The following is a 144179-nucleotide window of genomic DNA, read 5'->3' as shown; positions in this document are numbered from 1 at the left end:
AGACTGGTCTAGTGTCCAGTATCTCAGACTGGTCTAGTGTCCAGTATCTCAGACTGGTCTAGTGTCCAGTACATGTGCAGTACAGGCCTGATCGCAACCATTCCCAGACTGGTCTTGTCGGGCAGATACACTGTCGGCCCCAGCTTAGACCATTTTGTACAGATTATCTGAAAGGTCCCTCTCCGCCGCCAACTGACCACTGCTGCTTGTGAACAATATCTGATCTTTTTCTCTTATTTGCTCTGCAGGCACCTACTGGATTGATCCTAACCTCGGTTGCACCTCTGACACCATTGAGGTGATATGCAACTTCACTAACGGTGGGCAGACCTGTCTCAAACCCGTCACTGTGTCAAAGGTAATGCTACAATATTATTTTTCAATATTTTAATTAAACCATCCGCCTGAAGGCCATCCTCCACATTGGGCCTGTAACATTAATGCCTGTTTGGAGCAGCTAACAGGAATTGTTAACCGATCAGCCTAATCCTTTTGCCTGGACAGAGACAAACCTTTTTATTTATTCATTCACCGGATCTGGGCGTCGCTGGCAAGGCCGGCATTTATTGCCCATCCTTAGTTGCCCTCGAGAAGGTGGTGGTGAACCGCCTTCTTGTACCACTGCAGTCCGTGTGGTGAAGGTGCTCCCACTGTGCTGTTAGGGAGCGAGTTCCAGGATTCTGACCCAGCAACGATGAAGGAACGGCCGATATATTTCCAAGTCAGAATGATGTGTGACTTGGAGGGGAACTTGGAAGTGGTGGTGTTCCCATGCGCCTGCTGCCCTTGTCCTTCTCGGTGGTGGAGGTCGGGAGTTTGGGAGGTGCTGCCGAAGAACCTAGTTCAAGTACCTAGAGGTAACAGCGACTCTCAAATTCTCAGCCCTTTACAAAGACTGAAGAGACACTATACATCTACCGCTTTCTGATCTTAACCTTAGATCTGGTTAAAGCTCAGATTGTGAATTTGTGGCAGTGGATGCAATGGTCAGTCATCATTAACATGTCACCACAAAGGCAAAACACTGCGAAAGCTGGAAATCTGAAATAAAAACAGAAAATGCTGGAAATACTCTGCATGTCAGGCAGTTTTGAGGAAAGATCATCGACCTGAAACGTTAACTCTGTTTCTCTCTCCACAGATGCTGCCTGACCTGCAGAGTATTTCCCAGCATTTCCTCTTATGTCATTGTGTTCTTCGGAGCTCTGCATCCTGCGGGACATTGTACCAGTGTAGCCCTACGTAGGTAGCTTTAGAATAAGGGCACTGTCTCACTGAAAGGACATTGCAAATGCGAGTGTCCATAACTTACTGTATTTAACACCTTCAAAATGTAGACCAGCAAAATAAATGCGATTTGGAATCCAGCGATTGCTATTTAGACAAAAGCTAATTATTACGGATGTTGTAAATCTGAAATAAAAACAGAAAATGCTGGAAATACTCAGCCGGGCAGGCAGCGTCTGTGGAGCGAGAAGCAGAGTTAACGGTTCAGGTCTGGGACCCTTCACTAGTTAGTGCTGCAGTACCAGTCAGTAACACGGGGTGGCAGTGCTGAGAACAAAAACATCACAGCAGCGCCACCAGCAGGTGCATGCTGTTACTGCAGCTGTTCGCAACCTTTTACTAAAATATTTCCTCTGAAGTACAGTGGTTGACTTGCTAGTATTAATTTTTTTTTACTTGAGAATGACTACAAAACTTTTTTTTAAAAACCTACAGAAGGGATGTCCAAGCTTTACGTGTTGTCGCTGGGTCAAAACCCTGGAACTCCCTCCCTAACAGCACTGTAGGAGCACCGTCACCACACGGACTGCAGTGGTTCAAGAAGGCGGCTCACCGCCACCTTCTCGAGGGCAACTAGGGACGGGCAATAAATGCCGGCCTTGCCCGCAACGCCCACATCCCATGAACGAATTTTAAAAATTGTTTTTAAATCTGTGGGCCACTTGGGTGCATAGGAACATACATAGGAACATAAGTCTTAAGGGAAAACAAAAGCAAAATACTGCGGATGCTGGAAATCTAAAATGAAAACAGAAAATGCTGGAAACACTCAGCGGGTCAGGCAGCATCTGTGGAGAGCGAAACAGAGTTAATGTTTCAGGTTGCGGCCTGACCTGAGTATTTCCAGCATTTTCTGTTTTTATTTTAGGTATTAAGGGATGTGGGGCAAAGGCGGGTAGACGGAGTTAGGTTGCAGATCAGCCATGATCTCATTGAATGGCGGAACAGGCTCGAGGGGCTCCATGGCCTCCTCCTGTTCCTATGTGCATATTATGGAGCCTCGCAGACACATGGGAAGTTCAAGTCAATGTTCCTATTAATTTGCAGACGCAGGTATGTCACGTGGCCGATACAGGTCTGAATGTGGCGCTCCAGCCCCAGTCTGGGCACTCCTGGCCCACAGCAATCTATAAGCTTTAGGTACAACTTTCTCCTGTTGGGGTTGGCGGTGTCTGCCGGCCCTATCTCTGTTCGAGGTGCCAGTTCTCGCTGGCATTTATCAGCAAGGTTTTCTAAATGACTGTAAGGGGATGGAATTCCTCCTGTTGGTTTTTGGGAAGAAGTTGATTTTCGTATAAAATGTGGTTTCACTTCTATTCATACTGGCATTTTTGGTAAAAATGTCACCCCTAACTCCCGTCCGAACTCGGAATATTTTCTTAATGGTGAGAGACTAGGAGATGCTGAGGAGTAAAGGGATTTGGGTGTCCAAGTACACTAATCACAAAGCTGGTGCGCAGGCACAAAAAGTAATCAAAAATACGAATGGAATATTGGTCTTTATCTCGAAGGGGTTGGAATTCAGATGTAAGGAGGTGATGCCTCAGTTATACACAGCCTCGGTCAGACCTCATCCAGAGTACTACGTTCAGTTTTGGACACCGCACCTCAAGAAAGATATATTGGTCTTGTCGAGGGTACAGTGCAGATTCGCCAGAATGATACCGGGGATAAAAGGGTTAAGTTATGTGGACAGGTTGCATAATCTTGATTTGTATTTTCTCGAGTCTAGAAGGTTGAGGGGTGATCTGATCGAGGTGTTTACACAGATAAAGGGATTTGATAGAGTAGATACGGAAAAACTATTTCCTCCGGTGATCCAGAACAGGGGGGAGGGCGGGGGGAATCTTAAAATAAAAACCAGGCCGTTCAGGGGTGATGTCGGGAAGCACTTTTCACACTAAGGGTGGTGGAAATCTGGAACTCTCTCCCCTACAAGGCTGTGGCTGCTGGGGGCAAATGAAATGTTCAAGATTGAGGTCGATAGATTTTCATTGGGTATCGAGGGATATGGAGCAAAGGTGGGCAAATGGGGTTGAGGAACAGATCAGCCATGATCTGATTGAATGGTGCAACAGGCTCGAGGGGCTGAATGGCCTCCTCCTGTTCCTATGTTCCTAACTGTAAAAGCCTGTGTTTCTGTTTCTGCTGCTGAATAAATAGCAACTGCAGATAGTCACAATATTTGTTGTGTAACGATCACTTTAACCTTGGCCCTAATGGCAAACAGTTCTGTATCATTCTGCAACAAGAATATCACTTTATATCGTTATGGGTCAAAGTTACACAACAAATATTGTAACTGTTACTTTATCCCTGGTCTCAACGTATATGTAAAGTTAGGACATGTGCTTGAAGAGGACTAATCCAGTCGCAGCCAGAGAATCACCTGCAACAGCTTCTCTTCCCGCTCCCGCATCGTTACCTCTGGTGTCCCCCAAGGAGCTATCCTTGGCCCCTCCTATGGCTCATCTACATGCTGCCCCTTGGCGACATCATCCAAAAACACAGCGTCAGTTTCCACATGTACGCTGACGACACCCAGCTCTACCTCACCACCACTTCTCTCAACCCCTCCACGGTCTCTAAATTGTCAGACTGCTTGTCCAACATCCAGTTCTGGATGAGCAGAAATTTCCTCAAACTAAATATTGGGAAGACCGAAGCCATTGTCTTCAGTCCCCGCCACGAACTCCGTTCCCTCGCCACCGACTCCATCCCTCTCCCGAGCAACTGTCTGAGGCTGAACCACACTGTTCGCAACCTTGGTATTTGATGGCGAGATGAGCTTCCGACCACATATCCGCGCCATCAATAAGACCGCCTATTTCCACCTCCGTAACAACGCCCGTCTCCGTCCTTGCCTCAGCTCATCTGCTGCTGAAACCCTCTTCCATGGCCCTAGAAATAGTAGATACATTGCTGGTCATCTTCCAAAATTCGATAGACTCTGGAACTGTACCCATGGATTGGAGGGTAGCTAATGTTACCCGACTATTCAAAAAAGGTGGTAGAGAGAAAACGGGGAATTATAGACCGGTAAGCCTGACATCGGTAGTGGGGAAAATGCTAGAGTCCATTATAAAAGATGTAATAGCAGAGCACTTGGAAAACAGTGACAGGATCGGACAAAGTCAACATGGATGTACAAAAGGTAAATCGTGCTTGACTAATCTACTGGAATTTTTTGAGCATGTAACTGGTAAAATTGATAAGGGAGAACCAGTGAATGTGGTGTATTTGGACTTTCAGAAGGCTTTTGATAAGGTCCCGCACAAGAGATTAGTGTGTAAAGTTAAGGCACATGGGATTGGGGGCAAGGTATTGACTTGGATAGAGAACTGGTTGGCAGACAGAAAACAAAGAGTTGGAATAAACGGGTCTTTTTCCGAGTGGCGGGCAGTGACTAGTGGGGTAGAGCAGGGATCGGTCCTGGGACCCCAGCTATTCACAATATATATTAATGATCTAGACGAGGGAATTGGATGTAATATCTCCAAGTTTGCAGATGACACAAAGCTGGGTGGGAGTGTGTGCTGTAAGGAGGATGCCGAGAAACTCCAGTATGATTTGGACAGGTTGGGTGATTGGGCAGAAGCATGGCAGATGCAATATAATGTGGATAAATGCGAGGTTATCCACTTTGGTGTCAAAAACAGGAAGGCAGATTATTATCTGAATGGCAATAGATTGGGAGAAGGGGAAGTGCAATGAGACCTGGGTGTCCTTGTGCACCAGTCGCTGAAGGTAAGCATGCAGGTGCAGCAGGCGGTTAAGAAGGCAAATGGTATGTTGGCCTTCGTAGCGAGAGGGTTCGAGTACAGGAACAAGGATGTCTTGATGCAGTTGTACAGGGCCTTGGTGCGACCACACCTGGAGTATTGTGTGCAGTTTTGGTCGCCTTATCTGAGGAAGGATGTTCTTGCCATGGAGGGAGTTCAGCGAAGATTCACCAGGCTGATACCTGGGATGGCAGGAATGACGTATGAGGAGAGATTGGGTCGATTGGGCTTATACTCGCTGGAGTTTAGAAGAATGAGAGGGGATCTCATTGAAACTTATAAAATACTAACAGGACTAGATAGACTGGATGCAGGAAGGATGTTCCCGATGGCCGGGGAGTCCAGAACCAGGGGTCACAGTCTAAGGATAAGGGGTAAGCCATTTAGGACAGAGATGAGGAGGAATTTCTTCACCCAGAGAGTGGTGAACCTGTGGAATTCTCTACCACAGAAGGCAGTAGAGGCCAATTCATTAAATATATTCAAGAAGGAGTTAGATATATTTCTTAAGGCTAAAGGGATCAAGGGATATGGAGAGAAGGCAGGGACCGGGTACTGAATTTGGATGATCAGCCATGATCGCATTGAATGGCGGAGCAGGCTCGAGGGGCCAAATGGCCTACTCCTGCTCCTATCTTCTATGTTTCTATGTTTCTTTGTTACCTCTAGACTTGACTATTCCAACACACTCCTGGCCGGCCTCCCACATTCTACCCTATGTAAACTTGAGGCCATCCAAAACTCTGCTGCCCGTGTCCTAACTCGCACCAAGTCCCGTTCACCCATCACCCCCTGTGCTCGCTGACCTACATTGGCTCCTGGTTAAGCAACGCCTCGATTTCAAAATTCTCACCCTTGTTTTCAAATCCCTCCATGGCCTCGCCCTTCCCTATCTCTGTAATCTCCTCCAGCCCCACAACCCCCCGAGATCTCTGCGCTCCTCCAATTCTGGCCTCTTGCGCATCCCTGATTTTAATCGCTCCACCATTGGCGGCCATGTCTTCAGCTGTCGAGGCCCTAATCTCTGGATTTCCCTGCCTAAACCTCTCCGCCTCTCTACCTCTCCTCCTTTAAGATGCTCCTTAAAACCTACCTCGTTGACCAAGCCTTTGGTCACCTGTCCTAATATCTCCTTACGTGGCTCGGTGTCAAATTTTGTTTGATAATCGCTCCTGTGAAGCGCCTTGGGACGTTTTACTACGTTAAAGGTGCTATATAAATACACGTTGTTGTTGTAATTTGCAGGGTTAAGGGGAATAATCTGGGGACTGGGACTAATTGGAAAGCTCTTTCAGAGTCGGCACAGGCACGATGGGCCGAATGGCCTCCTCCTGTGCCGTACCATTCTATGATTTTATGATGAAATACATTGTGTTACTTCAACTTTGTTCCTTCTTCTGCTGTCCGGTAGTAGCAAAAGTAAATCAAAGGTCAATATCTAAGTCAGATATCCAGGCCAAAGCTTCCAGTGTAACAGCGTGGATATCTTGTAGGCTGCCTGCGAGTTTCCTCTGAGGGCAGTGCTCAATCACGTGCTCCAGGGTCTGATCAGGAGCTCCACAGTCGCATGATGGAGATGCTTTAATCTTCCATCTATGGAGAAGGTGGCAGCATCTACCATGACCAGTTCTGAGGCGGTTGATGGTTGTCCACTGTTTACGAGGAAGGTTTGATCCTTCAGGTTGTACGGTGGGATGCTCTATAAGGAATCCATTCCGTATGTCGCAGTTCTTCCAAGCATTTCACCATCGGTCATCGAGGCTGAGGGGAGATCGCTGAAGGGCTTTGGCGACAGTCCACAATGGCCTTCTAGATCCTGATAATGGATGAGCGTCCTATACAGTTACAGGTCAAGCACTGTATGTAATGCTTTAACCCTGGCTACAACAGCAAACATTTATGAAGAGTGACGTGTATCAGTTATTCATGAAAGAAAGACTTATGAAGTAATACTGAGCGGCCTACAGGTGGCGCTGTCCAGGGAGAGTATAAATACTCGGGCACGGGCCCAGTTTGTGCAGGACATTCTTAACAGGAACTAGTGAAGGACACAACTAGAGACCTCCATGTTGTAAAACAGTTGATTAAAGCTTTGTTTAACGCTTAGACCAAGTGCCTAGTAGTTTTCTTACATCAAAGAGTTTCACAACAAATACTGCAACTGTTGCCTAACCATGAGGCTGTGTGCTTCTTCTGTGCCTAACCTACTGAATAAACAGAAAAACTGATTCAAACTGTTCCTCAGGGTCACGGTTAAAGTTACACTTATAGTATTTGTTGTACAATTTCACTGAGCCCTCAAGCTGAAGTCTAGCATCACCAGCAAGGAGAGGAGAAGGAGGGGAGTCATAGAATAAAAACTGGGCAGACAGGAGCCAGGAAATCTGCAACACAAACTGAGCGAGCCCTGAGGGAGCTTGGATCCCGGGAGAGTGCAGTCCATGTTTTGGGTCCCTATGTTCAAACTGTTGAAACCTACTCCCTTGTGTGTCAGCCGTGGCTCAGTGGGCAGCACCCTCGCTTCTGAATCAGAAGGTTGTGGGTTCAAATCCTGCTCCAGAAACTTGAGCACAAAAATCCAGGCTGACACTCCCAGTGCAGTGCTGAGGGAGTGCTGCGCTGTCAGAGGGGCCGTCTTTCAGATGAGACGTTAAGCCGAGGCTCCGTCTGCCCTCTCAGGTGGACATAAAAGATCCCAAAGCACTTATTGGGAGAAGAGCAGGGGAGTGTGTCCTGGGGCCAATATTTATCCCTCAATCAACATCACTAAAACAGATTATCTGGTCATTATCACATTGCTGTTTGTGGGAGCTTGCTGTGCACAAATTGGCTGCTGTGTTTCCTACATTACAACTGTGACTACACTTCAAAAAGTACTTCAGTGACTGTGAAGCGATTTGGGACGTCCTGAGGTTGTGAAAGGCGCTATAGAAATGCAAGTATTTCTTTCTTATCCCACCAGCAGAAGGGTAAACCCAACGTACTGTGACTCTGCTGCCGGGATAGGGGAGCGAGTCTTGGCCATTGAAATGGAGGGAGACAGCTCGTGGGCACCACCCTGCCATGATCCAAGTTAGACAATGTAAAAGCACAGACATAAAAAGCTCTGTTGTTTATTCACTGCGCTATTTGGGTCTCTTGCTGTGTATTTTGCTTCTGTGTATTTCACCTGTAGATCAGTGTCACTTGAGTAGTGCATCTGCCTTGAACTGGGAGTAGGAGGTGGGCAGCCTGCGTGTTCTCCAGTGAGTGGGCAAAACTGTGGCAAATGGATTTCAATGTAGGCAAATGTGAGGTCATCCACTTTGGACCTAAAATGGATAGAACAGGGTACTTTCTAAATGGTGAAAGGCTAAAAACAGTGGAGGTCCAAAGAGACTTGAGGGGTGCAGGGAAAAAAGCTAATGGAATGCTGGCCTTTATATCTAGAGGACTAGAATACAAGGGGGTAGAAGTTATTCTGCAGCTGTACAAAGCCCTGGTTAGACCACACCTGGAGTACTGTGAGCAGTTCTGGGCACCACACCGTAGGAAGGATGTATTGGCCTTGGAGGGAGTGCAGAGTAGGTTTACCAGAATGATACCCGGACTCCAGGGGTTGAATTACGAGGAGAGATTACACAAACTAGGGTTGTATTCCCTAGAATTTAGAAGGTTAAGTGGTGATCTGATCGAAGTTTTCAAGATATTAAGGGGAGCAGATAGGGTAGATAGAGAGAAACTATTTCCGCTGGTTGGGGAGTCTCGGACTGGGGGGGCAGAGTCTAAAAATTAGAGCCAGACCTTTCAGGAGTGAAATTAGGAAACACTTCTACACACAAAGGGTGGTAGAAGTTTGGAACTCTCTTCCGCAAACGGCAATTGATGCTGGATCAATTATTAATTTTAAATCGGAGATTGATAGCTTTTTGATAACCAAAGGTATTAAGGGATATGGGCCAAAGGCGGGTAGATGGAGTTAGGCCGCAGATCAGCCATGATCTCGTTGAATGGTGGAGCAGGCTCGAGGGGCTGAATGGCCTCCTCCTGTTCCTATGGTTTGTGATTAGGGATTCACTGTTAACCCTGTGTAAGCCAGCCCGTACACAGAAGTAAAAGAAAGGATTTGATTTCTAAGGCCTACTTATGAAAACTACAGTCCAGCCATGAACCTGTGCTGAGAAAAAGGCTGAACTGTAACAAGAGAGATAAAATACTTTCTCCCCCACACCCCCCCCCCCCCGCAATCCTTGATTGTGTACCTATCGAGTGTGGCTAATACTGGTTTCTTTCTATCACTAATCCTCTTGGAGTGCAGTTTATTTTGCAGAACACTCTGTTTATAACTCAGTCAGCCAGTTGATGCTGCTACTGCCAGGTTTTTGGGGGCTTGATCAGGTGGATGCGGTGAGGATGTTTCCACTGATGGGTGAGACTAGAACTAGGGGGCATAATCTTAGAATAAGGGGCTGCCCTTTCAAAACTGAGATGAGGAGAAACTTCTTCACTCAGAGGGTAGTAAATCTATGGAATTTGCTACCCCAGAGAGCTGTGGAAGCTGCGACACTAAATGAATTTAAAACGGAGATAGACAGTTTCCTAGCTGATAAGGGAATTAGGGGTTACGGGGAGCGGGCAGGGAAGTGGACGTGAGTCTAGATTCGGATCAGCCATGATCCTATTGAATGGCGGAGCAGGCCCGAGGGGCCGTATGGCCTACTCCTGCTCCTACTTCTTATGTTCTTACGTTTTTTTTTTCGTCTTCTAGCCCAGTGGTTCTCAAACTAAGGTCCGCGGACCCCTGGGGATCCGCGAAATAGTGTGAGTGCCGAGCAGGGCCGGCCTTGCGGGACACGTGGCGGTCGCACTCCGCTCCCTCATTGAGCAGGGGCTGGAGGCGGGCTTGGAGCGAGGCAGGAGCAGAGTGCGGCCGCCACACGTGCAGCATGTTTGACAGACGGAATGAGCTCCTATACAAATGCACCTCTTTGTTGCAATTGAAATACACTTTTTTTAAGTAAAGTAATAATATATAACTTTGCGAGCTATTTGCAGGTTTGTATTATAATTTAGCTTGTGGGAGTGGGATGTCTGTGATTATTAATCCATTCGGAAAGGGGTCCTTTAACCAAAAAAGTTTGAGAACAGCTGCTCTAGCCCTGTTAGGGCAGGTCCTAATTATTACAAAGGGTCATCGAGCTGAAACGTTAACTCTGTTTCTCTCTCCACAGAGGCTGCCTGACCTGCTGAGTATTTCCAGCATTTTCCGTTTTTATTCCTAATTATTCTTTGCTTTGCTTTGCTTTCAGTTGGAGTTCTCAGTGGGACGGGTCCAGATGAACTTCTTACACTTGCTGAGCTCAGAGGTGGTCCAACACATCACCATTCACTGCCTGAATGTGCCAGTCTGGGCAGATGGGAGTTCAGACAAACCTTCCAAACAAGCCGTAAAGTTCAAGTCCTGGAATGGCCTGATGCTGGAAGCGGGAGGACAGCTTATACCAGAAGTGCCGCTGGATGACTGCCGGGTACAAATCACCTAAAATCCAAACAGTTTTCACATTGCAGTAAAATAGCCTCCATCTGCAAACCAAACCATCACTGTATTTAGTTGCTCCTCTCAGGTGCACTTTCAGCACCCAGTCTAGCCATGTGCAGAGGTAAAAGTTCACTACATTGCCCAACACCCAATGACCCAACAACAACAGAGCACCCCACACTGCTCTGTTTGCCACTTCACACCCTTGTGGAGCCCCTGAATGATTCTACCAATTTCAGGGCTGAATTATAGGCAGTTTCGTGGTGGGGACTTATAGCCACTACGATTTTTTAAAAATATATTCGTTTATGGATGTGGGCATCGCTGGCAAGGCCAGCATTTATTGCCCATCCCTAGTTGCCCTTGAGAAGGTGGTGGTGAGCCGCCGCCTTGAACCGCTGCAGTCCGTGTGGTGAAGGTGCTCCCACAGTGCTGTTAGGGAGGGAGTTCCAGGATTTTGACCCAGCGACGATGAAACAACAGCGATATATTTCCAAGTCAGGATGGTGTGTGATTTGGAGGGGAACTTGGAGGTGGTGGTGTTCCAATGCGCCTGCTGCCCTTGTCCTTCAAGGTGGAAGAGGTCGTGGGTTTGGGAGGTGCTGCTGAAGAAGCCTTGGCAAGTTGCTGCAGTGCATCTTGTATCTCTGCCCCATCTCAACAACAACACTTGCGTTTATATAACGACGGTAATGTAGTAAAACGTCCCAAGCAATGTTCCCTTTAATTTTTTGGGGGTGTGCGACCCCCTTCAAAATACCGCACATGCGTGGTTTCTCCTGTTTAAAAGCCGGTGAGCCGGCTGCGCGGGAGCTGCAGAGCACCGAGCGGCCCACAGCTTAAAGGGAACATTGGTCCCAAGGCTCTTCACAGGAACGTAAATCAGACCAAATTTAACACCGAGCTACATAAAGAGATATTGGGACAGGTGGCCAAAAGCTGGGTCAAACAGGTCGGCTTTTAAGGAGAGTCTTAAAAGGAGGAGAGCGAGGCGGAGAGGTTTAGGGAGGGAATTCCAGAGCTTAGGGCCTCGGCAGCTGAAGGCACGGCCACCACTGGTGGAATAATTTCACTTAGGCCCCTTCGACAGAGAGGGCAGACTTTCGTCCCGCAGCCAGATTTGGGGATTTGAACCCAGGAACCAGCGGTGAAAGAACAATGTGGTGCTAACCCACTTCACTACCCTTCAGAAAGTTTCACGATCTCCAGGACAGAAAGCCAAGTGGTTTTTTAGTTTAATCACAGGTATAAATAAAGTGTAATGATCACCTTCTTGTTTATTTTCAGATACAGGATGGTCGGTGGCACCAGACACACTTCCTTTTTCACACACAAGATCCCAATCAGCTGCCGATAATCGGTGTCTATAACTTACCACAGCCAAAGCCTGGAATACATTACCACCTGGAGGTCGGGCCTGTCTGCTTTCTCTGAGCTCGTGACTGAACCATCCTTGACCCACAGCAGAGCGTAGTTATTCTTTACTGTGTATTCAATAAAACTCAAGGAATTACTGACGTGATGTGAAAATGTCACATCGCCGATCAGAGAAGGCTGTTAATGGCTTTAAAAAAAAAAAAACTATAAGGAAATGTTAGAGGACTTGTTTCGTGGGAGAGTGTTTAGCTGAAACAACTAGAATTGAAGATCTCCACCAATGGCCAAAGCGTCTGCTGGCCGTTGGGTTGAGAGAGATGAGAGTGTCTGGGTTGCAGAAGATCCATTTTTTTTTAATTAAAAAGAAAAAAAGCAAATTGGTTTCTAGTGGCTGTGAAACTTATCCAGCATAACATCAGCAGTCACAGGTTAGGCTTCTCAGAAGAGCGACTTTGTGCAGTAGATAGAGCTGGTGGCTGCATGTCTGCTAAGCATCTCCAATGTGCAATAGTGGAGGAGAAAGGGGAACTAGAAGAAGAGTTGTTGAAATTCTCTAAATCCGTGACACTTAATTTAATGCGCGAACAGTTCTAGCATTAGCTTTCAGCCGCCAAGAAAAGCGCCTGAGCCAATTGATCGGTTCCAGGCAAGGAGAAACAAAATAACAATGATGAGGTGCCTTTGCAGCGCCGGGTTTTCTAGTGATACGACACGGTGCTAATGGAACGAGCATCCCGGGGTGATTTTCTACCTCCCATTGACTGGTATTGGTGCTCACGTTCTCAAGTTTTGTTTTCGTTCACATGTCATTTTGAATCAATGGTGCTATGTAATTACCACAGGGCAGAAGCGGGTGTCGTGGGGGCGACTTTTCTAGTTTTAGTGACTGGGGTGACACCCCTGGCCCCCCCTCCCCTTCTCCCCAACACCCCCCCCCCCCAAGAGTCCCAGAGTCAAGAACGCAACGATAATTGTTAACTTAATTATTTCTAAAGTGCCCTTAATATTTTAAGGGATTATTTTAATTGTGTTTTGGACAGGTGTGAGAGCAGTGGGTTTCGGAGTCACTGACTGACCATTCTTCTTTAGAAAAAAAAAAGAGTTGGGGAGAGTTAAACTATTTTTGAAACCCATACTGTCTTTTTTAAGTTCCTCGTTTTGAACACTGCTTCTGTTTGTACAGAGTTGCCCCCCTCTCCCCCCTTGAAAGCTGTAATTAATATTGAGAGAGGCTTTATTAATTAAAAAGAACAGGAACCGAGACCATTCCTGAAACAATGATAAGATTTTCCACCTTCTCATCAAATTGTGTAAAATGTTTCTGTGCGCTATGTTGTATACAGTGGATCAATATTTTGCAATCTGCTATTTAATGTTATTTAAATGTTTTAAAACCTTGGTTCAAAAAGAAAGGAAGCCAATCGCCTGTCCCTATCGCAGATGTCTATGTTTGGAAGTAGATCTTTTTGTAGTTGTAAACATGTTGCTTCAGCACCCAACTGGTATTGGAGAGTTTATGTAGAGTTCTTTTTTTTTGGCTTGTCTAATGTGTAAATTTGGTGCTTTGAAGAGAGGAATATTTCAGTGTTTCAAATCTATAAGATATTATGCAGAGTTTAAACGTACTGTATAGGAAAATGCTTTAAGCGCTTTTTAATTTCTGAATTATTTTGGGGGGTTTTTTTACCTTGAAGGAAATATGTGAAGAATCTAGAATTCTAATACATTATTTTAAATTTATTTCATTAAAAAAAAAAATCTGATAATACAGTTGAAGATCCAGCCATCAGAATACCTCAGTTACATTTTGGTACCATTCTGAACACACATCAGCTTTTGTTTTTTGTTACTTTTCTATTCCATTCGCTTTTCTGTGTGTGTCTGTTGCTATAGAAACAGAGTTGCCATAAAATGGTCATCCGCAGACGTCAGTATCATTATTGCCTGAGTCGCAGATGTTCGGCCGTTCTGTACAGCGGTTCACTATTTAGCTGTGAAGTACCTTACTCAGCCTTCGCTAGTCTCGTTGGGACTTAGACTTCCATCGTTTGAAATTAAAAGTTTCTGAAACTTTATTGAAATAAAATATTTCAAACTGAAGCAATGAAACCTGGGTTGGCTGTTTTGTGCATTCTTCATGAGAAAATGGAATGTAACTTTTTGCAAACAAAAAAAAGTAAATCAATACATTTTAAATTCACCAAGAGATTTTTGCGCTGGGAATAAAAGCACCTTCTCGCTTCCTCTGAATTACACATCAGCGGTGCTTCTACCCCACACTCTCATGACAACAGCAACTTGTATTTACAGCGCCGGTAACGTAGTAGAACGTCCCAAGGCGCCTCACGGGAGCGATTAGCAGACAACATTTGACACCGAGCCACATAAGGAGATATTAGGACAGAAGATTGGTCAAAGAGGAAAGTTTTAAGGAGCGTCTTAAAGGACGAGAGAGGCAGAAACATAGAAGATAGGAGCAGGAGTAGGACATTCGGCCCCTCGAACCTGTTCCGCCATTTAATGAGATCATGGCTGATCATCCAAATTCAGTACCCTGTCCCTGCTTTCTCCCCATACCCCTTGATCCCTTTAGCCTTAAGAAATATATCTAACTCCTTCTTGAATATATTTAATGATTTGGCCTCAACTGCCTTCTGCGGTAGAGAATTCCACAGGTTCACCACTCACTGGGTGAAGAAATTCCTCCTCATCTTAGTCCTAAATGGCTTACCCCTTATCCTTAGACTGTGACCCCTGGTTCTGGACTCCCCCGCCATTGGGAACATCCTTCCTGCATCTAGTCTGTCTAGTCCTGTTAGAATTTTATAAGTTTCAATGAGATCCCCTCTCATTCTTCTAAACTCTAGCGAATATAAGCCTAATCGACCCAATCTCTCCTCATACGTCATTCCTGCCATCCCAGGTATCAGTCTGGTGAATCTTCGCTGCACTCTCTCCATGGCAAGAACATCCTTCCTCAGACAAGGCGACAAAAACTGCACACAATACTCAAGGTGTGGTCTCACCAAGGCCCTGTACAACTGCAGCAAGACATCCTTGCTCCTGTACTCGAATCCTCTCACTATGAAGGCCAACATACCATTTGCCTTCTTAACCGCCTGCTGCACCTGCATGCTTACCTTCAGCGACTGGTGCACAAGGACACCCAGGTCTTGTTGCACTTCCCCTTCTCCCAATCTATTGCCGTTAAGATAATAATCTGTCTTTCTGTTTTTGCCACCGAAGTGGATAACCTCACATTTATCCACATTATACTGCATTTGCCATGCATCTGCCCAATCCCCCAACCTGTCCAAATCATACTGGAGTTTCTCTGCATCTTCCTCACAGCACACACGCCCACCCAGCTTTGTGTCGTCTGCAAACTTGGAGATATTACATCTAGTTCCCTTGTCTAGATCATTATATTGTGAATAGCTGGGGTCCTAGCACCAATCCCTGCGGTACCCCACTAGTCACTGCCTGCCACTTGGGAAAAGACCCGTTTATTCCAACTCTTTGCTTCCTGTCTGCCAACCAGTTCTCTATCCAAGACAGTACCTTACCCCCAATCCTGTGTGCTTTAGCTTTTTTAAAGTTTAGAGAGGTTTAGGGAGGAAATTCCAGAGCTTAGGGCCTCGGCAGCTGAAGGCACGGCCACCAATGGTGGAGCGATTAAAATCAGGGATGCTCAAGAGGCCAGAATTAGAGGAGCGCAGAGATCTCTGGGGGTTTGTGGGGCTGGAAGAGATTACAGAGATAGGGAGGGGCGAGGCCATGGAGGGATTTGAAAACAAGGATGAGAATTTTAAAATCAAGGCGTTGCTTAACCAGGAGCCAATGTAGGTCAGCGAGCACAGGGGGTGATGGGTGAACGGTGTAAAGTCTGTGGGTTGTTTAGTTAATTAATACACAGACTACCAGAGTAACTTAAAACAGGACTTTACTATTCGAAGGTCAGGGCGAATCTGCCCAATAAATCCTGACACAGCACTTATATACCGGTGTGGCCACCGTCGGTATTACAGTATACAGAAGCCAACAAAGTAGTGCAACACCTAAAGTAGTTCTCTTAAAGGTGGACGGTTACATACAATAGTTCTCTTAAAGGTAGACGGGTACATACACTACAATCCTCCCTTTTTAGCTTACAACATACTGATTCCCCATTAAACATACATTATAACATATATACAACTTTATGCAAGACAGTTCACAGATTCAGTCTCTCTGGAGGTTTCCGGACTCTGTCCGGATAACACCTCGGTGGTGTCGTAACTCCCGGCGGGGTAGTAGGTGCTTCTGGCAAGGTCGATTCGGCTTGAAGGACAGTGTCAGGTTCATCTGATTCCAGTATTACCAGATCGGAGGTAGGTGTTCTGGGTATCTCTGTCTCAACATTAACCGTGTAAGGTGGTGGAGTAGGTTGGCCATTTGTGGCTGACCCTATGATCTGGTCAACATGGCGCCTTATTATACTGTCCCCAATGTCCACCGTATACATCAACGGCCCTAGCCTTTTTCCAATAGTTCCAGGCTGCCATTTCTCGGTACGGTAGTCCCGGGCCAAAACTTGTTGACCTATCTGAAAAGATCTAGTTGGCCTTTCATTCATGCCCTGGAATTGCCGGTTCTCTACATCCCTTCTGACGTTTGGCTTAAGCAAATCCAGCCGGCATCTTAGTCGTCTATTAAAAAACATCATGGCGGGAGTTTGATTTGTGACCGCATGTGTTGCATTCCTGTACGCCAACAAGAAGCTATCCACCTTATGTTGTAAGTTAATGGCTTCATTACCCATGGCCTTTATGGCCTTCTTGAAGGTCTGGACAAACCTTTCAGCCAATCCATTGGAGGCGGGATGGTATGGGGCTGACGTGTAGTGCTTAACCCCATTGCTCTTTAAGAATTTCTTGAATTCTTCGGACACAAATTGGTCCATTATCAGAACAGATCTGTTCCGGCAGCCCATTCCTAGCAAACATGGTCCTTAACACTGTGATGGTTTTTTCCGTGGTGGTGGTGGACATCTTTATTACCTCCGGCCACTTGGAGTGTGCATCCACCGCTATTAGAAACATTGAGTCCATAAATGGACCAGCAAAGTCGATGTGTACCCTTTGCCAAGGAGATGAGGGCCACTCCCATGGATGCAGAGGAGCCTGTGGTGGCGCGTTTTGGACCTTCTGGCATCCTAGACAGCTCTTAGTGATTTCTTCGATGTCCCCATCAATGCCTGGCCACCACACAAACGCTCTTGCTAGGTTCTTCATTTTCACTCCACCCAGATGTCCCTTGTGCAGCTCCTTTAACACCTTCTGTTGAAGTTTGGGTGGAATCACCACTCTAGATCCACACATCAGGGTTCCTCGACACACTGACAGCTGTTCTTTTCTCTGCGAAAATGCTGGCAGCGTTGGTTCGCCCTGTGCTGGCCATCCCTCCACCGTTAAATCATAGACTCGTGAGAGAGTCGGGTCATTTCTTGTTTCGTTTTCGATCATCGAATTTGTTACTGGTAGACATTCCACTATGGATGAGTGGAACATCTCTACCGGGTCCACTGTAGTCGCTTCTTCTACTATCGGCAATGGCAAGCGCGATAACCCATCAGCATTTCCATGCTGTTTGGACCTTTTGTATTCGATGTCATATTGGTGTGCCCCAAGTAACACGGACCACCTCTGTAACCTTTGCGCTGTCATGGTGGAAACGGCCTTGTTAGGGTTGAATATGGACACCAACGGCTGGTGGTCTGTCAGTAATGTGAACTTCTTGCCCTGCAGGTAATGATTGAATTTCTTTACGCCCCACACAAGGCTGAGGGCCTCCCTATCTATTTGAGCATAATTTCGCTCCGCGGAGGTCAATGATCGGGACGTGAATGCCACTGGCCTTTCCGAGCCATTTGGTAACTTGTGTGAAAGTACTGCTCCAATTCCATAGGGGGAAGCATCACAAGCTAGACGAAGAGGTAACGTTGGGTTGAAATGAGCCAACACTTCTTCAGAGGTAATCAATGCCTTGCTTCTGCGAAAGGCCTTTTTACATTCCTCACTCCACTTCCATGGTACTTCTTTCCGCAACAGAGCATTCAGCTGATGCAGCACCGTGGATAGATTCGGCAGAAACTTGTGATAATAATTAATCAACCCCAAGAATGATCTTAACTGTGATACGTTTTCCGGAGCGGGGGCCTTCACGACAGCTTCTATCTTGTCAGGTGACTTGTGCAGCCCCTCTCGGTCAATGACATCCGTTTTTGGAAGAACTCACATTTCTTGTGATTAACTCGAAGGCCATATTCCTTCAACCTAGTGAGCACCAGTTTCAAATTTGTGAGGTGTTCTTCCTCGTCTTCTCCCGTAATCAGGATATCGTCTAAGTAACACTGCGTGCTTGGAATTCCTTGTAATACCTGCTCCATGGCCCTCTGCCAAATTGCTGGAGCCGAAGCTACCCCAAAAACCAGTCTATTATAACGATACAAGCCTCTGTGTGTGTTGATGGTGAGGTACTGACGCGACTCTTCCTCGACTTCCATTTGTAAGTATGCCTGTGCCAGGTCTATCTTGGTGAAGTGTTTCCCTCCAGCCAACGAAGCAAAGATGTCTTCAATCCGCGGAAGCGGGTATTGTACCGTGTGAAGCACCGGATTCACTGATCTTGAAGTCTCCGCAGATGCGGACCTTCCCCGGTCCCCCTGGCTTGTTACTTGGTGAAGACTTCATGACGGGAACAATGGGCGTGGCCCACTCACTCCAGTCCACTTTTGACAGTACCCCTGATCGTTCAAGTTCTTCCAGTTCTGCCTCCACAGCAGGTCGTATCGCGTAAGGTACCGATCTGGCTTTGAAAAATTTTGGGCTTGCATGTTCTGCAATCTTAACCTTTGCTTTAATTCCTCGCAGTGTTCCCAGTCCTTGCTGGAATACCTCTTTAGCTTCGTCCAATATTCTGGACAACCGTTCAGGTTTGACATCTTCCTTTCCGGAATCTACCGTCATGGTGTTTAGTGAATGCCAGTCTATCTTTATTTTCCTGATCCACTCCCGTCCCAGAAGTGGTGGACCTCCCTCAGGCAACACATACAGGTCCATCCTTTGGTGATCTTTGTCCTTGTATCTCACCTTGACTTCTATCTTTCCGATGGGGTATACTTTGTGCCCCGTGTATGTCTGCAATACTAGTTCCGTATCCCGTAGGGGAATATGCTTGAATAACTTTTTATAATCATGCTTATTCATGACCGTCAACGCCGATCCAGTGTCCACTTCCATTTTCACTTGGACTTTTGCAATCTGTAGTGTGATCCAGATAGCTTGTCGGTCAGCTTCATTACTCACATTGTGAATTCTCAGACTATCCAGTTCCTTGCAGTTGGAGTGTGAGTCCGAATTCTGTTCTTCCGGACTCTTCCTAGTCACCTCATGTGCCTTCCTGTACCCCTTTTGTGGTGACTCATTATTGTTGGTCTTCTTTCCTGACCGGCATACCTTAGCTATGTGACCGAGCTTGCCACATTTCCTACATTCCTGGTTTTTAAACCAGCATTGGTTCTGGTCGTGTGTTGTCTTCCCACAACGATAGCATTTCGTTGTACCCGAAGTAATTTGCTGTACACTGAGTGCCGCTGCCTTTAGCTGCATTTCCGCCGTTCCTTTCGCTGCGGCTTCATTCGATGCAGCAATAAGGACAGCCTTATCAAGTGTAAGATCGTTCTCTTCGAGCAGTCGTTTTTGTGTTTCTTCCTTCGACATTCCGCACACGAATTTGTCTCTGAGTGCCTCTGCCAGATTTTCCCTAAACTGACAGTGTTTCGCTAGCCTACGCAGTTCAATCAGGTACTCCGCGTTGCTTTCCTCTTTCCGTTGCGTTCTCGCGTAAAATTTGGATCGTTCCACTAACATCAGTGGTGCGGGGTTAAAATGATCCTTCAGGACAGCAACAATGTCATCGAAAGTCTGATCCGCCGGTTTAGCTGGTGCTAGTAGATGCTTCAAGAGCCCGTATGTCTTCGCGCCCATCGAGTTTAGCAAGGTTATAGCTTTGTCATCTTCTTCTATTTTATTGGCCTCACCATAGATCTCAATGCGTTCCACATACGTGGCCCAGTCTTCTACCTCGGAATTAAAATCGTTGATGTTACCACGCTTAGGCATCTTCCTCTCTTCCTGATAACACCACGGATTATTTCTTTAAATTTTCTTTTTTTTTTCTTCAAGATGGCGGTTCCCGCGAAAATGGCGGTTTCCCGCGCTTATCTTCTCTCCCCGCCCACTTCAATGGCGGTTCCCCGCTTCTGTCTTCTTCTCCGCCTAATGGCGGCTTCCCGCGTTTCTTCCCCTGGCGGGAGGGGTACACTTTCCCCATGGGCGACGGCCGCTGGCTTTCAGGTTCACAGCCTGCGCGTCGGCTTCAGTGCTTTCCCTTTTCTCGGCAGGGCAACCGGCGCTGGGTACACCCCGTTGACGGCGAACAGTTTCAGCCGCTGGGCTGGCTCTCGCTCAGTTCCCCTTGCTCGGGCTCTGTCTCTCTCCCGCTCGCTCGGCTCTACCGGCGCTGGGTACACCCCGTTGACGGCGAACAGTTTCAGCCGCTGGACTGGCTCTCGCTCAGTCTCCCTTGGTCGGCTCTGCCTCTCCCGCTCGCTCGGCTCCCAATCGCGCCTCCCAGCCCTCTCGCAGTCTGGTGCTTCCCTCCCCGGCTGCGGCTGAGTTTTTATCTCTTCCCGCGCCTACGCTCCCGGTCGCAGCGCTTCGTGGCTTCGGTCGCTGCCCGGCCTTTTTCGCCGGTCGCGGTCTAGCTGTCTCACAACGCTGTTGCGTCCCCAGCCTGTCTGTACCGCGGCTTCCTTGCTCCATGCTGCCCCAGTCTCAGCGCCTCTGGGCCCGACTTCTGTCCGGCTCCTTTCCCCCTCGACCGTGGTCGAGTGCACCGCCCTTATCCTCCGGTTATTCTTTTTACTTTTCCCTTACTCACAGTCACCGTGGCCGGCTTGCTTCTCGTGCTGATCGGCTCACTCCTCACTGTGGCAGAAGGGACAGTCAGTGCCTGTTGCTGATGGAAGTCTTTGTCTCTGAATTCTTCCTCCTTTCCAGCTCTGCAGACTCGAGTTTTCTCCCAGCAGAATGACGAGGGCGGTTGCCTCTTCTCAACGCTCGTTAACTGCTTCGGAAGTATTGTTGCCGCAGGGTACGATCGGACTCGTCGCCACTGTAAAGTCTGTGGGTTGTTTAGTTAATTAATACACAGACTACCAGAGTAACTTAAAACAGGACTTTACTATTCGAAGGTCAGGGCGAATCTGCCCAATAAATCCTGACACAGCACTTATATACCGGTGTGGTCATCGTCGGTATTACAGTATACAGAAGCCAACAAAGTAGTGCAACACCTAAAGTAGTTCTCTTAAAGGTGGACGGTTACATACAATAGTTCTCTTAAAGGTAGACGGGTACATACACTACAAACGGGACTTGATGTTAGGAGACGGGCAGCTGAGTTTTGGATGAGCTCAAGTTTACGTAGGGTGGAACGTGGGAGGCTGGCCAGGGATGGTCACACCTTTCACAACCTCTGCGCTTTACAGCCAATGAAGTACTTTTTGAAGTGTAGTCACTGTTGTAATGTAGGAAATGCGGCAGCCTATTTGCGCACAGCAAGCTCCCACAAACAGCAATGTGATAATGACCAGATAATCTGTTTTAGTGATGTTGATTGAGGGATAAATATTGACCCCAGGACACTAGGGATAACTCCCCTACTCTTCTTCAAAATAGTGCTGTTGGATCTTTCACGTCCACCTGAGAGAGCAGGTTTAACATTTCATCTGAAAGTCTGCACCTCCGACACTGAAGCATCCCCTCAGCACTGGCACTGGAGTTATTCTAGAAACACAAAATACACGTTAGTAGACTGAGAGAGGTGCCATGGTATAAATAAAACATTTACATTTGGCACACACATTTCAGCAATTATTTAAAAAAATAAAACCAGTCATTTCACGTTCGTCTCTTCTGATCTCAACCCAGAGATTTCTGAGCACCTCCCAATTTGCAAACCTCCCTCATCAGCAACATTTAACGAGCAGACAAACAATGACGGACAGGTAAGGGCCCTCTGGTCCATCCAGCTTGTCGCACTCATTTGTGAAACCTTGTGCGTCACAATATCTACCCTCTCCACCCCACCCCAAACCATGGGATCTCCTGGGAGAGGCGAACAACCAGACAAAAAACCCCAGGCCAATTTAGGGAAAAAAATCTGGGAAATTCCTCTCTGACCCATCTCGGCGATCAAAACCAGTCCAGATCATCACTCTGGCCCTGAATTCCCTGCAGTACCTACCTTCTGCAAGAGGTGATCTCCGGCCCAGCCAGAAACAGGTCCAGCTCTCGCTTGAAGGAATTCAGCAAATCAGCATCCACCACACGAGCCGGCAGCCTGTTCCAGAAGTCCACTATTCTCTGGGGAAAGAACCACCTCCCGACATTGAACCTAGATCTGGCCTTATACAACTTAAATTTGTGACCTCTGGTCCTCCCTAACCTATCAACTGGAACACAATCTATTCCCTTCATTATTTTATAAACCTCAATCAGATCCCCCCATAGTCTACGCTTCTCTAAAGTGTAGAGTCCCAACTCTTTTAGTCTATCTTGATAACTAAGATGCTTTAAACTGGGAATTAGTCTAATGGCTCCTCCTCTGCATCCTTTCCAAAGCCTCAATATCACCCACCATGTGAGGAGACCAAAACTGGACACAGTATTCCAAGTGAGGGTTGACCAAGGTCTTGTACAAGGTCAAAACGGTATGCCTCATCTTGTACTCAGTTATCCTGTGGATACACCCCAACACCTTATTTGCTCTTTCATTGACCTCAGAATTTACAGCTTAAAACACCGATACACCTCAACAGCAGAATAGTACAATGCTCATCACATGCAATAACACTTGTGATGTTACAAAGCAATGTACCATCTGATATACTGTGAGCAATGTCAAAGGAGATTGGCTAGTCTGTTTTGGAAAATAAGTAATGTACATGGGGCTTTTTGAGGCACTGGTGGGGAGGGGGAGGGGAAGGATGGAGAGGGGAGGGAGGGGAGAGAGGGGAGAGGAAGGGTGGGGAGGGGGCAGAGGGGAGAGTGTCTTCACCCCCTTAAATGCTCAGTAGGTAAAGACACTACTTGGTATGGTACGGAACTAAACAGACCAGAAGGTTGCAGGTTCAAATAAGAACATAAGAAATAGGAGCAGGAGTCGGCCATTTGACCCTTCGAGCCTGCTCCGCCATTCAATAAGATCATGGCTGATCTTCTACCTCATCTCCACTTTCCTGAACTATCCCCATATCCCTGGATTCCATTAATATTCAAAAATCTATCGATCTCTGTCTTGATTATACTCAACGACTGAGCCTCCACAGCCCTCTGGGGTAGAGAATTCCAAAGATTCACCGCCCTCTGAGTGAAGGAATTTCTCATCATCTCAGTCTTAAATGGCCGACCCCTTATTCTGAGACCGTGACCCCGCCCAGTGAGTTAGGTTGGGTGCGTGTGGATAATCTGTTCGACATGAGGGGGGGGCGGGGGTGGGGAAGAGTATGACGGCCGAGTTTTACCCTGTCCTCGCCTGATGTGTACACACGGGCACTTCCTGAGTGTGGGGGAAATGGCAGGCTGGAGGCAACAATCCTGAGCAGCCACCCTGGCCATTTGACCCGCTCTACATCAGTGACACAAGTCAATAGTACTGCTCCCACACGGTCACACTGACTGAGATCACGAACCAACCCCGCCCGATACTGACATCAATGGAGAGTAAAATCAGGCGGGGCGTGAAACCGGCTTTGCGCCTGATTCCGCCAGTTCCCCGACGGGCGGGTTGGGTTCAAATTGCACCCCCCCCCCCCCCCCCGTCTACTCGACTCACACAAGAACGGTGATGGGGAAAGGTAGCGAAGCTTGCAGTTCTTCAGTGCCCAGCAACAGTCACTGCCAGAGAAAATAAACATTCCCCCCCAAAAAAATCCTCATTACCAAATAACCGGCAATAGAAACAAGACGTGTGATAGGACTTGGTTCATGAAAATAGCCCACTTCTGAATCAGCTCACTGACGGTAAAAGCCCAATGTCACTTCGATAAACCACCAAGTCTCATTGTATCCTCTACGCACCAACTCGCCCTGGCACCTACTCCCACAGTAACGTTCTTAATGTTGATTAAGCATCAAAAATACAGCGTTAAATTGTCTAGCAGTGAAGGAACAAACTGTCCTAAGGAAGGAATGGTGAGAAATGCTCTCACAGTTAGTTCCTATACTCATGCAGCGTAGCAATGTTACAGAAGTGTGCGACATTGAGACAAAGTGTAACACCGTAAACTCTTCAGAGCAACACATGGCAAAGAAGAACCATCCTGTCCACAGACCGCGTTCATGCACTATACGTTTCTGAGTGTTGAATATACGTTTGGTATTCTCCATATCAGTGAGGATGGTGATTGAAACCCTTACCTACCCATAGTGCAGATTCAAAAGTGCAAAGAACTGTATTCAGCGGCTCGAGTGTGTTACCGAGTTACATTTCAAATCAAAGGTCATAAACCCAATAATTAATGGGTGGAATAGACTAACAAGTTTTAATCATTTATTAAGGGATAAAACACACATTCAATAAGGCATATTTAAAGTGGGGGTTAGTTTATTAGAAAATTGCCCAGTCTCCAATCTGCCGTATGCCTGCGGCCACACGTGGGTTATTCGTGAATCTATTTTCGATTTAAATAAAAACATCCATAATGGAATTACAGAGCAGCTTCAGGGTTTGAAAGCCAGGTAGAATATCATTAATCCAGCCGCAGTTATTACAATAGTAATGCAGTCTATTTAATAGGACAATAATTGAAAGATGCCCTACATTGAACGAGAGCACCATAAACAAACCGAAATATTTCAGAAAATGAAAGTTCACGACACACAGCCTTCTCCAGCAATGGTTCCACGATTTTATTTTTATTTTCACAGTTTAAGCTGTTTCCGGAAAGTACCCCAAAGAAGTCATCGAGTCATAACGGCACAAGGAGGCCATTCGGCCCATCGAGTCCGTGCCGGCTCTCTGCAGAGCAATCGAGTCAGTCCCATTCCCCCTGAATGAAAGTGAAGGAAGTAGCCTTTTATTTTACAAATATTCAACCACAAAAATCCCAGGACATTATTTTAAAGAAGAGCAGGGAGGAGTTTTCCCCGGTGTCCTGGGGCCAATATTTATCCTTCAACCAACATCACTAAAAACAGATTATCTGGTCATTTATCACATTGCAGTTTGTGGGAGCTTGCTGTGCGCAATTTGGCTGCTGCGTTTCCTACATTACAACAGTGACTACACTTCAGAAAGTACTTCATTGGCTGTAAAGCCCTTTAGGACGTCCTGAGGTTGTGAAAGGCGCTGTATAAATGCAAGTCTGTCTTTTTAAATTTATAATTAACTTCCCTATTGATTATATCAACAGAACTAAACACCACTACATAATCAAACCGCAGGGTCAATTATGCATCGGCAGTTTCTCTTTTAGAGGAACAAATGTCTCCCACGGATCTGTGTAAAATAATACTGTGCGGAAACGCTGTTTCAGAATGTTCTGCGATATAATAGGCACCAAGCTGTGCCCGGTTAGACAGCACGCTGATAAAAGCAGGTCACTTGATAGCACCATTCATCTCAAACAGAAAGCATAATCCCTTTGGAGAGTTCGAAGGGATCATTCCAGGCTCCCCTGACGGCTCAGCAAATTTATCCAGAGAGCAGCCCAGCCACAAGAGCGGGGAGATCCCACGTGTTGTCCCTGGGCCACGCTCAGTTAGCTGGCCCCTGGCGTAAGGATGGTAAAATAGCCCGGCTTCCGGCTCCTGATCGCTGCACAACACCCGCCGGTAGTGGGTATACGTGGATGTCAGGTCAGGACAGGACAGGGTCGGGCTGTGAAGCCCTCTGCAGTTGAATAGTCTGCTAATGTCCTCTGAATAATGGTCACTTGGACCAGGTGCTGGAGCAGACCCAGCCCAGCAAAGGGTCAGTGGCCTCGAGAGAGAGAGAGAGAGAGAGAGAAAGAGAGGGAGAGAGGAGGGGGGGAAACTGGTGATAAAAAGGGATCCTTCTGCTGAACACTGTTCATACGCAGGCACACAGCAGGTTCCAGCAGTGACAAAGCCCGTGTGCCACCCCACTGCTACCTGTCGGAGATGCCAGTGTCAGCTCTTGTGGAGCTGGGTGAGAAGACAATGCTCAGTGACAAAATAATTGCATTAAGCTGCTCGCTGCGAACTGGCAGCAAGAAAATATACGTCAAGTTTTCCCAAGTCAGGCACGACAATGGAATATCGTTTAGGAAAAGACAGCAGGGAGCAGTGGGCCACAAGCCCCCCTGCAAACAACCGTGTCACCACGGTGGGGGCGGCACGAGCCCCACTCAGAGGGAACTGAGACATTGGGCTGGATTTTGTCAATGGGGATGTGATGGAGGCGGGACTCCCACTTTTTGGGTTGTAGTCCCGCCTCCATCGACTTGTGGCCAACCCACGTTATTTTCCCTTGATTGATCCAGCCCAGCGGGCTCAGCAGGCCATTTACGGGACACCTGGTTACTGGTGACGTCAGCAATTGACATTCCATCTGTCAAGAGCTTTTGACAGATGAAAAATCAGCGTTTGACAGCTCTGTGAAGCTGTCAAACACTGACAATCTGTCTTCTAACTTGAGTCCTTCTACTCAGACTCAGTTAGAGAACTCTCCAGACCAGAAAGCAGAGGCTGCAGCTTTTGACAGTTCAGCGGCCATTCTGCTTTCTGTGCCGGTGAGCTGAGGGACTCCCGAGAACTGAAGGAAGGAAGCCTGCAGGAGAAAGTAAAGGTAAGTAAAACTTATTAAAACACTTTACACTTACCTCACACACTTACCTCTGCACACATGCACCCATCACTCACCTGCACACTGGACATCTTGACCCCTCCAACCCCTGCAGACCGACGGCCCGCCTCGCTAACTTGGCGTGGTTTGGAGCCGTCGGACAACCCACACTTCAGGGCTAAAAATAGGGATTAGGCCAAAAACTGCCTGTTAACAAATAGTTAATTGGCACTAATCCCCTTCCCGCCTCGGGGAGGCAGCTCCCAGCACAGGTCGGGTATCCGCCTCCTGGGACATTGGCATGGAGGCAGGTTGGGGGCGGGATGGGCTCCTGCCCCCCGATTCTGCAATTTTCCCACCACTCCCGCCTCCAAACCCGCCTCCTCGGGGCGTGGAAATTCGAGCCCTTTGACCCTGGATCAGTGGCACCCACAACAGCAGCTCACACAGCTGCACTGGTCCGCAAAGACACCACAACACAAGGAGGTCATCGGAAAGAAAAAGGGAGAATAATCACCAGGCGAGTCCCCAACGACCATCGCATGTTCAGTCCTTTTTTTTTATCCCTCCACCTCCCCACTCGTTCTTTTCCATTTTTCCCACCCCCCACAAATTTCGGAAAGGTGACGGCATTTCCCACTCGCTCTTCCCCATTCCAAGCCTCAGCCTATCCTCGGCTAACACCCACCCGAGAGTTAGTGCCCAGGACCAGGAGTCCGAGCTGGCCGTTGTTCCCCTTCATTAGCTACAGTGCACTGAGACCAGTTTCAGTAACTCCAGAAGCTGAGATTAATTAATGCAGCGCAAGGCAGGAATTGAACCCAGGACGGTCCCTTCTGTTTTATACACACCCCTCAGCCATTGAGTGATCCAACTTCTCATTTTTAACTGGACTGTCCCTCATTAAGAAGGATAAACACTGAGACCAAGCACCAGGGTTTATTTCTAGAGGGATAGAATTGAAAAGTAGGGAAGTTATGCTGCACCTGTATCGAACCTTGGTTAGACCACACTTGGAGTACTGTGTACAATTCTGGTCGCCATATTATACACAGGATATAGAAGCACTGGAGAGGGTGCGGAGAAGATTTACAAGGATGATACCAGAAATGCGAGGGTATACATATCAGGAAAGGATGAACAGGCTGGGTCTCTTTTCTCTTGAAAAAAGGCCGAGGGGTGGCCTAATAGAGGTCTTTAAAATTATGAAAGGTTTTGATAGAGTGGATACAGAGAGAATGTTTCCACTTGTGGGGAAGGGCAAAACTAGAGGCCATCAATATAAGATAGTCACCAAGAAATCCAATAGGGAATTCAGAAGAAACTTCTTTACCCAAAGAGTGGTGAGAATGTGGAACTCGCTGCCACAGGGAGTGGTTGAAGCGAATAGTATAGATGCATTTAAGGGGAGGCTAGATAAACACATGAGGGAGAAGGGAATAGAGGGTTACGCTGATAGAGTTAGATGAGGAAAGACGGGAGGAGGCTCGAGTGGAGCAGAAACACCGGCATGGACTGGTTGGGCCGAATGGCCTGTTTCTGTGCTGTATATCCTGTGTAATTCTATGTAGACAGTCCCACAGCAATGTGGTTGTCCCTTAACACCTTCTCAGGTGGTCTAGTAAGACACTCAGTCGCACAAACAGTTACTAAGCGGAGGCCCAACAATCTCCCCAGGGATGGTCAATAAATACCACCTTGCCAACATCACCCAAATCCCATGAAAAGTGAATCAATTTTTATTCCAGTTATAAGACACCTGGAAGCTGCCAACATTAAAAGGTCTTTCGATGCTTATTCTCCTTAACGAAGGGAAATTCAGCCTAACTGGTTAAAAATGAAGGTGTGGTCACCAATGTTCCCCGTGAGCTGCGCTTCGTTCGCCGCGGCCTGTTTCTGTTAGTGCGCGGTCCCTTTAAATGACTGCGTTTCGCGGTGTTTACAGCGGAGAAGCCGGTGAGCGGCCTGCACGGGACCTTGCCCGTCACTGCGCGGCTGCGCAGCTTAGAGGGACCATTGATGGCCTCACAGGAGACTGGCGAGGTACGTACAGAACGGAAAGGGCCCAGGTTCAATTCATGTCACATTTACTAACCTCGAGTAGGGGGGCGGCAGATTTCCTTCCCTGAAGGACATTAATAAACCAGTTCGGGTTTTTTTTTAACGACAAAAACAGCAGTTTTTTAATGGTTGTTTTTCTGGTGCCCGCCCAGATTTGTTGAGTTCAGTTTCACAAGTTATCGTGGATGGGACGTGAACCCACAACCACGGTGCCAGTCCAGCTCCGTAACCACCACAGAACCCACACCCTGGCAGCCAACATTCCCCAACAAGAAAGTCATTCAGCCACAACGCTACAAGCAATCTGCCTGAAACAGCATCGCACTCTATTCAAATAAATACCGACAAGGGACTTACAGGAATTACAGCGATGACGCATTTGGTGGGGTGTTTGGGAATGTGTTCCATCCGAGATTGCAACATAGATATCTCCCATGTGGAATTGTCGCCCGTGGTTCAGTGGGTAGCAAGCTCACCTCTGAGGCCAAAGAGGCTGTTTCCCCTGGCTGGGGAGTCTAGAACTAGGGGGCACAGTCTCAGGACAAGGGGTCGGCCATTTAAGGCTGAGATTAGGAGAAATTTCTTCACTGAGGGTTGTGAATCTTTGGAATTTTCTTCCCCGGAGGGCTGTGGATGCTCAGTCGTTGAGTATATTCAAGGCTGAGATCGGTAGATTTTTGGACTCTCGGGGAATCGAGGGATATGGAGATCGGGCAGGAAAGTGGAGTTGAGGTCGAAGATCAACCATGATCTTATTGAATGGCGGAGCAGGCTCGAGGGGCCGAATGGCCGACTCCTGCTCCTAATTCTTATGTTTTTATGTTCAAAGGTTGTGGGTTCAAGCGGCACTCCAGAGATTGGCCGGGACACCGGGGATAACTCCCCTGCTCTTCTTCAAAATAGTGCCATGGGATCTTTTACACCCACAGGAGTGGGTAGATGGGGCCTCGGTTTAATGTCTCCTCCGAATGACGACGGCGCTCCCTCAGCACTGCACTGGGAGCGTCAGCCTGGATTTTGTGCTCAAGACTCTGAAGTGAGCGATTTGAATCCACGACCTTCTGACCCTGGAGGCGGGAGCGCTGCCCACCCAGGCCCCGGCCAACCCGCAGAGACTAATTTGCACGGTCAGCTCTCAGGGTTGGGCAGAACATTCTGTTACTGCTTCACGAAAAAGCTTCTGGATCCTGGTTTTTGTTTCTGTGTGCCTGTTCGTGGCACAAACTCAAGTAAACATGTCATCATGATTAGACGGGAAAGGGTCGTGCTGTTATTGGGCAGAGACGCTGCCAGTGCTAAGACTGCAACAAGCTCCAAGGCTCCTATAAATATCGCAGCTGCCGCCCAGGTCTCCTCAACACAGCGGCAACTAACAGAGCAAGGGGAGCGATGGCTGTCCTCACCATCTTCATCTTCCTCGCTGTCAATCTGATTGGCTCTTTCGCTGTCGTGCCACAGGCCTGCAAGATGCTCAAGCCGAAAAAAATTGACCTGAAGAGTCCCACGGTAAGACGAGCGCTAACCTGACAGGATCTTAACTTGAATAGAAAAGAAAGAACTTGCATTTCTCTAGCGCCTTTCCCCACCTCAGGACGTCCCAAAGTGCTTTACAGCCAATGAAGTACTTTTCAGAGTGCAGTCACTGTTGTAATGTAGGAAACACAGCAGACAATTTGCGCACAGCAAGCTCCCACAAACAGCAATAGCCTGTTTTTAAGTGATGCTGATTGAGGGTCAGGACACCGGGGAGAACTCCCCTGCTCTTCTTCGAAATAGTAGCCGTGGGATTTTTTACGTCCACCTGAGAGGGCCGACGGGACCTCGGTTTAACGTCTCATCCGAAAGACGGCACCTCCGACAGTGCAGCACTCCCTCAGTACTGCACTGGAGTGTCAGCCTAGATTTTTGTGCTCAAGTCTCTGGAGTGGGGACTTATAATAACATAAGAATTAGGGGCAGGAGTTGGCCATTCGGCCCCTCGAGCTGATCTTCGACCTCAACTCCACTTTCCCGCCCGATCCCCATATCCCTCGATTCCCCTCGAGTCCAAAAATCTATCAATCTCGGTCTTGAATATACTCAACAACTGAGCCTCCACAGCCCTCTGGGGTAGAGAATTCCAAAGGGTCACCACCCTCTGAGTGAAGACATTTCTCCTCATCTCAGTCCTAAATGGCCGACCCCTTATTCTGAGACTGTGGCCCCTGGTTCTAGACTCCCCAGCCAGGGGAAACAACCTCTCAGCAATTACCCTGTCAAGCCCACTAAGAATTTTGTATTTTTCAATGAGATCACCTCTCACTCTTCTAAACGCCAGAGAGTTTCAGTCCAATCTACTCAATAAGCTTGAATGTGCGTGATTTGAACCTACAGCTTTCTGACTCAGAGGCGAGAGTGCTACCCATTGAGTCACGGCTGACACCTAGGTGGAGCGCTGAACACTGGTAAGACACGCAAAGTGTAAGGGCTGAGCTGTGACTCAGTCAGCTCGTGCAATCTCTCAGCCTCGGGGGAGCGTTTCGGGCGCTCTGCTCTGTTCCGCCACAAGGCGGCGCTGGCACAACTTTACAAACCTCTTGGATTTAAAACAATTTTCCTTTTCCCGACTCCACCTTGCTCTGCTGAACATGTCACAATATCGTGAGCTCACCCTCGCCCATTCTACCTGGGTCAGGCCCGGGCAACCTCAGGAAGGGTATACTGGCCTTGGAGGGCATGCAACACAGATTCACCAGAATGATACCGGGGATTAAAGGGTTTAAAGGGAACTGGCTGCATAGACTGGGCTTGTGTTCCACTGAGTGTAGAAGTTCCAGGGGTGATCTGATCGAGGTGCTCAGAATGTTAAAAGGATTCGGTAGGGTAGATACAGAGGAACTATTTCCCCTGGTGGGGGACCTTAAACATTCACCTTTTGAACCGCTGCAGTCCGTGTGGTGAAGGTGCTCCCACAGTGCTGTTAGGGAGGGAGTTCCAGGATTTTGACCCAGCGACGATGAAGGAACGGCCGATATATTTCCAAGTCGGGATGGTGTATGACTTGGAGGGGAACCTGGAGCTGGTGGTGTTCCCATGCGCCTGCTGCCCTTGTCCTTCTAGGTGGAAGAGGTCGCGGGTTTGGGAGGTGCTGCCAAAGAAGCCTTGGCGAGTTGCTGCAGTGCATCTTGTAGATGGTACACACTGCAGCCACGGTGCGCCGGTGGTGGAGGGAGTGAATGTTTAAGGTGGTGGTTGGGGTGCCAATCAAGCGGGCTGCTTTGTAGATGGTGGAAAAGCTTTGGGGAGTCAGGAGGGGAGACACTCGCGCAGAATACCCGGCCTCTGACCTGCTCTTGTGAGAGATTGGGCAGAACAGTAAGGGAGCGCTGAATGGTAGAGCTCTGCTATCTCAGCACTATCGGCCCTCTCAGTGTTTTTCACACTCGGTGAGAGCAGCCAGGCCTGCATTTTACGTTCAATTAAAATGTGAAACCATCTCCCGACCGGTGACGTAAGTTGGCAGCTTTTTGAACGACGCGAGTCAGACTGCGCTCGAGTTTGGTTCGAAACAAGGGAAAAATTCCGTCACTTCACTCTTGGCAAAGAGGGTTCGCAACCCTCCAGGATTGGCCCTGGAGTCTCCAGGAATTGAAGATTAATCTCCCGGACGCTGCCGCCAGCAACTCCCGGGAGAAAAATCATTGAGGCATTAAAAAAAATTGTGCGCTTTGTTAAATTTCTTTGAGAGGGGGGAACAAGGTTGTTGGACTGAGAGTCAAGAATCATCCAATCAGGTAATGAAGAGTCTTTTCGTGCTCCGATTGGCCGTGGGAAGGCGGGGTGCCGCCAGATGGACGTGTCGGGCAACCAATGGCGGGAGAGTGGGGGAGATCATGTGATGAAACCACCAGGGATATGTCCAACCAGAGTTGGCAACCCTACTGGCAGAGGTTTTCCAGCTCTCAGCCGTGGCTCAGTGGGCAGCACCCTCTCTCGCCTCTGAGTCAGGAGGTTGTGGGTTCAAGTACCCACTCCAGAGACTTGAGCACAAAAATCCAGGCTGACACTCCACTGCAGTACTGAGGGAGCGCTGCACTATTGGAGGGGCAGTACTGAGGGAGCACCACACTGTCGGAGGGGCAGTACTGAGGGAGCGCTGCACTATTGGAGGGGCAGTACTGAGGGAGCACCACACTGTCGGAGGGGCAGTACTGAGGGAGCGCTGCACTATTGGAGGGGCAGTACTGAGGGAGCACCACACTGTCGGAGGGGCAGTACTGAGGGAGTGCTGCACTGTCGGAGGGGCTGTACTGAGGGAGTGCTGCACTGTCGGAGGGGCTGTACTGAGGGAGTGCTGCACTGTCGGAGGGGCAGTGCTGAGGAAGTGCTGCACTGTCGGAGGGGCTGTACTGAGGGACCGCCACTCTGTCGGAGGGGCAATGCTGAGGGAGTGCTGCACTGTTGGAGGGGCAGTACTGAGGGAGGGCAGTACTGAGGGAGCGCAGTGCTGAGGGAGCGCCGCACTGTCGGAGGTGCTGTCTTTCGGATGAGACGTTAAACCGAGGTGGATGTAAAAGATCCCAGGGTCACTATTTTGAAGAAGAGCAGGGGAGTTATCCCCGGTGTCCTGGGGCCAATATTTATCCCTCAACCAACATCACTAAAAACAGATTATCTGGTCATTATCACATTGTTGTTTGTAGGAGCTTGCTATGCGCAAATTGGCTGCCGCGTTTCCTACATTACAACAGTGACTACACATCAAAAAGTGCTGTAAAGCGTTTTCGGTCGTCCTGAGGCCATGGAATGGTTACAGCGTGGAAGAAGGCCATTCGGCCCATCGAGACCATGCCGGCTCTCTGCAAGGCTACTCCCACCCTTTCCCCGTAGCCCTGCAGTTTTTTTTCTTCAGGTACTTATCCAATTCCCTTTTGAAAGCCATGATTAAGTCTGCCTCCACCACCCTTTCAGGCAGTGCATTCCAGATCCTAACCACTCGCTGCGTAAAAAGATTTTCCTCGTGTCGCCTTTGGTTCTTCTGCCAATCACCTTAAATCTGTGTCCTCTGGTTCTCGACCCTTCCGCCAATGGGAACAGTTTCTCTCTATCTACTCTGTCCAGACCCCTCATGATTTTGAACACCTCTATCAAATCTCCTCTCAATCTTCTCTGCTCCAAGGAGAACAACCCCAGCTTCTCCAGTCTAACCATGTAACTGAAGTCCCGCATCCCTGGAATCATTCTCATAAATCTTTTCTGCACCCTCTCTAAGGCCTTCACATCCTTCCTAAAGTGCGGTGCCAAGAATTGGACACAATACTCCAGTTGATGACGAACCAGTGTTTTATACAGGTTCATCATAACCTCCTTGCTTTTGTACTCTGTGCCTCTATTTATGAAGCCCGGGATCCCAAATGCTTTTTTAACCATTTTCTCAACCTGCCCTGCCGCCTTCAACGATTTGTACACACATACCCCCAGGTCTCTCTGTTCATGGACCCACTTTAGGATTGTACCCTTTAGTTTATATTGCCTCTTCTCGTTCTTCCTACCAAAATGTATCACTTCGCACTTTTCTGCGTTAAATTTCACTAGCCACGTGTCCGCCCATTCCACCAGTCTGTCTATGTCCTCTTGAAGTCTCTCACTCTCCTCCTCACTCTTCACTGGTGAAAGGTGCTGTATAAATGCAAGTCTCTCGTGTTTTGCTAATTGTGTCACCGAATTGGTGTGACGTGCCCCATGTGTATGAACAGAATCATTGAAAGACCTTCAACACTCACAAGGTCCTTTTACAATGATGGTTTTTAACCTTCTTTGACCTCCGGCAGTTCTCTGGTAAATGGTACTTACTGCGCTGGGCCTCACAGTACGAACCGTATCAAAAGGAATTCAGCCAGGTGGACAACGCCTTCTTCTTAAGCTCTCCCGTTATCCGAGTGAACAAGACTCTGATAAAGTGCTACATGCGCATGTAAGTCCGACCCTCTCAGCTGACAATCTTACCTTCCATTTCTTTTTAAATTGTTCTGTTTTGATGTTGCTGGGTGGCCGAGGCAACTGAGAGCTGTAGAGAGGGACAGGAGGAGGCCGTTCAGCCCCTCGAGCCTGTTCCGCCATTCAGTTAGATCACGGCTGATCTGTATCTTATCTCCATTTACCCGCCTTGGTTCCATAACCCTTAATCCCCCTTTGCCCAACAAAAATCTGTCAACCTCAGTTTTGAATTTTTCAATTGACCCCCCCAACCTCAACAGCTTTTTGGGGAGAGAGTTCCAGATCTCCACCACTTCTTTGTGTGAAGAAAAATGTATTTACCGGACCAGGTATTGAACCTCGGCCTCAGTTGGTGAGAGTGCCGAAAGATATGGAGGAGCAAATCTGCAGAGAAATTACAGAGAGGTGCAAGAACTATAGAGTAATAATGGGAGACTTCACCTATCCTAATATAGACTGGGATTGTAATAGTGTAAAGGGCAGAGAGGTGCAGGAACTATCGAGTAATAATGGGGGACTTCAACTATCCTAATATAGGCTGGGATCGTAATAGTGTAAAGGGCAGAGATGTGCAGGAACTATTGAGTAATAATGGGGGACTTCAACTATCCTAATATAGACTGGGATTGTAATAGTGTAAAGGGCAGAGATGGGGAAGAATTTCTGAAGTGTGTTCAGGAGAACTTTCTTGATCAGTACATTTCCGGCCCGACGAGGGAGGAGGCATTGCTGGATCTGGTTCTGGGGAATGAGGTAGGTCAAGTGGAGCAAGTGTCAGTAGGTGAACATTTAGGGAACAGTGATCATAGTATCATAAGGTTTAGATTAGCTATGGAAAGGGACAGGGAGCAATCTAGAGTAAAAATGTTTAACCGGGGGAAGGCCAATTTCAGTGGGATGAGAATGGATCTGGCCCGGGTAAACTGGAATCAAAGATTGGCAGGCAAAACTAATGGAACAATGGGCTGCCTTTAAAGAGCAAATAGTTCAGGTACAGTTGAGGTACATTCCCACTAGGGGGAAAGGTACGGCAACTAAAGTCAGGGCTCCCTAGACGACGAAAGAGATAGAGAGTAAGATGAAGCAGAAAAAGAGTGCATATGACAGATGTCAGGTTGCAAATACATGAGAATCAGGCAATATATAGAAAGGTCAGAGGAGAAGTGAAAAAGAAAATAAGAGGGGCAAAGAGAGGGTATGAGAATAGAATGGCAGCCAACATAAAAGGTAATCCAAAAGTCTTCTATAGGCATATAAATAGTAAAAGGGTAGCAAGAGGAGGAGTGGGGCCAATTAGGGACCAAAAAGGAGACCTATGCATGGAGGCAGAGGGCATGGCTGAGGTACTAAATGAGTACTTTGCATCTGTCTTCACCAAGGAAGAGGATGCTGCCATAGACGTAGTGAAGGAGGAGGTAGTGGAGACACTTGATAGGATAAAAATTGATAAAGAGGAGAAACTAGGAAGGCTGGCTGTACTTAAAGTAGATAAATCATTAGGAGCAGATGGGATGCATCCTAGGATGCTGAGGGAATTGAGGGCGGAAATCACGGAGGTACTGGCCATAATATTCCAATCCTCCATAGATACGGGGTGGTGCCAGAGGACTGGAGAATTGCAAATGTTACACCATTGTTCAAAAAAGGATGCAAAGATAAACCCAACAACTACAAGCTAGTCAGTTTAACCTCGGTAGTGGGGAAGCTTTTAGAAACAGTAATCAGGGCCAAACTTAACAGTCATTTGGACAAGTGTGGATTAATTAAGGTAAGCCATTACGGATTTGTTAAAGGCAAATCGTGTTTAACTAACTTGATTGAGTTTTTTGATGAGGTAACAGAATGGGTTGATGAGGGCAATGTGGTTGACGTGGTGTACATGGATTTCCAAAAGGTGTTCGACAAAGTGCCACATAATAGACTTGTCAGCAAAGCTGAAGCCCATGGAATAAAAGGGACGGTGGCTGCATGGATATGGAATTGGCTAAGTGATAGGAAACAGGGAGTAGTGATGAACGGTTGTTTTTCGGACTGGAGGAAGGTTTACAGTGGTGTTTCCCAGGGGTCGGTTCCAGGACCACTGCTTATCTTGATGACTTGGACTTGGGTGTACAGGGCACAATTTCAAAATTAGCAGATGACATCAAACTTGGAAGTATAGTGAACAGTGAGGAGGATAGTGATAGACTTTAGGAAGACATAGACAGGCTGGTGAAATGGACACGTGGCAGATGAAATTTAACGCAGTAAAGTGTGAAGTGATACATTTTGGTAGAAAGAATGGGGAGACACAATATAAACTAAAGGGTACAATCCTGAAGGGGGTGCACGAACCGGGAGACCTGGGGGTACGTGTGCACAAATCGTTGAAGGTGGCAGGGCAGGTTGAGAAAGCAGTTAAAAAGGCTTATGGGATCCTGGGCTTCATAAATAGAGGTATCGAGTATAAAAGTGTGGACATTATGATGAACCTTTGTAAAACACTGATTCGGCCCCAACTGGAATACTGTGTCCAATTCTGGGCACCGCACTTTAGGAAGGATGTGAAGGCCTTAGAGAGGGTGCAGAAAAGATTTACCAGAATGGTTCCAAGGATGCGGGACTTCAGTTATGTGGATAGACTGGAGAAGCTGGGGTTGTTCTTCTTGGAGCAGAGAAGATTGAGAAGAGATTTGATAGAGGTGTTTAAAATCATGAGGGGTCTGGACAGAGTAGATAGAGAAACTGTTCCCATTGGTGGAAGGGTCGAGAACCAGAGGACACAGATTTAAGGTGATTGGCTGAAGAACCAAAGGCAACGTAAGAAAAAACTTTTTTACGCAGCAAGTGGTTAAAGATCTGGAATGCTCCGCCTGAAAGGCTGGTGGAGGCAGACTCAATCACGGCTTTCAAAAGGGAATTGGATAAGTATCTGAAGGAAAGAAATTTGCAGGGTTACAGGGAAAGGGTGGGGGAGTGGGACTAGCTGAAGTGCTCTCGCAGAGAGCCGGCACGGACTCGGCGGGCCGAATGGCCTCCTACTGTGCTGATTCTATGATCGTGAGCAGCAAGTAGTTTACTAAATTGCAAGAAGTACAAGTAAATCGCTGCTTCACCTGGAAGGGGTGTTTGGGGCCCTGGACAGTGGGAAGGGCAGAGGTGAAAGGGCAGGTGTTGCATCTCCTGCGCTTACACGGGAAGGTGCTGTGGGAAGGGGAAGGGGTTTTGGGGGTGATTGAGGAGTGGACCAGAGTGACGAGAGGGAACGGTCATTTCAGAATGCTGACAGGGGAGGGGAGGGGAGGGAGGGGAAGATGTGTTTGGTGGTGGGAGGTGGCGGAGGATGATCCGTTGAATGTGGAGGCTGGTGAGGTGGCAGGTGAGGGCATGGGATCCATTTACTGTAGTTAGTTAAAGATTTCTAATGAATTTCCCACCAGATGAAAGGTTGAACCTCAGAACTCCCGCCATGCCCACTGTGAACTTGGCAAACAGCCTCCTAGTCTTTGCACGTCAATAGAATCATCGGATCTTACGGCACAGGAGGAGGCCATTTGGCCCATCGCACCTGTGCCAGCTCTTTGAAAGAGCTCTCCAATCAGTCCCACTCCCCCCTGCTCTTTCCCCACAGCCCTGCAAATGTTTTTCCCTTCAGGTAGTTATCCAATTCCCTTTTGAAAGTTACTATTGAATCTGCTTCCACCGCCCTTTCAGGCAGCGCATTCCAGATCACAACAACTCGCTGCGGAAAAACAATTCTCCTCATCTCCCCTCTGGTTCTTTTGCCAATTACATTAAATCTGTGTCCTCTGGTCACCGACCCTCCTGCCAGTGGAAACAGTTTCTCCTTATTTACTCTACCAAAACCCTTCATGATTTTCAACACCTCTATTAAATCTCCCTTTAACCTTCTCTGCTCTAAGGGCGAAGAATTGATAAAGGGATTGTAATGTAGTGGTTATGTTTCTGGACTAGTAACTCCAGCGGCCTGAACTAATAATCCAGACTAATATAAATTCAGATCCCACCTAGGGCAGCTTGAGAATTTGAATTTGGTTTTAAAAAGCTGGCGTCTGCCAGATTGTCGTAAAAAAAAAAACAACAGGTTCACGAATGTCCCTTTTTTAGGGATGGAAGCTTGCTGTCCTTACCCGGTCTGGGCCTATAGGTGACTCCAGTCCTACACCAACGGGATTGACTCTTAACTGCCCTGTGATGTGGCCCAGCGAGCCACTCGGTTGTAAGTAGGAATGGGCTCTAATTTATTGCCACTCCAATCTTCCACCCAAGGGCAAAGGGATTGGATCAACTCAATCCTGGAGCACCCCTCAGGGGGCCAGAGGGAGGGAAGGAACGTCCAACAGTGGGTCATAGAAACATAGAACAATAGGAGCAGGAGTCGGCCATTCGAGCCTGCTCCGCCATTCAATACGATCATGGCTGATCCTCTATCTCAATACCATGTTCCCGCTCTCTCCCCATACCCCTTGATGCCTTTTGTGTCTAGAAATCTATCTGTCTCCTTCTTAAATATATTCAGTGACTTGGCCTCCACAGCCTTCTGTGGTAGAGAATTCCATAGGTTCACCACCCTCTGAGTGAAGAAATTTCTCCTCATCTCAGTCCTAAATGTCCTACCCCGTATCCTGAGACTGACCCTCTCATTCTAGACCCCCCCAGCCAGGGGAAACATCCTCCCTGTATCCAGTCTGTCTAGCCTGGTCAGAATTTTATACGTTTCAATGAGATCCCCTCTCATTCTTCTAAACTCTAGTGAATACAGGCCTAGTTGACCCAATCTCTCCTCATACGACAATCCTGCCACCCCAGGAGTCAGTCTGGTGAACCTTCGCTGCACTCCCTCTATGGCAAGTATATCCTTTCTTACCAGCAACATAGAGGTAATGGCAAGTGTATCCTTTCTTAGGTAAGGAGACCAAAACTGCACACAATACTCCAGGTGTGCAGTTTTAGTCTCCTTACCTAAGAAAGGGCCATTCCATCTCATGAGAGAGTGGGGTGGGGGAAGGTGTTTGAAAACAGTGGAACTACGGAGAAAAGTGATGAAGCGATATGGCAACAGCATTGAAGAACACATCAGCGGTGATCGATTTACCAGCAACATAGAGGTAACGGAACTATCAGTTCTTGCATGGACAATAATTCCTTTTTCACTTTGCCTAGAGGAGACAATTGTATCTCTGATATGGAGGCCTATCGTTTATCAAATAATGGCCTGGAGTTCACCTGTGAACGTAAGTACCAAACTTAAACATTAAACACAAAACAAATCGAGCTATGCGAGTGCAACTATGGCAACTTTCACTGAGGCAGTGATAGGCTTTCCCACGAATGGCGGGGTGGAGGGAGGGGAGAGGAGGGGGAGGTGCAGAAAGCCAGAGTGGGAGAACGGAAGGGTGCAGGAGGAGGCCCAAGACTGGAGGAGCCAGTGGAGGTTGGTGAGAGGATTTGACTATGGAAACGAGCATTTTAAATTAAATAGGGAAGCGGTGTAGATGGGTGGGGTGGGGTCAAACTTAGAGCAGGAAAAGAGAGCAGTTTATGGCAGGTGGAGGATGGGGGGTTGTTGAGGTGAAATGAGGTGAGTTGAGGTGAGTTGAGTTGAGGTGAGATGAGGTGAGTTGAGTTGAGTTGAGTTGAGGTGAGGTGAGGTGAGGTGAGTTGAGGTGAGGTGAGGTGAGGTGAGTTGAGGTGAGTTGAGGTGAGTTGAGTTGAGGTGAGGTGAGTTGAGGTGAGTTGAGGTGAGGTGAGGTGAGTTGAGGTGAGTTGAGGTGAGTTGAGTTGAGTTGAGGTGAGGTGAGTTGAGGTGAGTTGAGGTGAGGTGAGGTGAGTTGAGTTGAGGTGAGGTGAATTGAGTTGAGGTGAGGTGAGGTGAGGTGAGATGAGGTGAGGTGAGTTGAGGTGAGGTGAGTTGAGGTGAGGTGAGATGAGATGAGGTGAGGTGAGTTGAGGTGAGTTGAGGTGAGTTGAGTTGAGGTGAGTTGAGGTGAGGTGAGGTGAGTTGAGTTGAGGTGAGTTGAGGTGAGTTGAATTGAGGTGAGGTGAGTTGAGGTGAGTTGAGGTGAGGTGAGGTGAGGTGAGTTGAGTTGAGGTGAGGTGAATTGAGTTGAGGTGAGGTGAGGTGAGGTGAAATGAGTTGAGGTGAGGTGAGATGAGGTGAGGTGAGTTGAGGTGAGGTGAGTTGAGGTGAGGTGAGGTGAGTTGAGGTGAGGTGAGTTGAGTTGAGGTGAGGTGAGATGAGATGAGGTGAGGTGAGTTGAGGTGAGTTGAGGTGAGTTGAGTTGAGGTGAGGTGAGTTGAGGTGAGGTGAGGTGAGTTGAGTTGAGTTGAGGTGAGGTGAGTTGAGGTGAGTTGAGGTGAGGTGAGTTGAGGTGAGTTGAGGTGAGATGAGGTGAGTTGAGGTTTGGTGACCTCACCTTATGAGGACATTGTGGGGATTCGTCACCCTGTCAAAAATCAAACAGAAACTTTCGAAGCTTCTTCCTGAGCATTGTTTATTGTTCAGGAGTTTGACAACTGAACGAAGTAATTGTCCTTTTTTACTCGCAGACAAGCCCTACATGGTGATCAGAGTTCTCAATACGAAGATTCCGAGCTGCTTGCTGTTTCACATTCAGGAGAAACGCGACGGCAAAATGTTTAACACAATCTCCCTCTACAGTGAGTGCTGCGTGCTGATCCTTCTCAAATTGCTGACTGAAAAAAGGTTTCTAAGCCAAGCTATCGGATACATTTAGCAGGCCCAGGCTTTCTGTCCCCTCCCCCTCTCTCCCCCATCTCCACCCCCTCTCCCCTCACCCTCCCCTCCAACCTTTCTCCCTCACCCTCCCTCCGCCCTCTCTCTCTTCCCCACCCCATCCCCCTCCCTCTCTCCCCTCCCTCTCCCCCTCCCTCTCTCCTCCCCTCCCTGTCCCTCCTTTTTCCCCCTCTCCCTCCAACCTCACCCTCCCTCTCTCCCATTCCCCTCCATTCCCCTTTCCTCAGCCCTCCCCACTCCCTCCTCCTCCTCCTCCTCCTCCCCTCCTCCTCCTCCTCCTCCCCCTCCCCCTCCATTTCTACCTCCCCATCTAGCTCCCCCTCCCCCTTCCTACCCCATTCACCTCCCTCTTTCCCTTCCTCGGAGATCCTCTCCGCGGCCCTGCCCAGTTTTGCAGTCTCAGGGAAAGGTTCTCTACCGGAGAAGGGGTGCAACAAGAACAACAACAATTTGACTTTATATAGCGCCTTCAATGAAGTAAGCCCACAACCTTCTGACTCGGAGGTGCGAGTGCTTCCTTCTGACCCACGGCTGACCCGCCTTTCAGAAGGTCGTGGGTTCGAGTCCCCACTCCAGAGACTCGAGCCCATAATATAGGCCGACACTCCCAGTGCAGTACTGAGGGAGTGCCGCACTGTCAGAGGGGCAGTACTGAGGGAGCGCTGCACTGTCGGAGGGTCAGTACTGAGGGAGCGCTGCATTGTCGGAGGGGCAGTACTGAGGGAGCGCCGCACTGTCAGAGGTGCAGTACTGAGGGAGCGCAGCACTGTCGGAGGGGCAGTACTGAGGGAGCGCTGCACTGTCGGAGGGGCAGTACTGAGGGAGCACCACATTGTCGGAGGGGCAGTACTGAGGAAGCGCCGCACTGTTGGAGGGGCAGTACTGAGGGAGCGCTGCACTGTCGGAGGGGCCGTACTGAGGGAGTGCCGCACTGTCGGAGGGGCAGTACTGAGGGAGCGCCGCACTGTTGGAGGGGCAGTACTAAGGGAGCGCCGCACTGTCGTAGGGACAGTACTGAGGGAGTGCTGCACTGTCGGAGGGGCAGTACTGAGGGAGTGCTGCACTGTGGGAGGGGCAGTACTGAGGGAGTGCCACACTGTCGGAGGTGCAGTACTGAGGAAGTGCCGCACTGTTGGAGGGGCAGTACTGAGGGAGCGCCGCACTGTTGGAGGGGCAGTACTGAGGGAGCGCCGCACTGTCGGAGGTGCCGTCTTTCAGATGAGACGCACCAGTGAGCCACGGCTGACACCTATCAATGTTTGTTTTGTAGATAGGGAAATAAACAGGAAATAGAACGTTACACGATAATGAGCAGGCATTTTATTTTTGACTGAAAACAGGTCGCGATGGAGAATGAGCTGAAGATCTTTGAAGATCAGGTTCAATGTGTAGGAATGAAGAAGGATAAAATCATAGTCCCGCCTCGAACCAAGGTTAGCTTCCAGTTTCGGTTTCTGTCAGAAATGCTCGGAATATGGTTTTGACTGCCTTGACAGGGTGGATGTGGAGAGGGTGTTTCCTCTTGTGGAAGAATCTAGAACTAGGGGTCACTGTTTAAAAATAAGGAGTTGCCCATTTAAGACAGAGATGAGGAGAAATTTTTTCTCACAGAGGGTCGCGAGTCTTTGGAACTCTCTTCCTCAGAGGGCGGTGGAAGCAGAGCCTTTGAATATTTTTAAGGCAGAGGCAGATAGATTCTTGATAAGCAAGGGGGTGAAAGGTTATTGGGGGTAGGCGGGAATGTGGAGTAATCGGATCAGCCATGATCTGATTGAATGGCGGAGCAGGCTCGAGGGGCCGAGTGGCCGACTCCTGCTCCTAATTCGTATGTTCGTTTGACTGTGTTCCAAAAGCAAAGGCTTAAAGTCTCCTCATCCATGCCTTTGTTACCTCTAGACTCGACTATTCCAGCGCTCTACCAGCCGGCCTCCCATCGTCCGCCCTCCATAAACTTGAGCTCATCCAAAACTCTGCTGCCCGTGTGTCCTAACTCACACCAAGTCCCGTTCACCCATCACTCCCGTGCTCGCTGACCTACATTGGCTTCTAGACCAGCAACGCTTCAATTTTAAAATTCTCATCCTTGTTGTCAATTCCCTCCATGGCCTCACCCCTCTCTATCTCTGTGACCTCCTCCAGCCCTACAACCCTCCCGAGATCTCTGCGCTCCTCCAATTCTGGCCTCTTGAGCATCCCCAATTTTCATCACTCCATCATTGGGGACCGTGCCTTCAGCTGACGAGGCCCTAAACTCTGGAATTCCCTCTCAATTTTCCTTTTTAACGTAGTAAAACGTCCCAAGGTGCTTCACAGGAGCGATTATCAAACAAAATTTGACACTGAGCCACATAAGGAGATATTAGGACAGGTGACCAAAGGCTTGGTCAAAGAGGTAGGTTTTAATGGAGGGTCTTAAAGGAGGCAAGAGAGGCGGAGAGGCGGAGAGGTTTAGGGAGGGAATTCCAGAGTTTGGGGCCCAGGCAGCTGAAGGCACGGCCGCCAATGGCGGAGCGATTGAAATCAGCGATGCGCAAGAGGCCGGAATTGGAGGAGCGCAGAGATCTCGGAGGGTTGTAGGGCTGGAGGGGGTCACAGAGAAAACAAGGATGGGAATTAAAAAATCGAGGCACCTTCTCGAGTAATAAAAATAGTCACAGCTGCTGAGTTAAATTATGCTTCGGTTATTCCAAGTGAACTTTTCCTTTTGTCACCGTTTACTGAAGCTATTTGGCCTGACTATCACTCTCCGAAGACCTCAGACAGACTCTCTCCTTTGAACCGGCCATGCTGAGAAATACTTTACAGAAAGCAACCGGGACCAAACAAATTTGAATAACTACTAAATTGGAAACAAAAGCTACCAATTAAAGACATATTCAGACACAAGTGCCAGGAATATCCTCGGCGAGTTTCCCCGATCAGCCACTGTGAGTTGATGGTAAGATTGGCAGAGTTTCCGCCAAAGTTACGGTGACCAATCAGAGGAACCCCTGAGGAAATTCTGATGAAGCTGTTTGTATTTGAATTGAATGGCTTGGTTCCTATTCAAGAAAGGAGGGAGAGAGAAAACCGGGAACTACAGGTCAGTTAGCCTGACATCAGTCATCGGGAAAATGCTGGAATCCATTGTTAACAAAGTGGAATCAGGGTACTTAGAAAATCATAATATGATTAGGCAGAGCCAACATGGTTTTATGAAAGGGAAATCGTGTTCGACAAATTTCTTAGAGTTTTTTGAGGATGTAACTAGCAGAGTAGATAAAGGGGAACCAGTAGATGTAGTATATTTGAATTTCCAAAAGGCATTCGACAAGGTGCCACATAAACGGTTGTTAAGCAAGATAAGGGCTCATGGGGTTGGGGGTAATGTATTAACATGGATAGAGGATTGGTTAACGGACAGAAAACAGAGAGTAGAGATAAACGGGTCATTTTCAGATTGGCAGGCCGTAACTTGTGGGGTGCCGCAAAGATCACTGCTTTGGCCTCAGCTATTTACAATCTACAGGAAACTCTCGATTTACCGGCACCTAAATAACCGGAAATCTCTGTTAACTGGCAAAATTCAGGAGTAGGTTCAGGTAAGTTTTACTTCATCTTAGTGGCCGTTCCTGGATCTGTGGCTGTGTAACGGGGTTCCTGCACCTGTTGCTAAGCAACAGGGAAGCCTGGATTTGTTGCTGTGTTTGGAGCTCTTGTACCTTTTACTATACCTCTCTGTAATCCGAACTTTTTGATAAACCGGCACCACGCCGGTCCCGTCAGTGCCGGATAAAAAAGAGTTTCCTGTATATTAATGACTTCGATGAAGGGACCGAGTGCAATGTATCCAAGTTTGCTGATGATACAAAGCTAGGTGGGACAGTAAGCTGTGAGGAGAACACAAGGGGCTAGAAATTCACTTTGGGCCCGCCAGCTGGCTTGCGCCCAAAAGTTACCGCTGTGCGCGGAGCCACGTGCGCCCGCCAGAAATTCAGTTTCAGCGCCCCAAGTCGAAGCCGGCCGCAATTCAAGGGTGTGGCCGCCCCCGCTTGGGGCGCTGAAACTGAATTTCGGCGCGCTAGGTGCTGCAGCGCCACCCGCTGCGGAGTGGCAGGCTGCGGCACTGCAGGCCTTCCTCCTTCTCTTAAGGGGGAGGTGCCTGCAACTCCGAGATCGCCGCTCGCTAGTGCCGGCAAATGAGCCCGGCACCACGGAGAAGTGCCGGGCTCCCGGAAAGCAGCCGGCAATGCCGCGGAGGGGGGGGGGGTGGAGGAGGCCGGGGAAGGAGGTGCGGGCAGGCGGCCGCCAAAAAAGCGGCCGGCCGCACCTCCGCCTTAACTCGCCCCAATAAGGCTGCAGGACGGCCCCGATTGCTGAACGTTGTTTGCGGCCGCTGCGGAAGAGGCGGCCGCAACTAAATATGGGGGTCGGGCCGGTAGCGGGGCGGAACCGGGGCACTGCGCACACCGATGACGTCATCGGTGTTGGCGCAGCGCTACCGGCTACCGCCGCCATTAACGCAGCGCTGAATATCAGCGCAAGCTCCTCTAGTGGCGCAGAAGCCCTCTTTGGGCGGAAACTGGGCGCAAAGCCCACTGAATTTCTAGGCCAAAGAGCCTGCAAAGGGATATAGACAGGTTATGTGAGTGGGCAGTAAGGTGGCAGATGGAGTATAATGTGGGGAAATGTGGGGTTATTCACTTTGGTAGGAAGAATAGAAAGACAGAATATTTTTTAAATGGTGAGAAACTATTAAATGTTGGTGTTCAGAGAGATTTAGATGTCCTCGTACAGGAAACAGAGAGAGTTAGCATGCAGGTACAGCAAGCAATTAGGAAGGCAAATGGCATGTTGGCCTTTATTGTAAGGGGGTTGGAGTATAAGAGTAAGGAAGTCTTGCTACAATTGTACAGGGCTCTGGTGAGACCACACCTGGAGTACTGGGCACAGTTTTGGTCTCCTTATCTGAGGAAGGATACACTTGCCTTGGAGGCGGTGCAACAAAGGTTTACTAGATTGATCCCTGGGATGAGAGGGCTGTCCTATGAGGAGAGATTGAGTAGATTGGGCCGATACTCTCTGGAGTTTCGAAGAATGAGAGGTGATCGCATTGAAACATATAAGATTCTGAGGGGGATTGACAGGGTAGATGCTGAGGGATTGTTTCCCCTGGCTGGAGTGTTTGGAACTAGGGGGCAGAGTCTCAGGATAAGGGGTCGGCCATTTAAGGCTGAGATTAGGAGGAATTTCTTCACTCAGAGTGTTGTGAATCTTTGGAATTCTTTGCCCCAGAGGGCTGTGGTTGCTGAGTCGTTGAGTATATTCAAGGCTGAGATCGATAGATTTTTGGACTCTAGGGAAATCGAGGGATATGGGGATCGGGCGGGAAAGTGGAGTTGAGGTCAAAGATCAGCCGTGAGCTTATTGAATGGCGGAGCAGGTTCGAGGGGCCGAATGGGCCTACACCTGCCCCTAATTCTTATGATCTTATGTTCCTCCCTCAGACACCTGGCTGAGATAGAAACAGACCAAAATCTGAATCAAACTAAACTAGGACACGTTCGAGTGTGAGTCAAGCTGGTCTTTTAACTCCTCGTGCGCCCTGATAGAATGAAAGCAGTTTGTACCTCCTTAGACGTCTTTTCTGATACAGACTGTTTTTATCTTTCCTTTAGGATGAGTGCAACCCACAAAACACTGTGGAAGCCGTCAAACGGAAATGAAAGCACCGACTCCCCGATACTCAGGAGCTTTGCAAAAACACCGTCCAGCAACGCGTTTCCAAGATCAAAATTCTGAACTAAAACCAAGTTAGCAAAGCATTAGTCACAACAAAACCTGCTTTTGTCCCAGTCAACCGCGGAATGTTCCTTTGGGGATCAGGCTGGGTAACTGGCGCCAGCTTTTCACGGTGCACAGATCCCAAATGCAGCTCGATCTGATATCAACGCGGTGTCAGTCGTAGAATAATAGAAACATACAGGACAGAAGGAGGCCATTCGGCCCATTGTGTCTGTGCCGGCCGAAAAAGAGCCTAATCCAGTCTAATCCCACTTCCCAGCTCTTGGTCCGTAGCCCTGTAGGTTACGGCACCTCAAGCGCATATCCCAGTACTTTTTAAATGTGATGAGGGTTTCTGCCTCGACCACCCTTTCAGGCAGTGAGTTCCAGACCCCCACCACCCCCTGGGTGAAAAAATGTTCTCCTCAACTCCCCTCTAATCCTTCTACCAGTTACTTTAAATCTATGCCCCCTGGTTATTGACCCTTCTGCTAAGGGAAATAGGTCCTTCCTATCCACTCTATCCAGGCCCCTCATAATTTTATACACCTCAATTATATCTCGCCTCAGCCTCCTCTGTTCCAAAGAAAACAACCCCAGCCGATCCAATCTTTCCTCATAGCTAAAATTCCCCAGCCCAGGCAACATCCTGATAAATCTCCTCTGATTATCTGTCAGCTTTATCCGTTTAAGTTAAAGGTTCCCAAACTGTGGACCGACAGACCTGTCTGGGGCGGGGGCGGGGGCGGGGCGAGTAACTGCAGGAAGCAGGATCAGCCCTGTGGTAAGCTGGTCCTGTCTGGGGCGGGGGCGGGGCGAGGGCAATCAGCCCTGTGGTAAGCTGGTCCTGTCTGGGGCGGGGGCGGGGACAATCAGCCCTGTGGCAAGCTGGTCCTGTCTGGGGCAGGGGCGGGGGCGATCAGCCCTGTGGTAAGCTGGTCCTGTCTGGGGCGGTGGCGGGGGCAGGCGGGGCGGGGCGGGGGCGATCAGCCCTGTGGGAAGCTGGTCCTGTCTGGGGCGGGGGCGGGGGCAGGCGGGGCGGGGGCGGGGCGATCAGCCCTGTGGTAAGCTGGTCCTGTCTGGGGCGGGGGCGATCAGCCCTGTGGTAAGCTGGTCCTGGGCTGGGGCGGGGGCAGGCAGGGCAGGGGTGGGGCGGGGGCAGGCAGGGCGGGCACGGCGGGGGCGGGGCGATCAGCCCTGTGGTAAGCTGGTCCTGTGCTGCTCCTCCAGTGGCTCCTCCTGATTGTGGGCGGTTACCCGGGGAGGACCCAGAGCTCGCGGTACATGTGACGGCTGGCAATAGCGCAAAGAGTGCCACGACAGAAGCGGCAACGCGCGACGGTGGACCCAGTTTGGTTTACGAGTGAATGATCCATATTTAAGGAGGGATATACCTGCATTGGAGGCAGTGCAGAGAAGGTTCACGAGGTTGATTCCTGGGATGAAGGGGTTGATGTATGACGAAAGGTTGAGCAGGTTGGGCCTACACTCACTGGAATTTAGAAGAATGAGAGGGAATCTTATGAGGGGGATTGACAGGGTGGATGCTGAGAGGGTGTTTGCCCTTGATATACCTATCAATTCATCCAATGAAAAGCGACGAGTTAAGATAGTAACTATAGGTTTTTATTGGCTAAATAACAGAGCCCACCCTCGTGGGCGATCGGGTCCAACAAGGAGGAATACCAGCCAGTCGACCACCTTTATACCTGGGCAAGCAGGCGGAGCCATGGGCGGAGTCAGCTGTGGTCAGCCCAGGTATAACAGCGTGACAAGAGGTGACCTTGTGTAGTGACACAACAGTGTAAACAGTGATAACCATAGTGTAACGATATAAACAGTGATAACCATAGTGTAACGATAGTGAACGATAAAAGTGGTTTACCACATTCACCCCTTGTTTAGATTTGAGTCCGGCGGGGTGAAGTGTGTGATGAAATATTCCATTCATCACTGCCTGTGACTGTGGTCGGTTTCAGTGTCATTTCCCTTCCCCCAGTCCTCATTGTATTGTTTATTGGAATGTGCTGGAATGTGCTGTGTGTGTAGGGCTCCGCCCATACCTGGCCCCTTTTGTAAGCTAGCTCAGTCTGGCCTCAGTCTCCAGAAGGAAGATACCTCTCTCTCTTACGTGTTACTTTCTAAGTTAATAAAAGCCTTGTTTTGTTTCGCTAACATCGAGCCTCGGAATTATTGAGGCACATCAATTTTATTAACTTATTTTTCAACACTATGGATCAACTCCTGAAACCCGAACGTTTGGATTTGGATCAACATGCTCCGGACGCATCAGCACGCTTCGGACACTGGTTTGAGTGTATGGAATTCTTCCTGGACAATTCCGCAGCCGTCAAAGACGCTACGGACGCTGCGAGGATGAGACTCGGAATTCTGCGGAATTGGGTAAGCCACCGGGTTTACCCCCTCATCCAAGACGCCGATACGTACCTGGCCGCCTGCGACATCTTAAAGGCGCATTACCAGCAGCCTACGAATGAGGTGTATGCTAGGCATCTGCTCGCTACTCGCGCACAGCGACCTGGGGAATCGGTGGAGGAGTTCCTAAGCACCCTGAAAATGCTTGGCAAAGACTGCAAGTGCCGAGATGTAAAAGCCGCAGTGTACACTGACGAGCTTGTTCGCGACGCCTTTATCACAGGCCTCAGCTCCACTTACATCCGGCAAAGACTGCTGGAAAAAACTGGGCTGGACCTGAAACAGGCTGCGGACACCGCGCGATCCCTGGATGTGGCCCAGAGAAACTCGGACGCCTACTCTTCAGCCCGCGCCGCCCACGCCGCCACGTGTGCACCGAGGGTGCCGCCATCTTGGAAGGCATCTTCCCCGCCCGGCAGCCTGACACCGGCGGGGCCCCGCTCTCCCCCCAGAAGCCCTACGACAGCCGCGACGCGTCAGGGACCCAACTGCTACTTCTGCGGGCAGCCAAAACACACCAGAAACCTGTGCCCGGCGAAAGGCACCACCTGCTTTAAGTGCGGTAAGAAGGGGCACTTCGGGAAGGTGTGCAGAGGGAACCCCGCCGGAAAACCAACCGCCGGAAAACCCGCCACCACCGCGTGTGCGCCGTGGGAGCAGCCATCTTGGACGCCATCTTGCCCGACCTCGTGGGGTCCGCCATCTTATGAGCAGACAGCGTGGACGCCATCTTGTATTGATCAGGGCCCTACAGTGGCATCGGTCACAGTGGACCAGACCAGGCCGCACCCGCTATCCAAATCAATGGTGGACATCGAGGTAAACGGGTGCCGGGTTAAATGTTTAATTGACAGTGGAAGCACGGAGAGCTTTATCCACCCTGAACTGGCACAGCAACTCTCCCTAAAGGTGGTCCCTGCTCAGGGTACCATCTCTATGGCTGATAAAACCCAGACATCGACCATTCTGGGTTACTGCACGGTACAATTGGGCGTTAACGGAACTGTATACGATAATTTTAAAGTATTAATCATGAAGAACCTATGTGCGAGCGTGATCTTGGGCCTGGATTTCCAGTGCAACCACCAAAGCATCACGCTCAAGTACGGTGGGTCCCAGCCGCCCCTCACAGTGTGCGGTCTGGCTACCCTGAAGGTAAAGCCGCCTTCGCTATTCGCGAACCTTACCCCTAACTGCCGGCCAATAGCGACCAAAAGCAGGAGGTACAGCTGGGAGGACAGGCGGTTTATCGCGACCGAGGTAGACAGGCTCCTGAAAGAGCGCATTATTGAACGCAGCAACAGCCCGTGGCGCGCCCAAGTGGTAGTGGTAAGGGGTAGCGAGAAGAAACGGATGGTGATCGACTATAGTCAAACGATCAACAGGTACACCCAACTAGACGCCTACCCGCTACCCCGCATATCAGAAATGGTGAACCAAATCGCCCAATACCGGGTGTTCTCCACCATCGACCTCAAGTCAGCGTACCACCAGCTCCCTATCAGACCAGAGGACCACCCGTACACCGCCTTCGAGGCGAACGGACGCCTCTACCAATTCCTCAGAGTCCCCTTTGGGGTGACGAATGGGGTCTCGGTTTTTCAGAGGGAGATGGACCGCATGGTCGATGACCACCACTTGCAGGCAACCTTCCCCTACCTCGACAACGTCACCATCTGCGGCCACAATCAGCAGGATCACGACTCGAACCTCGAGAGGTTCCTGGAAACCGCACAAAAACTCAACCTCACCTACAACGAGGACAAGTGCGTTTTCAACACCACGCGCCTCTGCATACTAGGCAGCGTGGTGGAGAATGGGGAAATCGGACCAGACCCCGACCGATTGCGCCCCCTACGGGAGCTGCCCCTGCCCAACACTCCCAAAGCCCTGAAAAGGTGCCTGGGGTTATTTTCTTATTATTCCCAATGGGTCCCCAACTACTCCGACAAAGCCCGCCCCCTCTTGAAAGCATCCTCTTTTCCGCTCTCTGCTGAGGCCCACACCGCCTTCAAAAGCATTAAGCAGGATATTGAGCGGGCCACGCTACAGGCAGTGGACGAGAACACTCCATTTCAAGTGGAAAGTGATGCGTCTGACTTCGCCTTGGCGGCCACCCTCAACCAGGCGGGGCGGCCCGTAGCTTTCTTCTCGAGGACCCTCCAAGGGCCCGAGATCAGACACTCCTCCGTGGAAAAGGAGGCCCAAGCCATCGTGGAGGCAGTGCGCCACTGGCGCCACTACCTAGCCGGCAAACGCTTCACCCTACTTACCGACCAGCGGTCGGTAGCGTTTATGTTCAATAATAAACAGAGGGGGAAGATTAAAAATGATAAGATTCTTAGGTGGCGGATCGAGCTCTCCACCTTCGAGTACGACATCATTTACCGGCCAGGGGCCCTTAACGAATCCCCTGACGCCCTCTCACGAGGGATGTGTGCCAGCGCCACCGGGGATCGGCTACAGACCCTCCACAACGACCTCTGCCACCCAGGGGTCACGCAGCTGTTCCACTTCATAAAGTCCCGTAACTTACCCTACTCGATTGAGGAAGTTCGGTCTCTGACCAGGAACTGCCGCACTTGCGCTGAGTGCAAGCCTCGGTTCTACCGCCCAGATAGAGCCCACTTAATCAAAGCTACACGGCCCTTTGAGCGGCTCAGCTTAGATTTCAAGGGCCTCCTCCCGTCCGTCGACCGCAATGTTTACTTCCTGAACATTGTGGACGAATACTCCCGGTTCCCATTCGCCTTCCCCTGCCCAGACATGACCAGCGCCACGGTCATTAAATGCCTCAACAGCCTGGTCTGCCTGTTCGGTATGCCGAGCTACATCTATACGGATAGGGGGGCGTCCTTCATGAGTGAAGAGCTACGCCAGTACATGCTGTCCAAGGGGATCGCCACGAGCCGTACCACCAGCTACAACCCCCGGGGCAACGGCCAAGTGGAGCGAGAGAACGGGACAGTATGGAAAGCAGTCACTCTAGCTCTAAGGACCAAGGGCCTCCCTATCTCCCGCTGGCAGGAAGTCCTCTCGGATGTGCTCCATTCGATACGGTCGCTATTGTGTACGGCCACTAATGCCACGCCTCATGAACGAATGTTTGTCTTTCCCCGGAAATCCACCTCAGGCGTATCCATGCCGTCATGGCTCTCCACCCCAGGTCCGGTACTCGTGCGAAGGCATGTGAGGGGCCACAAGACGGACCCTCTCGTGGAGCCAGTACACCTACTCCACGCCAACCCCCAATACGCATATGTCCGGCACGCCGACGGAAGGGAGGACACCGTGTCCATAAAAGACGTCGCCCCAGCCGGCATCGACAACAACCACGGCAATAGCAGCAACAACGATCACAGCAACTCTTACCCACCCACTACTCTTTCATCACCCCCGGAAGAACATCGACCAACGGCACCCCCACCAACTACCCCTTCAACAACCCTGGCGGCACCCCCGGCAGAGACCCAGGAGACTACCGGGGACACCCAGCCGACACCCGCGGCACCACAACAGCCACGTCGGTCGCAGAGGACTATCAAACCCCCGAACAGACTAAATCTATAGAAGGGGTGAATGTGATTAAATATTCCATTCATCACTGCCTGTGACTGTGGTCGGTTTCAGTGTCATTTCCCTTCCCCCAGTCCTCATTGTATTGTTTATTGGAATGTGCTGGAATGTGCTGTGTGTGTAGGGCTCCGCCCATACCTGGCCCCTTTTGTAAGCTAGCTCAGTCTGGCCTCAGTCTCCAGAAGGAAGATACCTCTCTCTCTTACGTGTTACTTTCTAAGTTAATAAAAGCCTTGTTTTGTTTCGCTAACATCGAGTCTCGGAATTATTGAGGCACATCAAAGTGTACTACCAGTTCGGGTATGTCAGTCTGTCCGGAGGCCTCGTAAGTCTTTCTGATCGGCGCAGCAGCGGCAGCGGTGATGCAGTATCCGATGTTAATGCTGGTGTCTGCGTGGTCGGCGAAGGCTCGTGGGGTTCCGGCATGCCGTCTACCTGGGCTGGATTTGGGGGGGTGGGGGGTAACGGTGGTGTCTCAGGGGTGCCCGAGGGTGCAAGGTCTCGTAAGGAGACTGTGTCCTCCCGCCCGTCTGGGTATGCCACATAGGCGTACTGGGGGTTGGCGTGCAGGAGGTCCACCCTCTCGACCAGGGGGTCCGTTTTATGGGCCCTCACGTGCTTTCGCAGCAAGACGGGCCCCGGAGAAGTCAGCCATGTTGGTAGCGAGGTTCCCGTAGTCGACTTCCTGGGGAAAACAAACATTCGTTCATGGTGGGTGGCGTTAATGGCCGTGCAAAGCAGTGACCGGATGGAATGCAGCGCTGCCGGGAGGACTTCCTGCCAGCGAGAGGTTGGCAGGCCCTTAGACTTTAAGGCTAAGAGAACGGCCTTCCAGACAGTCGCGTTCTCTCTTTCCACCTGGCCGTTCCCTCGGGGGTTGTAGCTGGTGGTCCTGCTTGCAGCAATGCCTCTCGCTAGTAGGAACTGGCGAAGTTCCTCGCTCATGAAGGATGAGCCCCGGTCGCTATGTATATAGTTCGGGAACCCGAACAAGGCGAAGAGGTCGTTCAGGCATTTGATGACCGTGGTACTGGTCATGTCTGGGCAGGGGAAGGCAAAGGGGAAACGGGAGTACTCATCAATGATGTTGAGGAAGTACACATTACGGTCAGAGGACGGGAGGGGCCCCTTAAAATCGATGCTCAAGCGCTCGAAGGGGCGGGTGGCCTTGATCAGGCTTGCTCTGTCCGGCCTAAAGAAATGCGGTTTGCATTCGGCACAGGTTTGGCAGTTCCTGGTCATGGTCCTGACCTCCTCGATGGAGTAGGGCAGGTTGCGGGCCTTAATGAAGTGGTAAAGTCTGGTGACCCCGGGGTGGCAGAGGTCGTTGTGGAGGGTCTGCAGTCTATCAATTTGCGCGTTGGCGCATGTACTTCGTGATAGAGCATCTGGGGGTTCGTTCAGTTTACCCGGCCGGTACAAGATCTCATAATCATAGGTGGAGAGCTCGATTCTCCACCTCAAGATCTTGTCGTTCTTGATTTTGCCCCTCAGCTTGTTATTAAACATAAAAGCGACCGAACGCTGGTCGGTGAGGAGGGTAAATCGTTTGCCTGCCAGGTAATGCCTCCAGCGTCTTACTGCCTCCACGATCGCCTGGGCCTCCTTCTCGACTGAAGAGTGTCGGATCTCAGGGCCCTGGAGGGTCCTTGAGAAGAAGGCCACAGGTCTCCCCGCCTGGTTAAGGGTTGCTGCTAGGGCGAAGTCGGATGCATCGCTCTCCACTTGGAAAGGGATGGACTCATCCACCGCGTGCATTGTGGCCTTAGCAATGTCTCCCTTTATGAGGGAGAAGGCTGCGCACGCTTCTGCCGTCAGGGGGAAGGAGGTTGACTTCATGAGGGGTCTGGCTTTGTCCGCATAATTCGGCACCCATTGGGCATAGTAGGCGAAGAGCCCCAGGGTTCTCTTCAGCGCCTTTGGACAGTGGGGGAGGGGAAGCTCCATGAGGGGGCGCATTCTTTCGGGGTCGGGGCCGATGACTCCGTTCTCTACTACGCAGCCGAGGATGGCGAGACGCGAGGTGTTAAACACGCATTTCTCCTTATTGTAAGTGAGGTTCAGCCGTTCAGCCGTACGGAGGAATTTCTCCAGATTAACATCGTGGTCCTGCCGGTCGCGGCCGCAGATGGTGACGTTATCTAGATAAGGGAACGTGGCCTGCAGCCCGTTCTGGTCAACCATCCGGTCTATCTCCCTTTGGAAGACCGAAACCCCGTTGGTGACGCCGAAGGGAACCCTAAGGAAGTGGTAGAGGCGGCCATTCGCCTCGAAGGCGGTATACTGGCGGTCCTCTGGGCGGATAGGGAGTTGGTGATAGGCCGACTTAAGGTCGATGGTGGAGAATACCCGGTACTGTGCAATCTGATTGACCATATCAGATATGCGGGGAAGGGGGTATGCGTCCAGCTGGGTGTACCGGTTTATGGTTTGGCTGTAGTCGATGACCAGGCGGTTTTTATTGCCGGTCTTAACGACTACGACCTGGGCACGCCAGGGGCTGTTGCTCCTCTCGATGATGCCCTCCTTCAGGAGACGCTGCACCTCAGAGCTAATAAAAGCTCTGTCCCCGGCGCTGTACCGCCTGCTCTTGGTGGCGACGGGTTTACAGTCGCGGGTGAGGTTAGCGAACAGGGAGGGGGGCGGGACCTTGAGGGCGGATAGGCCGCAGGTGGTACGCGGTGGGCGGTTTAAAGGCTGCTGGTTGTCGACTGTGAGTGGAGGGAGGGGTCCACCGTATGCCAAAGTGACACTTTGAAGGTGGGATTGGAAGTCCAGCCCTAGTAGGACGGCAGCGCAGAGTTGGGGCAGGACGAGGAGTTTAAAATTTTTATACTCCGTGCCCCTAACCGACAGGGTCACAGCACAGTAGTCGCTGATGTCTGTAGAATGGGACCTCGACGCCATCGAGATCCGGTTGCGCGTTGGCCGGACAGTGAGGGAGTAGTGGCTCACCGTGTCTGGATGGATGAAACTCTCCGTGCTTCCGCTGTCGAACAGGCAGGTCGTGGCGTGGCCGTTTACTTTGATGTCCATCATGGACTTGGACAGGTGATGCGGGCGAGCTTGGTCCAGTGTGACGGAGGCTAGTGTATGGCTGAGCGAGCTGCTGTAGTCTGCGGGTGAGGCGGTGGTCGGGTCTGGAGACAAGGTGGCGGTCGAGTGTGGTGGGCAAAATGGCGGCGCCCACGACGTTGAATAAAATGGCGGAGAAGATGGCCGCCCCCACAATTCACATGAGGCATTGCTGGCGTCGGTGGTCTTGGTCAAAGATGGCCGCCCCCACGACTCACACGAGGGGATACTGGCATCTGTGGCCTTGATGAAAGATGGCCACCCCCACAACTCGCATGAGGCACTGCTGGCGTCTGTGGCTCTCCCCCTGCAGGCCTTCGCGAAGTGGCCTTTCTTGTGGCAATCAGAGCAAGTTGCGTTTCTTGCAGGGCAGCGCGTCCTCGGGTGTTTCGCCTGGCCACAGAAGAAGCAGCCGGCGGCCCGATCGCGGGGCTCCGGTGTCGCAGCCGGTACCGGGGGTGGCAGTCCCGATCGGTTCTGGGACGCCGACGCTGAGGTAGGTCCCAGAGGCGGTGGTGCGAGGGGTATTGCGGCCGGGGTCGGGCCGGAGTCCCAGGGTCGCGCAGCACAGTACCTGGAGTACGCCTCGAGGTCCCGATGGGCCACTTCCAGGGAGCGAGCGAGGGCTGCAGTTGTATTCAGGTCGAGGTCCTTTGATTCGAGCAGTCTTTGCCGTGAGTAGTCGGACCGAAGGCCTTTCATGAAGGCATCGCGGATATTCCCTTCAGTATTTTCTGCAGCCGTTACAGCTTTAAAGTCACAGTCCCTGCCGAGTGTTTGTAGCGCCCGTAAAAATTCATCTACAGACTCTCCTGGCTGTTGCGAGCGGGATCTTAGGAGATGTCTGGCATACATAGAGTTTACCGGGCTCCGGTACTGCTCTTTCAGCAGGTTGAGGGCGTCCTCGTATGTAGTAAGGTCCTGGATGAATGCAAATACTTTAGGGCTCACTTGGGCGGTCAAAACTCTTAGTTTGGATCCCGGAGGCACGCCGGGTTCTCCCAGGTAGGATTCGAAACAGCTCAGCCAGTGTTTGAAGTCGAGGGCTGAGTTCGCTGCCTGTGGGTTTAGATCCAGGTACGGCGGTCGGAGGGCTCGCAGCCAGGCCGGCTGCTGTGGCTGTTGTAGCTGGCCGTTTGGCTGGTCGTTTTGCTGCTCCGATCCACTCATTTCAAAATTTAGCCAGTAAAATTGATATACCCATCAATTCATCCAATGAAAAGCGACGAGTTAAGATAGTAACTATAGGTTTTTATTGGCTAAATAACAGAGCCCACCCTCGTGGGCGATCGGGTCCAACAAGGAGGAATACCAGCCAGTCGACCACCTTTATACCTGGGCAAGCAGGCGGAGCCATGGGCGGAGTCAGCTGTGGTCAGCCCAGGTATAACAGCGTGACAAGAGGTGACCTTGTGTAGTGACACAACAGTGTAAACAGTGATAACCATAGTGTAACGATATAAACAGTGATAACCATAGTGTAACAATAGTGAACGATAAAAGTGGTTTACCCCAGCCCTATTGGGGGAATCTAGAACTAGGGGGCATAGTTTCAGGATAAGGGGTCGCCCAATTAAGACGGAGATGAGGAGGAATTTCTTCTCTCAGAGGGTCGTGAATCTTTGGAATTCTCTACCCCGGAGAGCTGTGGAGGCGGAGTCACGGAATATCTTCAAGGCGGAGATTGTCAGACATTTGAACTACGGGGGAGTCGAGGGGTCTGGGGAGAGAGCGGGAAAGTGGTGTTGAGGCCAAGATTGGATCAGCCATGATCTTATTGAATGGCGGAGCAGGCTCGAGGGGCCGAATGGCCGACTCCTGCTCCTGTTCTTATGTTCTTATTAACATAAACTGTGTCTCACCAGTTTTCGTGCCATGTTTGAGTTACACCGCAGATGTTGTTTAGACACACAAAGGGGGCAATTCTAACCTCACCCGCCCATCGGGAACCAATGGGAGCGGGCGTAACACTGGCTTTACACTCCGCCCGATTTCACTGCCCTTTGTCAACAGATATTGGACAGGGTGTAAAACCGGCATTCCGTCCGATCCTGTGGGATTCCCGTCTGACGAGTTAGGTTAAAATTACCCCCCTATATATTTGCACTTAATTAACAGTCATTGTTTGAAGTGTGTTGAATCGAGGACAGGGCATTATTACCAGGGACCCCTATCAAGTTGGAAAGCCAATTGAAGCTGGGCTTTGAAATCAGGAACTATGATCAGTCAATAACGCGATGCTGTACAAGGCAGCAATCCATTCTCTGGCCTCTGCTATAGTATCCGTCCATATAAAAGATAATATATTGGTCCAGAAATTAGGTTCGGGGGCTTGCCGCGCATGCAAGCCCCCAATGTGCACTCACCCGGCGCGCCAACATCTGAAGCCTGGGCCTGCTTGGAATTCCTGTCACTGGCCCGGTTCAGCTGTCGGCGCGCTGTGCTTACCTGATCCAGCGGCGTAGTTAGTTCGATGTGCCGGCTGGGATCAGGTGAGCACTGTGCAGCCAATCAGGGGAGGGGAAACTTCATTCATGAGTTTGATAGTAAGAACTGTCAAACTCATGAAAAGTACGGGCGCCCAAAAGACTAGTTTAACTTTAAATAAAATTTTAAAAAACATCCCAATAATTAAATAAACTATAAATAACTTTAAAAAACTATTTTAAACAATTAATCAAATTTAAAAAAATAATAATTTTTAAAAAAATCGGGTCTAAAACTACACTTACCTTACTGTAAAGTCCTTAAAAACAATAAAGCTGTGGAAAAAATGTTATAATTTTAAGTAATAGACCACTTACCTTAAAGAATGAAGTCCTTACGTCTCCTTTTTACATTCGTAAAAAGGAGAGGCCCTTACACACGCGCAAACCTGTGGGAAAAAAGGAATTTCAGCGCACACGCGCAGACTCCTGCACGCATGCGTTCGTCCTCTGAACCCCTTGGGTCAGAGGACAGGAAATGCCGGTTTTCCACGCATGCGCTGTGCATGATGAAAACCGGCACTTCCATCGGGCCCACGCGTGAGTACCCCGTCCGTACTCACGCGTTGGGCCCGGAATTTCTCCACTTCACCTGAAGAAGGAGCAGCGCTCCGAAAGCTTGTGATTTCAAATAAAGCTGTTGGACTATAACCTGGTGTTGTGTGACTTCTTACATTCTACAGCGTGGCATTTTGAAGGGAGGGAAGTTTTCAGTGTGTTGGGGAGATGTTCGGGCGAAAGAACCAGAGGGGAGACGAGGAGAATTTTTTTTTACGCAGCAAGTTGTTGTGATCGGGAATGCGCTGCCTGAAAGGGCGGTGGAAACAGATTCAATAGTAACTTTCAAAAGGGAATTGGATAAATAGTTGAAAAGGAAATATTTGCAGGGATGCGGGGGAAGAGCAGGGGGGAGTGGGACTAATTGGAGAGCTCTTTCAAAGAGCCAGGACAAGCACGATGGACCGAATGGCCTCCTTCTGTGCTGTGTGATGGTTCTATGACATGACACTGAGTTTAAGCGGCTGTGTGCTGCTCTCTGTGTCAGCAAGCAAAAAGATAGAAAGATAATCGACAGAGAAAGAAGAGATGGTGAGAAAGGGAAATGGTTAATAGGTTAGGAGAGAAACTGAGAAATATGGGAGAGAGCAGGAAACAGAGGGACTCAGAGAGGGTTTGGATTTATCATAACTTCTAAGGGTTTAAAAAAAAAAAATTGCACCTGTTGGAGTTACTGCAGCAGTTTATTGTTGGATGTTTATTAATTTGTGCTTCTTGTGTGAGATTTGAATAAAGAATGACAGTGACAGTGTAACACCTGCTCATGTGTCCATTGCCGATACTCGTCCTCCAGTTAGTAGACCAGGCAGCGGGATGCGAGATCGGAAAAGTGATAATTTGTTGCAAATATGCTCATCTTAAATCCAAATTGTATTGTGACCCCTGACTATCCAAGCGCCACTTGTGGTCAGTTCTTGATCTAACTTTCATAGAATATAGGAAATATATGGAGATGCTGTCCTGTGCAATTAGCAATGACTTATTCTATCTCGGATAATGTACCCCAATCGGATCACAACGTGGCACAATTATATTCGCCATCACTTTCAGTATCTGTCAATCTCTCTCCTATGGTAATAAAGCTTTTGTCTGCATTAGCACTGTACTGCCAGTTATTTGTGTATATATTTATTGAGTGTGTATATATAGCAGATGTTGGGATGTACTAAGAGGTCAATATTGAGCCGAACTAGTGAGGTAACCCTGCCACTTTGTAAATCATTGGTGCGACTGCACTTGGAATATTGCGTACAGTTCTGGTCGTCACAGAAGAGAGGATATTGCAGATACTGAAGGGATACAGAAGAGAGCGACCAGAATGATTGAGGGGATTGGATTGTGAGGAGGAATTGGGCATGTATTAATGGAAAAGAGAAGGTTGAAAGATGATATGGTTGCTGTTTTGAAGGGACTGGATAACATAGACCATAGAATCATAGAATAGTGCAGCGCAGAAGGAGGCCATTCAGCCCATCGAGTCTGTGCCAGCTCTTTCGAAGAGCAATCCAGTTAGTCCCGCTTCCCCCGCTCTTTCCCCATGACAAGCTGCTTCACCTGGTCCAGAACAGTGGAACCAGAGAACACCTGAGCAGACTGAGATTTAGCAGAGCTTCAAGCTAAGCCTGTGGAAAGTTCGATGGGTAGAGCAGCTGAATCAATGGCTGCAAACTGTCACTCGGTGATCCCCGGTTATGTGATCTCGGCTGGCGCAGTGGTTGGGCCGCTGCCATTGGCTGCATCGTTCTTGGGCTGGTGTGTGGGTGAGGGGCCAATCAGCTCCTGATCAATAGCCTGGTGTGTGGGCGAGGGGCAATCAGCTCCTGATCAATAGCCTGGTGTGTGGGCGAGGGGCAATCAGCTCCTGATCAATAGCCTGGTGTGTGGGTGAGGGGCCAATCAGCTCCTGATCAATAGCCTGGTGTGTGGGTGAGGGGCCAATCAGCTCCTGATCAATAGCCTGGTGTGTGGGCGAGGGGCAATCAGCTCCTGATCAATAGCCTGGTGTGTGGGCGAGGGGCAATCAGCTCCTGATCAATAGCCTGGTGTGTGGGTGAGGGGCCAATCAGCTCCTGATCAATAGCCTGGTGTGTGGGCGAGGGGCAATCAGCTCCTGATCAATAGCCTGGTGTGTGGGTGAGGGGCCAATCAGCTCCTGATCAATAGCCTGGTGTGTGGGCGAGGGGCAATCAGCTCCTGATCAATAGCCTGGTGTGTGGGCGAGGGGCAATCAGCTTCTGATCAATAGCCTGGCGTGTGGGTGAGGGGCCAATCAGCTCCTGATCAATAGCCTGGTGTGTGGGCGAGGGGCAATCAGCTCCTGATCAATAGCCTGGTGTGTGGGTGAGGGGCCAATCAGCTCCTGATCAATAGCCTGGTGTGTGGGTGAGGGGCCAATCAGCTCCTGATCAATAGCCTGGTGTGTGGGCGAGGGGCAATCAGCTCCTGATCAATAGCCTGGCGTGTGGGCGAGGGGCAATCAGCTCCTGATCAATAGCCTGGTGTGTGGGTGAGGGGCCAATCAGCTCCTGATCAATAGCCTGGTGTGTGGGCGAGGGGCAATCAGCTCCTGATCAATAGCCTGGTGTGTGGGCGAGGGGCAATCAGCTCCTGATCAATAGCCTGGTGTGTGGGTGAGGGGCCAATCAGCTCCTGATCAATAGCCTGGTGTGTGGGCGAGGGGCAATCAGCTCCTGATCAATAGCCTGGTGTGTGGGCGAGGGGCAATCAGCTCCTGATCAATAGCCTGGCGTGTGGGTGAGGGGCAATCAGCTCCTGATCAATAGCCTGGTGTGTGGGCGAGGGGCAATCAGCTCCTGATCAATAGCCTGGTGTGTGGGCGAGGGGCAATCAGCTCCTGATCAATAGCCTGGTGTGTGGGCGAGGGGCAATCAGCTCCTGATCACTAGCCTGGTGTGTGGGCGAGGGGCAATCAGCTCCTGATCAATAGCCTGGTGTGTGGGCGAGGGGCAATCAGCTCCTGATCAATAGCCTGGCGTGTGGGCGAGGGGCAATCAGCTCCTGATCAATAGCCTGGCGTGTGGGCGAGGGGCAATCAGCTCCTGATCAATAGCCTGGCGTGTGGGCGAGGGGCAATCAGCTCCTGATCAATAGCCTGGCGTGTGGGCGAGGGGCAATCAGCTCCTGATCAATAGCCTGGCATGTGGGCGAGGGGCAATCAGCTCCTGATCAATAGCCTGGTGTGTGGGCGAGGGGCAATCAGCTCCTATTCAATAGCCTGGTGTGTGGGCGAGGGGCAATCAGCTCCTGATCAATAGCCTGGTGTGTGGGCGAGGGGCAATCAGCTTCTGATCAACAGCCAATGGCTGCTGCTGCAATGTGCTTGAGTGCGAACAGCATCAGCGTCAAATGTGATCCCCCCACAGTGGAATAGCCTACCAATACTGACTGGTTAGGCTCACGCACAAAAGGCTGCACTGCTTGGGTGAGATGCCCAGTCTGAGTCAACGCCTTCAGGAAGAGAGGGAAGAAGCAGATTGTTGAGTCCTTTACCCCAGCCAGAGATTATGGATAGGAGAATCCCAAATCAGATTTACGATCCAAGCTTCTCTTGCATTGGATTAAAGCAAGAAGAAACCCAAACCCTGACGCTCTCTGCAGATCTGAGGGCTTCCAGTTTAGGGGAAGGAGAGGGGGGAGGGAGTGGGGGGGATCTATCATCCTGATGACTCAGTGAGTAACGGTTGGCTGCTCTGGAACTGGGCTGTGCGGAGAAGAATGTTCTTTGGCTAAATCCCAGGTCAGTATTGAATGAACTAATCTTAGCTGGAAATGGCTCGAGGCTACAGCTGCACAGTAATATTACATAGAAGGTACGGCACAGAAACAGGCCATTCGGCCCAACCAGTCCATGCCGGCGTTTATGCTCCACACGAGCCTCCTCCCGTCTTTCCTCATCTAACTCTATCAGCGTAACCCTCTATTCCCTTCTCCCTCATATGCTTGTCCAGCCTCCCCTTAAATGCATCTATACTATTCGCTTCACCCACTCCCTGTGGTAGCGAGTTCCATATTCTCACCTCTCTCTGGGTAAAGAAGTTTCTCCTGAATTCCCTATTGGATTTATTAGGGACTATCTTATATTCATAGGGTATGGAGGGGTGAAGGTGATAGGGGTGTGTGAGGGGGGTGGGGGACACACAGCTGAGATTCTCACTCCTGATTGCTGCTAGAAATGTATCTGAATATGAAAAATTAATGGGCAGGTGAAGACCAGTTGCTCCGTCAATCCTGGCACACAGCTCACGATGACTGGGGCGTCAGGACCAGACCCTTACGAACCCCCCCAACCCCCTCCCCCACCACTCTCCCCCACCACTCTCCCCCACCGTTCACTCCCCCACTACCCTCCCCCACCCCTCTCTCTCCACCCATCTCTCCCCACCCCCACCCCAACTCCCCTCCCCACCCCTCTCTCCCCACCCCCTCCTCTCCCCCACCATTCACTCCCCCCTCTCCCCCAAATCTCCCCAACCCCCTCTCCCCCACCTCTCCCCAACCCCCTCTCCCCCACCCTTCTCCCACCCCCCCTCCCCCACCCTCTCCCCCCACCCCTCTCCCCTCCCCCCACCCCTCTCCCCACCCCCCTCCCCGCACCACTCTCCCCACCGTTCTCTCCCCCGCCCCTCTCCCCACCACTCTCTCCCCCGCCCCTCTCCCCACCACTCTCCCCCACCCCTCCCCCACCGCTCTCCCCCACCCCTCTCCCTCACTGTTCTCTCCCCCACCCCTCTCCCACACCCCTCTCCCCCCACCCCTCTCCCTCACCGTTCTCTCCCCCACCTCTTCCCTCTCCCCACCCCTCTCCCCTCTCCCCCCACCCACCCCCGCAGCCATGTAATCTCCTGGGAGAGGCAAAACATGCAGAGAGTGTCCCAGCATAACCGAACTGACCTCCTTCAGGAAAGGAGGGAGAGAAAATAGTCTTCGAAGGCAACATCAGCACTAAAGAGGGCGACCCATCAAAATATTCCCCAAGAAACAAGGAAAACACAGCAGGCGTGACCTATTACCTCAATCTCTTCCTGCAGACAACCGTCAACATCCCCCAGACAAACATCTCCATTATCTAAATACACAGTATTTATCTAACTAGGCAGGGAGTAAGACCTTGTAACTATGAACAATATTTTTCTCTCCGAGTTGTTATTCAGCTGCCCGATTGTTAACAGGCGCCATTGGGCTTTTCTCGCAGACTACACATTCTGCGCGCGCTGCACCCGCAGAAACCGGGGGGGAAAAAACCCACTTCAACTGTGAAAGTAAAATGACATTGGCTTAAACGATAGAGAAATACAAGAGTTAAACTCCGCAGCAACTCGCATCGGCTCGTTAATCACCAAGGGGGGGGTGATTTTCTGCCGTCGGAGGAGGCGGAAAAGGCGGGAAAATCAGATTCAATGAGGTCGATAGCAAAATACTGCGGATGCTGGAAATCCAAAATAACAACAGAAAATGCTGGAAAAACTCAGCAGGCCCGGCAACCTCCGTGGAGAGAGAAACAGAGTCAACGTTTCAGGTCGAAACCCTTCGTCAGAACTGAGAAAAAACACAGGAAATGAAACAGATTAAAAGGCCAGTTTTCATCCCCATTTCCCAGCCCCCAAACTGGCCTTTTAATCTGTTTCATTTCCTGTGTTTTTTCTCAGTCCTGACGAAGGGTTTCGAGCTGAAACATTGACTCTGTTTCTCTCTCCACGGATGTTGCCGGGCCTGCTGAGTTTTTCCAGCATTTTCTGTTGTTATTTCAATGAGGTCGGGTTCGGGACCCGCCCCCGCAGGATTTTGCCGGTGCCGGTTTTGGCGGTTGGGAAACAGTACCACCTCCAGCTGGCCATAGCGATACTTGTCATCATTAAATGCTCGTTAAGGGCCTCTCTAAGCCTATTTTGAGAGGCCCTCGTGATTTTTCGACGATTTCGGTGTGCTCCGCGCACCTCCTGAACCACGCCGGGTAAACCTGGCGGGTTGGCTCGTTGGTGGCCTCCTCACAGCTGTGGGTCCAACCAGACGTTTACTGCAGCAAGGATTACTTGCAGGTTCCAGACCTTGGCTTTAAATGGTCTCTGAGCACTTTTAGAAGGTCTTCCGAAGTCAGAGGTGCTGCAGCTTGACTCCATCAACTGTGGGACCTCCTTGGAAGACCCTCTCCCTGCTTGCAATGAGCGCTTCCCCAACGGAGGCATCTGCAAGCAGCATGGGAACCATTCATTTTCTTTCTGCATGGACCTCAGATGAGGAGGAGGAGGAGGAGGAGCAGGAGGAGGTCAGAGCGCCGGTGTATCGACCAGCGGCAGCACGCAAACACATGGCTGCCCGGGATGCAAGGGATGAACTTATCCTGGCTAAATTTGCATATGTTGCCCAAGTTGGCACATGTCCTTGGCTCCAGCCTAGGACATCATTGACAATGGACATGACTCTCTGGCCTCCTTTCACTCAGGACACCAACCTGACAACGCAAGTGTGGCGGAGCCCACAATGTGGAGCTGCCTAAGGCGAAAGAACAGATGCCATAACACCAACATTTTGGCTTCAAATCATTTTAATGCTTTCCAACAGGGATGGCATTTCATCAATACACAGAAACAGTCTCCCAATCTGCACACAGATCTGGAGGTTATATCCCTTGCCAGCTGTACCCACACAGTCTTGGTTTCTTTGGCAGGCCTCTTCCTCCGAGATGAGTGGTAGAGCACCTCCCTGCTAGCTGTCACCCCCTCAAACAACATTTGCAGCGCCTCATCCGAGAGCCTCGGGGAGGCCCTTGCCTTGGAATTGGACATAGTGGTTTCTCAAAATATGTTGCAGGTGGTGCAGGATAGGCAGAAGTCCTGTGGAATGAGCCAAGGGAGCAAGAAGCCATAAAATCAGACAGGAAAAGTGCTGTCAACAGAGGCGAGGTTCAGTCCCAAAACACTAATTGACCAAGAGCATCCCACACCTCTGAAATCAAGTGGCCAACCATGGGAAAATCGCAAATTTTTGAAACCTATCAGTGGCGGCGGGTTTCAAACCCACCCAAACTGAAACCCGCCTCCATCTCGCCTCCAGTGAGAAAATCGCCCCCCCAAGTGTCACGTCTGCAATGGGTGCCATGAATTGAAAGGTCCTGATTTAATCATGCTTGCAGTCAGCCAGTGGCTCCGTGGGTAGCGCACTCTAGGTGGGAGGGGCTAGGAGTGAGCAGGTGTTGCTGGCTGCTTGATTACTGCAGGGAGTTGGAGTGAGTTTGTAAAAAGTTGGTGGTGGGGTTTTTATTTCCAGGTTTTAGGGCCTTTTTGGTCCTAAAACATCAGCCAGTTGGCTGCTGAGGAGCCCAGAGTGCCGGGCCCAGAGTGCCGGGCCCCTCAGAGAGAAGTGTTCCCAGGGTGAATTTAATCAGGGGAGTAAATGTTGGGGGAAGGGGGAGAAAAAAAGCCCAAAGATTTGGGCCGGGACCCCAGGAGGTTATGGAAAAGGAAACACGGTGGTGGTTCAGTGCGAGGATAAGGAGATACGAGCTTGGGATATTATCCAGGCAGTACATGAGGACTGTGGCGCGGGAAGCTGCTTTGCCTGCCGACCAAAGCCGAATGTTGGGTTCGAGGTGACGATCAGTGGCCGAGAAGAGGTGGAAAGACTTTCACTGAATTTGAAGGTTGGAGGTAAGTTCTTGGAGGTATCTCTGCTATATTCTGAAGAGGTGGTGGTCTCATTCTTAAACCTTATATTGAGGACGGCGTGCTAATAAAAAAGTTGGAGTCATGGGACATTAAAATTTGCTCAGCAATAAAGAGATAATATCCAGCAACGCGGGTAGCAGATGGATCCCGTTATGTAAAGGTGCGGTTCCCAGAGGGGGTGAAGTCATTACCGTATAGCATGAAATTCGAGACAATGGAAAGAGTGCAGTACTTCCGTGTACTGCATGATAACCAAGTGAAGGACAGCAGGGGAGTTCTCCCCAGTGTCCTGGGGCCAGTATTTATCTTTCAACCAACATCACTAAAAATAGATTATCTGGTCATTATCACATTGTTGTTTGTGGGAGTTTGCTGTGCGCAAACTGGCTGCCGCGTTTCCTACATTACAACAGTGACTACACTTCGAAAAGTACTTCATTGGCTGTAAGGCGCTTTGGGACGTCTGGTGTTCGTGAAAGACATTATAGAAATGCAAGTCTTTCTTTTTAAAAACTGTTTACAGTATCACTATTTTCCACCAGGGGATGCTCAATGACCGGCAATGCAACTTTACAACCATCTAGGATCTACAGCACAGAAACAGGCCATTCAGCCCAACTGGTCCATGAGTTTATACTCCACGCAAGCCTCCTCCCACTCTAATTACCCTTTCCGCCCTACCCTGTATCCCTCTGTTCTCTGCTTATCTCATGTCTGCATCAAGCCTCCTCTTTAATGCATCAATGCTATTATCTGCTACAACCACTCCACATGATCGCGAGTTCCACATTCTCACCACTCTCTTGTAAAGAAATTCCTCCTAAATTCTTTATTTGGTCTGTTACTGGCGATCTTATACTTCCATCCCCTTGTTCTGGGCTCACCCACAAGTGGACACGGTTTCTCCACATCCGCCCTAGTGACCCCCCGTCATAATTTTAAAGATCTCTTATCAGGTCTCCCCTCAGTCTTCTCTCTCCCAGAGAAAAGAGCCCCAGCCTGCTCAATCTTTCCCGATAGTTGCATCCTCTCAATCCTGGTAACATCATTGTAAATCTTTCCTGCACTTTCTCCAGTGCTTCAATATCCTTTTTTGTAGTACGGAGAGCAGAATCGCACACAGTACAAGTGTGGTCCAACCGAGGTTCTATATAAATTCCCCTCTACTAAGGGAAAAAGGTCCTTTCCATCCACTTTATCTAGGCCCCTCATAATGTTATAGAGGTTGCGGAGGTGCAGCCGAAGAAGCCTTGGCGAATTTATATGCTGTCATTCGAGTGAGGATTTTGACAATAGTTTAAAACCAACACACTGTGTAAGCAAGAGGAATGAGATGCCAGTTTAATCCTTCGGAGACATGTACCAGATCCTGGCCATTTCTTTTATTCATCGGATGTGGGCGTCGTTGACCATTTATTCCCCATCTCTAGTCGCCAATGAGAAGGTGGTGGTGAGCCGCCTTCTCCTTGATACAGCTGAGTGGCTCGCTCGGCCACTTCAGAGGGCAGGTAAGAATCGATCACATTGGCATGGGACTGGAGTAATGTTCCCTTTAAGCTGCGCCGTCGCACGGGGCTCGGGGTGAGCCAGCTTTTAAATTAAAAAAACGCGCATGCGCGGAATTGTGTATGGGCCCGTTAAAGGGGCCGCGCGGGCCCGAAAAAAAAATGACAGGGAACATTGGACTGGAGTCACATATAGGCCCAGACCGGGTAAGGACGGCAGGTTTCTTCCCCTAAAGGACATTAAGTGAACCAGTTGGGTTTTAATATCAATCTGACACTTTCACTGATCGATACCAGCTTTTTATTTCCAGATTTATCTTTTTTTTTTCATTTAAAATTCTCAGACTGCTGCGGTGGGGATTGAACTCGCGTTCTCTGGATTGGCTGTGATGAGGGAAATTGCAGTCATATGTTAGCATCCAACAGTGTCATTTCATGTTCATTAGAGATGGGTGCAATTATCCGGTGACCTGCAATTATCCAGTGACCTGCAATTATCCGGTGACCTACAATTATCCGGTGCGTCCCTTCAATTTGCAGAGCTGCTCCAGATTGTCCCCCCCCCGCTCCTACCGGTAAAACACCCGCGTGTAGGAATGGAGCAGCTTCACCGAGGGGAAAGGATGAACAAAAATGATACAGCTGCTTGTCCGCCTCACATCCATTGTTCTCAGGCTGTGGACAATGTGTACTGTCCAACCCTTGGTTGCCGGGAAGATAGCTTGTACAACTGAGTGATTTGCTGGGCCAGAAAGAGTCAACCACAAACTGTAGGCCAGACCAGGTAGGGGTAAGTAGGTTAATTTCCCTTAACCAGTTGGGTGTATTTTTTTTTTAATTAGTCAACTTTGGCACGGTGGCATAGTGGTTAGCACTGTTGCCTCACAGTGCCAGGAACCCGGGTTCAAATCCGGCCTCGGGTGACTGTCTGTGTGGAGTTTGCACATTCTCCCCGTGTTTGCATGGGTTTCCTCTGGGTGCTCTGGTTTCTTCCCACAGTCCAAAGATGTGTGGGTTAGGTTGATTGGCCATGATAAAAATTGGCCCTTAGTGTTAGGGGGGATTAAATACGTGGGGTTATGGGGATAGGGCTTGGGTGGGATGGCTGTCGGTGTAGGGACCAGGTGCTAAGGGTTTGGATGATCAGCCATGATCTCGTTGAATGGCTCGAAGGGCCGAATGGCCTGCTCCTAGTTTCTATGTTAACTTTCATAGCCCACAGGTTACCAGATTTACACAGAATCTACACCACAGAAACTGGCCATTCAGCCCCACTGGTCCGTGCCAGTGTTTATGCTCCACTCGAGCCTCCTCCCACCTCTCTTCATCTCACCCTATCAGCATATCCTTCTATTCCTTTCTCCCTTGTGTGTTTATCCAGCCTCCCCTTAAATGCGTCTATACTATTCGCCTCAACCACTCCCTGTGGTAGCAAGTTCCACATTCTAACCACTCTCTAGGTAAAGGAATTTCTCCTGAATTCCCTATTGGATTTATTAGTGACTACCTTATATTTATGGCCCCTAGTTTTGGTCTCCCCTGTAACTGTAAACATCTCCTCTATGTCTACCCTATCAAGCCCTTTCATTATCTCAAAGACCTCTAGTTTTGGTTCTCACATCACACCATATTCCCCAAATTACAATTAAATTGTGGTTTGAAATTTTCAGGAAATATATAAATAAATCAGTATCAATCCATGTACATATGGTTTTTGCAAACAGAACACAAAAGGTATTGGCCCGGATTTTACGGTCAGTGGCGAAGGGACGACGCTCACCGTTCATCGCGCTGACAGCTGCCCATGGGGTTTTTGCGCGCTTGTGAGTGTAGACTTGCTGTCATCAGGCGTCTGATCCGGCACGCTGCCCCCTGCAGGGGATCTGTGGCGTTCGTGAGTAGGACAAGCAACAGTGAGGCTCTTCAACCAAGCCGATTGAAGAATCCTCACTGAGCCACATAGTCTAAACCAGGAAGTATAAATTAGAATATTTAATTCATTGTAAAATCATGTACAGAAATAAAGAGAGAGGAAAGAAAGATGGGATTATGAGAGCGAGATAAAGAAAATGGAAAGAAAAAGCTTAAAAAAAGTTTTATTTTAACTTTAAATTTTTTAAATTAAATTCTGAAGGAATGAGACTCCACGCTTAGTAAAATTAAATTTTCAGAGCCAGAGAGGTTGTTTGGCGGTAATTAAGACTTATCACACTGTTAAAAATTCACTTACACCTGGATGCACCAGCCCTAACTTTTTCTGGCGTGTTTAGTGGGTAAGTACCGCAACTTCACGCCCTTACATGGATTTCAATGCCAAGTCTATCTGCGAGTTACTGTGAGTGAAATCTGTGGAGAAGCAGGTTAAATTTGACAGCAACTTCCGGATTTCCGCGTTTAACTGCGCATCTGCGGACGCCAGAAGTTGCTGTCCAATTTACTCCTTAATAAGTGAGTGCTGATAGCCTCACTATTATGCTTAATGCAAAATCCGAGCCTATTAACTTTTCACTCACACTGGTGGTGATGTTTATCGAATTCAATGTCGGGCTAGACCCATTACTACTAAGCTACTATACCCATGTCCTTAGGGTTGATCTGTGCTCAGACTTTCTTGCATACCTTGTACCATCTGCCCTTTTATTTAGCTACAGTTTTCGTTAAATGCTAGCCCACTGCAAGCAGGATCTTCCTTTGAACTGCGTTCCCTGTTATAGTCCCCTGGGTAGACGACAGCCCAGCATTAAATAAAAACAAACTATGTCAGGCTATTTGTTTGTGAACGAACCATCAGGGAACACTATCACATCCAAGTCTATATATATTCCTTGATTGTTGCTAGGTAAAAAAATCCCCAAGTCATTCAAGCTGCTCCACTGGATCCTAGGTGTCCATTATTCTCACCCAAAACTATTGAGTACATTTCAAAAACTTGTATTTATAGAGCGCCTTTAATGTAGGAAAATATCCCAAGGCGCTTCACAGGAGTGTTATCAAACAAAATGTGACACCGAGCCACAAAAGGAGATATTAGGACAAGCTTGGTCAACGAGGTAGGTTTTAAGGAGTGTTTTAAAGGAGGAAAGAGAGGCGGAGAGGTTTAGGGAGGGAATTCCAGAGCTTAAGGCCTCGGTAGCCGAAGGCAGGGCCGCCAATGGTGGAGCGATTATAATCGAGGATGCGCAAGAGGCCCAGAATTGGAGGAGCGCAGGTTGTAACCTGCTCACTGGTGTCCATTGTTGAATATATAAAAATCCGAAAGCCTCGCTCAGGCTCCAGCCTTTCCATGTCATTCATAATGTATTAAAATTATAATTTCAGGAGTTTACAATGACATGTGGATGTATAATCTCATGAAGCCATTGTACAATTTGATGCATGGTGCTTGCAGGAGTATGCTACAGGTACAACAACAACAACTTGTATTTATATAGCACCTTTAAAATAGTAAAATGACCCACGGTGTTGCACAGGAGTATTTTATAAGACAAAAAATTTGACACAGAGCCACATGAGGAGATATTAGGGCAGGTGACCAAAAGCTTGGTCAATGAGGTAGGTTTTAAGGAGCGTCTTAAAGGAGGAGAGAGAGGTGGAGAGGTTTAGGGAGGGAATTCCAGAGCTGAGGACCCAGGCAATAGAAGGCACGGCTGCCAATGGTGGGGCGATTATAATCAGGGATGCTCAAGGTGGCAGAATTAGAGGAGCGCAGATATCTCGGGGGGGGGGGGGGGGGGGGCGGGCGGCTGGAGGAGATTACAGAGATAGGGAGGGGCGAGGCCATGGAGGGATTTGAAAACAAGTTTGAGAATTTTGAAATCAAGGCATTGCTTAACCGGGAGCCAATGTAGGTCAGCGAGCACAGGGGTGATGGGTGAACGGGACTTGGCGCGAGTTAGGACACAGGCAGCCGAGTTTTGGATGACCTCAAGTTTATGTAGGGTAGAACGTGGGAGGCCGGACAGGAGTGCGTTGGAATAGTCAAGTCTAGAGATAACAAAGGCATGGATGAGGGTTTCAGCAGCGGATGAGCTGAGGCAAGGACGGAGACGGGCGATGTTACGGAGGTGGAAATAGGCGGTCAGTTATGCCACGGATATGTGGTCGGAAGCTAATTTCAGGGTCAAATATGACACCAAGGTTGCAAACAGTGTGGTTCAGCCTCAGATAGATGTTAGGGAGAGGGATGGAGTCAGTGGCGAGGGAACGGAGTTTGTGGTGGGGACTGAAAATAATGGCTTCAGTCTTCCCAATATTTAATTGGAGAAAATTTCTGCTCATTCAGAACTGGATGTCGGACAAGCAGTCTGACGATTTAGAGACTGTGGAGGGGTTGAGAGAAGAGGTAGTGAGGTAGAGCTGGGTGTCATCAGCGTACATGTGGAAACTGACGCTGTGTTTTCGGATGATGTCGCCAAGGGGCAGCACATAGATGAGAAATAGGAGGGGGCCAAGGATAGATCCTTGGGGGACACCACAGGTAACGATGCAGGAGCGGGAAGAGAAACCATTGCACGTGATTCTCTGGCTACGACTAGATAGATGAGAATGGAACCAGGCGAGTGCAGTCCCACCCAGCTGGACAATAGTGGAGAGGAGTTGGAGAAGGATGGAATGGTCAACCGTGTCAAACGCTGCAGATAAGTCAAGAGGGTGAGGAGGGATAGTTTACCTTTGTCAGTCACAAAGGATGTCATTTGTGACTTTGATGAGAGCCGTTTCGGTACTGTGGCGGGGCGGAAACCTGATTGGAGGGATTTGAACATGGAGTTGAGGGAAAGATGGGCACGGGTTTGGAAGGCGACTACACATTCAAGGACTTTGGAGAGGAAAGGGAGGTTGGAGATGGGGGCGGTAGTTTGCAAGGATGGATGGGGTCAAGGTTTGTTTTTTTGAGAGAGAGGTGATGACGACAGATTTGAGGGAGAGGGGGACAGTACCGGAGGAGAGAACCGTTAACAATGTCAGCTAACATGGGAGCCAGAAAAGGAAGTTGGGTGGTCACTTTGGTGGGAATAGGGACGCATTAAGTGTCTTTGGGCTTGATTGTCCATTTGAAAAAGTCTTTGAGGTTTATGCCAGGAGATATGACAACAGAAAAATACAATTTGGGCTTATCTCTCACGAAAGCAGCAGCAACTCCAAATATTCAGAATGAGCTGAAGATTACGAGCTCCCTAATCTTCTTCCAGATGAAACCAGATCCAGGAGGAAATGAAAAGCTGCCTACGCTGGAAATCCAAACTAATGTAGCAAACCGGTCTGGCAGCATTCGAAGAGCAGAAATCCGGGTTAACATTCTGGGTGAGATTCATCAGAATTGTTCCCAAAACAAAAGGCTTTCCAACCCAAACCATTAACCTATTTTCTCACATGCTGGCAGACCTGCTACATATTTGCAACATGCTCTATTTTTGAAAGCAGATCTGTATATTTTGTCTAAGTCCCGATTCCTCAGACTACAAGGTCCAGATTAACTTTTAATATAAAAGTCCCCTCCACCCCCCACTGACTTGTAATCTCAGTATAAAAGCACCACATTTCTCTTGGTTACGTGAATTACTATTCTACTTTCACCCATTTCTATTCATTCTTGCTCTGCCCTTGTTTGGAGAGAAATGCTACAAGTATTATTTAGAACCAGAGGGCACGGTCTCCGCTTGAAGGGGGGTAAATTCAAAGCCAATCTGCGGAAACAATATTTCAGTGAGCGAGTGGTCAATCTATGGAACAGGCTCCCTAGGGAGACGGTGGAAGCAGTTCGTATTGATTCATTCAGATGCAGATTAGATAGGTTTCTTTCAGAAAATAACAATTTTGAGATATAGTATACGAGTAGTTTGAGACATGACGTGTGGCGAGGGCTTAGAAGCAACAGGTGACTTTAGACCCGTGGTTCCCAAAGCTCTCCACCACTGGGGCTGCCCTCCTGTCATGTCTGGGTCTCACTGATAGAGATTGATCGGTGTGATTAGTCAACAACTCCATTATCGTTGGACCATGCGACTACCAGGATGGTAGAATGCGAACAAGATAGACCGCGGTCATTTTTCATCCAGCAGTTCCTACTTTTAAAAAAACACATTAGAAAATCTCCCACTCCGACAACTGTTTCCAATTTACATTAGCTACTTGGATTCAGAAATTCAATTCAAATTGGTCAAATTTGCAGATGACACCAAACTAGAAGCAGTGGAACTGATGGCGGCAGCTCAGAGATTAAAGCGAGTTGAAGCGATTTGGACAAAACACAAGGGTAAAAAAATTGAATGCAGACCAGTGTAAAATACTGCACTTAAGGAGGAAAAAATAGGCAACAGATACTCCAAAGACAGACAGACTTGGATTTATAGAGTGCCTTGTCATGACCTCAGGATATCCCAAAGCGCTTAAAAAAAAAAGTACCTCATTAGCTGTAAAGTGTAGTCACTGTTGCAATGTAGGAAACGTGGCAATTTGTGCACAAGGTCCCACAAACATCAATGTGATAAATTACTTTGTTATTGATGTTGGTTGAGGGATAAATATTGGCCTGGACACCAGGCAAAGTTCCCCTGCTCTTCTTGAAATAGTGCCACATACACCTGAGGGGGCAGTCGGAGCCTCAGTTTAACGTCTCATCTCCCTCAGCACTGCAATAGCGTGTCAACCCAGATTTTGTGCTCAAGTCTCTGGAGTGGGACTTGAACCCATGACCTCCTGACTCAGAAGCAAGAGTGCTGCCCACTGAGCCACGGCTGACACCCGCTATAGCCCCTCAGGTGCTGGCCACCCTCCAGTAACTCATCCCAATAGTCATTCTTCGCATCGGAGCCTGGAGTGAGTTTCTACAAGCTACTCAACGGAGGAGGCAGCACAGTTGAGCCTGATCCTGTCCGCACGCGATGAGCACGCTCACCCACTTCCCACTGGTGATCAGGAGCAGAAAACCCGGCTGATGTAAAAAAAAAATCGTAGTGCAGAAGCGCAGAGGGCAATTTAGCGAACTCTTCAGAGATCACGGATCAAATCTGGGACATTCTGGTCTATATGACTCAGTGCATTTTACGTATTATAGCACACTTCATTAGACAAACACACAGCACAAACAATGACACCAACAAGGTTCATTCGCAATAGAAATAACTTTATTAAAGACTGCTCCCCTATTTGAACATAAATACATAAAGGGCCATTGCTCAGTCTTGCTCTATAACACAAACAAACAGGAACACTAAACACAGAACATTGCTTGCATTGATTCTGCACAACTTGCATTCATAATTTAAGAAACTACTGACAGGCTGCCTTTGGCAAATCAGCAACTCGGGTTCTGCTGTGAAGTCCCAAAACAAACAAGTGACCTTAATTCAGTTATGAAGGATCGAGCTGAACAGCAGCATTGCAGGACATTTGGATCTGTTCTCTGGAGATACTGCACTGACAGAAGGGGACTCGCAGCAGAGCTCCAAACAGGGAAAAAAACACATCAGGATCTGCAGAGGCACTTCAATGCTGTAAGGCTTTGAAAACATACTAAGAGTCACAGTTTACAGGCCCTGGGGCACAGGTCGAGTATTCTCAATCCACCTCCATTGATCAGTACGTCTTGCTTTTAATAAACAGGTTTTTTATTTAACATTTATAAATTTTAAAAAAACTGCACTCACACGATCAACTGATTCACAACATGAAAATAAACCTTCAATGGAAAACACCTTCTGGTCCCAGCAAAATAACATTGTATTAAATTCTGACTACATGTTTGTGAAGGAAATCACCCATGTTAAACAGAAAGCCACGTCATTCCCTCACTTTCCCCCCCCCCCCAAAAAAGTGTAAACAGTGCAGATTCCGGGTTTTTGTGTCAGATCAGGAAGATTGCCCGCAGATTCCTGCGTACAATTTATAGCCCACCCCCCGAGTGCAGGACTACACCGGCAAGAGGAGTTTATCACAAAAAATAAATGGGACAGACGTCAGTGTTCCCCTGAACTTTTTTCCCCCTGCGCGGGCCCCTTTAAATTTGCTGCGCCGTATCTCTTCCAGCAGAACAGCCGGTGAGCGGCCTGCGCGGGGCCTCGCTCTCTGTGTGCGGCCGCGCACCTTAGGGGGAAACACCGACGAACATCCCGCTCATCCCACAGAATATTGCAGAGCAGCAGTTCCACGCCCCTGCAAACTTCTGTGCATAAATAGCTAGAACAGAAATAATCTGGACAAGGCAGAGAAACCAAGCCATGCTCTAGGTTCGACATTTTAAGTTTAGTGATCGCACAACAGTTACAACTAAAGTTACACATAATTTACTTTTCACAAATCTGTAAAATAAATACATAAATTAGAGAGGGGGTATAAACTCCTCAAAACTCAACTTGCAACACATAATAGCCAAGATTGGACACGTGAATTAAGATTGAGTTTGTAATTCTAAAATGATAACTTGTAAAAAAGCTGTTCAGTTAGCAAAGTTACAGTTCTTAGTTGGGGAAAGAAAGCAGTCCCTTTTTAAAAAACAAATCAGCTTTTAACTTGCTGCAATATAGAACATGTTGCTGCTAAACCAGTTTGAGCGATACAGAACTTTTGCTCAGCTGCAGCACAAATCCCATGCCCCACAGTTCGAACAGGTACAAATGCATAAGGACCAGTCTCTCTAAAGAAGCCCAAGACAACTGCTGAAAACTGCATTTCACCAGGCGGGTACAGTATCGGGTCTCAAAATCCTGCAGGTCCCACATCACCACAAGACTTCATAAACCTCTCCGTACACCAGGAGTCGCAGGCTCTGTGCCTACACTCCGCAGGTTTGTAACATCCTTCAAATCATCTTGCCTTCTTCCACCCCCCCTCCCCCTCCCACAAAAAGCTTTTCTACTCAAAGCAGACTGTAGCTGACTACACATACATTATGGGATTTTCATGCTTTCTTTTAAAGATTCAAAAATCTGAAGATAGTACAAGGCAGGCAAGAGTATGTGCATCACCAGTCCATAAGATCTCTTGGGGCCTTTCTGCCATACACCAACAGTGAGAGACAGCCATTCACATTCTGTAGCTTGCACAAAAAACGCGGTGACTCCCAGACTGTTGTAAAATGGTCAGGTTTGCCGGCGCAGAGTGGCTACTCTTTTCATAAATGCTCAGAGTATCAAATGCCTTCATTTCAAAACATTGCAACGATTCTAATAAAATGGCTCATCTTTGTGAACATCTTTCGGACTGAAGTTAGTGCTTTGTGATTTCACACCCCTTTCAACAACTTTATCTGCCTCCAAAAGTCTCCTGCAGAAATGTTGCTATGTTGCGCCTCGCAGGAGAAAGCTGGCCCGTGCAGTACATGTGGTTTTATCTCTTCCATTCCCCCGTACTAACCATCCAAAAAGAGAGTCCGGAATTAATGAAAAAAAATCTAAAGACTGAAACTAAAGTTAAGCAGTGTCTGCACACATTAAAAAAGGGCTTTTGAAGAAGCTTAAAACCCATACAAAAAGAATAGCTAATTTACAAAACGTGCAAATGACAGCAACATACAATCTGTCCTCATTTAGGTCACATTTATTAATAAATATCTGGTTAGCATTGCAAGGTGTATAAAAATAAATAATTTAACCCCTTTCTTAAACATAAGACGGCCATTTAAGGTTTCTATAAGACATAGTTGACCACCTGCACAGCAAAACATAAAGGAGATTTCAAACAAACTTCGCTGGCTATCACTGGGTTTAACTTTCACTCACGGTGGTCGAACAGAATCTTATATGGACCTAATATTTGGTTCCTTCACCAGAAGATTAAGCCTCCACTGTCACAGATTATAAGCCTTTTGAAAACATGTAAACAATAAATAACATAAATATCCAGCTTACACTGGAACTACATGATAAAACCAGACACCGTCATAAAATTTAACCAAACTGGTAATGAAACTCAGGAAATGTGCAAGGGTGACAAAAGAATGAGTTTGCTTTTGTCTCCAGGATTCACAAGCAAAGCCGAAATCCTTTCCGGAGCTTTCCAGTTGTGCAAGTCAGGCTTCAGATCAGAAGGTAACCCAAGGCCGCACTACATCGGATTATTTGGGAATTCCAACTCTCCACCGACCCAAACTCATTAGTTAAAAAAAAAATTGATTTGGTTTCTTAACTTTTCCCTTCCGCCGAGCTATCAATGATGGCTGGCGATATTAGTGGGTGAATACTTAAAGCATTCCTACGATATTCCTCCATCTGCTATTTTAACACCGGCATTAAGCCGCTTAATTCTAAATGGGGCGGCACCACTACTAAAACAGCTGATAGGATATCGGACGGGTGTGTGAGCATTCACCCTCTATTATTGCCAACAGTCATTTCTAGGTGGATATCTGCAATCACGCGATGCGACAATTAAGAAGCTTCAAGCGGCCTTTGATCTGTTGATGGTGCGACTAATGAGCTGAAGTGGGGATGGCGCTGCACAAAATGGCTCCTTCAAGGACTCTGGCAGCATTTTAGAGCCACTGACAAAAAAATGAAATGCTAATCAGAAAATATATCTGCTGACATGTGTTGGGGAATGGTCCCTTTAACCCTCTTCCCCAATGTGTCCTCATTTAACTAGTGTTTTATGACATTCATAGAATGAGATGGTTAAACCCCAGGATGATCGCCCAAGATTAAAACAGCTTCAAGTCCGTTTTCCCCCCCAAGTCCCATCATCGTGAGGTGACTCCGAGCGTCATTTTCAGGTTTTCGTACACCACGTAGCTAATGCTCACAGCAGGGATAACTTTCATGAAATTTGGTGCTAAACCTCTGTACAGTCCAACTGCTCCTTCTGTCCTCAGAATGTGCCTGAATAGTCCAACCATTGTATGCTGAGTCGCTCCTTCAGTGGTAGCTAAAGAGAGAGGGGAAATAAATAAATATCTATATATTTGTGACAAATGTCTATTTACATTATAGATTAATTCAAGAAACATAAACCCAAGAGATCAGAATGCAACTGCAGGCCAAAAGAAGATCAAAGATGGATTTCAAAACTACCATGAAATGTATACTACCATTGTATTAATGCAATGTTACTGGAAATACAGCTCTGGTTAAAGCCTTGTCCAGGATCTCCCCCGATTGTTCATTAGGTAAACACATTGCGTTATGAGCTAAACAACACAGCAGGAGGATCCCAGACAATGTTCCCTTTAAGCTGTGTGGCCGCGCAGTGTTCTGCAGCTCCCACGCAGCCAGCTCATCAGCGTTTAAATAGGAAAAACTGTTCACACGTGCGGTATTTTGAATGGGCCGTGCAGCCCCTTAAAGGGGCCGCGCTCCCCCCAAAAATTAAAGGGGACATTGGTCCCAGGTGCAAACCGTGATCTGAGCGCTGAGCTGGCTGATGCCAGCCGGGACAGTAGTTTAGGCTGCTCCAATCAGCCTCACACTCCCTGGGATCACGGCGCTAACAATCAGAGCTGTGAACTCTGGCCGATTCTCTGCACCTCTGTGCGCAACGGCAGGATTGGGCTCAGCTATGAATCTCCCTGTGGTTAAAAAAAAAAAAGCCTGCTCTCTCTCATTCTGTGGGCTCTCACATGAATAGCCACTTATACGAGTACAACGGGCTTGCTGCAATCTTCAAAAATGTAACCCAGCACGAGTCATTTTCTTCAGAATAGGAGAGGGAAGAAAAATAAGTTTGGCGAAACCGTTTCATTCAAGTGTTGAGTTTGGTTAAGTTTACAGTGACTTATAATGCCATTCAGGGTAGATGCAGGGAGGTTGTTTCCCCTGGCTGGAGAATCTAGAACTAGGGGGCACAGTCTCAGGATAAGGGGTCGGCCATTTAGGACTGAGATGAGAAGAAATTTCTTCACTCAGAGGGTTGTGAATATTTGGAATTCTTTACCCCCAAAGGGCTGTGGATGCTGAATCGTTGAGTATATTCAAGACGGAGGTCGATAGGTTTTTGGACTCTGGGGAAATCAAGGGATATGGAGATCGGGCGGGAAAGTGGAGTTGAGGTCGATGATCAGCCATGATCTTACTGAATGGCGGAGCAGGCTCGAGGGGCTGTATGGCCGACTCCTGCTCCTAATTCTTGTTATATTCAGCAAATCTGCATTTCTGATGCAATACACATTAAAAGCCTCTTTGGGAACAGATCAAGCAAATCTTTGCTGCACACAGTAAACCAGATACAGACTTTATGGATTGACCTCTATCCGATGCATGTGGCTACACAAGGGTTTCTCACCAACAGGGTATCCATTAATTGATCAGTATAGAACCTTATCAACTGAAAACTAAATATACCCTCATCCTTCAGAGAGACAGTTACCTTGTGCCTGCATTCGTGTCCTGACAAGTGCCAATGGGTAACTGGCTAACTGTCCACAGGTGCTCGAAACGGTGCCACAAGCCAAGAGAACAAAGACCCCAGGATCCACAGTGTCAGTGGCGTAGCGCTGCAACCATGAATTCTTCAAAGTCTAAAAGAAAAACAAAAATGTTTCTGATCAATTTAACGCCCATACAATTAGTAAAATGAACCTCGCCTACAGTGTAAGGGCAAGAGCTTCCTTGTAACCAACAAAATGGAAAAAGCAGTGACGGAACTAGGTTCTGCATCAGCTGTTTTTCCAATATTAAAAAAAAATCCTACCAGTTGGAAACCTCACCTCGTAAATAGCCAAGTCTATTCCAGCATAAGGGATGATGCCCAGCATATTGGGAACGTAGCCTTTGTAGAATGCAGTAATTCCCTCCTTCTTAAATATGTGCTTCGCGCAGTCGAGCATGCCTGAATACTGTCCAGTTTTCCGCAGTGCCAATCTTGTCTTTAACACCTGATGTGAACGATAGCCCAGAATTATAGCCAGAAGCACAAATAGGAAATGCATGGGTTTTTTTTTAAATATGGAAGTGTAAATTGCTAGGGAGATTATAACTCTGAATGAAGTGCCTTTACCTCCATTGGGTAGATTGTGCTCTGTGCAATGACTCCAGCTAGCGATCCAGCAATCAATCTCTCCTGAATTCCCAAAGTCTGCTGGTTGCTGCCAATTAATCTCTTGATCTGCAAAAGGACATTCGCAATTAAAATAACGCCCACACTGAACAGTATGACCATCAGACAAATAATGCTTTACTCAAGTTTCCTCAACATTTTTTTTTTTTTTAAATTCCCTTATGGGATTCATCGCCTTAACTTTTAGCAAGATTACATTTAATAATACAACAGAATGGGGGAGAAATTCAGAATTGCCCCGTTCGGGGTGCTAAATTTTGAAAGCTGGAAAAATTAGTGCCAGGCGCTAATCATTCTCAGCTTTCGGTAAATTCAGTGTTCGCGCTCCAGGGAGGAAGTAGAGCGTTAAATCAAGCGCTACCACTTCCCTTCTGGAGTGCTAAGCCAAGCTTGGGGAGGGGTGCGGTAGAGATGCAGCGCTGCCGGGATCCGAGGGCTCCTTCCCTCCCTTAAACAGAAAGGCCATTGCTGCAGGCTCTGTATTTGAACGATCTCCCTCATCGCCGACGGCAGCCGGGATCCTCGACGATCAGCCCCAAGCACTCTATCAAGCGCGTCATTTCAAAATGCAGCCTAAAGGAACACAGTCACTCCTGAAGACCAGTGACCTTACCTTTAATTAGCACTCTCAAAGCGCCGGGCCGTCCGCACAACGCCTCCTGCAGCTCTCGGTGTTGTTGCCCAGCGATGCTGCAGGGGGCGGAACCAGATTTCAGGTCCGGGGCGTTGCGCGGCCGAATGATGTCACGATCTCCGGGCGCAGGAGATCGAGGCGCATGGGGTTACCGCCGTCGCAAACCGCCAGGTGAATTTCGTGGGCGGTGGCAACATCGCTGAGCCCGGGCGGTAAGTCGTTAGCGCCCCGTTATCACCCCCCTCGGAGGCACCAACCAACCAAATTTCTCCTCCAATAAGTCAAAAAACAGTCGGTAAAACTATTAATATCTTCACTTTTGACCAAGTCTAGTTTATGAATACAATCACTCCCACCTATTCCAGCTTTCTCACCTGTTCGTATGCCATGAACTTGAGTGCGGACTCGGGTGCGATTTTGATTGCATTGATTCCATTTCCTCTCCACAGAGACCGAATTCCTCCTTCTTTAATCATGTGGCTAAATCCTCCCGCAATGCACATGTTGTTAGATTTGGAAGCATGAACCTGTTAAGTAAGGGACACGTGAGCATTGTATTTCTCTACCAGTTAACATGCCCTACGTGTGCAGTGTATGCACCTTGGCTGCTGGAACGATGGGGTAACATCGTGTACATGTTTTAATATTCAAGCGCCATGAGATAAATGAACAGTAGTAGTTTGAAAAAACATTCCCATCTCTCTCTCTTTCTCCCTCCCCCCCACCCCAACCATAGAAAAAGTAATTACATTAGCATGGTTAATCTAAATTTCTTCATAATTGTAAACATCTTAATTCAGCACTGCTCCTCCACTAAGTGAGTTTATCTGGTGATCACCTGAGCCACACAGGCCAGGGAGGTCTGAAGGTTGATCCCCAGCCTATGCTAAATCCAGCATTTTTCCAGATGGGGCTGCAGTGAAGGTGCTAGAATTGGCCTCGACACCCAGGTTGGGGGGGGTAGGGGAACAAAGAGAGAATCAGGATCCTAATTGGTAGCCAGCATGTGCCCAGTTGGAAGTGTATGTAATGATCAAGATAGGGCCGCCTGTAATCAACTGGCCTGCTGGCTCTAACCGTCAAGGATGGTAAATGGAGAATGGGCACTCGAGCAATGTCCTGGAGCGTGATCAGTCCCCAGAAATGTAGCCCAAACATTCAAGGATGAATGATGAAAATTGAGCACTGCTATTCTTAGTGATGTACAAAATATCAGTTATCTTCACCACACGCGCATGTAGCTCCAGTTTTATTTTACAGGATCACTTCATGTAATTAAAGAATTTGTGAAAACTGAAGAGCATTTTATACTCGGTTAATTTTTTTCCTGACAAGAGAAATCAGGGCTTTTAACATGGAAAAAGTGTGTAAATATGCTAGTGGCGCAATGCCAAGGTAAAGAGTACATAGGGCACAAAAACACTCCTGGTGAGGCATGTCCTCAGGAGCATGCAAAAAAAGAACAGAGAGTTCATTTTAAACCCCTTTCAGTCATTTGCTAGTAATCAAATTTTGATGGCGAAACCAAATAACGGATTGAGCTGGAATCTTTCAAAGGACTGGCTACTGATTAACGTATCAATCGGTTGAGCAATTATTTCTTTTAAGAACCCTCTTCAGATTAGGCAATCAAATCAATTTACTTTAACATTGATGGAAGATAGGTCAAGTCCATCACTGAACATTAAAAAATAAATAAAACAATGTTGCTCCCGTCTTTGTTCCATAGTAACATTTAAAAACAAAACCATTAGCCTATTTTATAGAGTCCTGCACTATCTTAAAGCTTTACATATATAGCAAAGCAGAAAAGTTACTACTGAGCCAAAACCAAAGCAGTTCCACCTATTGATTTATACCTGACTGAGCTGCTCGACAGATCTGTGAATATGAACTATTTGAGATGGTGTATCTGCTTCACAAATCCTGTATATGGGAAGACACGATTCTTTTTAAAGAAACCCCCGTCATACTAGTTAAGATGATCAAAACTGCATAAAAAGGCTGTACATTCTATCAGATGTTCCCTTCTACTTTGAAAATAGAAAAATGATACATGAAGACGTCAACATCAACTTATCTGAATCAATACATGTGTAAAATGCGCAAGTTATAAACCCACAAAGGTACAACCACATGCCTATTCACACACTACATTTCCTACAGTCACGGCCGTATCATATTGCTCAATATAATATTGGCTGTTCCAATGGCTGGCTGTTTGGACAGAGAGTAACTCAGGTAAACTGTAACTGAAGGCTCGCTCAGCGAGTTTCTACTGTGAGTGGCTTGTTTGTGCTAAGTTAGCTGATCCCATCTGGAGTGACAACAAAGGAGTGACAACTGGCTTCAGTGGCTCTGGGTTAGGGAAGGGGGGGGGAGAAATCAGCCCCGGTTCCCGGTCCTGATTACAATCCAGGGACCTTTACTGGAAGGTTGTGCGCAGGGTGAGGCTGAGCTATGAGGCCCTGTGTGATCAAAAGAGCCTGCCAACACTTGCTGTTAATGCTCATATGTGAAAATTGGTCACCTGGGTGATGGATGACATGAATCAGTCAGTCAGTCATTCATGAAAGAAAGACTTATGAAATAATACTGAGCGGCCTGCGGGTGGCGCTGTCCAGGGAGAGTATAAATACTCTGGCACGGGCCCAGCTTGCACAGGACATTCTTAACAGGAACTAGTGAAGGACACAACTGGACCTCCATGTTTTAAAACAGTCGATTAAAGCTTTATTTAACGCTTAGACCAAGTGCCTAGTAGTTTTCTTATGTCAATGGGTACCCCACAAGATCAAATACATTCAGAAGAGGGGAAAGAGAAAAATCAGTGCACGACTGAAACTCATTGTGGGAATCCAGTTCCTGAGCTGTCCTGATTGCTCAGTGGGGAAATGCATCAAACTATGTTGCACATTCACTGACTGACTCAAAAATGAAGTATGGCCACTTTGGTGAGGTATCAGAGGGCCAAGTGCAGACCCAATGGCATGGATTGCTGAATTAAATAGCTGACATTTAAAACAAATGAACGAAGTGGGAAACTCACCTGCATGAGCACCTTGAGCCGGTCAAGTGGGGCAGTGCATGTTCTGGACACCGCACCCGCGCCTCCTCCCGCTACCAACTGTCGCCACCACATCCCGGTTTGCTTCTCCTCCTCCGTGAACTCATCTGGAATCGTTAAACTCTCACCTACGTCAAAGATCTGAAACACAAATTGAGGCTTTTTATTTCCCACTGCTAGGCAATTAAACAAAAAACACGATGCATAAATAGCAACTGATGTAACAAGCTTCTTCAGTTAATGTAATGGAGGATATCTGCACCCAAATTATTAGATTTACAGATTTGAGATGGTTATATTTGAAGTAACAACAGAAAATGCTGGAAAAACTCAGCAGGCCAGGCAACATCCGTGGAGAGAGAAACAGAGTCAACGCTTCAGGTCGAAACCCTTCGTCAGGACTGAAAAAACACCGGATATGAAACAGATTAAAAGGCCAGTTTGGGGGCTGGGAAATGGGGATGAAAGAACAAAAGAGAAGTGAAGAGACATTGAGAGGTATTCAAAACCAGACGAGATGGTGATAGGACTAGTGGAGACAAAAGACGGCTCTAGATTAGGTGTGAAATGCGCTGGCAGAATGAGAGACAGCTGCCATGTGGGAGAGAAAAAAAGGGGGGGGGGGGGGGGGGGGAGGGCCAAAACAAAGGTGTGGATAAAAAATATGTAAAAATGTAATGGGGGCAGAGGTTATGATCTGAAATTGTTGAACTCGATATGGAGTCCGGAAGACTGTAAAGTGCCTAATCGGCCCCATTACATTTTTACATATATTTTTTATCCACACCTTTGTTTTATTGGCTCTATTTCTCTCTCCACAGATGTTGCCTGGCCTGCTGAGTTTTTCCAGCATTTTCTGTTGTTATTTCGGATTTCCAGCATCCGCAGTATTTTGCTATCGTATATTTGAAGTAAGATGGAAGCAGAAAACTCAAAGGTTTTCTGATACAGACTATGAATCTATCAGCAGATGTCCAAAGGTTATCTAAACTCCAATCTGTTGCTCAATGGAAACGGTTGCTGCACAACTAATTAATCTGATTCAGGGTAAGTTTATCAGCATTTCTTCTAAATAATTAATGTTTAAACTTGATTACAATGGAATTTTACATTTCAAAAAGCTCCTTGGTTATAGAAACATAGAAGATAGGAGCAGGAGTAGGCCATTCGGCCCTTCGAGCCTGCTCCGCCATTCAACGAGATCATGGCTGATCATCCAAACCCTAGCACCCGGTCCCTACACCGACAGCCATCCCACCCAAGCCCTATCCCCGTAACCCCACGTATTTAATCCCCCCTAACACTAAGGGCCAATTTTATCATGGCCAATCAACCTAACCCGCACATCTTTGGACTGTGGGAGGAAACCGGAGCACCCGGAGGAAACCCACGCAAACACGGGGAGAATGTGCAAACTCCACACAGACAGTCACCCGAGGCCAGATTTGAACCCGGGTCCCTGGCGCTGTGAGGCAACAGTGCTAACCACTATGCCACCGTGCTGCCCTGGTATAAACCAGGAACTAACAATTTGGAGTTGCCAAGTCCCGTGTAATTTACAGATCACCTCCTTCTGCAAGAACACAATCCATTCTGATCACAAATTGTAAAATACCAATCATTAATAACATTTCGATCTAGAAACTACAATTTCAAACAAAATTTGTGCTGTCATTTTTGAACCAATGTCACATGTAAGCAACACAACCAATAATGACTTGTGATGGTTCAATGCAAATCACATTACTATGCAGTTAGCAGTGGGCGAAAGCTGGCTTGACAATTTTACTAAGCAACAGCGACTGAGGCCACAATACACCTTTAAAGATTATACCAACTATCCCAGTATCTCCATTATTAAAATTGTTTAAGACCATTTATGTCCTGTATTCTGTGCAAGAAACACAGAAGGCTGAGCAACTCAAACTAGCCCATACACACCAGTAAAGTTATTGACCTGTATATACCTCCCTCAGCTGCTGAAGAAATGACAGCCACAAACAGAAGTGGGTCAGATCGGACGCCACCAGAACCATCAGGAAACGAGGTGCAGTGATAGCCAGAATTCACAATACCAGGCTTTCTGATTAGTATTTAACACACAAACCAAGTCACCCTGTATTATAATTATTAAGGGCTTTTAACAACCTGCTTTCATTCTTTCTCCCATGTTCTGACAGGTAAAAATTTGTAACAGGACCAGCACGACCGCACCAAGTCAGGACACATTGGATGAAAGACCCCCTCTCTGCTGGAATGTCATTTTATCATTTCCCAAATTAGCGCGACTACTCTGTGGGTTTCTATTTGAAATTTCCAGACTGGTGCAACTCTCAAGACTGCAGCAGCTTCCCGCAAATATCTACTACTGCAAAACAACAGAAGTTATAAAAATGTTAACAATATTCTAAACAGCAGACAGTTCGAAGAATAGATTGGCTGCATGAAGCTAGTTATTGGAAATTCAATTAACAGCAAGCGTGGTTTAGATTTGGCAAGCCCTCCTCCCCCAATCAAAAATAGCATATAGTCTACATGTGATTTTGTGCTTTCGCACTGCAGAACAATTCTTGTAACCTCATTTCTTTGTAACATAATTGTGATGTGGTTCACTCATTAAAAAAGGCTCAAAGTTCTATTTTTATCACTCAACTTTTACTCAGACAACCCATCCCTGACTGAGTCAGTAAGTTCAAGTAACACCCTTCATCTGAATTAACTAACACTGTCTTTCACAAAAGAATGACTGCACAGTTTACTCATTCAAAAGCAAGTTTGAGAAAATCACAAGATGAAATTTCAATGATGTATTGGGTTCCAGGATCCATTCATTTTTCTAAAAAAAAATCTTCCAATCAACAGATTTTTCCAATGTTACCTTAAACATGCTATCTTATTGCCGAGACACAGTGCCAATTTGTGTGTGCCAATAGTTACCTTCTGACTTCCATCTGGCAGTAATGAAGTTTTCTGTATTTGCACACCTATTGCTAGGAGATGCAGATGTCAAACTGTGACATCTGACATTGACACAATGGCACCAAGTATCAGTTCATGGACCTAAGGATTACCTCACTCAGTCATTCAACCGAGTAATGAGCAAAGTCAAAAATTTCCACTGGGTCACCAGCTCATTCCTGAAAAACCAGAACAATCTGCCTGTGCTGTTTAAGTAAGTTGGTCTGAAAAAAGAAAAGCAGCTCAGCTGGTCTAGATTAGGCGATATAAGAGCCTGAAACCAGAGTGGGAAAAGCACGCCAAACCCATCGGGCATAGTATCCGAGAAGTTTACAGCCCAGGAGACCGCCATTTGGCCCACTGTACCTGTGCTGGTTCTTTGAAAGGGCTATTCCCTTAGTCTCATTCCCTTGCCTTGACCCCACAGGCAAACTTATCAAATATTTATCCACTTTCCTATTATAAGCTATTAGGGATTCTGCTTCCACCAACATTTCTGCAAGGACTTCCATATCCTAACAATCCTCTATAAAAAATATCGTCTTTAATGTATGCCTTCCAGTTCCAACTTACTGATCACTGGAAATAATTTCCCCCCTATTTAACTAATCAAAAATCTCAATTTTGAACAGCTCGATCAGATCTCCTCTTAACCGTCTTTGTTTCAATGAAAAGAACCCCAGTTTCTTTAGTCCCTCTTCACATCTAAAGCCTCTCACCCCGGGAACACCTTAGCATTACTCTTCTGCATCCTTTCCGCATCGACATTTTTCCTAAAGTAAAGGTGGAATATTCTGACTTTGGCCTAACCAATGATCTGTATAGGTTTAACGCCATTCCAAATGCTTTCCAGAATGTTCTTACACAAAAGCTCAAATACGAAATTAATAGGGCACTAGTTTCTGTTCCAATGGAATATAACAATGAGTTACAGGAGGACAATGGAGAATGAGTTAGTCTAGAACGTGAATAGATATATTTCTTATTAAATGTTTCTGTTCTTTGCCCACCGATTTTCTTACTACAGACAGTTGTCACGCTCCTTTGGAGCGCACGTGCAGAAGTCAAAAACAAGACACTGGATCAGGGTGTCATCAACTGACAAAAAATTAAGCTCCAGCTAGCTATTCTTAGGTAGTCATTCTCAATACACATTGTGCTGGACTTACTGTGGAGTGCTTCCAGTACAGGATTATTTCAGGAATGTTGTCTGCTGGATGCAGAAGGTGATAATCTCGCCACTCATTCCAGTCAATTGTCATTGTTCCATTTTTATCCATGCTGTTAAAAAAAGCAGAGCAAGACAAGAAAAGCATAAAGTTAAATTGCGGTTGCTGCATGTTCAATCTCTACCATTCAATGCAACAGTTTTGATCTATATACACATGATAGAATCCAATATTTTAAACACTAGATTGTCTTATATTATAAGCTATAATCGCTGAAGGTATAGGAGAGGAAGGTTTATCAGCATGTAACTGACTAGCATTATAGGCTCATGAGTTTGTGCAGGGACATTTATTCAAACCCATTTTACAAATTAGGGAAGGATGAAGCTGCACAGGATGGAAACAAAATGTGTGTCTATCGGTTTCTATGAAGGAGTGAAGGTAGAGAAGCAGGCAGGCATACACTGGTACTTACTATGCAATAGGGCCCCAGAGGTGCCCTCTCCAAATTCTGAAGACAGAAAGCAAAAGATGTAGAAAACAGCACAGATAAAGTATTTCGTACATTTAACAGAGCATAGAACACACTTTGCTGCACCGCCTCATCCCCGCCAATACAAACTACACAAACTTTCCAAGGTAAAACCACTACCCTGATTTAAAAAAACACACAAATTCAGTTTTAAACGTTCTTTTGTCACCTCCCCCAGTCATCACCTGGATGGTGGTGACTTATATTTTGTAGAATTCTAGATCACTTTCTCACAAGCCATTGTGAGGAGGTCATCCGACTACAGGATCATAAGTACCCTGCAGAGGATACAGTCTCAGGAGCAGGTGACACATGAATCTAGGGTTTATTTGCTTTACAAAAAAATTATATAGTGTTACATTACGCTAAGTGATATAAGCGAGCAGCAAATGGAGACTTAAAAAAAAAATTGTTCATGGGATGTGGGCGTCGCCGGCAAGGCCAGCATTTATTGCCCATCCCTCATTGCCCTCGAGAAGATGATGGTGAGACACCATTTCAGAGGGTAGTTAAGAGTCAACCACATTTCTGTGGGTCTGGAGTCACATATAGGTTAGACCAGGTAGGGGCAGCAGACTTCCTTCCCTAAAGGACATTAGTGAACCAGGTGGGTTTTTATGACAATCCAGTAGCTTCATTCCAGATTTGCTTACACTGGAATTAGCTGAATTAAAATGCCCCAGCTGCCGTGGTGGAATTAGTCCAGGCCTCTGGATTACTAGTCCAGTAACATAACCACTATGCTTCCATACCTCCGTCATGGGGCTTTTGTCATGGGATACGAGCATATGAAAATGTGTTTGTTTGAAATTCCACTCTGTTACTTTTGTAAGAATATCAATTAGTTTAGAATAAATACAGCAAAGGAGTTTCAGACAAATGCTTTATGTTCGAATCCCACAGCACAACTGCAAGGCCAAAGATTTCAAAGAGCAAGAGGCGAGAGCAATCAGAACATAGAATCAAGTGGCGGTTGTGTGGTAGCACTGTGCACTAGAGTACCAGCTAATGAGTGGAGGGGTTCAGGTTTGATCCCAATTTTACAAAGTTCCATGTTTAGTCTTACTGCATGGGGAGGCACTAAGTGAAGGCCAGGAGCCAAATGGATGAAAAAAGGAGAGGATGCAGCATTAGAGGACTGCAATCATGTACCTCCATCTTGGCAAGATCTGGTGTACAGCCAGAGGATGGAAAGGAGAAAAGAAACACTATATCGGATTTCTGTGTAATTAAAGACTAGAGACAGGAAAATTCAAAGGAAAACTCCACAAATTGGTAATAATGGTGCAGCACATTTACAACGAATGACTAAAGAGTGAATGTTTTTCCAAGTAACATAACTCACCGTTTCAGGATCTTCTCCGCTTGCTGCTCTGAAATGTGCACTCCAAGGTCACGCAGTGACTGCATGATTTCTTGCGCGTCAATTTTACCTGAAAATTTGTTAAGAAAAATTCTTAATGCACAATCTGCTTAACACTACGAAATCTGCAATGAGATTTCTTACTCAGTACTAAAAAAGACATCTCCGTCGTGCTAAAGCCCAACTGGACAATGCTGCATTGCATTGTTCAAGATTTAAGCTAGAATGTTTACTTCACTTAAGTGTCTGCGTTTTTAGATTGCTAAACTGCACACAGTTGCAGGGGCAACAATTTAGTTCTTACCATCATTTTTCTTATCCAGGCTTTTGAAAACCAGTCGGAGTTTCTTCTCATGATCTTTTAAATAATGGACAAATTCTTCGAAATCCAGTTGCCCATCGCGGTCTTTGTCACCAGCTTTTACAATTTTCTGTTTTAAAAAAGACAAAAGAAACATTTTATTTTACAACCAATAGAAGAATGTGATGGTGAAAACCCAACACATTTCTATGTCCTTTGGGTGAGCAATTCTGTCTTGAAGGGAGAATCAGAGTCTGTACAACTGACATTTTAGAGCCCCTCTGATACTAAAAGGTTAGTTACAAAGGGATGTGCGAGATCACTTTCATTAGAATTAGAATTTTGTTCTGTGCCTATTTTAGAGATTTGTTTCAGGGTTCTGTAATACTCTGCATTTTCTTTCTGCACAGTTTAGGTAAACACATAAAAATAGACAGGATATTTGCAAGTGCAGGGTACTGATCCACAAATCCCAGATATTGCAGGCTCTTGTATGATACATCTCGACAACAGCTTAGACAATTAAAATTAGCGGTCGATCATACTGACTATAAAATGAACATGAATCTATGCTTAGAATGTAAAGATATTCAGTGTCTTCTTTATTAAATGCAAATTCTATCCATGTCTGAACTATTATTTGCATTGAAGGAGCTACAGGGTTTAGTTTAAATACACTTGATGTTGGCGGCCTGTCTGAGCAATCTGTTACATTTCTTTAAAAGAATTATCAAACGGACCTTTCCCAACATTGCTAAGATCACCAGTGGAATTTGGTCATCTCATACCCAAGCTATTCCTGCATGCATTTAGTTTTCTGCATGCATCTAGTGCAACTTATATTTTTACGGCACTGAAATGCTAAAGGCAAGCATTCCATGGATACTTTTAGTTTTGTCACAATATATAACTGCCTATTAATTCATCGAACAAAAAGCACAGGATTACGTTTATGGTTCTTTCACAACCAACACAGGCACGATAAGCTAAATAGCCTCCTTCTGTGTTGTAAAATTCCACAAATCTCAGCAGATATTTTATTGCGCCCCCTCCCTCCTATACAGATTTTATCAAGATGTACTTTGTAGCATGACTTTTACATGGAGTTAGGGACACGAGTGACTAAACTGCACCTGATACCAAAGGTCAAGCTCCACCAAAAAATTCTTGTATACAGGGATCAGGTTCCTCTCTGAACTGAATGCATGCAGAGCTGTCTCAGCACTCAAGGCAGCTATCTACGTTCAGTTCACTAACTGAGGCATGGCTGATGAGAGATATACTACAATTAAGGTTTTGTAGTTCCCCGTTTTGAAACAAATGTAAATGTACAAAGTTGGCTCTGATAAATAAAGACATATATACTGGAGATGATCTAGTCACCCAGGACTCCAGGATTCTGTAGGCTCACATTCTATGTGCAGTGAGTGGGGTTAGTAGGAAAGAGTTCTCCATTTTAGTCTACACAGCGAACTCTCAATTTCAACCACTCGGCCGATGCGTTGAGCACAAACCTCCAAATATTTCAAAGGAGCAAATGAGACGTACCCTGCAAGGGTTGCTTGCCTGTCTTCTTGATCAGGAAACAGCACGGGACACTGAGGAAAAGAGGGCTGTTTCTCTATAATGTTTCTCCTCAAGTTATTGGTGAGATCACCGGAGATCGACATGTGGCACTAGCAGTGCCAAGTAGAACCCTGCGACCTGTACTACTGACGTAGTGAAAGCAGGTTCATTCGCGATGGTTCAATTCGAGCTATTTCATTGCAAGGCCTTCTAAAGAAGAAGCTTGTGAATGGCTAGAAGCAGCCTGGGTCAGTGCAGAAATTGGAAAGCATTTATGTACCTTTAGCAAAATAAAACTTCAAAAGACTAACAACTTATTTAAAAATGATAAAAGTAACATGAATCCCTGTAATGCCAGAGCAATCCAAACTCTGATCTTTTGGCCACACAGAATCCTCAGCAGTGAAAGTGGCGTTTTGGAACCGGGTGGGAATGTGCTTACAGCATTGCTCAAGCATGTGCCCTACGGATAACCCAAGAAGGAAAGATGATGAAAAAACATTCCAGTCTTTTGTGGCAGCAGTGTTCTCCCAGATTCAGCTAGTCAGCCCGGCACACATTACTGAACTTCTCGGCCATAATCCGCTTTAGGATGCTGCAGTGCTCCTGCCTTAATTATGGAAATTCGTTTGCACTTCAATTTTATGATCATGTTCCAGAACAGAACTAAAAGAGATTTTATTTTGAAGTGAACTTTGTAACTGAATTCGGCTGGAATTCAGACTCCATTTATTTTTAGCAGCAGTCTTGTAAAAGTGGTTTCTGGAAATCTAGGTCGGTTACATTACTTACAAGGAATATTTTTTTGTCTATATGGATTGTCACTACATGCTTACACAATGCAGTATCACAGGGGTCAATCCAGAGTCAAAATAGCCTCTTCGCTATAATGCAACCAGACACTGGGCAAGCTCGACAGAAACCAGCAGCTATCCAGTGTTGTGCCACCAGGGTCCGGATTCTGTGGCTGTTCCAGTCCCCAGTATACCCTGCAACCAGGATACAAGTCCCTTTAGTCATGGTTAAATTCAAGTATAAAAAAAAAATTCCTGGGATTTGCCAAACTGTCGGGTGCAGAAACCTTTGCTTGTTGTTTAAACTAGCAAAATTCACCCCCACCCCCCCCCCCAAAAATAAATTACAGCTGCGAGCTCACTCGAAGGCACGTTCCTGCAAATTTGCTACCAGTAACAGAGTGCACTATGTCTTTAGTGTTATGGCTTGCACAAAATACTTTTAACAATTTCCTTGGTCAAGTGCAATTTTTAATAAAACTGCAGTCACAATTATTAATCTTATCATAGAATCATAGAAATTTACAGCAGAGGGAGGCCATTCGGCGCATTGTGTCTGATCTTCATACATCAAAAACCACCAGTTAGCATAAAAACATAACCAAGATGTGGAACGATTAAGCTACAATTTGAGAGTCACCCGTGACTTTGTACACCAAACTCAGTTAAGTTTACTTAGTTGGAATCAGACCCAGATAGCTACCGTTCTCCATCTAAAAGGGTAGCAGGGTGTTGGGCAGCATGCTCAATTTATTACATTACTGGGCAGTCAATTCTATACAAAATGGCTACTGCAAGCCAGCCCTCTAGCCAGTTCGATCACTTAAAAGCATAGGAATTAGGGAAGGTTAGCAAACAGGTAGTCCCACTTTGTACTCCTAAGAGGAAAAGTTCCAAGCAGTTAAAATTCTCACTGGTATTTAATATACCTTAAGACTGTAGAAACACTACAACTACATTTAAAATTGCCGTATTTTACACAAATCTAATTTCAAAAGGTCACAAAGTAAAACAAAATGCTGGCAATACACATCAGGTCAGTCAGCGCCCGACAACGAAATGTGGCATTACGGGTTTATTTCATGATTTAGGATTCCGGCGCAGACACTCAGCAGGCAGCCCAGTATTGCTCCAAGTGTTGAACACGTCAAAGTAGAGGGAAGTATCTTCTGAACAGTCATCAAATAGCACGGGACTCATAAAACTGAAATACCCTCAATTATAAAGTCCTGACAAACCTGAAACACATCAGACAGAGTTATGATTTACCTGTCTCCACTGACGATACAATGATAACTCCTGTGAAGGGATGAAAAGGCTGAGCCGGAACAAAGATTTTAGCTCAGCAGGCAGCTGCCCTGATTGAAAGTATTCGAATTCCCTTTCCAAGGTCTCAGGCACGGGTACATATAAACATAGGCAAAGCATACTGGCTGTATTTTTGTCACAAAATATCTATCTTTACAAACTCAGGTATATAAAATAAATAACTTAAATTAAAATGACTGCATTTCGTCAGCCACTACGGAGGCAGCAGTGAAATGCCGGCTGACTGAGGATCACATTACTGGAAGGCAGCTACGTCACTTTTATAGCAGAGATCAGTTTCCTCTGCCCTTCCTGTCTACGCAGTATCAAGACGCCCTCTCTGCTCACCAATCACAAGCGTAGATCTGAATACTTAATAGAGCCATGCAAATAAGTCTTGCTGAGGGTTAGTAACTCAGGATTCTCAAAACAAATTTCAGAAGAATATTGGCTTTTTTTTTACATGGAAACAAACAGTGGTCGCAAACTTTAATACTTTGTTTTATATTGCATATTAAACATACCTGGTCCAGTGAGGCACACTGGCCAATAAAGTAAAGTAAAGGGGAGTGAAAGGGAATGTAGTTGTGGTAGGGGACAGTATAGTCAGGGGGATAGATACTGTTCTCTGCAGCTGCGACCGAGAATTCCGAAGGTTGTGTTGCCAGGGTGAAAGACATCTCCTCGCGGCTGGAGGAGTGGGAAGGGGAGGATCCAGTTGTCGTGGTCCACGTAGGAACCAACGATATGGGTAGAACTAGGAATGAGGTTCTGCTGAGGGAGTTTGAGGAGCTGGGATCCAAATTAAAAGACAGAACCTCAAAAGGTAATCATCTCTGGATTGTTATCTGAGCCACGCGCAAATTGGCATAGGGGCAAACAGATTAGAGGTTTAAATGCGTGGCTCAAAGAGTGGTGTGGGAGGAAGGGGTTTCAGTTCTTGGGGCACTGGGGAAAGAGGGAGCTGTTCCGTTGGGATGGATTCCACTTAAACCAGGCTGGGACCAGTGTCCTGGCGAACCGAATGCCTAGGGCATTAGACAGGTCTTTAAACTAAGGAAAAGGGGGTGGGAGGATTCAGGAAAGAGTAAATTTAAAAGCAGCGAGAGAAATGTTTTGAGCAGAGCAGAGTAGAGTTTCGGGTAAAAATAAGCAGAGTGGGTCAGGAAGGGACAGAGAGAGAGAGTAACAAAGGTAATAAGGCATCAGTGACTAAGGTAACATCAGGGTAAAATAGAAATAAGTCAAAGCTAAAGACACTATATCTGAATGCACGAAGCATTCGCAACAAAATAGATGAATTAATAGCGCAGATAGAGGTTAATAGGTTTGATCTAATAGCCATTACGGAGACTTGGGGGTCAATTTTCTGGCCGCCGTCGGGCGACTTTTCATGCGGCCGGGGGCCGAAAATCGGCGAAAAAGCGGGTCGGGACCCCCCCCCCACCTGATTCCCCGCCCCGTCCAACTTTCAGACCGCCGTTTCCCCGCGACCGGCTTCAGTCCTGGCCGCCGCTGGCGGGACTGGTCGTCGGAACACTAATAAGCAATTATCAGCTTGTTGAGGTAGATTTTCCGGGGCCGTTGCAACTTTGGGGCTTTCCCCACATCAAACCCGCCTGCGGGGAACCCCGCTGATGAATCACAGAAACCCCACAGTGCAGATAGAGGCCATTTCGGCCCATCGAGACCTGGCGTGAAGCTTGCCGGCTTGCTTGCTGTCAGCTGCAGGTCAGGGAAAGCTGCGATTTAAAGGGACAGCACTTGTATGTTGAAGGGCCTTGTTGTTGCAGGTTTGGGGCTACTTCTTCAAGGCTTAGGCACAGCTGTGGCAGGTTGCAGCCTCACACACTTCTCCAAAGCGATCTCCTGGGAAGCCCCTCTCGCCACCGTCACTCAGCGCTTCCTCAGCGGAGGCACCTACGAGAAGCATGGGACGCCTTTTTCTCCTTCCCTTCTTGCCATTACAGGATCTCCAGCAGCAGAGGCGGCAGCAGCAGAACCAGGAACAGCAGGATGAGCACCAGGAGCACCAGGCTGCTGCTCACTCACCTGAAGCTGCACAGACCAGAAGGGGCCAGCGCTTGGAAGTGACTTGAGAGCACCTTGCTGTGCTTTAGGGGGCCATGGGGACCCGTATCTGCACTGGCAGTCCTACTCAGAAGGACTTCCATGAAGGTTTGGTTTCTCTGTTCAACAGATGGCCAACGCTCCTCAAGAGATGTCATTCTCTTATGAGCACTCACCATGTTTTCCGTACCCTGGCGAGTTATCTCCTCCATGGAGGTTGCCAACCTTTCCATGGTGATGCATTCATGCGCCAATGACTCCACAAAGGCTCTGCTCATGGTCGCTATGGACTCCTCCATTCGCTCCACACTCGCAGCGACCCTGGAGACAAAACCTGCCAGAGACTCCTGCATCTGTGCATGGAGATCCATCACCTCTTCTCTTGCGGATGGACCCAGAGGCAGAGGGTCGAGATGCAGCGCAGCTGAGCTGAGCTGGCAGAGTCCTGCGCCCTCCGACGAGGACTCTCCACTGCTGTCCCTGTCTCCAGAATCTGCTGAGGCTCACTTGTGAGCTGTGAAACACCAGGTGACAACACTACTCTATGTCCCGAAGGTCCCCCCCGAGGTGAGAGTGTTTGCGCTGGTGCTAGGTGCGCTTACTTCTGCTGACGCTGCGCCCTCAGAGGTTGGAGCTTCCTCTGAGGAGTCTGGCTGCACAGCCTCTTCCTCCTCCACAGTGAGGACGGGGGCTCTGGATGGTACTGTAGGGGAGTTAAGGAAGGAGTTAGAGATGTAATGCCAAGGTTCTTCTGGTGACTCCCAGCGAGTTAGCAACTGCTGACACCTGCATCCATGCAGCATTGGTCTCAGTGGGAGGCCTCTTCCTCCCTGACCTAGGGAAGAGGACCTCCCTGTGGGCCCTAACCCCATCCAATAATGCCTGCAGTGAAGCCTCGTCGAATATGAAGGCAGCTCGGCCTCTGCCAGCAGCTGGTGCAGGCTCCTCTGCCATTGTGCAAGAGTGGCTGAGAAGCCTGCAGAGGTGGAGAAGCTTGCTGGACACTTTGAAAGCACCACGAATGATGACGACATCATACTGTGGGGATTTCTGACTCGAATTGGACAATTAGCAAGGCTGCCCACATGCTGGGAATTAATTGGCCACTTGAGGGAAAATTGCGTGGAGCTGGCTGACACTTTTTTACGTGTGTCAGAAACCCCACATTCGGGGAAACCCGACCATTTCCCACACAAGCCGAAAATCGGGGCCGTGGTTGCAATGTGGCCAAGGTTGGTAACTAAATATTCCAGGATAACAACAGAAGACGCTGGAAAAACTCAGCAGGCCAGGGCAACATCCGTGGAGAGAAAAACAGAGTCAACGTTTCAGGTCGAAACCCTTCGTCAGAACTGAGAGAAAAGGCAAGAAATGAAACAGATTAAAAGGCAGTTTGGGGGCTGGGAAATGGGGGAGGGGATGAAAGAAGAGACATGAAGAGATATTCAAGGTGAGACGAGATGGTAATAGGACAGGTAAAGAGACAGACAATGGCTCTAGATGAAGTGTGAAATGCGCTGGCAGAGAGACAGCTGCCATGTGGGAGAGAAAAAAAAGGAAAAGGCACAAACCAAAAGTGTGGATAAAAAATATAATAGGGGCCGAGGTTATGATCTGAAATTGTTGAACTCGATATTGAGTCCGGAAGGCTGTAAAGTGCCTAATCGGAAGATGAGGTGCTGTTCCTCGAGTTTACGTTGAGCTTCCATGGAACAATGCAAGAGGCCGCAGACGGTGAGGTCCGAGTGGGGATGGAGCGGTGAATTGAAATGACAGGCGACCGGAAGCTCAGGGTCCCCCTTACGGACTGAATGGAGGTGTTCCGCAAAGCGGTCACCCAATCTGTGTTTGGTCTCCCCAATGTAGAGGAGACCGCATCATGAGCAGCGAATACAGTATACAGGAAACTTTGGTTTATCCGGAGGTTAACTGTCCAGAATGCTCCATCCACCGGCAAAATTCAGGAGTCAGTTCAGTAAGTTTTTTTTCTTTTCGCTGCTTTTTTTTCCACCAGTCAGGCTCTGCAAGGTCTAGCTGAAGCTGTTGCTTAGCTACAGAGACGCTTGCAAGCTACGGCCGACTGTTTAGAAGCTGTTGCTAAGCAACAGGGTTTGTTGCTAGATACGGAGTTTTAATATTAGCGCTGGTTTGTCCGGCAGTTTTGATGGGACGGCAACAGCTCGGTCCCGTCGGTGCCGGATATCACAAAGTTTCCTGTACTAGATTGCAAGAAGTACAAGTAAATCGCTGTTTCACCTGGAAGGGGTGTTTGGGGCCCTGGACAGTGGGAAAGGGGGAGGTATATGGGCAGGTGTTGAATCTCCTGCGCTTGCACGGGAAGGTGCCGGGCGAAGGGGAAGGGGTGCTGGGGGTGATAGAGGAGTGGACTAGGGTGTCTCGGAGGGAGCGGTCCCTTCGGAATGCTGAAAGGGGAGGGGAGGGGAAGATGCGTTGGGTGGTGGCGGAAATGGTGCAGGATGATCCGTTGAATGTGGAGGCTAGTGGGGTGAAAGGTGAGGACAAGGGAAACCCTATCGTGGTTCCGGGAGGGAGGGGCAGGCGTGTGGGCAGAAGTGTGGGAGATAGAACGGACCCAGTCGAGGGAAATCCTCGGTTGAGGAAAAAGGAAGACATGTCGGAAGCACCGGTGTGGAAGGTGGCATCGTCAGAGCAGATGCGGCGGAGACGGAGAAACTGGGAGAATGGAATAGAGTCCTTACAGGAGGCGGGGTGAGAGGAAGTGTAGTCCAGGTATCTGTGGGAGTCAGTGGGCTTGTAGTGAATGTTGGTCAATAACCTATCCCCAGAGATGGAGACGGAGAAGTCGAGGAAGGGAAGGGAAGAGTCGGAGATGGACCATGTGAAGGTGAGGAAAGGGTGGAAATTGGAAGTAAAGTGAATGAAATTGTCTAGTTCAGGGCGAGAGCAGGAAACGGCACCGACACAGTCATCAAAGAGAGGTGAGGGAGGGGACCCGAGTAGGACTGGAACAAAGAGTGTTCCTCATATCCCACGAAAAGGCAGGCATAGCTAGGACCCATGCGGGTACCCATAGCAACACCTTTAATTTGGAGGAAATGAGTGGAGTCAAAGGAGAAGTTGTTCAATGTGAGAACAAGTTCAGCCAGGCGGAGGAGGGTGGTGGTGGATGGGGACTGGTTGGGCCTCTGTTCAAGGAAGAAGCGGAGCGCCCTCAGGCCATCCTGGTGGGGGATGGAGGTGTAGAGGGATTGTACGTCCATGGTGAAAAGGAGGCGGTTGGGGCCAGGAAACTGTTAAAGTGGTGGAGGGCGTCAGAAGAGTCGTGGATGTAGGTGGGAAGAGACTGGACAAGGGGATAAAAGATAAGAGTCGAGATAGGAAGAGATAAGTTCCGTGGGGCAAGAACAGGCTGAAACGATGGGTTTACCAGGGCAGTCCAGTTTGTGGATCTTGGGAAGGAGGTAGAAGCGGGCTGTGCAGGGTTGGGGAACTATGGGGTTGGTGGCCGTGGGGGGAAGATCTCCAGAGGAGATGAGGTCAGTGACAGTCTTGGAAACGGTGATTTGATGTTCGGTAGTGGGGTCATGGTCCAGGTGGAGGTAGGAGGAGGTGTCGGAGAGTTGGCGTTCAGCTTCCGCTAGGTAGAGGTCGGTTCTCCAAACAACAACAGCACCACCCTTGTCAGCAGGTTTAATGACAATGTCGGGGTTGGATCTGAGAGAATGGAGTGCTGCAAGTTCAGAGGGAGGTAGGTTGGAGTGAGTGAGGGGAGCAGAGAAATGGAGACGGCCGATGTTGCGGCAGTTAGCAATGAAAAGATCTAGAGAGGGTAAGAGGCCAGAGGGAGGGGTCCAGATAGAACGGGAATTCTGAAAGCGGGAGAAAGGGTCAGCCGTGCGAGGGGAAGACTCCTGGCCAAAGCAGTGGGCACGGAGACGAAGGCGACGGAAAAAGAGCTCAGCATCCAGGATACTTTGTGACCTAGAGTGACCATAATGAGAGAGAATTTTATATTGAGTTTGAAAGTGATTTAGTTAAATCAGAAACTAGTGTCTTAAATCTAAACAAAGCAAACTATGTAGGTATGAGGGGCGAGTTGCCGAAGGTAGATTGGGAAACTACATTAAAAGGTATGCTGGTAGAGAAGCAATGGCTAGCATTTGAAGAAATAATACATAATTTACAACAAATATACATTCCTTTAAGGCACAAAAAACCCCCACAGGAAAAGTAGTCCAACCGTGGCTAACAAGAGAAGTTAAAGATCAAAGGAAGAGGCTTATAATGTTGCCAAAAAGAGTAGTAAGCCTGAGGATTGGGAAGATTTTAGAATTCAGCAAAGGAGGACCAAGAAATTGATTTAAAAAAAGGGAAAATAGAATGAGTGTAAAATAGCGAGAGACATAAAACAAACTGTAAAAGCTTTATATAGGTATGTAAAAAGGAAAAGATTAGCAAAAGTAAATGAGGGTCCCTTACAGGCTGAGACAGGAGAAATTATAATGGGGAATAAGGAAATGGCAGAGAAATTAAACAAATACTTTGTCTGTCTTCACGGAAGAAGATGCAAAAAACTTCCCGGAAATAGTGGAGAACCAAGGGTCTAGCGAGAATGAGGAACAGAAATTAGTAAAAAAAAAAATTTAAAAAAATAGTACTGGAGAAAGCCGATAAATCCCCTGGACCTGACGGCCTACATCCTAGGGTTTTGAAAGAGGTGGCTATAGAGATAGTGGATGCATTGGTTGTCATTTTCCAAAATTCCATAGATTCGAGAACGGTTCCCGCGGATTGGAAGGTAGTAAATGTAACCCCACTATTTAAGAAAGGAGGGAGAGAGAAAACAGGGAACTACAGACCAGTTAGCCTGACATCAGTAGTCGGGAAAATGCTAGAATCTATTATTAAGGACGTGGTAACAGGGCACTTAGAAAATAATAATAGGATTGGGCAGTGTCAACACAGATTTATGAAAGGGAAATCGTGTTTGGCGAAACTATTATATTTTTTGAGTTTGTAACTAGCAGAATAGATAAGGGGGAACCAGTGGATGTGGTGTATTTGGATTTTCAGAAGGCATTCAATAAGGTGCCACACAAGAGGTTATTACACAAAATTAGGGCTCGGGATTGGGGGTAATATACTAGCATGGATTGAGGATTGGTTAACGGACAGAAAACAGAGAGTAGGAATAAACGGGTCATTTTCGGGTTGGCAGGCTGTAACTAGTGGGGTACCGCAAGGATCAGTGCTTGGGCCTCAGCTATTCACAATCTACATCAATGATTTGGACAAGGGGACCAAATGTAATATATCCAAATTTGCTGATGATACAAAGCTGGGTGGGAATGTAAGTTGTGAGGAGGATGCAAAGAGGCTTCAAGGGGATATAGACAAGCTAAGTGAGTGGACAAGAACATGGCAAATGAAATATAGCATGGAGAAATGTGAAGTTTTCCACTTTGGTAGGAAAAATAGAAAAGTATTTTTTAAATGGTGAGAGACTTTGAAATGTTGGTGTTCAGAGAGACCTGGGTGTCCTTGTACACGAATCACTGAACGTTAACATGCAGGTACAGCAAGCAATTAGGAAAGCAAATGGTATGTTGGCCTTTATTACAAGAGGATTTGAGTACAAGAGTAAAGACACCTTACTGCAATTATATCTCTTCTCTTAGGCAGTCCCTCAGAGCACTTGGAAAAAAGTGACCGGATCGGACAAAGTCAACATGGCTTTACAAAAAAGGTAAATCGTGCTTGACTAATCTACTGGAATTTTTTGAGGGTGTAACTGGTAAAATAGATAAGGGAGAACCAGTGGATGTGGTGTATTTGGATTTCAAAAGGCTTTCGATAAGGTCCCGCATAAGAGATTAGCGTGTAAAATTAAGGCACATGGGATTGGGGGCAAGGTATTGACTTGGATAGAGAACTGGTTGGCAGACAGAAAGCAAAGAGTTGGAATAAACGGGTCTTTTCCCCCCCGAGTGGCAGGCAGTGACTAGTGGGGTACCGCAGGGATCGGTCCTTGGACCCCAGCTATTCACAATATATATTAATGATCTGGACGAGGGAACTAGATGTAATATCTCCAAGTTTGCAGACGACACAAAGCTGGGTGGGCGTGTGTGCTGTGAGGAGGATGCCGAGAAACTCCAGGATGATTTGGACAGGTTGGGTGATTGGGCAGAAGCATGGCAGATGCAATTTAACGTGGATAAATGCGAGGTTATCCACTTTGGTGGCAAAAACAGGAAGGCAGATTATCTGAATGGCAATAGATTGGGAGAAGGGGAGGTGCAACGAGACCTGGGCGTCCTTGTGCACCAGTCGCTGAAAGTAAGCATGCAGGTGCAGCAGGCGGTTAAGAAGGCAAATGGTATGTTGGCCTTTGTAGCGAGGGGGTTTGAGTACAGGAACAAGGATGTCTTGCTGCAGTTGTACAGGGCCTTGGTGAGACCACATCTTGAGTATTGTGTGCAGTTTTGGTCGCCTTATCTGAGGAAGGATGTTCTTGCCATGGAAGGAGTGCAGCGAAGATTCACCAGGCTGATACCTGGGATGGCAGGAATGACGTATAAAGGAGAGGTTGGGTTGATTGGGCTTGTACTCGCTGGAGTTTAGAAGAATGAGAGGGGATCTCATTGAAACTCATAAAATTCTAACAGGACTAGACAGACTAGATGCTGGAAGGATGTTCCCGATGGTCGGGGAGTCCAGAACCAGGGGTCACAGTCTAAGGGGTAAGCCATTTAGGACAGAGATGAGGAGGAATTTCTTCACCCAGAGTGGTGAACCTGTGGAATTCTCTGCCAAAGAAGGCAGTAGAGGCCAATTCATTAAATATATTCCAAGAAGGAGTTGGATATATTTCTTACGGCTAAAGGAATCAAGGGATATGGAGAGAAGGCAGGAACAGGGTACTGAATTTGGATGATCAGCCATGATCTCATTGAATGGCGGAGCAGGCTCGAGGGGCCGAATGACCTACTCCTGCTCCTATCTTCTATGTTTCTATGTTATCCAAGGAGGACTTGCTTCCACATTAAAAATGAGTTCTCAGGTGACGGAGTCCAATGCGGGACCTACAGTCTCTGTCACAGGTGGGGCAGACGGTGGTTGAAGGGGCAGGTGGGTGGGGTGCTTGGGTTGACGTGCGCTCCTTGCGCTGCCTGCGCTTGGCTTCCGCTTGCTCCCGGCAAAGAGACTCGAGGTGTTCGGCGCCTTCTCGGATGCTTCTCCACTTTGTGCGGTCTTGGGCCAGGGATTCCCAGGTGATGGTGGGGATGTTACACTTTTTCAAGGAGGCTTTGAGGGTGTCCTTGAAGCGTTTCCTCTGCTCTCTTGCCGTGCCGGAGCTCCGAGTAGAGCGTTTGTTTTGGGAGTCTCGTATCGGGCATGCGGACAATGTGACCCGACCATCGGAGCTGATCGAGCGTGGTCAAAGCTTCGATGCTGGTGATGTTGTCCTGAGCAAGAACACTGACGTTGGTGCGCCTATCCTGCCAATGGATTTGCAGGATCTTGCGGAGGCAGCGTTGGTGGTACCTCTCCAGTGCTTTGAGATGCCTGTTGTACATGGTCCATGTCTCTGAGGCATACAGCAGGGCAGGTATCACTACTGCTCTGTAGAACATGAGCTTAGTGCCGGGTTTGAGGTCCTGGTCTTCAAACACTCTCTTCCTCAGGCGACCAAAGTCTGCACTGGCACATTGAAGGCGGTGTTGGATTTCGTCATCGACGTCTGCCCTTGTTGACAGTAGGCTCCCGAGGTATGGAAAGTGGTCCACGTTGTCCAAAGCCGAGTGAGCGCAGACGCAAGCGTCGTCTGCATATTGTAATTCAACGACAGAGGATGGGACGACCTTGGATCTGGACTGGAGGCAACGGAGGTTGAACAGTTTCCCGTTTGTTCTGTAAATTAGCTCCACTCCAGTGGGAAGCTTACCGAGGGTGAGATGGAGCATTGCAGCAAGGAAGATCGAGAAGAGCGTTGGTGCGATGACACAGCCTTGCTTGACCCCGGTTCGTACGTGAATTGGGTCTGTGGTGGAACCGTTGGTCAGGATAACGACTTGCATGTCGTCGTGAATCAGGCGGAGGATGATGACAAACTTTTGAGGGCAGCCGAATTTGAGGACACTCCATAATCCCTCACGGTTGACAGTGTCGAAGGCTTTTGTGAGATCAAAGAAGGCCATGTACAGCGGTTGGTGCTGTTCCCTGCATTTCTCTTGTAATTGACGTGCGGTGAAGATCATGTCCATTGTGCCCCTTAGTGGGCGGAATCCACATTGCGACTCTGGGAGGAGTTCTTCGGCCACTGGGAGAAGGCGATTGAGGAGGATTCTTGCGATGACTTTCCCTGTGGCAGACAGCAGGGAAACTCCTCTGTAATTACCGCAATCGGACTTGTAACCTTTCTTGAAGATGGTCACAATTAGGGCATCTCCGAGATCCCCTGGCATGCTCTCCTGCTTCCAGATAAGAGAAATTAGTTCATGAATTCACGCCAGTAGTGCTTCTCTGCCATGCTTTAGTGCCTCGGCGGGGATTCCATCTGCTCCTGAGGCCTTGTTATTCTTCAGTTGTCGGATGGCCTTTTCAACCTCATGCCAGGCTGGGGTTGTGCCGAGATGGTGGCAGGTAGCATGCTGTGAGATGGAGTTGAGGACACTCGCAACGAAGACAGAGTCGCGGTTAAGGAGATCTTTGAAGTGCTCCTTCCAGTGGACACTGACTCTCTGTCCTTGATGAGTACCTCTCCGTTCTTGGCCCGCAGTGGGGTAGGGCCTTGGGTGCTTGGGCCGTAGATAGTCTTGACTGCGCTAAAGAATCCACGCACGTCGTGGTCGTCGGCTAGCTGCTGGATCTCCTGCACGTTCTCCACCCACCATCTGTTCTTTAGGTTGCGAGTTTTTTGTTGGGCCTCGGCCTTCAGGCATCTGTAGAGCTGCTTTCTTGCTCTCGAGTTGTGTTGCTGTTTCCAGATCAGGAATGCCTTGCGCTTGCGGCTTATTAGCTCCTGGATCTCCTGGTCATTCTCGTCGAACCAGTCTTGGTGTTTCCTGGTCGAGTGCCCGAACGTCTCTTCACAGGTGCTGATTATGGAGGCCTCGAGTGCAGACCAGGCGCTGTGGGCACTCTTGTGTCTCTGCATCACTGGGAGTCATCAGGTTGTTTGTGAGGCGCAGGCTGAATAGGGCTTTCTTAGCGGGGTCTTTGAGTGCTCCAGTGTTAATTTTCCTGCGGCATTGTTTCTGTTGTCGCTGCTGTTTTGGGGCTACATTGATGGAGATGACAGAGCGGATTAGGCGATGGTCTGTCCAGCAGTCGTCAGCTCCTGTCATGGCACGGGTGATGCGGACGTCCTTGCGGTCCCTCGCTCGGACGGTGACATAGTCCAGCAGATGCCAGTGCTGGGAGCGAAAGTGCTGCCATGAAGCCTTGTACTTGTCTCTCTGACAGAACAAGGTGTTGGTTATGACAAAGCCATGTTCTAAGCATTTCGACAGGAGGAGGGGACCGTTGGAGTTAGCTTTCCCTACCCCCTCTCTGCTGATCACACCACCCCTGAGGCCTGTTTCCTCTCCAACTCTGGCGTTAAAGTCGCCAAGGAGGATCAGCTTGTCGCCCGTTGGGACTTGGGACAGGGATTGTTCGAGGCTGGAGTAGAATTCCTCCTTGGTCTCGTCTTTGGCTTCCAGTGTTGGGGCGTAAGCACTGATGACCGTAGCGCACTGGCTAGGGTGAGCTGAAGAGTCATGAGGCACTCGTTTATACCACTAGGAGAGTCTCTGAGATGCCCAACCAGTTCATTTATTATGGCGAAGCCTACCCCATGGAGGTGGCGTTGTTCTTCAGGTTTGCCTTTCCAGAAGAAGGTGTAGCCACCGCCTTGCTCCTTGAGCTGGCCTTCCCCTGCCCGCTGGGTATCACTTAAGGTAACGATGTCAATGTTGAAACGTCTGAGCTCCCGGGCAACGATAGCAGTACGGCGTTCCGGTCTGTCACTGTTGGGGTTGTCCATGAGGGCCCTGACGTATCAGGTCCCGAACTTCATTTTAAAGGGTGGAAGATGCCTGTGCGTGAATTCTTTTAACGTGGGATGACTGTTGCACACCAGCTACCACACGGGCTTGACAGAGCAAGGTCTTGGTCCAATGGCAAGGAGATCCAAGACGATTGGAGACCAGGCTCTGCTACAATGGCCTAGCACGCACACGCACAAAAATAATGCTACTGTCCTCCTCCCTCCTTCCCGCAGGTCCTCTTTGTCTGGGTTTTGTAGGATGCATTGTAGTCCTGCCGACCTCGCTGTTGGCCTGTGCCGCACCTTCCCTGGGCCCCGACCCCGCTGCTGGTCCACGCTGTGCCACTCCTGGGCCTTGACCTCGCTGCTGGGCTTGTCCTCGCTCCTGGGTCCCAGCCTCGAACATGAATGATGTTGTCACTCACGGGATCAAATTAGCACTGATATTCTCGCGATCCCTGGCCCCGAGTACCACTCGCGATCCACTAGTCACTAGATCACTAGTCTAGTGGAGAAGCGTAGTCTTGACCGCAGAGAGGTCTGGGAATTTGAGAGCTAAGTTTAAGTGAAGAGCCAGTGCTCACTGAGAACAAAGAACAGGCATGGTCGGGGGATGGGCAGTGGACTCAAGTAACTTTAACCTTGCAGCTTGAACTTGCAGTTAGGGATAAAATGCACCCACTATTAGAGCCAGGGGAACTTACACAGCAGAAGAGAGGAGACTGTGGGGGAAAAGATATAGGGCCCTGGTGAGCCCACACCTGGAGTATTGTGTGCAGTTTTGTTCTCCTTACCCAAGGAAGGATATACTTGCCATCGAGGGAGTGCAATGAAGGTTCACCAGACTGGTTCCTGGGATGTGGCGGGGGGGGGGGGGATTGTCCTATGAGGAGAGATTGAGTAGACTAGGCCTATATTCTCTAGAGTTTAGAAGAATGAGAGGTGATCTCATTGAAACATACAACATTCTTACAGGGCTAGGCAGGGTAGATGCAGGAAGGGTGTTTCCCCTGGCTGGGGAGTCTAGAGCAGTCTCAGAATAAGGGGTCGGCCATTTAAGACTGAGATGAGGAGAAATTCCTTCACTCGGAGGGTGGTGAACCTTTGGAATTCTCTACCCCAGAGGGCTGTGGAGGCTCAGTCATTAAGTATATTCAAGAAAGAAATTGATAATATTTTTGGATATTAAGGGAATCAAGGGATATGGGGATCAGGTAGGAAAGTGGAGCTGAGGTCGAAGATCAGCCGTGATCTTACTGAATGGTGGAGCGGGCTCAGGGGCCAAATGGCCGACTCCTGCTCCTATTTCTTATGTATTGATTGTCAATAATTTCTCTGGCAATTCTACAGAGTTTTGCAAGGGAATGACGCACAAACCTACGCAAAAGAGTAAAGCATATTTGCTCGTTGTTACAAGTTCAAGTAGCTCAAGGTATTAGTAGCAGTTCAAGTAGTTTCAACGATACGATGAACTTTCAAATAACCAAGTGTGTACACACCATTTCAAAATATTTATTGAACTCCACTGCAATTAGTACAAGTTTGACATGGGAGTGGTGTGATGGCGCTGTGCACTGGAACGCCAATGTACAGTACCACACAGAGTAGAGCCATTCCATAGCAGCAATGACTGTGCCTTGGGACCAAATACATCAACATTACCCTCTTGGCAGTATACACACAAGTCTCATGACAGGATCAGAGGACAGAATGGGGGGTGTATTCATTTCACCCATTCTCACAGCAAGTGACCGTTATATGAGACGTCTAAATCTACAGACACCGATCTCAAGTTACACATATTCTTTCACAGTACTGGAGTTCACAAATAGCACAGCCTTAAAGATCATCAATTTTAGATGTACAGATAGTTTGTTTTCTATTTTATACCATAAAACTTCACAAAAACCACAGTACCCCAATGGCTCAGTGGGTAAATCAACCACATCATTTGGAACAGAGCCAGACAGACCAGTATTGCACCTGCCTTGAATCCTTGTGACAGCCATGGCTCAGTCAGTAGCACCCTTACCTCTGAGTCAACAGGTTGTGGGTTCAAGTCCCACTCCAGCGACTTGAACACAAAAAAAATCTAGCCTGACACTCCAGTGCACAGGTGTGTGAAAAGGAAAAGACTGGCGAAGGTAAATGTAGGTCCTTTACAGTCAGAGATAGGAGAATTTATAATGGGGAATGAGGAAATGGCAGAGAAATTAAATAAATACTTTGTTTCTGTCTTCACGGAGGAAGACACAAAAAATCTCCCAGAAATGAGAAAACCAAGGGTGTGGCGAGAATGAGGAACTTAAAGAAATTATTATTAGTTAAAAAAACAATACTAGCAAAATGAATGGGACTAAAAGTCAATGACCTACATCCTAGGGTTTTGAAAGAGGTGGCCATTGGGATAGCTATAGATTCTGGAACGGTTCCTGCAGATTGGAGGATAGCAAATGTAACCCCGCTATTTAAGAAAGGAGGGAGAGAAAAGGGGAACTACAGACCTGTTAGCCTCACATCAGTAGTTGGGAAAGTGCTGGAATCTATTATAAAGGATGCAATAACTGGGCACTTAGAATCTAATAGTAAGATTGGGCAGTCAACATGGATTTATGAAAGGGAAGTCCTGTTTGACAAACCTATTGGAGTTCTTTGAGGATGTAACTAGTGGAGTAGACAAAGGGGAACCGGTAGATGTGGTGTATTTGGATTTTCAGAAGGCCTTCGATAAGGTCCCACACAAGAGGTTGGTGAACAAAATTAGGGCACATGGAATTGGGGGTAACACACTAGCCATGGATTGAGAATTGGTTAACAGACAGAAAACAAAGAGTAGGGATAAACGGGTCTTTTTCAGGGTGGCAGGCTGTGACTAGTGGGGTACCGCAAGGATTGGTGCTTGGGCCCCAGCTATTCACAATCTATATCAATGATTTAGATAAGGGGACTAAATGTAACATTTCCAAATTTGCTGATGATACAAAGCTAGTTGTGAAGACGATGTGAAGAGGATCTCGACAGGCTCAGTGAATGGGCGAGAACATGGCAGATGGAATATAATGTCGATAAATGTGAAGTTATCCACTTTGGTAGAAAAAACAGAAAGGCAAAGTATTTTCTAAATGGTGAAAGGTTGGGGAATGCAGATGCTCAAAGGAATCTGGGTGTCCTTGTACATGAGTCACTCAAAGTGAATGCGCAGGTGCAGCAAGCCATTAGGAAGGCAAATGGTATGCTGGCCTTCATTACAAGAGGATTTGAGTACAGGAGTAAATAAGTCTTACTCCAATTATATAGGGCCTTGGTGAGACCACACCTGGAGTACGGTGTACAATTTTGGTCTCCTTACCAAAGGAAGGATATACTTGCCATAGAGGGAGTGCAACAAAGGTTCACGAGATTGATTCCTGGGATGGCAGGACTGTCGTATGAGAAGAGTTTGAGTAAACTAGGCCTGTATTCTCTTGAATTCAGAAGAATGAGAGGGGATCTCATTGAAGCATACAAAATTATTACAGGGCTTGATAGGGTGGATGCTGGGAGAATGTTTCCCTTGGCTGGGGAGTCTAGAACCAGGGGCCACAGCTTCAGGATAAAGGGTAGGCCATTCAGGCCTGAGATGAGAAGAAATTTCTTCAGAGGGTGGTGAATCTCTGGAATTCTCTACCCCAGAGGGCTGTGGAGGCTCAGTCATTGGGTATATTCAAAACAGAAGTCGATAGATTTCTGACTAGTAAGGGCATCAAGGGATACGGCGATAGGGCCGGTGAATGGAGTTGAGGCAAAAGATCAGCCATGATCGCATTGAATGGCGGAGCAGGCTCGAAGGGCCGAATGGCCTACTCCTGCTCCTATTTCTTATGTTTTTAGTACTGAGGGAGCGCTGCACTGTCGGAGGTGCCGTCTTTCAGATGAGACGTTAAACTGAGGCCCTGACTACTCTCTCAGGCGGACGTAAAAGATCCCACAGCACTATTTTGAAGAAGAGCAGGGGAGTTATCCCTGGTGTCCTGGCCAATATTTATCCCTCAATCAACACCACTAAAAAAACATTATCTGGTCATTATCACATTGCTGTTTGTGGGAACTTGCTGTGCGCAAACTGGCTGCCGTGTTTCCTACATTGCAACAGTGACTACACATCAAAAAGTACTTCTTTGGCTGTAAAGCGCTTTGGGACACCCGGTGGTTGCGAAAGGCACTATGGAAATGCAAGTCTTTCTTTCTTGCATATGTGAAGTTAACTGATTTCAGCCGAGGAGGAAGGGAAGTAAAACAATGGCAGGGTTCACATTATTCAGCAACTCCTGCTTTTATGTATGGATCCCTTAGGAGTAAAAGATTGAGCTGGTTTTTATACTGGTGCGGTTTTAGTTTGGATTCCATAAGCTGCCACCTGGAGTTCAAACAACTAAATGCAGCTCCCTTATACTGGTAGGAAAATCCAAGTTGGAATACTGGGCCTTCGATTCTCCCGCTAGGATATAAAATAACCACAATTCGTAGTGTGAACTCAAGGAGCAAGCTCATAGGCAGTTTCCCAGAATCCAAACTACAAGCAGCTTGGAGCTGACACTTTTCAAGCTCCCACAAGAATAATGGCTCCCTCAGTGAAATACCAGAGGAACAGCACTGCCCACAGCCCATCCCCTGGATCAAGTCACTGCCTTTAGGAAGTATGGGATACAGGGAGAAAGTTTCCACTGGCATGGAACAGGCAGGCACCAAAGATGCATCCCAAGCAGCACTTGTGCCCACCTGCACTATGCAAGTGATGCTCTCCCGCTGACTCTGCAAACTCCAGTGGGGATTAGTGTCGGAGAGCATTGTTAGGCACAATCCTGGTGTAATTAGTGGGGGGGAGGTTTCTACAGAGCAAATAACAGAAATGACAACAGAGAAGGTCATAGACTTAGGTAGCAGTGGGGAAATTAAAAAACAGAATGTGTCAGGAAGGGACAGAAGGTATGGAGTAAAAGGTAAAGTAGTAAAAGGGGAAAAAACAGGAACTAAGTGTCACAAAACATATTTGAAAGTTCTTTATCTGAATGCACGTAGCATTCGTAACAAAATGAATGAGTTAACGGCACAAATAACTACATATGGGTATGATCTTGTGGCCATTACAGAAGCATGGCTGCAGGGTGACCATGACTGGGAATTAAACATACCAGGTTATTTAACAATCAGGAAGGACAGGCAGGAAGGGAGGGGAGGTGGGGTGGCTATGTTAATAAAGGAAGGAATCACTATAATACAGAGAAATGATATTGGGTCAAAGGAGCAGGACAGTGAAACAGTTTGGGTAGAGATAAGGAATAATAAAGGGGAAAAAAAAACACTAGTGGGCGTAGTCTATAGGCCCCCGAACAGTTGCAACTCTGTTGGACGGAGTATTAATCAGGAAATAGTTGTAATAAGGGAACAGCTATAATTATGGGGGATTTTAACTATCATATTAACTGGACAAATCAAATTGGGCAGAGCAGCCTTGAGGATGAGTTCATTGAGTGTATTAGGGATGGGTTTCTTGAGCAGTATGTAACTGAACCGACCAGGGGGCAAGCAACCTTAGATTTGGTCCTGTGTAATGAGGCAGGATTAATTAATTAAAAATGTCCTAGTAAAGGATCCCCTGCCAATTATGGAGGAAAAAACAAGTCAGCTTGGTAGACAGGGCAAATATATAAGGGCAAGGCTGGATGGCATCTATTTTAATGCAAGGAGTCTTGCAAATAAGGTGGATGAACTGAAGGTGTTGATAAACACATGGGAGTATGATATTGTTGCTATCACGGAGACATGGTTGAGGGAGGGGCAAGACTGGCAGCTCAATATTCCGGGGTACAGAATCTTCAGGCGAGACAGAGGGGGAGGTATAAGAGGAGGGGGTGTCGCAATATTAATTAAGGAGTCAATTACTGCAGTAAGGAGGGATGATATATTAGCAGGGTCCTCTAATGAGGCCATATGGGTGGAGCTTAAAAACAAAAAGGGGGCAAGCACTTTGCTGGGAGTGTACTATAGGCCTCCAAACAGTCAGGGGGAAATAGAGGAACAGATATGTAGGCAAATCTCAGAGAAATGTGCAAATAATAGGGTAATAATAATGGGGGATTTCAACTTCCCCAATATTAACTGGGATAGTCAAAGTGTGAAAGGCTCAGAGGGTGTAGAATTCTTAAAGTGCATCCAGGAGAGCTTTTTGAGCCAGCATGTAGAAAGTCCTACAAGAGAGGGGGCGGTACTGGACCTAATTCTAGGGAATGTGGCCGGCCAAGTGGAAAAAGTGCTAGTAGGTGAGCACTTTGGTGATAGTGACCATAATATGGTAAGATTTAAGGTGGTCATGGAAAAGGACAGGGATGGGCCGGAAATAAAGGTTCTAAATTGGGGGAAGGCCGATTTTAATAGGATAAGGCAGGATCTGGCCAAAATGGACTGGGATCAGCTACTTGTAGGAAAATCCGCATCGGAGCAATGGGAGGCTTTCAGAAGGGAGATTGAGATCATACAAGGGCAACATGTTCCCATAAATGTCAAGAGTGGTTCCAAAAACCACAGGGAACCGTGGATGTCAGGGGATATACGGGAATGGATTAGGAAAAAAAGGAGGGCTTTTGGTAGATACAAAAGGCTAAAGACGGAGGAAGCCCTAGAGGAGTACAAAAAGTGCAGGGGGATACTTAAAAAAGAAATTAGGAGATCAAGGAGGGGCCATGAAATAACACTGGCGAGCAAAATAAAGGAAAATCCGAAGATGTTTTATAAGTATATTAAGGGTAAAAGGATAACTAGGGAAAAAATAGGGCCCATTAGGGACAAAAGTGGCAATCTGTGTGTGGAGCCGGAAGATGTAGGAGGGGTTCTAAATGAATTTTTTGCATCTGTTTTCACTATGGAGAAGGACGATGTAGACATAGAAATAGGGCGGGGGGACTGTGATATGCTCGAACATATTAACATCGAGAGGGAGGAGGTATTGGCGGTTTTAGCTGGCCTAAAAATGGATAAATCCCCAGGCCCGGATGAAATGTACCCCAGGCTGCTGTGTGAGGCAAAGGAGGAGATTGCGGGGGCTCTAACACATATATTCAGGACCTCTCTGGCCACAGGGGATGTGCCAGAGGACTGGAGAACCGCTAATGTAGTACCATTATTCAAGAAGGGTAGTAGGGAAAAACCGGGGAACTACAGGCCAGTGAGCCTAACATCAGTGGTAGGAAAATTACTGGAAAAAATCCTGAGGGACAAAATTTGTCTCCACTTGGAGAGGCAAGAATTAATCAGGGATAGTCAACATGGCTTTGTCAAGGGAAGATCATGTCTGACTAATTTGATTGAATTTTTTGAGGGGGTGACTAGGTGTGTGGATGAGGGTAACGCAGTGGATGTGGTATACATGGATTTCAGTAAGGCCTTCGATAAAGTCCCGCACAGGAGACTGGTCAAGAAGGTAAGAGCCCATGGAATCCAGGGTGCCTTGGCACATTGGATACAAAACTGGCTTAGTGGCAGAAGGCAGAGGGTGATGGTCGAAGGTTGTTTTTGTGACTGGAAACCTGTGGCCAGTGGGGTACCACAGGGATCGGTGCTGGGTCCCTTGCTGTTTGTGGTCTACATTAATGACTTGGATATGAATGTAAAGGGTGTGATCAGTAAATTCGCGGATGATACTAAAATTGGTAGGGTGGTAAATAGCGAGGAGGGTAGCCTCAGTCTGCAGAACGATATAGATGGGTTGGTCAGATGGGCGGAACAGTGGCAAATGGAATTTAACCCGGAAAAGTGCGAGGTGATGCACTTTGGGGGGTCTAACAAGGCAAGGGAATACACAATGAAGGGAAAGACCCTAGGCAAGACGGAGGGTCAGAGGGATCTGGGTGTGCAGGTACACAGATCCCTGAAGGCGGCGGAACAGGTGGATAAGGTGGTAAAAAAGGCATATGGGATACTTGCCTTCATTAGCCGAGGCATAGAATATAAGAGCAAGGAGGTTATGATGGAGCTGTATAAAACACTGGTTAGGCCACAGCTGGAATACTGTGTGCAGTTCTGGTCGCCACACTACAGGAAAGATGTGATCGCGTTAGAGAGGGTGCAGAGGAGGTTCACCAGGATGTTACCAGGGCTGGAGCGCTTCAGCTATGAAGAGAGACTGGGCAGATTGGGTTTGTTTTCCTTGGAGCAGAGGAGGCTGAGGGGGGACATGATTGAGGTGTACAAAATTGTGAGGGGCATAGATAGGATGGATGCTGAGGAGCTTTTCCCCTTAGTAGAGGGGTCAATAACTAGGGGGCATAGATTCAAGGTAAAGGGCGGGAGGTTTAGAGGGGATTTGAGAAAGAACTTTTTCACCCAGAGGGTGGTTGGAGTCTGGAACTCACTGCCTGAAAGGGTTGTGGAGGCAGAAACCCTCACAACATTTAAGAAGCATTTGGATGAGCATTTGAAATGCCATAGCATACAAGGCTACGGGCCAAATGCTGGAATATGGGATTAGATTAGACAGGGCTTGATGGCCGGCATGGACACGATGGGCCGAAGGGCCTCTATCCGTGCTGTATTACTCTATGACTCTAATGAGTGACCATAACATGGTTGAATTCCATATTCAAGTAGAGGGCGAGAAGGTTGGATCTCAAACAAGCGTGCTGAGCTTGAATAAAGGAGACTATGAAGGTATGAGAGCGGAATTGATTAGAGTGGACTGGGAAAATAGATTAAAGGGTAAGACGGTACATGATCAGTGGCGTACATTTAAGGAGTTATTTTACAACTTCCAAAAAAAATATATTCCACTGAGGAAAAAATGGTGTAAAAGAAAAGATAGCCATCCGTGGCTAAGTAAAGTCATTAAGGATAGTATCCGACTAAAAACAAGGGCATATAAGGTAGCCAAATCTAGTGGGAGGGATAGAAGATTGGGAAGTCTTTAAAAGGCAGCAAAAAATAACTAAAAGATTGATTAAGAAAGGGAAGATAGATTATGAAAGTAAATTAGCAAAAAATATAAAAACGGATAGCAAAAGTTTCTATAGTTATATAAAAAGAAAAAGGGTGGCTAAAGTAAATGTTGGTCGCTTAGAGGATAAGACTGGGAAATTAATGGTGGGAAACATGGCAATAACGCTGAACAAATATTTTGTATCAGTCTTTACGGTAGAGGACACTAAGAATATCCCAACACTGGACAAGCAGGGGGCTCTAGGGGGAGAGGAGCTAAATACGATTAAAATCACTAAGGACGTGGTACTTGGTAAAATAATGAGACTTAAGCCGGATAAATCCCCTGGACCTGATGGCTTACATCCTAGGGTCTTGAGGGAAGTGGCGGTAGGGATTGTGGATGCATTGGTAATAATTTTCCAAAACTCCCTGGACTCAGCAAAGGTCCCGGCAGATTGGAAAACTGCTAATGTAACACCCTTATTTAAAAAGGGTAGTAGGCAGAAGGCTGGGAACTATAGACCTGTTAGCCTAACATCTGTGGTTGGTAAAATGTTAGAGTCCATTATTAAGGAGACAGTAACGGGACATTTGGATAATCATAATTTAATAGGACAAAGTCAGCATGGTTTCATGAAGGGGAAGTCATGTTTGACAAATTTGCTTGAGTTCTTTGAGGAAGTAACATACAGGGTGGATAAAGGAGAACCAGTGGACGTAGTGTATTTAGACTTCCAAAAGGCATTTGACAAGGTGCCACACAAAAGATTATTGCTCAAGATAAAAAATCACGGGATTGGGGGTAATATTCTGGTGTGGGTGGAGAATTGGCTCTCTAACAGAAAGCAGAGAGTTGGGATAAATGGTTCATTCTCAGACTGGCAATCAGTAACTAGTGGTGTTCCGCAGGGGTCAGTGCTGGGTCCCCAACTCTTTACAATCTATATTAACGATTTGGAGGAGGGGACCGAGTGTAACATATCAAAGTTTGCAGATGATACAAAGATGGGAGGGAAAGTAGTGAGTGAGGAGGACATAAAAAACCTGCAAAGTGACATAGACAGGCTAAGTAAGTGGGCAGAGATTTGGCAGATGGAATACAATACTGGAAAGTGTGAGGTTATGCACTTTGGCAGGAAAAATCATAGAGCAACTTATTATCTTAATGGCAAGAAACTGGAAAGTACTGAAGTACAAAGGGATTTGGGGGTCCTGGTGCACGAAACTCAAAAAGTTAGTATGCAGGTGCAGCAAGTGATCAAGAAGGCCAATGGAATGTTGGCTTTTATTGCTAGGGGGATAGAATATAAAAACAGGGAGGTATTGCTGCAGTTATACAAGGTATTGGTGAGACCGCACCTGGAGTACTGCATACAGTTTTGGTGTCCATACTTAAGAAAAGACATACTTGCTCTCGAGTCAGTACAAAGAAGGTTCACTCGGTTAATCCCGGGGATGAGGGGGTGGTCATATGAGGAGAGGTTGAGTAAATTGGAACTCTACTCATTGGAGTTCAGAAGAATGAGAGGCGATCTTATTGAAACATATAAGATTGTGAAGGGGCTTGATCGGGTGGATCCGGTGAGGATGTTCCCAATGATGGGTGAAACTAGAACTAGGGGGCATAATCTTAAAATAAGGGGCTGCTCTTTCAAAACTGAGATGAGGAGAAACTTCTTCACTCAGAGGGTGGTAGGTTTGTGGAATTTGCTGCCCCAGAAAGCTGTGGAAGCTACATCATTAAATAAATTTAAAACAGAAATAGATAGTTTCCTAGAAGTAAAGGGAATTAAGGGTTACGGGGAGCGGGCAGGAAATTGGACGTGGGTCTAGGTTCGGAATGGTCATGGCCCTGTGGGTAGCGGAGCGGGCCCAGGGGCCATGTAGCCTGGTTCTGCTCCTACTTCTTGTGTTCTAATTCTGTGTTAGATTTCAGGAGATGGTTTTATTCCTGTTCCTGGCTGGGGTGGAGATCGCCTTTACAGAAGGTAAGTACTGTAGAAAATATAGGGACAGAGTGATCTCCTGGAAGAGTTTCGATCGCCTAGATGGGTCGGAGAGGAATTTCCCAGATTTTTTCTCCCAAATTGGCCATTGGGTTTTTTATCTGGTTTTTCGCCTCTCCCGGGAGATCACATGGGTTCGGGTGGGATGGAGAGTGACAGAAGATTTGAGGTTAGGATCAGGTCAGCCATGATCTTATTGAATGGTGGAGCAGGCTCGAGGGGCCGATTGGCCTCCTCCTGCTCCTATTCCTTATGTTGTTATGTTAAGTGTCAGGGTCACGGTCTGTGGATTTTGGGTCTCTAGCCCCCGCCCCATTGACTAGTAAAACCATGCCGCGAAATATTAAAATCCACTTCTGAAGAGTGGTGTAATTCCATGGCTAAACTAGTTAACAAGAAGGAACACAAGAATTTTAGGAAAAGAAAGAAGCCATGAAGCCCGACAAGCCCATCCCTAGTTTAGTGATAAACTACACCGCTCGGCTTTCTCACTGTATCGCTCAATTAATTTCTATTCAGAAATGCATCCAATCATCTCTTGAACTTTAAAACAGTTTCAAAGGCCTTCCCCAGTACCATATTCCAGAGTTTTGTAACCCTTTGGTTGAAAAAAAAAATCCATTTAACTACCCTCTTGATCCTAGCTTCCCAATGTTTAACCTGTGTTCGCTTGTATTTAAACACTTCACTATAGGAAACAACTTATTTGCATCAATTGTGTCAATTCTCTTCAAAATCTTGAAAGCTTTAATTAGATCACCATTCGGTTTCCTCTTTTCGCAGTAAATAAGTCCAGCTTGCTTAGCGTTTCCTTATCTAAGGAAGGACATACTTGCCTTCGAGGTGATGCAACAAAGGTTCACTAGATTGATTTCTGGGATGAGAGGGTTGTCCTGAGATCGAGTAGATTGGGCCGATACTTTCTGGAGTTTAGAAGAATGACAGGTGATCTCATTGAAACATATAGGATTCTGAGCGGGATTGACAGGGTAGATGCTGAGAGGTTGTTTCCCCTGGCTGGAGAGTCTAGAACCAGGGGGCACAGTCTCAGGATAAGGGGGTCGCCCATTTAAGACGGAGAGGAGGAGGAATTTCTTCACGCAGAGGGTTGTGAATCTTTGGAGTTCTCTACCCCAGAGGGTTGTGGATGCTGAGTCTTTCAGTATATTCAAGGCTGAGATCGATAGAATTTTGGACTCTAGGGGAATGAAGGGAAAAGTGGAGATGAGGTCGAAGATCAGCCATGATCTTATTGAATGGCGGAGCAGGCTCGAGGGGCCATATGGACTACTCCAACTTCTATTTCTTATGTTCTCATGTTCCTCATAGCTTAAATTCAAGGGTGTCCAAAATCATCTGTTTCTCAGCTCTATTATTTTAAGGGCACTGCCTGGCCATGATTACCCGAGATGTTAAAGTATACCAGAAGTGGCCTGACCAACGCCATGCACAGCAACAACTTCTTTTCATCTGCACTCTATCCCTCTGCTAATCCAATTCAGTCTCTTATTTGCTTTTTTATTGTAGCTAAGAACTGATCAGAATTTCATACATTTATCCTTTATAACTAACTCCTAGATTTGTTCTGTTTAACACATAGTCCATCTTGATCCTGATCCCTGTACCATTTACACTTATGAACCGAGAATTTAGCTGTCACCTATTGACTAGCTACCTAAAAGATCCAGAGGGAAAACTTCCTGATCGTCAGATGTTAGCAACATTTTAACATAGCAGGAAGCTTTCCAATATACCAAAGTGACAGCAGCAGCTGTTTTACTCACAAGTGGTCAGACTGGCCAATGTTCCGTGGTGTAACTGTATACTCAGGGTTACTTTAAAATATATTAAAGACCTTCTCCATGTGCAAAAAGTTAAACTGCAACAATGAGGAACACAAAATAATCGAGAGTAAGGGCGTAATTCCCTTATCGCGCGTGAAACTCCCCTCACCTTGGTCAGAAAAAAAACCTCGCACAAGTCAATATACAAGTTATGAGAAGTTAAAAAATCGGCCTTTATAGTTTATTTTCTAACATCCCCAAAATGCAAACTTTGATATTTTAGTTGATGTAAACCGGAATTATTTACCTGGTTTTCACCTCGTGGTGGTAGGAAGGAGTGTATTCGTTCTCAGGATGTGGGCATCACTGGCAAGGCCAGCATTTATTGCCCATCCCTCACTGCCCTCGAGAAGGTGGTGGTGAGCTGCCTCTTGAACCGCTGCAGTCCGTGTGGTAAAGGTGCTCCCACAGTGCTGTTAGGTAGGGAGTCCCAGGATTCTGACCCAACAACAATGAAGGAATGGAGATACATGTACAACTCGGGATGCTGAGCGGCTTGGATTGGAGCTTGGAGGTGGTGGTGTTCCCAAGGCACCTGTTGCCCTTGTCCTTCTAGGTGGTGAAGGTCGCAGGTTTAGGTGGTGCTGCTGAAGAATCCTTGACAAGTTGCTGCAGTGCATCCTACATATAGTACACATTGCAGCCACAGTATGCTGCTGGTGGAGGGAGTGGATGTTTAAGCCAGTGGATAGGGTGCCGATCAAGTGGACTGCTTTGTCCTGGATGGTGTCGAGCTTCTTGAGTGTTGTTGGGGCTGCACTCATCTGACAAGTGGAGAGTATTCCATCGCACTCCTGACTTGTGCCTTGTAGGTGGTGTAGAGGCTTTGGGGAATCAGGAGGTGAGCCACTCGCTACAGTATACCCAGCCTCTGACCTGCTCTAGTAGCCACGCCATTTAGGTAGCTGGTGCAGTTCAGTTTTTGGTCAATGGTGACCCTCAGGATGTTGATGGGGGGGATGCACTCTGCGATGGTAATGCCATTAAATGTCATGGGGAGGTGGTTATGCTCTCACTTGCAAGAGATTGTCATTGCCTGACACTTTCATGGCGCGAATGTTACTTGACACTTATCAGCCCAAGCCTGGATATTGTCCAGGTCTTGTTGCATGCGGACTGCTTCATTATCTGAGGATTTGCGAATGGAGCTCAACACTGTAATCATCAGCGAACCTTCAGACCTTATGATTGGACAACGTGGACCACTTTCCATACCTCGGGAGCCTACTGTCAACAAGGGCAGGTGTCAATGACGAAGTCCAACACTGCCTTCAGTGTGCCAGTGCAGCCTTCGATCGCCTGAGGAAGAGAGAGTGTTTGAAGACCAGGACCTCAAACCCAGCACTAAGCTCATGGTCTACAGAGCAGCAGTAATACCCGCCCTGCTGTATGCCTCAGAGACATGGACCATGTACAGCAGGCACCTCAAAGCACTGGAGAGGTACCACCAACGCTGCCTCCGCAAGATCCTGCAAATCCATTGGCAGGATAGGCGCACCAACGTCAAGTGTTCTCGCTCAGGCCAACATCCCCAGCATTGAAGTTTTGACCGCGCTTGATCAGCTCCGATGGACAGGTCACATTGTCCGCATGCCTGATACGAAACTCCCAAAACAAGCGCTCTACTCGGAGCTCCGACACGGCAGGAGAGCCCCAGGTGGGCAGAGGAAACGCTTCAAGGACACGCTCAAAGCTTCCTTGAAAAAGTGTAACATCCCCACCGACACCTGGGAATCCCTGGCCCAAGACCGCACAAAGTGGAGGAGAAGCATCCGGGAAGGCGCTGAACACCTTGAGTCTCTTCGCCGGGAGCAAGCGGAAGCCAAGTGCAGGCAGTGCAAGGAGCGCACGTCAACCCAAGCACCCCACGCACCCGCCCCTTCAACCACCATCTGCCCCACCTGTGACAGAGACTGTAGGTCCCGCATTGGACTCATCAGTCTCCTGAGAACTCATTTTTAATGTGGAAGCAAGTCATCCTCGCTTCCGAGGGACTGCCTAAGAAGAAGAGTATATCCAGTGAGACCAGACGTCCCTGCCTTGTCCACAAGTGTATTGCGGCTTATAAACAATTCTAGAAATTAATGTTGGCACTATCAACAGATCAACTCTGAATACAGCCCTACGACATTCCTCTCCCAGTATTTCACTCTGGGTGTTAACCTGCTTATTTCAAATGGGTTAATGCCTTTTCTAAAAATAGCAATGAAATGTCATGAATGCATTAAGCAGTCACTCTGTTACTGTAATACCAAAAGTAATTTTTAAGCTTCTGGGTTTTAACAGCATTTTAATAAAGCTGTTGAATCCCCCCTCCCCGGGCAGAAATTTATTGATACAAAAGGTGCCACAGACAGAAGCTACGACTGGCATCAATTGCAACTAGATGGGCTGAAAAGGTATTCTTACAATGGACGGAAATTTGAATGACAAATCACTTCTATGTGGAGGAACAACAGAAGCTGCCTGAGACAAGGAAGTAAGATGACTGGCCAGTTGAGAAAAGAGAAGTCACGTGGTACAGATTAAAATCTCATGGTGTCCAAAGCAATTTCCCAGATGGACTGCCTGGCTTACCAATGGTACACAGGGGCTAATTAAAAGAATCTTTTACTTCAATCAAATTGTACAGTTCATTAATGTAAACATCAATATAAAATTGCAGGTGAGACACTGAATTTGTTTAAAGTTAATGCAGTTAGCAAGAACAGCAATAGTTCTCCCTCCACTGTTAGGCTTACTCATCCTTACATAGATTTTGATGTCTTTAAAAAAACACACCAGTATTCTTACCCAAAAATTATTCATATGAACAGTGATTTCTTATTAAATGGGAACCAAAAGTGACTGCCAATTCGCTCAGCTGCAATATAGAAATATTATGGAATCCTTCATTATATGCAGGGGATACGAACGTCTGTATATAGCAGCAGCCAGTTTCCCAGACTAGCTGAATACGTGTACTGAAGTACATCTCTTGGCAAATGTGCAATAAGTGCTTTGCTGTGCAGGAGCCCTAGACACCTTACAGCAAACAGAGGGGAGTGAAAGGGGTGCCAGTCTCAATAAAACTTGCTCCTGATCAACAACTGGATGGTCACCACTAAAGCTCTGTTCAAGGAGAGAGAGTTTATGGGAGGATTGGGAAGAGGGAAAGCCCCTTGGGAAGTAGAGGTAGTAATGACAAATGCTGCTGCAATTTGTCATGCGCTGAGGGAAGAGGACAGCTTCGACTAACAAGTCACTCAGTTTGCTGATTAGGTCATTCTATTCCAGGAACAGAATTCTTTTTCACTCCAAGGATAAGCTGCAGGCGTTCCAATTTTGTACAAAGACCGTCTTCTACCTTGGTTTCAATGGAGAGTCACAAATCAGGAAGAAAACAATGAGTTGATCCAAAGGGTTTAAAATAACTCAGTTGTGACCCAGATATTCTGCTGTTCTACTTGCTTGGATTAAAGATGTAGCATTCATGACTTCACTTTTGTCGGTCTGTACTGGTCGCTAGCTGAGAGACGCCCTTATGACTGTTAATTAGCAACACAGTTTCCTACAGTACTAGAGTGGCCACACGTCAGTACTTCATTGGCTGTAAAGCACTTTGGGACATCCTGAGGTCGTGAAAAGGTGCTACATAAATACCAACTTCTTTCTTTACAGCTAAAAACCAATGATTCAACGATTTATGAAATGAATGAGAAAATCGGAATTATTTTTGTGACATTCGCCTGAAACAAAGGGAGCACGAGCGAAACTACAAAAAGGATCTTATTGTTCAGCAAATGTTATCTGAAGGAGAAATGACTTTAAACCATTCCAGTTTCCAAAGAATCATAACCTACACTCCGCACTCAACTTATTCTGTGATATTCTACTCAGTGTCGCGATGCTCTAAACCCCCATTCAAACAATTTTTACATGATGATAAAAGGAGCACCCTATGGCAGACACTAGCTATACTCACGTAGGATACATGACGAAAGAAAAAACACCAAAGATTAATCTTTGTCGAGTTATTTTCCATTTCACTGATCCGCTACACATGCAAGGAATAAAATAGTATTTTCAACATATGGCACATTTATAACAGCAATGTTAGAATGGAAGGAAACCAAGCATGATGTCATTGCGTTTAGTTGAATATCTGAATACACAAATCACAATTTATGTTTAATTTACTCACATCTCACACCCTTATGACCTTGCCCACAGGCTTCACCCTCAACTTCCCATGATTCTGCCTAACTACTAAGGGAGACTAGAGCACAAAATCTAGGCTGACAATTCAGTGTAGTGCTGAGGGAGTGCTGCACTGTCAGAGGCACCGTCTTTCAGGTGAGACGTTAAACCGAGGCCCCGTCTGCTCTCTAAGGTGGACGTAAAAGATCCCATGGCCACTAGTTCAAGAGCAGGGGAGCTCTCCCTTGTGTCCTTGCCAATATTTATCCTTCACCTGAAAACAGATTATCTATTTCATTGCTGTTTGTGGGAGCTTGCTGTGTGCAAATTGGCTGCCACGTTTCCTACATTACAACAGTGACTGCACTTCAAAAAGTACTTCATTGGCTGTAAAGTGCTTTGAGGCGTCTTTCTTTTTTACGCCAATTGCATCACTTGAGCTACTGGATTTCCACGCACTCAGCTGCACAGAGTCCGCCTTCTGCATTCTCCCTTCTGCGATACAGATTTTTATTTTTTTATTTTTATTAAATGGTTCTTGGGATGTGTGCAAAACTGACAAAGCATCATTTATTGCCCATCCTTTGTTGCCTTGAGAAGATGGTTGGAAACTTTTTAGCAGTGATTGTTTTCACAATGGAATGGCTTACTAGGCCACTTTAGCGGGTGTTAAAAGCCGACTACAGCATGGGACTGGAGTCACATGTAGACCAGACCCAGTAGGTGTGTCAGGTTGTCTTCCTTGAAGGATATTAAATGAGCCAATTTTAGAGCAATCCAGCAGCTTTCATGGCCATCGGTTTCTCCAAAATTGCCAGATTTATCAAACGCAATTTCACAACTTGTCATGGTGAATTTGAACACATGGGGTGATTTTCACTCAGAAGTCGGGAAGGAGGGGGGTCGGAGTCCCGCCTCCATCGAGATGCGGCCAACCCACGCGATTTTAACTTGATTGATCTTGTTGAGCCCGCCCAGCAGGCTCAGCAGGCCAATTAAGGGCCACCCGGCAACAGGTGACGTCACAGACTGAAATATCATCTGTCAAGACATGTTGACAGATGAAATATCAGCGTTTCACAGCTGTTTGAAGCTGTCAAACACTGACAGTCTTACTTCTAACCGGAGTCCTTCTCCACAGACTCAGTTAGAAATCTCTCCGGCACAGAAAGCTGCAGGCTGTCACTTTTGACAGATCGCAGCCATTCTGCTTTCTGTGCCGGTGAGATGAGGGACTCCCGGAACCTAAAGGAAGGAAGGCTGAAAAGGTAAGTACAGGTAATTTAAACTTCTTTACACACTTCAGACACACCAAACACACTTACCTTTGCACTCATGCACCCATCACTCACCTGAACACCGACATCTCGACCCCTTCAACCCAACGGCCCGACTCCTCTAACTTGGCGTGGTTTGGAGCCGTCGGGAATCCCACACTTCAAGCTTTAAAATAGGGATTAGGCTAAAAACTGCCTGTTAACAGGCAGTTAATTGTCACTAATCCCTTCCCGCCTCGGGTAGGCGGGTCCCAGTGCGGGGCGGGTACCCGCCTCCTTTGACTCTTACATGGAGGCGGGTTGGGGGCGGGATGGGGTCGGGACCCCCGAATTCAGGACTTTAACCCCCCGCACGCCTCCAATCCCGACTCCACGGGTCAGTTAAAATCGAGGCCATAATCTCTGGGCTGATGGTCCAGTGCCATAACTACACGACCGTACCCAATTCTAAAAGAAAACGTACCACATTCTGTACTTGGTGATCCTAGAATAGACATTTTTGCTGTTCCTCACCAATGGTCACGTAATTCAGTACCATAATGGGCAAGTGAAACTATGTATACCAAGTACAGACCGAGTATATACAGGATAAGCCTTATCTTGAACAGGTCGACCCACTATGCAGCTTTAGCAATTAACCAATATTTACCCTACAAGAATCTGCTTTCTAGGTAATTCGCTCCAACTCAATTTTAAATTCCCACTGTATTCATCAAAAGGAAATAGCTAAAAAGTATATGGAGACTAGTATCATGTTTCTATTTTATTTTTAAATTTTGTTGCACACAGAAAATGGCTGTAAAATGAATGCTTCCCCCTTACTGAGAATTGGCATCAGTTCCAGTAACAAAATATCTACCTTCTGACACCTGACTAATATCCAACTAGTTATTGAAATTAGTGAAACCTCGAAGTTTCTTGCTTCTTTCATTGTGTAGAAGATGGTCTGACGACCTGTGGTCCGAGGGAACCATGCAGCTCACAAGCCCCGGCAGTCCAGCCCTCGGAGCCCAGGCAGCTCACTCCTCAATTGCCACTACTTGAACTTACATGAATCTTTAATGTAGAAAACACCGCAAGAAAAAATGTAAAATAGGTAAGAAGAATGGATGCTGAGCTACAACGCAGTGTGTGGGGGGGGTGAAATTAAGAAGAATAGCTAAAAGTTTGGTTCAAAAGATGGATATTGAAAAGCTTTTAATAAAAAAGGTAGAGACAAGCAGAGACGTGCAGGAGAGTTCCAGAAGATCATCGAGTCATAACGGCACAGAAGGCGGCCATTCGGCCCATCGAGTCCGTGCCGGCTCTCTGTAGAGCAATCCAGTCAGTCCCATTCCCCCGCTCTATCCCTGTAGCCCTGCAAGTTTATTTTCCTCAAGTGCCCATCCCATCTCCCCTTGAAAACACCGAGTGTCTCCGCTTCCACCACTTCTGTCGGCAGCGAATTCCAGGTCATCACCATTCGCTGTGTAAAAATGTTTTTCCTCACATCCCCCCTGTATCTCTTGCCCAAAACCTTAAATCGGTGTCCCCTAGTCCTTGTACCATCAACTAGTGGGATCAGCCTTTCCCCGTCTAGCCTGTCCAAACCCGTCATAATCCTGTACACCTCTATCAAATCACCTCTCAACCTCCTTTGCTCCAACGAAAACAAATCCAGCTTCTCCAACCTGTCCTTGTAGCTAAGATTCCCCATCCCCGAAACCATTCTGGTAAATCTCCTCTGCACCCTCTCAAGGGCCTTCACATCCTTCCTAAAGTGTGGTGACCAGAACTGGACGCAATACTCCAGTTGTGGCCTAACCCGCGCTTTATATAAGGTGGAGCTGTGGCAGCTGAAAGTAGGGCAAAGAAAAGAGAGGGTGGGGGAGTGCAGAGGCCCGATTCCGAAGACCACAGGGTGCAGGAGAGTACATAATGCTGGAGAAGATTGTAGAGATAGGGTGGACTGAGGCCATGGAAGGATTTGAAGACAAGGACAAGGACCTTTAAACTATAGGCCAGCGAGAACTTAGTGCGGAACAGGATACAGGCAGCTAAGTCTAGGACAAGTTGGAGTTTCTAGACGGATAGATGGCCATTGGAGAAATCAGGAGATTATCGTGCCCCCCAGCCCACTTAGTGCTGGACAGGAGCAGTTCTATAGGGAAATTAGGCAGGAGGCTAGGAAGACCATCACCCTCATTAACATAGCTTTGTTGGGCCTGCGCCTGCTGCATGTGTAGGCCAAGTTACACACTTCAGGAAAGCCACAGAAATCCCAGGGCAACGCAAAAGAGAGAGAGACTCTTTTCCCTCACCTTTGCACCCAGTAAACTGGGCATTCCCGAGACAAAGATCAGGATAATCGGCACCATTAGGTTTCGAGGTGACAAATTGCAGATGAGAATTTCAGCAGTTCAGGGGTTGATGTAAGGCAGAGCTGGACAATGTCATGGAGGAGGCAATAAGCTGTCTTTGGAGTTGACTTTTTTCTCCCCTTGACTTCAGGAATACCGAGGCCAAATGTAGTGTCCTTACTACCTCTTGAACCGAGACCAATTAATTCTGTACAGGTCAAGGATCAAACCTAGGATCTTCTGTTCGGTGTGTTTCAGTACATCAGGTAAAGTTCCACAAAAAACCACAGGGAGCGCCTGCAGCCTCTGTTTTATAAACTTCATAGCCTCTTACCAAACAAACAAATCAATCAGAATGGTTTAATTACAAATTACAGAATCACAGAATTTTACAGCATTTGGCCCATTGTCCCTGTGCAAAGTGCTATCACTTAGTCCTGTTCCCCTGTCCTTTCCCCATACTCTTAAATTGTTCTTTCAAATATTTATCCACTTCCCTTTTAAAAGCTATTGTGGAGTCTGCTTCTACCACTATTGCTATGATGGCATTCCATGTCCTAGCAACCTTCCGCGGGAAAAAAGGTCTGCGGACCTCCTTCTCCACCCACTTCAGTGAAGAGGTTTGGGTAATTGAGTGAGGTTGCCAATTACCATCTTCACTAATATTCCAGCCCAAGGGGAGGGGGCAGTTAAAATGGAGCAGGAGACATAATCCATTTCCGCCCCGATCTGACCAACTGAAATTTTAAATTGCAGACAAGCCGGCGGGTTCCTCTTTACCCGCTCTGCGATTTCAACAGAGGCCTGAGTGATGGAGCAGTGGGGGCTTCCCCACCACGCCAAACCTGCCGGGTGCTAGATCAAGGGCCAGAAGAGACCCGGTATGGTAAGTTCAAACATTCTTTTAAATTAAAGTTTCCTTGTGGGCCAGGAGGACTCCTCCAGAACTCGCAAGGAAACCTTGGGCCTCCTTTTCCCCAGGCACCCCAACCCCTACCCTGGTAACCAGCGACTGTCTCTTGCCACCTGAATTCCAGGATGATTTGGACAGGTTGGGTGATTGGGCAGAAGCATGGCAGATGCACTATAACATGGATAAATGCGAGGTTATCCACTTTGGTGTCAAAAACAGGAAGGCAGATTATTATCTGAACGGCAGTAGATTGGGAGAAGGGGAGGCCTGGGTGTCCTTGTGCACCAGTCGCTGCAGGTGCAGCAGGCGGTTAAGAAGGCAAATGGTATGTTGGCCTTTGTAGCGAGAGGGTTTGAGTACAGGAACAAGGATGTCTTGCTGCAGTTGTACAGGGCCTTGGTGAGACCACACCTTGAGTATTGTGTGCAGTTTTGGTCGCCTTATCGGAGGAAGGATGTTCTTGCCATGGAGGGAGTGCAGCGAAGATTCACCAGGCTGATACCTGGGATGGCAGGGATGATGCATGAGGAGAGATTGGGTCGATTGGGCTTATACTCGCTGGAGTTTAGAAGAATGAGAGGGGATCTCATTGAAACTTATAAAATTCTAACAGGACTGGACAGACTAGATGCAGGAAGGATGTTCCCAATGGTCGGGGAGTCCAGAACCAGGGGTCACAGTCTAAGGATAAGGGGTAAGCCATTTAGGATAGAGATGAGGAGGAATTTCTTCACCCAGAGAGTGGTGAACCTGTGGAATTCTCTACCACAGAAGGCAGTGGAGGCCAATTCATTAAATATATTCAAGAAGGAGTTAGATATATTTTTTAAGGCTAAAGGGATCAAGGGACATGGGGAGAAAGCAGGGACCGGGTACTGAATTTGGATGATCAGCCATGATCTCGTTGAATGGCGGAGTAGGCACGAGGGGCCGAATGGCCTACTCCTGCTCCTATCTTCTATGTATCCTGCTCCAGACTGACAGCAAGTACTACTGGGTTTGGACGAAAGTCCGAATATTTAAATTAAACCCAGGGGTTCAAAATATCTCTGGGCCTTGGAATGCTCCCCGCATGTAACTCTTCTGTCGAGGCCGCTGAGCTGAAAGGAGGCAAGCTGCTTATTGCAGGAAGGAATAATGGATCCGCAAGCAACTGACATTGCAAACTACTGTAGATATCGAAAGGCAAAAGCAACCTCAGTTTTTATTGAATTACCTTTGATTTGGATAAGAAGCAGCTTTAAAATATGCTGGCCTAGATTTTCCAATTGTAACACCAATGGTAACCTATTCACTTTAAATGGGTTATCAATCAGAAAATCTAAGCCTTTATCTCCATTTATACTAATGTTACTTCAGTAATAGTCCACTGTACAAATGGAGCATAAAGTTTACAAAAAGTATCAAAATTCTCACTTTCTTTTACAATTCTAGCTGCTTCCCAACTAACGGAGACCCAAAAGTTAACAAGCACAGAGATTTGAAACATGCAATTTTATTGGCAGTTCATTATGGAGAAAAAGAGAGAGAGACATTGCCTTGTGTTTCACTTAATGGAAATTCACTGCCAGGGTTTGTACTATTTCCACAGAAATTCATCTTCTTTGGCTGTGTTTTTCTTAATAGAATTTCATCCAAGGTTTGTGCTATTTTCACAGAAATTTGCAGCTTTTGGTCTCATCAACACTAGCTCCACCCCCAGTAACGCAGAGATTAAATGATTCAGGAGGAAGAATTCTCTGCCAAGCTCTCAAGTGTTACTGAAGAGTAGAACGACAATTCTGATATTTTTAATATAATATAGAGATACATGAGCTTAGCACAGAATTCTTCCTCGTTGCTACATTAAAATGAAAGCTCCTTCAAGAATGGTGTGTAAAAAAAAAAATCCATATTTGGTTTTTGGTGCTTTCAGCTCAGTTCTCAAATTTAGTAAAATCCAACCATATTAATCCACAATAGAAAGGATATCAAACAAGTCATTTTGTCTAGTATTAATCAGGATTAAATGTCGAAGAAATAATTATAGCAACAGGCTCGGCAAACTCACAGCAACATACTATCGAAAGCCAGAGAACATATCATTTTCATTTTTCATTGAGATAAGGCGTAGTTTTACAGGTCAAGTTACACAAATTCAATATTTGAAAGGATTGCAGTTCCCAGAACGTGATTTCAACCCTGTTACTGTAGATCCCACAGTATTCTAGGAAAACCAGTAAGGGAAGTGTGACATTTTAGACGGAAATACCTCCATTTTCTGCCTTATTAAAATACACCTGTTTGCAGCTGCTAAAAAGTTCACGTCCTGGTGTTACCTCCACTTACACATATTAAAAAACAGAACTTTAATCATTCCAGATAGTTACTAGCCACCTGTGCTAAGAAATTAATTAACCGCATAGCATGTAAGGATTCATTCTCCTGTATATTTTGATAAAGAGTCAGATCATAACAAATTCTGGAGAAACACAATTTCAAACAAAAACCAGCTTCGAGATTTCTGCAAATCGCTTCAAGGCAAACAGCACAACCAAACAAGAAACACTTGCTCTGTCTGGTTTGGTTGCTAGGCCACACTACGCAAATGAATTCAAATTTACATTTTGGAGCTTTGATTATTTCCAAAGTGCAGTATTACTAAAGTTTAAATTTAAGGGACTCCGTGCACTTTTTTTTTTTTACAATCAGGCCAGCAAGTAACAGCTGCAGCTATATTTTCAGAATATTTTGGATTTTCTTTGATCAAACCGGTTGGTACAATACTTCTGGAAATTCAGCTGTGTTCAAACCAGTTTTCAACACTGCATCACATTCCTCCTAAACATAAATAAATAGCACAGACTAAACAGGACATAGACAGGAGTTTTGTGAGATAGTTCGCTGAGTTCTTTTAGGTCTGATGCAGGATGACTGGTTGCATCAATTTCCAGATCTTCTGAAAATCCCTGAGAGAGCAACCGCAGAGCTGGAAGGACAGTGGGAATAACTTGCTGTGAAAATACAATGCAGTAGCCTTTGATTTCTCTGAAGGGACTAAGCAAAGTGTACACTGATAACTAAGCTTTTCCTGGTTAAGTGAAGAATTTTAGATGGTGTCTTAACTCTTTAAGTGGCAGACCCCCATTCAACTTTGAAATCTGTTCTCAAGTGATTACCCATTCTGCAAAACTCTACATCCTGAATAATGAGTCACAGTTGACTCTATGAAAATCACAAACTGTATCCAGAAGATGTCTCAGGACCTCCAAACTATGCAGGTTTCAAACTGCGTGTCAACTGCAGTGGAGACATGTTTGAACGACAAGCACTGCATTGGAACAACCTCACATTTCTTTGCTCAGATATATTATGGCCATTATTCACCCGCAAGCATACATCATTCCCCAACCAATCAAATGAATAAGATTTTTTGTTTTCCTCTCCTGAAGGGCAGCAAAAGATAACCTCCTTAATTTAATTGATTGGGCAATGTATTATAATTTAGAAAGGGATACAAGGCAAATCGCATTCTAAATTATATATACAACCACTTCATAGATGGATCATCTTTTCATACCTACTATTAAAATTGCTCTATAAAACTATAAAATTTGTGAAGTGGCATTTATTTTGCAAACTGCTGCTGAATGCAGTTAATAGAATAGATAACGGAGACATACCCTTATAGACCAAACTCTGAAAGTCATCATTTTAACTCCTGTATTAACAGGCTTTAAATAAAGATGTCATTTTTGTGATTGTTTCACAATTAAAAGGCTGCTTTCTAGAGGATTTAAAATTGGATCTTGTCAATTTTTTTATAAAGTAACATCTGTTATGCTGTATGTACAACACATACCCTCTAAAGTTGCTGAAAGAAAACAGTATTGATCTCTGACCACAAGAATCTTCACACACTACCTTTACTGGTTCCTGCACAGATTTCTGATCCTGCCCATGGCGCTTTCCGTCAGCAACAATCCCATCCTCTGTGTTACTGGGTTTCCCCTGCGTTTCAGCTGCATTGTCCAAGTAATTGGTCTGTTCCCTCCCCACTCCTGCGTCCTGACACACCACTTTCAGGAATATTTTATGTAGGTACTCATACACAGCTTTTAGCATCCTGTACTCTTAATAGTTCGAGACTAGAAATTTGTATGACTCCTATTGGGGAGATGCTGCAGCACGCTATAGTGTGTAATATACACTGAACCACAGGCCAAAGAAGGTACAGTATGTGAAAGTAATGCAGAGGAGTCTCATTCTTCCTGCAGTGTCGCGAAGCCTGCAGATTCAATGCAGTATTTTCCCAGCCACTCACAGAACTAGATACTAACACATGCTTTATTCAAGTACCACCCTTCAGCCAATCAGATTACAGAGCTTGATGCTGATGCATCTTCGGGGTCACTGTTGATGAAAAGCTGCTGAGCAGTTCGTATTGATCCATCAATTTCTCGTTTGTCATACCAGAGCATTGTGCTTTACGTACAGGCAGGCTCACCAAGGTACGGTGAACATCACGCTAGCACAATCTGATTGTGTGGGATACATGGAGGGAACACAGACTGAGCTAATCTAATTAGGATTCCTCTCAGCACACAACACAGTACAAAAGTGGTGATTTTGCATCACTCTTTCCCTAGGTTTACCACAAAAGAAGTTTAATTGCCTCCTCTTTGAATATGTAGACAACCAGTCCGTAATATGACATTAGCATAAAACAAAATGAATACTACCACACAAGTCTACTTCTGAATAATTTGACCCTTTTATTTTAATATACTTTAAAATTGGGACATATTGAGGACGGTTTATAAACAATCCAAGATAATCATCAACATATTATATAGATGGCTAGAATTCAGACCAGCGAGAGCAGGATTAAAATGCAACCTATTTCTTGTGTGGGTACTATATGAGCTGAAATGAGGAATACAATACGAGTTAGGATTCCAGATCCAGCAATTTCAGGATCTGTCCAGGTGGCTGAACAAGATTCAACAATAGAAATAATATGACAAAATGAAATGCCTCACCAATTAGGGGGAGATATTCACAGCAAAAGGCAGAAAAATTAACTATAGCTAAGGTTTTTAAAAAAAAAAAAATCATTCTTTGAGATGTGGACATCGCTGGCAAGGCCGGCATTTATTGCCCATCTCTAGATGCCCTTGAGAAGGTGGTGGTAAGCCGCCTTCTTGAACCGCTGCAGTCCATGTTGGGAAGGTACTCCCACAATGCTGTTAGGTAGGGAGTTCCAGGATTTTGACCGAGTGATGGAACGGCGATCAATGTTCCCGCTGAGCTGTGCGCGTGCGGGGCTGCGCAGTCATCTGCAAGGTCCCGCGCAAGCTGATCACCGGCTTTTACGTTGTAAATACCGCGCATGCGCAGAAATTTAGAGGGGCCACGCATAAAAGAAACAGGCCGCGCAGAACAAAGTGCAGCTTACCGGGAACACTGACGCCGATATATGTCTAAGTGAGGATAGTGTGTGATTTGGAGGTGATGGTGTTCCCATGCACCCGCTGCCTTTGTCAGTATTATATCATTAGTAGGATTCATTCATTTACTTAAATAAATTATTAGTATCTACGAAGAACAGCTGTGGGAATGCAATGCGTTACAGCACCAGATGTTCACAGTAAGCAGTAAATTCTAACCTTCAGTAAGACCCATCCTTTACAAGGAAATCCAACGCTTCTGTATCGAATACATCATTTCATATTTTGACAATATATATTAACGCAAATAAAGCACAATTATGTATGGAACAGGATCAGTTTCCCAAACTGTTATGAAAAATATTTTCTTTTAATTTAGAAAAATCTTGCTTTAAATGTTAAGATGGATGCCTTTCCAAACTTTAAACAAATCAAACTTCACAACGAGTTTGCGTCTCTCCAGGTAGACTTGCCCTGATAATCTAATTTCCCATTCAACAGGTAGAAGCCGTGTCTTAATGGAAGGTGTCTTTGAATCAAATGTCTCTGCTGACAGTTTTATAGAGAGCAGAGTGCATCTTTACTCTCCAATCATGCCTTCTATTATTCAGTGGGACCAATGTGCTCCCTTTTTGAACAGAGGCATATCCAATAAGCCATGTTATGAAACAAGACTGTTGCTTACCAGTCCCAATAGTGCATTCCTCACCTGATGCAATTTCACCCTGTTACGTGAACGTGAATCTAGCAGGATATCTGCTGTCATCCCTCTTGGTTCAACACTGAAGGATAGCAAGGGCTTCCGAACCTCATTAGACAAAGATCTTACAGATATCCTAGTTCAGGTTGGGTCAACGACTTCCTCTGACAAAGGCTTTGCCCTGGGTAGGGAAAATCTCCTCGCTATATATTTAACCAAATGAAAAATAAACCCCTCCCCATCGCAGGATTTCGACACTATCAGCCTCCGAGTCTTGTTTTCTCCTTCAACCCAAAGTAATTAAAGCTTTGCTAGCTTATCACAGCATTATTCTGTCCATACACCCAGTAAGCTATGATCACGTCTTTTGGGGGACGGGAGGGGTAATGGGGATTGGAGTGTAGTCAGAATTGGCACAGATGAGGATGGAAACTGTTAGACCTGGTGCAAGATGGGATAGTCTCACGGTGCAGCAGGAATACGTATGAAATGCACAAATGATACTAACCGAATTTTTTAAAAAGTGACATTAATTCTGGATGTTAGTCTAAATGAGGACCAATCTTGCTGAACTACAAACAAGTGTTCACTTGTTCTTGCAACACCAGCAATGCAATGGTAAAACAATATCTATAAGAAGGTACATATTACTATTCTATTGCTTCAGGAAACATACTACATACAACAGATGACACCAAAAACTCCTACGGTTGACTTCTTCCTTGAAGCTGGCCCACAACGCTACAGCTTTCTCTTTCAGCTGTTCTATCATTTAAATTACACAGCAGGGTCTTGGGATGACCAGCGCAAATTAACACTGCTGGTCCAAATCAAAATGCTGACATGAAGAGCCGTGGCAAATTAATAAACACCAGCAAAATACACTTAACAATGAAACAGCAGAACGATTTTGACTATGCACAGTAGAAGCAAAAACAGCAGTTAATAATAAAAATATCAAGCGGCACATGAGATAGCAAGTTGTAAGTGCCAAGTCATGAGTTTCTTTGATATTAGTCGCTCAGGTTTTATCATTTATTTAATTCAGTGAAAAAAAGTCACCCTACACAGATTTTATTTGGGAAGACACCTGCCTTAGTAAGACAGTTAGGATTTAAGCAAAATTATTGACTCCAGTCATTATATAACAAAACTAACAGCCAGATTGGATTGCTTTCTTGTTGCTTCAAGTCAGTGTATCCTCTGACACAAAGAGGTATTTTGTCTTTAATACTCACTTCGACAGCAGCATAATTTTTACTTTCAAGTCACATGTACCTAAACCTATATCCTGTAAGTAAACACCGCCTACTTTTTCCACAACTGTCATTTGTGTGCAATTCAGATTCAGTAAGGAGTAATTGTGGCCATGTGAAATTTTCATTCTGTGACTACTTGAACTGTGAAAATTATCCAACGATTCTGTGATAATTTTGGACGGTCAAGACTTCAGTTGCATTTGGAGAGAACACGAGAGCAAAGTACTGGTAGTAAGGCTGCTAGCAGCAATATTGTGATGGAGTACGTGTATCACACAATGTTAGAGTTGCATGCAACTTTTCCTACAGCACAATGAAATGAACCAAGTGACAACACGTTGGAGTATGTGGTTTGCAAGAGTAATATCAGAATGCTGTTCATTATTCCACCCACCGTGCCTGCAGAAATCAGGATTCCTTTTTATACCATCCTGAATGAGAACCTTAACCGCATTTTGGTGTGTCATGAAATAGCAGAGCAGCACGGAACTCTAGCCTTGTTCCCAGTCACTCTATATATACACAAGTATAAACCTGTGCTGGTCTCTCGAGAAATAGATAGCCGCAAGTGATTTCAAGGCTGTAATCTCATCCAAATGCTCAGGTCAACAATTGAGCAAAGCTGAAGCACTTTATAACCATCATTTGAACCCTAGAATGAAATTGCAGGCTTGAAATTATATCCTGCAATCACATTACATAGATTCTCTGAAGTTCAGAAGTGGTTTTATTCAATTTTAGGAACTTTTTTTTGCCAGAACCAAGTTTCACAGCTTAAAAACCAACAATGTACAGCCAACATTTACAGCTTCACGATCAGGGCACCAGCCTTCGAAAAAAAATCATTGCAATAAAATCATGAGATTTTCTGCTAACTAAGAAACACTTGGGAGTATAACAAAGACGACAATCTGTAGAAAACAAAAAATTACACTAGCCTCAGCATTTCTGGGTTACGAAGGGAAACTTAAGAAAAAAAGGTCTACACATTACAAGGTTTCAAGTTTACAATAATTTTAAGTCACTTTACTGTAACACAGGTTGAGCGTCCTGAATCCAACAACCTCGGGACGGAGGCCGAGCCGGTTTTCGTGTTTTTCCGGACTTCGGAACGTGTTTCTGATGTCCGAAGTCCGGAAATATCGCAACCTAGGCTCGGGCGTTTCCGGACATCAGAAACACGTTCCGAGTCCGGCAATGCCTGGGCCGCTCCGCGTAGCGCTGACGCGTTTCTCCGCCCCTCCCCTTCTGTTAAAGGGGAGGGACGCTGCGAGCTCTGCAGAGCATCCGATGGCCCACACTAGGCCACCGGGGCGGTGTGGTGCCGTGGCCGCAGCCGCAGCCTGGCGGAAACACTACGTGGAGCTGTGCAGATTAAGGAGGATAAAACACAACACTAACGTTTTATTGCATCACTCGCATTTTTCACAGGACTTTTCAAAAAAAAACAAAAGTTAACGGCTTTTTGAAATACAGGTTGCACGTCCAAAATCCGGAGTTCCAGATTCCGGTACATTTTACGGATTCCGGACGACCCTGCCACCAATCGTCCCAGAGTTCGGATTCCGGATGCTCAACCTGTATGATGCTGTTTATCTATCCCATGGTATTTAGGCTTTACTTTTGGTTCTGACCAATAGCCAATTGCTCATCCTGCTATCTAACTGAAACGTGCCTGTACGGAACTTTATTATAAAAGCTTGCAACATTTTTGATGCGCTTTGAAACTGCAGTACAAAGTAGTACTGATATCAACTCAGGGCAAAGAGAAGGCAAAATAACAAGTCCTGGAATAAATTCACATCAACTAGCTCGATTTCTGTCTGGGCCCACAGAGCAACATTAGGTGGAAGCAATTCCCTCCGGTGGGGGAATCCACAACAAGGGGGCACAATCTGAAAATTAGAGCTAGGCCATTTAGGCACGGTGGCATAGTGGTTAGCACTGTTGCCTCACAGCGCCAGGGACCCGGGTTCAAATCCGGCCTCGGGTGACTGTCTGTGTGGAGTTTGCACATTCTCCCCATGTTTGCGTGGGTTTCCTCCGGGTGCTCTGGTTTCCTCCCACAGTCCAAAGATGTGCGGGTTAGGTTGATTGGCCATGACAAAAATTGGCCCTTAGTGTTAGGGGGGGGATTAAATACGTGGGGTTACGGGGATAGGGCTTGTGTGGGATGGCTGTCGGTGTAGGGACCGGGTGCTAGGGTTTGAATGATCAGCCATGATCTCGTTGAATGGCGGAGCAGGCTCGAAGGGCCGAATGGCCTACTCCTGCTCCTATCTTCTATGTTTCTACGAGTCAAATCAGGAAGCACTTTTCCACACAAAGGATAGTGGAGATCAGGAACTCTTTCCCCGGGACTATTGAAATTTTCAAGACCGAGATCGATAGATTTTTGTTAAGTAAGGGTACCAACGGATATGGTTCAAAGGCAGGTAAACGGATTGAGGTACAGATCAGGCATGATCTGACTGAATGGCAGAACAGTCTCCAGGGGACGAATGGCCTACTCCTGTTCCTATCATGTTTCCCACTCCTGCCGAAAGCAATTGGCCCAGTCACACTAAGAATGTGTGCGAGTATTAAACGATAATTTCGTTCTCATGGTTGATGAGGCAAGCAACGTCCTGCGGTGCCCACCAATAGGGGAATCAATTGGCAAATCTAGAGATAGCGACAACCACAGGTGATCGGACCGGTAGGGACCGCAGGACATACTGGGGGGTGAGTTTTCACTTTTAAATCGGCAGGTTGAAAACGGGCAGCAGATCAGCTGCCTGTTTTACACCCCATTCAATTTTAGTTTCCACTGACTTCAATGGAAAGAAAATCAAGCGGAGCATAAAACAACCCTGATCCACTATCGCCTGTTTCCCACAAGGCAGTAAAAGTGAAAATCCACCACTGTGCGTTTCATCGACTGCCAGGACATCTTCGAACTCAAGGCCAGTGATTTTAGTTTGTTTGGATCATTTATATTAGTAGTGATTTGTGAAGGGTAGGTCATGTCTAACTAATCTAGTTGAATTTTTTGGGTAGTGGAAATCTGGAACTCGTTCTACCAAAAGTCTGCGGACGCTGGGGGTCAATTGAAATTTTCATGACGAAGATCGATAGATTTTTGTTAGGTATCAAGGGATGTGGATCAAAGGCGGGTAAATTGAGTTGAGGCACAGATCAGCCATGATCTACCTGAATGATGGAACAGGTTCAAGGGGCTGAATGTTCCAGTTCCCCATGAAGGGGGCGGTGGGGGGGGGGGGGGGGGCACTTGTTAGGAATTAGCTCTTTATTTTGTGGCATTGGGCAGCCAATGCCACTCTACTAGATCAGACAAAATAGGTCAGACAAAGTGATCAGCTGCTGATCACCAGCAAACAGTACAGTCAGTATCCATTAAAAAAGGTACATGGCGATACAGCTACGGCAAACCATTGTAACACCTACAATAGCAAAATACTGCAGATGCTGGAAATCTGAAATAACAGAAAAGCTGGAAAAACTCAAAAAGGAAGAAGGGTTTTGCATTGTAACGCCTAGCCTGCTTAAAATCAAGCACCATGATCTAGGACAATATGTTCAGAACATTTAAGATTAATGTCAAATGGAACAGTTGCGGCCATCCCTCCTCAAAATGAACCAGCCTTGCGCGCGTCAGCCGTGGCTCAGTGGTAGCACTCGCCTCTGGATCAGAAGGTTTTGGGTTCTAGTCCCAGCACTTACTCCAGGCTAACAGTGCCAGTGTAGTACTGAGAGTGTGCGTCACTGTCAGAGGCGCTGCCCATCGGATGAGACGTTAAACAGAATCTGCTCTCTCAGGTGGATGTAAAAGATCCCATGGCATTATTTCAAAGAAGAACTGGGGAGTTCACAACAACAACTTCACAGAATCACAGAAACCCCACAGTGCAGATAGAGGCCATTTCGGCCCATCGAGCCTGCACCGACACATATCCCACCCGATCCCTGTAACCCCTACACCAACACATATCTCACCCTATCCCCGTAACCCCACGTATTTAATCCCCCTAACACTAAGGGTCAATTTATCATAGCCAATCAACCTAACCTGCACATCTTTGGACTGTGGGAGGAAACCGGAGCACCCGGAGAAAACCCACGCAAACACGGGGAGAATGTGCAAACTCCACACAGACAGTCACCCGAGGCCGGATTCGAACCCGGGTCCCTGGCACTGTGAGGCAACAGTGCTAACCACTATGCCAACTTGCATTTATCCAGCGCCTGTAACGTAGTATAACATCCCAAGGCACTTCACAGGAGCATCATTAGACAAAATCTGACACCGAGCCAAGGGAGGAGTCATTGGGGGGGGCAGGTGACTAAAAGCTTGGTCAAAGAGGTAGGTTTTAAGGAGCATCTTGAAGGAGGAGCAGAGGGGTTTAGGGATTGAATTCCAGAGCTTAGCTGATCCCATGCCATCAGCTGCCTGGGCTCTAGACTCCGGAATTCCCTCACTAAGCCTCTCCAACTCTCTCTCCTCCTTTAAGAAGCTCCTTAAAATAAACCTCTTTGACCAAGCTTTTGGTCACCTGTCCCAATACCTCCTTAGTAAAAATAGAAAATGCAGGAAATACTCAGCAGGTCAGGCAGCATTCGGCCATTTCCATCTCATCTAGACTCATCTTTTGTTTCTTAACTTGTCCCATTACCATCTCCTTTTGCCTCGCACCATCATCCCTTTTGTCTTTTAATCTCTCCTGCCTTCCACCCTATCACAGACCTTCCCTTTTGTTCTGTCCTCCCCTCCCCCCCTTTCCCGAAACATCAACTCTGTTTCTCTCCCCAAAGAGGCTACCTGACTTGCTGAGTATTTCCAACATTTTCTATTTTTATTTCAGATTTCCAGCATCCGCAGTATTTTGCTTTTGTGCTAATATCTCCTTATGTGGCTCGGTTTAACAACGCGCCTGTGAAGCTCCTTGGGAAGTTTTAGTACTTTAAAAGCACTATATAAATGCAAGTTATTGTTAGGGCCCAGGCAGCTGAAAGCACAGCTGCCAGTGGTGGGCCGATGTAATTCAGGGGTCCCCAGTGTCCTGGCCAATATTTATCCCTCACCAACCTGGTCACTGTCATCTTACTGTTTGTGGGATCTTACTGCGTGCAAATTGGCTGCCGCATTCCACACTGCTGGTGGGATCTTCCTGTGCTGCTGAATTAATCATTATATGGGATCTTACTGTGTGCTGCCGAGTTACCCGTTGTGTGTGGGATCTTGCTGTGCGTTGCCAAGTTAACCAGTGTGTGGGATCTTGCTGTGCGAGTGATGGTGGGGTCTTCCTGTGCTGCCGAATTAACCATTATATGGGATCTTGCTGTGTGCTGCCAAGTTACCTATTTTGTATGGGATCTTGCTGTGCGTTGCCAAATTAGCCGGTGTGTGGGATCTTGCTGTGCGCTGCCGAATCACCCATTGTGTATGGGATTTAGCTGTGCGCTGCCAAGTTACCCATTGTGTGTGGGATCTTGCTGTGCGCTGTCGAGTCACCCAGTGATGGTGGGATCTTGCTGTGCACTGCCGAGTTATCTGTTGTATTGGGAACTGGTTGTGCGCTGCCAAGTTACCCAGTGTGTGTGGGATCTTGCTGTGCACTGCCGAGTCACCCAGTGATTATGGGATCTAGCTGTGCGCTGCCGAGTTACCCACGTGTGCGCGGGATCTTGCTATGCGCTGCCAAGTTACCTTTTATGTCTGGGATGTTGCTGTGCGCTGCCGAGTTACCCACTGTGTATGGGATCTTGCTACGCGCTGCTGAGTTGCCCATTGTATGTGGGATCTTGCTGCGTGCTGCCCAGTTACTCAGTGCATGTGGGCTCTTGCTGTGCGCTGCCAAGTTACCCATTGTGAGAGTGTGGGATCTTGCTGTGCACTGCCGAGTCACCCAGTATGTGTGTGGGATCTTGCTGTGCTCTGCCGAGTCACCCCAGTGTGTGTGTGTGTGGGATCTTGCTGTGCTCTGCCGAGTCACCGTGTGTGTGTGTGTGTGTGTGTGTGTGTAGGATCTTGCCGTGTACTCCCTCCCCTGCAATACCAACAGGGGATCTGACTGACCTTGAAAAGTTCTTCACTGGCTGCGAAGCGCCCTCGGGGAAGTCTGCCTCCGGTATACGGCTTCCGCTGGGGGGGTGCTGTTTAAACGCGATTTGGTTCAGTGTGTCCGGAGTCGGCCACCGTCACCCTCAGGAGCCGGAGGACCGCCTACCCCACCCCGGCCGGCAGTGGGCCCAGCGGCACCGGTCATTTCCAAACCCCGGTGTATGTCAGAGAAAGAAAAAACCCACTTCGACTCACCCTCAACTCCGACTCGGTGCGGTGGACGCCCAGCCGCTGCAGGCCGGCCGCCAGGTCCTCGACGCACAGCCCGCCGTCCTGGTTGACGTCCAACTGGTGGAAGAGGATCCGCAGCCGCAACCGCAGTTCCTGCTCCTGCCGGGCCGCCTGGCACTCAGCGTCGGCCGACTCGCACTCGCACAAGACCGGTGAGGCGGGGGCGCGATCTTGCATTGCCGGGGCGGCGGGCCTGACGGTGGTTTTTATTTTTAATTCAAAAACCGAAACGCCGGCCGACCACGTCCGCGCGCGCCGTCCTCCGGGCGGGAATAGCTCGCCGGTGCGGCCGGGCGCCGATTGACAGCGCCGTCCGCCAATCAGATTGCCGTCCTTGGGGGGCCCGTCTGATAAATCAGCCAATAACGTCTCGTTGAGGTGTGGCGGGCGGGACATCGTGGGCAGCACTGAGATTGACAGCAGCATCCCCCAATCGCGTTGCAGATTTCAGTGGGCGTGCTCGAGGAATCAGCCAATAATAGTGGTGGTGGGCACGACTTAGATTGACAGCAGCATCCACCACTCAGGTTGGAGCGTGCGGTGGGCGCGTCAGGAGATTTAGCCAATCAGACCCTGGGGGCGTGAAGGGGCCCGCTTGATTGGCAGCTCTGTTATCCGGCGATTGTGCCTTGGCTGTCATTGAGAAGCTTGGGTGATGGGTTTTTTCCCCAGTTAATTACAGGTTCTCAGATGTGGACCCGAAATCGGATAGGGGCCTTTTTTTTTAGTACATCAATGGGCCCCAGTGTCACCAAACAGAAACAAAATCATTAAGACTCTTCCCTTCCCTTCCTTGACTTCTCAGTCTCTATTTCTGGGGATAGGCTATTGACAAACATCCACTATAAGCCCACAGCTACCTGGACTACACTTCCTCCCACCCTGCTTCCTGTAAAGACTCTATTCCATTATCCCAGTTTCTCCGTCTCCGTCGCATCTGCTCTGACGATGCCACCTTCCACACCAGTGCTTCCGATATGTCTTCCTTTCTCCTCAACCGAGGATTCCCTCTACTGTGGTTGACACGGCCCTTGACCGTGTCAGTTCCATCTCCCGCACTTCTGCTCTCACCCCTTCCTCTCCCTCCCAGAACCACGATAGGGTTCCCCTTGTTCTCACCTTTCACCCCACCAGCCTCCACATTCAACAGATCATCCTCCGCCATTTCCGCCACCTCCAGCGTAATCCCACCACCAAACGCATCTTCCCCTCCCCTTTCAGCATTCCGAAGTGACTGCTCCCTCCACGACACCCTGGTCCACTCCTCAATCACCCCCAACAACCCCTCCCCTTCCCACTGTCCAGGGCCCCAAACGCCCCTTCCAGGTGAAACAGCGATTTACTTGTACTTCTGGTGTTGATGTAATGACAGGAGTTTCAATGCCAACGTTGACGATTGAGGGCCTGTATTCACTGTTG

At 47.4% G+C, this 144179-nt stretch overlaps 3 protein-coding genes across 7 annotated transcripts in view; 2 read left to right on the top strand and 1 right to left on the bottom strand.

Annotated features, from left to right (window-relative positions):
* Window positions 1–14064, top strand: part of LOC147101631 (uncharacterized) — a 688387-nt gene extending 674323 nt beyond the window's left edge. Inside the window, 3 exon segments of the mRNA XM_085965351.1 lie at window positions 249–358; window positions 10358–10576; window positions 11875–14064. Of these exon segments, the coding sequence (XP_085821477.1) occupies window positions 249–358; window positions 10358–10576; window positions 11875–12021 (476 nt within the window). The 3' untranslated portion in view covers window positions 12022–14064.
* Window positions 14065–30243: 16179 nt separating this feature from the next.
* Window positions 30244–48154, top strand: LOC147101630 (lipocalin-15-like). Its single transcript, XM_085965973.1, has 6 exons — window positions 30244–30444; window positions 34749–34891; window positions 40078–40148; window positions 41464–41585; window positions 43012–43104; window positions 47329–48154. Exons 1-6 carry the CDS (start codon window positions 30328–30330, stop codon window positions 47374–47376), a joined length of 594 nt encoding a protein of 197 aa, XP_085822099.1. The 5' UTR covers window positions 30244–30327; the 3' UTR covers window positions 47377–48154.
* A 27704-nt stretch (window positions 48155–75858) lies between these two features.
* LOC147101629 (mitochondrial adenyl nucleotide antiporter SLC25A25-B) lies at window positions 75859–143032 on the bottom strand. Of its 5 annotated transcripts, none has more exons than XM_085965346.1 (11): window positions 142725–143032; window positions 91764–91890; window positions 91442–91529; window positions 90040–90075; window positions 89565–89676; window positions 85420–85578; window positions 82745–82897; window positions 81677–81784; window positions 81387–81554; window positions 81047–81197; window positions 75859–79609 (listed from the first exon to the last, which is right to left on the bottom strand). In XM_085965346.1, the coding sequence occupies exons 1-11, from the start codon at window positions 142935–142937 to the stop codon at window positions 79425–79427; spliced, it is 1500 nt and encodes a 499-aa protein (XP_085821472.1). In that variant the 5' UTR covers window positions 142938–143032; the 3' UTR covers window positions 75859–79424. The 5 variants fall into 5 exon arrangements, with proteins under 5 accessions (XP_085821472.1, XP_085821474.1, XP_085821475.1 ...); XM_085965348.1 differs by lacking the exon at window positions 142725–143032 and adding an exon at window positions 132924–133139; XM_085965349.1 differs by lacking the exon at window positions 142725–143032 and adding an exon at window positions 95390–95687.
* Window positions 143033–144179: the final 1147 nt, after the last annotated feature.

Source organism: Somniosus microcephalus, chromosome 23 (genome assembly GCF_052327205.1).
Source record: "Somniosus microcephalus isolate GS21.2 chromosome 23, FLI_Smic_1.0, whole genome shotgun sequence".
Classification (NCBI taxonomy): domain Eukaryota; kingdom Metazoa; phylum Chordata; class Chondrichthyes; order Squaliformes; family Somniosidae; genus Somniosus; species Somniosus microcephalus.
Note: the sequence above shows the minus strand (reverse complement) of the source record. Positions and strands in the feature narration are given on the sequence as shown.

Coding starts and splice junctions, on each gene's coding strand:
- LOC147101630 (XM_085965973.1), top strand. CDS start 30,328: ATGGCTGTCCTCACCATCTTCATCTTCCTCGCTGTCAATCTGATTGGC. Junction 30,445..34,748: donor TTGACCTGAAGAGTCCCACG/GTAAGACGAGCG, acceptor GACCTCCGGCAG/TTCTCTGGTAAATGGTACTT. Junction 43,105..47,328: donor TAGTCCCGCCTCGAACCAAG/GTTAGCTTCCAG, acceptor TCTTTCCTTTAG/GATGAGTGCAACCCACAAAA.
- LOC147101629 (XM_085965346.1), bottom strand. CDS start 142,937: ATGCAAGATCGCGCCCCCGCCTCACCGGTCTTGTGCGAGTGCGAGTCG. Junction 90,076..91,441: donor GCGGAGAAGATCCTGAAACG/GTGAGTTATGTT, acceptor TTCTGTCTTCAG/AATTTGGAGAGGGCACCTCT. Junction 89,677..90,039: donor CTCTGGGGCCCTATTGCATA/GTAAGTACCAGT, acceptor TTTTTTTAACAG/CATGGATAAAAATGGAACAA.